General features: G+C 42.4%; 1 pseudogene; it reads left to right on the forward strand.

Annotated features, from left to right (window-relative positions):
• The first annotated feature begins 71,138 nt into the window (after positions 1–71,138).
• LOC132397649 (eukaryotic translation initiation factor 4E transporter-like) lies at positions 71,139–120,528 on the forward strand (annotated as a pseudogene).
• The last annotated feature ends 1,368 nt before the right edge of the window (positions 120,529–121,896 follow it).

The following is a 121,896-nucleotide window of genomic DNA, read 5'->3' on the forward strand; positions in this document are numbered from 1 at the left end:
AGCATTTCATCACTGGCCATGTGAGTGCTACTGGGTGATAGTCATTAAGGCAGCTCACATTATTCTTCTTAGGCATTGGTATAATTGTTGCCTTTTTGAAGCAAGTGAGAACTTCTGCCCATAGCAGTGAGATGTTGAAAATGTCCTTGAATACTCCCGCTGGTTGGTTGACACAGGTTGTCAGAGTCTTACCAGGTATTCCGTCGGAACCTTCTGCCTTGCGAGGGTTTATCCTCTTTAAAAGACAGCCTAATATTGGCCTCTGAGACAGAAAACACAAGGTTATCAGGTGCAGCAGGGATCCTCACAGCTGTAGCTGTATTCTCCCTTTCAAAGCAGGCATAGAAGGCATTGAGTTCATCTGGTAATGAAGCATCAATGCCATTCATGCTTTTGGGTTTTGCTTTGTAGGAAGTTATGTCTTGCAAGCCCTGCCAGAGTTGTCATGCATCCAATGTCACCTCCAGCCTTGTTCATAATTGTCTCTTCAGCCTTGAACTAGCCCTCTGCAAATCATGCCTGGTTTTCTGGTACAGGCCTGGGTCACCAGACTTGAATGCCACAGATCCAGCCTTCAGCAGGTGACGTACCTCCTGGTTCCTGCGCAGCTTTTGGTTTGGGAATGTGCAGTAAGTCTTTGTAGGCACAAACCAATCCAAACAGTTTATAATGAAGATGATAACAACTGCAGCATAGTCATCTACGTTCGAAGATGAATCCTTGAATACAGTCCAGTCCACCGATTCAAAGCAGTTCTGTAGGCGCTCCTGTGCTTCCCTTGTCCATACACTCTTGGTCCTCTTTACTGGTGATGCAGTTTTCAGTCTCTGACCATACTCAGAAAGTAGAAGTACAGCTCAGTGATCAGATTTCCTGAAGTGAGGGTGTGGAATAGCACGGTAGATATTCTTGATGGTGATGTAGCAATGGTCCAGTGTGTTGTATCCTCTGGTATTGCAAGTAATCTGTTGATGGTAGTTGTTTAGTTATTTTTGCACAGCCTGGTTAAAATTCCCCAAAACAATGGTGAAGGTGTTAGGGTGCATTGTTTCGTGCATGTTGATCCCATTACTCGGATAATCTAAAGCCTGATTGACATTGGCCTGAGGTGGAATGTATACTGCTACCAAAATGACCCTGGAGAACTCCTGCGGTAGATAAAATGGATGGCACTTAACTGCTAGATATTCCAGGTCTGGTGAGCAGACGTGGAACAGTACTGATATACTTGTGCACCAAGAAGAATTGATTATGAGGCCCCCACCTCTGCTTTTGACAGAGTCTGTAGATCTATCTTGACGGTGTATAGTAAACCCATCGATTTGGATCACTGCATAAAGTACAGAAGGGGTTAACCAGGATTCTGTGAAACAAAGGACACATACGGTCCTAATGCCCCTCTGATTCAGCACCCTCGCTCTGAGATCATTTACTTTATTCACCAGATGCCGTACATTTGCCAGCAAATTTAGAGTCCTGGCGATCCATTGACAATGACACCACTGCCAGACACATCGTACCTGAGGAGGCTGTGGCAATGAGAGGCATCATCTTTGAGACACTGCTTGCAGAGAATATCAAGACTGGAAAGCTTTACAACCCACAAAGATATCATTTGGCCCAGCAGCCTGTATCATTCTTTGAAAATGATATGAAATGAGACCAAGATAGATAGTGTTTCCTTATGCCTCTGCAAATATTTTTGACATACAGGCCATCTCTCAGAATCAACCATATTCCATTTTCATTCAATTCCCTAAGCATAAATTCAAAAATACATTGAACTCACTCCACAGTACTGGCTTCAAAAAACACATAAAACTGGAAGGGAAGCACAATTGTTGCAAGTGAAGAGGGAAAGGAACTACTTCAGGAAGAACCTGGTCAGAATCCGTTTGAGCCCATGTAAATCAGCTGCACAGGTCGCTCTGCGACAGAGGTCCTGGTGTCAGAGTTGAGGTTTTTGCTATTACTGTGTGGGGGCAGGTCATCTGTGGGCTGAGTGTCGGAAGCTGGAGCCATCACTGCTAAGAACATCCAGTGTCAGGAGACCTCTACTCCCAACCCTACAGACTCTGGTGTCACGCTGAAGGTAGCAATCTCCTAGTGTAAGAGCCAATGAGAGGTAAATGTCTTAGAAACATAGAAACATAGAAAATAGGTGCAGGAGTGGGCCATTCGGCCCTTCGAGACTGCACCGCCATTCAGTATGATCATGGCTGATCATCCAACTCAGAACCCTGTACCTGCTTTCTCTCCATACCCCCTGATCCCTTTAGCCACATGGACCATATCTAACTTCCTCTTAAATATAGCCAATGAATCGGCCTCAACTGTTTCCTGTGGCAGAGAATTCCACAGATTCACCATTCTCTGTGTGAAGTAGTTTTTCCTCATCTTGGTCCTAAAAGGGTTCCCCTTTATCCTTAAACTGTGACCCCTCGTTCTGGACTTCCCCAACATCGGAAACAATCTTCCTGCATCTAGCCTGTCCAATCCCTTTAGAATGTTATACGTTTCAATAAGATCCCCCCTCAGTCTTCTAAATTCCAGTGAGTATAAGCCTAGTCGATCCAGTCTTTCTTCATATGAAAGTCCTGTCATCCCAGAAATCAATCTAATGAACCTTCTCTGTACTCCCTCTATGGCAAGAACGTCTTTCCTCAGATTAGGGGACCAAAACTGCACACAATACTCTAGGTGCGGTCTCACCAAGGCCTTGTACAACTGCAGTAAAACCTCCCTGCTCCTGTACTCAAATCCTTTTGCTATGAATGCCAACATACCATTTGCCTTTTTCACCGCCTGCTGTACCTGCATGCCCACCTTCAATGACTGGTGTACAATGACACCCAGGTCTCGTTGCACCTCCCCTTTTTCTAATCAGCCACCATTCAGATAATAATCTGGTTTCCTGTTCTTGCAACCAAAGTGGATAACCTCACATTTATCCACATTAAATTGCATCTGCCATGAATTTGCCCACTCACCTAACCTATCCTAGTCACCCTGCATCCTCTTAGCATCTTCCTCACAGCTAACACCGCCGCCCAGCTTTGTGTCATTTGCAAACTTGGAGATGCTGCATTTAATTCCCTCGTCTAAATTATTAATACATATTGTAAACAACTGGGGTCCCAGCACTGAGCCTTGCGGTACCCCACTAGTCACTGCCTGCCATTCTGAAAAGGACCCATTTACTCCCACTCTTTGCTTCCTATCTACCAACCAATTCTCTATCCACATCAATAACATACCCCCAATACCATGTGCTTTAAGTTTGCACACTAATCTCCTGTGTGGGACCTTGTGAAAAGCCTTTTGAAAATCTAAATATACCACATCCACTGGGTCTCCCATATCCACTCTACTAGTTACGTCTTCAAAAAATTCTATAAGATTCGTCAGACATGATTTTCCTTTCACAAATCCATGCTGACTTTGTCTGATGATTTCACCTCTTTCCAAGTGTGCTGTTATCACATCTTTGATAACCGAAGCTAGAATTTTCCCCACCACCGATGTCAGACCAACCGGTCTATTACTCCACGGTTTTTCTCTCCCTCCTTTTTTAAAAAGTGGGGTTACATTAGCCACCCTCCAATCCTCAGGAACTAATCCAGAGTCTAAGGAATTTTGAAAAATTATCACTAATGTATCCACTATTTCTTGGGCTACTTCCTTAAGCACTCTGGGATGCAGACCATCTGGCTCTGGGGATTTATCTGCCTTTAATCCCTTCAATTTACCTAACACCACTTCCCTACTAACATGTATTTCCCTCAGTTCCTCTAGCTCACTAGACCCTTGGTCCTCTACTATTTCCAGAAGATTATTTATGTCCTCCTTCGTGAAGACAGAACCAAAGTAGTTATTCAATTGGTCTGCCATGTCCTTGTTCCCTATGATCAATTCACCTGTTTCTGACTGTAAGGGACCTACATTTGGCTTGACCAATCTTTTTCTTTTCACATATCTATAAAAGCTTTTAGAGTCAGTTTTTATGTTCCCTGCCAGCTTTCTCTCATAATCTTTTTTCCCTTTCCTAATTAAGCCCTTTGTCCTCCTCTGCTGGACTCTGAATTTCTCTCAGTCCTCAGGTGTGCCGCTTTTTCTGGCTAATTTGTATGTTTCTTCTTTGGACTTGATACTATCCCTAATTTCCCTTGTCAGTCACGGGTGCACTACCTTCCCTGGTTTATTCTTTTGCCACTCTGGGATGAACAATTGTTGAAGTTCATCCATGCAATCTTTAAATGCTTGCCATTGCATATCCACTGTCAACCCTTTAAGTATCATTTGCCGGTCTATCTTAGCTAATTCACATCTCATACCTTCAAAGTTACCCTTCTTTAAGTTCAGAACCTTTGTTTCTGAATTAACTATGTCACTCTCCATCTTAATGAAGAATTCCACCATATTATGGTCACTCTTACCCAAGGGGCCTCGCACAACAAGATTGCTAACTAACCCTTCCTCATTGCTCAATACCCAATCTAGAATGGCCTGCTCTCATTGGTTCCTCGACATGTTGGTTCAGAAAACCATCCTGCATACATTCCAAGAAATCCTCTTCCTCAGCACCCTTACCAGTTTGGTTCACCCAATCTATATGTAGATTGAAGTCACTCATTATAACTACTGTTCCTTTATTGCACACATTTCTAATTTCCTGTTTAATGCCAGCCCCAACCTGACTACTATTGTTAGGTGGCCTGTACACACCTCCCAACAGCATGTTCTGCCCCTTAGTGTTATACAGCTCTACCCATATCAATTCCACATCCTCCAGGCTAATGTCCTTTCTATTGCATTAATCTCCTCTCTAACCAGCAATGCTACCCCACCTCCTTTTATTTCCTGTCTATCCCTCCTGAATATTGAATATCCCTGGATGTTGAGCTCCCATCCTTGGTCACCCTGGAGCCATGTCTCTGTGATCCCAACTATATCATATTCATTAATAACTATCTGCACATTCAATTCATCCACCTTGTTACGAATGCTCCTCGCATTGACGCACAAAGTCTTCAGGTTTGTTTTTACAACACTCTTAGCCCTTATACAATTATGTTGAAAAGTGGCCCTTTTTGCTTTTTGCCCTGGATTTGCCTGCCTGTCACTTTTACTTTTCACCTTACTACTTTTTGCTTCTACCCTCATTTTACACCCTCTGTCTCTCTACACTTGTTCCCATCCCCCTGCTACATTAGCTTAAATCCTCCTGAACAGCAGTAGCAAACGCTCCCCCTAGGACAGGGGTCGGCAACCCGCGGCTCTTTCATCACTGTGCTGTGGCTCCCCGTGGTTTGTTAGTTTTTGAAATGTAATTCGAAATTTGAAGATTATGGTGATCTTGTACAATCTAAAAACGTTGTGGAAATCCCATTTCCTGGCACATCCGAACCAGCTCACAATTAGCCACCGTTCTGGCTAAGGGAGATAGCCCACGGGGGTTTGTGAGTACGTGTCTTTTGGAGCATCCGCGCCCACGGGGACGGGTTGAGGGAGGCTTTAAAGCAAGGCTGTTTAGTTCAAATAAAGTTACCTTTGACTGCAGTGTCTTTATTTTAGCGCTGCGTGTAGCACACCACTACAACGTGTTTTTTATCACTATTAATATACTTCACCACTGCCAATGCATGACACCCGCCAGTGCGCGCTTTCTTTTAATTTTTCGATCCAAGGTCGGCTAACTATGGAGTAACCTTCAACCCAACGTCTTTTTTTCGGAGTTCAAAATGTTTTTGTTGCATGCAGAAATGTAACTTCGTTTTCTCTGCAGGAATTCATCAATTTCATAAAATGCAACACATTATAGTTTGTTTATACATAGCATAAAGGCAAAAAAAACCATTGTATGCAGTGTTATTTCATTTTAAATGTCAAACAGGTTTTGTGGCTCCCAGTGTTTTCTTTTCTGTGGGAAATGGGTCCATATTGGCTCTTTCAGTGGTAAACGTTGCCGACCCCTGCCCTAGGACATTGGTTCCAGTCCAGCCCAGGTGCAGACCGTCCTGTTTATACCGGTCCCACCTCCTCCAGAACTGGTTCCAATGCCTCCAAAATTTGAATCCCTCCCTCTTGCACCATTTTTCAAGCCACGTATTCATCTGAAATATCCTCCTATTTCTACTCTGACTAGCATGTGGCACTGGTAGTAATCCAGAGATTATTACCTTTGTGGTCCTACTTTTTAATTTATCTCCCATCTCACTAAATTCACCTTGTAGGACCTCATCCTGTTTTTTACCTATATCGTTGGTACCTATGTTCACCCTCCCACTCCAGAATGTTCTGCAGCCGCTCAGAGACATCCTTGACCTTTGCACCAGGGAGGCAACGTACCATCCTGGAGTCTCGTTTGCGGCTGCAGAAACGCCTATCTATTCCCCTTACAATCGAATCCCCTATCACTATAGCTCTCCCACGCCTTTTACTTCCCTCCTGTGATGCAGAACCACCCATGGTGTTATGAACTTGGCTGCTGCTGCCTTCCTCTGCTGAGACATCTCCCCCAACAGTATCCAAAACAGTATATCTGCCTTAGTGGAATCTGGGACAGCTGGTAATTTCCTGGACTTAGGAATTGCCAGTTGGCTCAACATGCCTGCAGGAGTTGAGCCAGCCCATGCCCACAACAGCTCTAGACAGTTGTCCTCTTGCTTCTAGACAAATCTTGCAGCAGGCATCGATTTTGTGGATGAGGATAGAAAATCATGTGGAAGACATTTGTTTCTATATCATCGATTCTCCTCAGGTACCCTAGACTATCCCAGCATAACCCATCCGTGAACTGGAAGGAAGGAAGGATCATTGCATGGTCCAGTCATTGCAAGAGAGTATGTTTTCAGCTTGGTGTTCTGACCGTCAGAGGTCAGTGGCAGAAGAAGAGGCTAATGGCTGAGGGTAAGAATTATCTCGTATAGTGCAGTTGTCTTAGTCTTTTACTAAAAGTGCTCCTCCGATCAGCCAAGTTGGCATGCAGAAGGCGAGAATCCAGAATTGCCAGGATTTTCTGTAGGGTCTTTTGTTTTACCTCCAGTGTGTCCAGCCTTACTAATCAGCTTATTGAGCCTGTCAGCATCACCCATGGTGATGCCATTGTCCCAGCACACCACCACATAGAAGATTGTACTGGTGACAACAGCCTGGTAGAACATGTGAAGGAGAGTGAGTAACAACCTGGAGCTGAGCAAAGGAACACTGAAATAAAAGGAATGGGAATTCAAAGGAAACTCCAAAAGACCTCAGTCTCCTCAAGAACTCGAGGTGACTCTGGCCTTTCTTGTACGCGGCCTCTGTGTTGGTGTTACACTGAGGTCTGCTGCAGGTACACTCCCAGGTATTTGAAGGTCCTCACCACATTCACATCCTCAACATCAGTAGTAACAGGGAGCATAGAAACATAGAAAACCTACAGCACAATACAGGCCCTTCCGCCCACAAAGCTATGCTGAACATGTCCCTACCTTAGAAATTACTAGGCTTACCTATAGCCCTCTATTTCACTAAGCTCCACGTATCTATCTGAAAGCCTCTTAAAAGACCCTATCATATCCACGTCCACCACCATTGCCGGTAGCTCATTCCATGCACTCACCACTCTCTGAGTAAAAAACTTACCCCTGATATCTCTTCTGTACCTACTCCCAAGCACCTTAAACCTGTGTCCTCTTGTAGCAACCATTTCAGCCTTGGGAAAAAGACTCTGACTATCCACATGATCAATGCCTCTCATCATCTTGTACACCTCTATCAGATCACCTCTCCTCCTCCTTTGCTCCAAGGAGGAAAGGCTGAGTTCACTCAACCTATTCTCATAAGGCATGCTCCCCAATCCAGGTAACATCCTTGTAAATCTCCTCTGCACCCTTTCTATGGCTGTCGCATCTTTCCTCTAGTGAGGCGACCAGAACTGAGCACAGTACTCCAAGTGGGGTCTGACCAGGGTCCTATATAGCTGCAACATTACCTCTAGGCTCCTAAATTCAATTCCATGATTGATGAAGGCCAAAACACCATACTCCTTCTTAACCACAGAGTCAACCTGCGCATCTGCTTTGAGTTTCCTATGGACTCAGACCCCAAGATCCCTCTGATCCTCCAGACTACCAAGAGTCTTACCATTAATACTATATTCTGCCATCATATTTGACCTACCAAAATGAGCCACTTCACACTTATCTGGGTTGAACTCTATCTGCCTCTTCTCAGCCCAGTTTTGCATCCTATCAATGTCCCGCTGTAATCTCTGACAGCCCTTCACACTATCCACAACACCTCCAACCTTTGTGTCACCAGCAAACTTATTAACCCATCCCTCCACTTGCTTATCCAGGTCATTTATAAAAATCACGAAGAGTAAGGGTCCCAGAACAGATCCCTGAGGCACACCACTGGTGACCAACCTCCATGCAGAATATGATCCATCTACAACCACTCTTTGCCTTCTGTGGGCAAGCCAGTTCTGGATCCACAAAGCAATGTTCCTTTGGATCCCTTGCCTTCTTACTTTCTCAATAAGCCCTGCATGGGGTACCTTGCTGAAATCCATATACACTACATCTACTGCTCTTCCTTCATCAATCTGTTTAGTTACATCCTCAAGAAATTCATCAGGCCTGTAAAGCATGACCTGCTCTTTACAAAGCTATGCTGACTACTCCTAATCATGCTATACCTCTCTAAATGTTCATAAATCCTGCCTCTCAGGATCTTCTCCATCAACTTACCAACCACTAAGGTAAGTCTCACTGGTCTATAATTTCCTGGGCTATCTCTACTCACTTTCTTGAATAAAGGAACAACATCCACAACCCTCTAATCCTCGGGAACCTCCCCTGTTCCCATTGATGATGCAAAGATCATCGCTAGAGGCTCAACCATCTCCTCTGTCACCTCCCACAGTAGCCTGTGGTACATTTTGTCCAGTCCGGTGACTTATCCAACTTGATGCTTTCCTAAAGCTCCAACACTTTTGCTTTCTTTTTGGAACAGTGCAGACTTAGTCTTCTTAAAGTCCAGCACCATTTCCTTTGTCTTACTGATGTTGAACTGCAGATGGTTCAGCTTGCACAATTTGTTATAGTCCTCCACCAGGGCCCTGTATTCATTCTCCTCTCCACCGTGTTATATCTGGTCTGCGGTATACAGGGTAAACAGGAAAGGAGCCAATACTGTCCCTGTGGGGCTCCTGTGCTGCTTACAGCTCTGAAGTCGCACAATCTTCAGACTGCCAGTCAGGTGGTCCATTATCCAGGATACAATGAAAGTGCCATCCTGCATTGAATGGAGTTTTCCCCCAGGAATGAGGGCAGTACAGTATTGAAGGTGCGGAAATCAAAAAATATGATCCTCACAGTGCTTCCTTGCTTATCCAAGTGGGAGTAGGGTCTGTTTAGCAGGTAGACAACTCCAGTGTTCTCCTGCTAGGCAAACTGAAAAGGACTGAGGGCTGATCTGACCAGGGGTCAGAGGAGAGCCAGGACCAGCCTCTCTAGGGTTTTCATGATGTGTGAAGCCAGGGCCACTGGATGGTAGTCATTCAAGACTTCCAGTTGGCCCTTCTTGGGTACTGTGACCACACATGATGTTTTCCACACAGTCGGGACCCTTTCCAGGCTAAGACTCAAATTGAAAATGTGCTGGAGAACTGCACATAGCTGCTCAGCACACACCCTCAGCTCATTGGTGTGTTCACATCATCCGGTCCCAGTGCTTTGCCATGTCTGAGTTTCCCCAAAGCCCTTCTCAGCTGCTTAGTGGTGAAGTGGAATGTGGGGGCTGGAGGGGGTGGTGAATATCAGAACGATAGCATTTGGTATGTGGAGGTGTTGATGGTAGGTGCAGTGCAAGGAGGGGATCTAGTCAGTGGAAGCCTGTGTTTGGCTCCTTCTGCACATTGGTTATTTGTCTCTTTGTTTATGTGTTTTATTTTCATTGATTCTATTGTACTTCTTTGTTCTACTGAGAATACCTGTAAGAAAATATATATTTGTAAGTATTTAGAGATACAGTGTGGAACAGACCCCTCCAGCCCAAAGGCACACTTATTGAACCCCAGCCTAATCACAGGCCGTTGTCTCTCACAGCTCACTCCTTCCCATTGATCTGGTCTTAGTAAGCCGTTGTCTCTCACAGCTCACTCCTTCCCATTGATCTGGTCTTGGTTAGCCATCGTCTCTCACAGCTCACTCCTTCCCATTGATCTGGTCTTAGTAAGCCATTGTCTATCATAGCTCACTCCTTCTCCATTGCAACTTGCTTTTCATTTTGTTTTCCTGAGTAAAGCTGACCACTTTATTGCCCTGATTTTTGTTAATGATGCTCTCCAGATGAAAGACAATTCTCTTCAAATTTCAAAAAGAAGGTAACGAGGGTTGAAAATAGAATTGAGTTTATTGAACAAAGAACATAGAACAGTATAGCCCTTCGACCTGTGATGTTGTGCCAACCTGCTCTGAAATCAACTCAGTCCCTCCCCGCACATCACCCCCTGTTTTCTATCAATCATATGCCAATCTAAAAGTCTCTTAAATGTCCCTACTCCCGCCCAGCAGTGTTTTCTATGCAGTTACTAATGTCAGATTTACTGATATAAAAAGCACACCTTTGGCACCCCCATGTACTCTCCCCTCAACTGTTCAGACATTGTACTAGACATTTCCTCTTACTACCATGTACACCTCTATCTCACCTTCCTTCGCTCCAAAGAGAAAAGCCCTAGCTCACTCAACTTTTCCTCATAAGACATATTCTCTAATTCTGGCAGCATCCTTGTAAATTTCTGCGCCGAATCAATGATTACGCTCTACCTTTGCAATGAACTTTGGTAATGCCAGTTTTTTTTCCCACTTTAATGATGAATTAGAGATATTGTGAAGACTCATGAGCCATTTATTCTAATCTTCAATATAATTACAACCTCTCTCTGGTAGTTATTCATTGTTGACGTATGTGTATCTATATTGGAATATCTTCCTTTGACTCTTCACACATCTAGATGTTCCTCTTCTCATTTCTATTTCAGTTCTGGGATGCATGGGTGCACAGAATAAGCAACAATATTATTCTCACAGCTTTATTTATAGCCAATAAAGATAGAAAAGTTTATGAAATATTTCCCTCTTGAGATCACCCCCACTGGTTTGCAGCATTTAAGAAAAGTTCTAAAACTTTAAACTATTTTTGCACTCAGACAGCATTTTTATCTTTTGACCTGGAGTTTTGCCAGTAACAATACCAAGGCAATTACCAAGATTTACAAACTCCAAGCTAGTATACATATAGAAAAACACATTTTTGTAGATAACTGGAAAAATACATCAGATTGCAAATGTTCCAGTTTCATCACGGATTATGACCCTGAGGATACTTCTTAAAATCCCATTGGAAGATGTAAAATTGGGAGAGGCACTAAGAACCCTGTTTTTGGAAGAACATAGTCTTTTATTGCACAGGTGAGGCACCTCTGCCCATTAGAGTGATTTGCAAAAAAATCTATAAAGTCCAATAACAATGTAGCAGGGCTGTAAGAAACTTCATCAGCTCAGATCCTGAAGGCAGCTCCACACTCATTGCCAGGAAATTATTCAGATTTCAAAGAACAGGACTGAAAGCAGAAAAGAGGGATAACATGAAGACTGGGGAAAATGGGGTTGTAGGAAAGGTGAAAGTGTGATCACTGTACAGTTGGGCATTCTCCACACAATAGCTCAACAGACCTCTGTGCTCCCACTGACAGTAGCATCTTGCATTGCATGGCATACAGTCTAGATAATATCATTTCAGTTAGCATTGCTGTGGATGGAAATGGAGGGCAGAAAAATTAGTCCAGCAGAGCTACAGGGTAAAATTATTTGATGAGAATATTCTAATTTGCATTTCTTGGTGAACATGTGGCAGGGTTTGCTCCTTGCTTGGCTGTAAGAAACATAGATCAGAGGTCACACCATTAACAACAAACTTTTGTCTGCTATGATTTGCTCACAGAAACGGGCACAACACACAGGATGACATCATTAAATAAGTATCCAAACTGACCAAATGGTGGATAAGTTTAGGTGAATCACTCATGGCCATTCACCAACCCTGGTCACTGCAGTAATTTGACTTCAGGAAAATCGGATTTATGCCATTGGCTACTTCTTGCAATGTCTAGGTGCAGTAAAACTGGGGTAATTGTAACTCAATTGTTGAGAAAACCAGTAGTGTCAGAATCTTATTCCCCTTTCCCTACTCCATTTTAAATCATTGGGACCTTGTTCCTATGCTTCTCATAAAACAATTGAGGTCCTTTGCTTAAAAACTCACAAGTACCCCAAATTCTATACTCCTTCTAAGTTCACTGGGACCTATACCCCACTTTTTATAAACTGATAAGGGATGGGTTTCCCCAATCTTTATGAACTGACATGGGAGCAGTTCCCACAGTCTCAGTAAAATGACATGGAAACATAGAAAATAGAAAGTTGTGCAGAACATGTCCCTACCTCAGAAATTACTAGGCTCATCTATAGCCCTCTATTTTTCTAAGCTCCATGTACCTGTCTAAAAGCCTCTTAGAAGAACCTGTTACGTATCCCGTAACTGGATAACTTACCAGCAAAGATAGAGAGGTCCATTGAAGTCTGATGTCCACTATTTTCAAACGTTTTTATTTATAAAGGGACACAAAAGTAAGGTTAATACAAACATTCAGATAATGCACGTCGTCAATACTCAATCTAAAGCGTGGGTATAGTAATAATCATCATTAAGAAATGAGCTCTACTGTTGTCTAGGGGTTAATAGATTGTCTGTTGGAAATATAAAAGTCCTTCAGAAGTCTGCAGGCCTCAGCCTTTTCAGAATCGCTGGGTTTCACGTGGGGCGACCGAGAGAGAGAGAGATTGGGGGAGAAGAGGAAAAACTTGCCGGGTCTTGATGAAGCTTCCGTGAAATCGGGGGAGCATTGGTTCCCTCTCCCCGATGTTAGTTAAAAGCGGTTTTTCTGTGATTCCAGCCACAAATTCCAATCCCGGAATCTAATGCACGTGGCTTCCTTCAGAATGGCTTCCCGCTGCTGCGGGATCACTCTCTCGTGTCTTCTTGGTGCATCTGAAGGGGCTGTCCCCCTGAGACTCTCCTTTATACTTCCTCACGGGGTCGCAGGTGTCAATCAGGTTGGGATGATGCAATCTCTCTCTCAACCAGCCCACCTTGCCCGAGGGCTTTTCACGTGGTCTCCATGAGACAATAGTCACTGTCGTCTTATTCTGCATCCCGGGTGGAACGTGCAATTCGGCACATTTCTCTCTCTCTCTCTCTTCCTGGGTCTACTGACACCCCCCCCCCCTGACGGGTGCTCTTGCAATTCTCACAAAGGATGGGGCTGGGATCATAACACCTCTCCTCTTAAAACGTTTTTATCAGCAGTTAAAACGGAGTGGTACACAGTCTTACAGGAGTTTTGAATCTAACACAATACACAAGTTTTTCTTTTCACAGAGTACTACCTTTATACATTCAAGTCAGTATCTAAATAGTTAACGATTACAGTGTCCCCTTCTTCAATATCTTAACATTGCGAACTGTACTAAGGTCTTGTAGCATCAGACTTCAATTCAATAACCATCTATTTATTTTTTTCCTTAAGCAACAAAACTAAGGAGGTGTGACCTTAGCTTAGGTGCATTTACAAAAGTTTATGCGAATACTAATCATTTCAGTCGTTTAACTTAACCAGCAGGTCTCCAAAGGGGCTGTCTTTATTATTCACAGGCTTTGGCGCAAACCCGTTCAACCTGCTTGGCTGTCTAACAATGACATCCCCATTAACTGTCGCCTCTTTTTGGCGAGCCCCCCCCGTGGGGAACTTGAGTAGTTTTGCGTGGTGAACTCCCGCCACGTTCATCGGGGTTATTTTAGCAACACCATGCCCCAAACTTAGACCATTTCCACCCAATTCTTTGATTTGACCCAGGTGGCTGGCCCTTTTATCAGTAGCCTTCAGGCTATTGGTGTTTGATTCGAACTGTCTGCTCAAGTAGCATTTCGAAGGCGGCCTCTTCACCCCCCATCCTGGCATAACAATAGAGTGGGGGGCCCTGCTATTCCCCGGCTCACTCTGTGAGCGATCTGCCAGGTTTAAGATTTCTTCCTTCGATTTGGAAACTACAGACTTTCCGTTTCCTTCAATAACAATCCTCATCCCCCCATTCTTAAATTCGGCATTAACTTTGAACCCACCTTTGAGTACAAACACCGGGGAACTCACACTTCCCCCGGTTACTAAGGTTAACACTTTTCCCACTGAACCAAGTCTATCTGACCCACAAGGACGGCCGCCCCGTTCCACTGAATCAGATAACTCAGACTTCTTCTGAGCTCAGTTACCAGGTTCAACACCACGTGCATCCCCATCTCGGACACACTCAAAAGGGACATTGGCCTCTTCCAGGCTTTCAACACCCGTACCTTTTTCAAATTCTAACTTCCCCCGATCCTCCCAGTTACTCTCTGGGCAGCTCCCACCCGGGGAAGGCGCAACCCTACGAGCTGAAACAACCTCCTCGGCCTTTTCAGCAGACTCCTTCGAGGCAAGGGTACCCTTTCCATCTAGGATTGCCCTCACCTCATTACAGGGAACACCTTTAGAACTCTCAAGTTCTTCAAACAATTCTGCCAAACCAGACAGATCATCCATGTCCAACTCTGGACCTTCCAACAGCTTTATCTGTTTCTCATCTTTATTTCCTACCTTTAGGACCTTTCTCTTCGCTAAGGGCAGATCTATCTCCTCTCCCTTACCCCCTTTCACTTTACTACTCTTCGTCTTACCACCCTCTAAACCCTCATGGCTCAGGGTCAGCAAAGACGTCTCGGCCAAATCAAAACTGGCCAGATTTAAACTGCTCTCGTTCTCAGCTGCCTCTCTCGACATGCTGCGAGTGACCGCGCCGGCGAGATGGTCCTTGGGTGCTAGGGACGGGGCCACCACACTCGCCGGTTGGTAGGTCGGCAGCATTCCTGACCAAACCTTACCCCCTGCTAAGTCGTTTCCCAGCAGGATGTCCACGTCAGCTCTCGGGAATTCTGATGGCACCCCTATTTCAACTGATCCATACACCAGCTCACAATCCAGAATGACTTTATGTAAGGACACCATTTCTATCCTTTTATTTATTCCTTCTACCTTTACCATGCCTGTTTTCCGACCAAATTCTAGTACCTTACAGCTAATCAGAGTCAGTTCAGCTCCCGTGTCTCTCCAGATTCGTATGGGGACTGGTGTGTCTCCCTCCGTCACAGACATGGTTCCGTGTGACAGACAACTCTCAGAGCCTTCTTGTACTCTGTCTACCCTCGGCTCTCTGGTCGATTTACTGATTACCAGGGCATACCCGATAGGGACTGCGGCTTTCCCTTTTCCTTTCTCTTTTCTCGGAGCAAAGCATCAAGATGCAATATGCCCCTCCTTTCCACAATTAAAACAGGTCAAACCCGGAAACCTCTGGCCGTCTTTCCTTTCCCCCTCAACCTTACCGCTAGCTCCCGGTGGGACCTCTGCCTCACTCGTCAGACTTTCTCGATCGTTCCCACGGTCTCTCTGGGGACCTTTATTCGAGGAAGTCCTTGTCTTGTGGATTAGGACATATTCGTCCGCAAACCTAGCAAATTCTGAAATGGACTTATCTGGCTTCTCATTCAAATACATCCGGATCTCCTCCGGAACACAACTTTTAAATTCCTCAATCAAAAGTAACTCCCTGAGACACCCATAATCCTTGTCCACCCTTTCTGCGGTGCACCAACGGTCCAAGAGCACCCCCTTCTCATGGGCTAGCTCGGTATACGTTTGATTCCACCCTTTACTTAAATTTCTAAACTTTTGTCTATAGGCCTCAGGGACCAATTCGTAAGTCCGGAGAATGGCCTCCTTTACCTCATCATAATTCTCCGCTTCTTCCTCCTCCAGAGACAACGCCGCATATGCTTGTTGGGCCTTCCCCTTTAACACACTTTGTAACAACGCCACCCACTGCTCCTTTGGCCACTTCTGATTTACTACCACCTTTTCAAAAAGAAAGAAATAACTATCGACATCTGTCTCCTCGAACAGGGGCACCAATCTCAACTCTCTACTAACATTAAACCACCCCGCTTGGTCTAACCCTTGATCCCTTCACTCGTTCCTCATCTTCTCAATTTCCCGGTCATGTTGCCTCTGTTTCTCTTTCTCAGCCCATTCCTTCTCTTTCTCGGCTGCTTCTAGCTCCTTTAGGTGAATTTCATGCTGTCTTTGCCTCTCCCTTTCTCTCTCTCTCTCAACCCTTTCTTTCTCTCTCTCAGCCGCTTCCAGCTCTTTTAACTTAATTTCACGGTCCAGCCTTAATTTCTCCACCTCTAACTGAACCGTCCCACTTGATGGTACCTTTTCAGGGATATCTTCCAATAGCTCATCTTCAAACACATTCTTCCTAATGTAATACTGAGTTATGGCCCTTCGCACCTCCTGCTTTTTCATGGACGACCTCACTTCTGCGAGGTTCAACCCCTTCGCTAAATTTAACAAGTCTGATTTGCTGGCCGCCTCTAGCAGTCGGGTTTTTCATAAATTCACACACGTCCATCTTTGCTGGTTTCCTGTCTGGCTACCTGCATAACCAGATTCAAGTTTTGAACTTACTGGCCTCCCAATTTGGTGTCAAATCCCGAGACGCGAATCCCAAGTTGTTACGTATCCCGTAACTGGATAACTTACCAGCAAAGATAGAGAGGTCCATTGAAGTCTGATGTCACTATTTTCAAATGTTTTTATTTATAAAGGGGCACAAAAGTAAGGTTAATACAAACATTAAGATAATGCACGTCGTCAATACTCAATCTAAAGCGTGGGTATAGTAATAATCATCATTAAGAAATGAGCTCTACTGTTGTCTAGGGGTTAATAGATTGTCCGTTGGAAATATAAAAGTCACTCAGAAGTCTGCAGGCCTCAACCTTTTCAGAATTGCTGGGTTTCACGTGGGGCGACCGAGAGAGAGAGATTGGGGGAGAAGAGGAAAAACTTGCCGGGTCTTGATGAAGCTTCCGTGAAATCGGGGGAGCATTGGTTCCCTCTCCCTGATGTTAGTTAAAAGCGGTTTTTCTGTGATTCCAGCCACAAATTCCAATCCCGGAATCTAACGCATGTGGCTTCCTTCAGAATGGCTTCCCGCTGCTGCGGGATCACTCTCTCATGTCTTCTTGGTGCGTCTGAAGGGGCTGTCCCCCTGAGACTCTCCTCACGGGGTCGCAGGTGTCAATCAGGTTGGGATGATGCAATCTTTCTCTCAACCAGCCTACCTTGCCCGAGGGCTTTTCACGTGGTCTCCATGAGACAATAGTCACTGTCGTCTTATTCTGCATCCCGGGTGGAACGTGCAATTTCTCTCTCTCTCTCTCTCTCTCTTCCTGGGTCTACTGACACCCCCCCCCCCCACCCCCCCGACGGGTGCTCTTGTGATTCTCACAAAGGAGGGGGCTGGGATCATAACAACCCTATCGATTCCGCCTCCACCATTGTTGCTGGCAGCCCATTCCACACACTCATCACTCTCTGAGTAAAAAACTTGCCTCTGACATCTTCTCTGTACCTACTTCCAAGCACCTTAATCCTGTGTCCTCTTGTGGCAACCATTTCAGCCCTGGGAAAAAGCCTCTGACTATCCATATGATCAATGCCTCTCATCACCTTGTACACCTCTATCAGGTCAACTCTCATCCTCCTTCACTCCAAGGAGAAAAGGCCGAGTTCACTCAACCTATTCTAATAAGTCATGCTCCCCAATCCAGTTAACATCCTTGTAAATTTCCTCTGCACCCTTTCTATGGCTGCCACATCCTTCCTGTAGTGAGGTGACCAGAACTCAGCACAATACTCCAAATGGGGCCTGACCAGGGTCCTATATAGCTGCAACATGACCTCTCTGCTCCTAAATTCAATTCCACGATTGATGAACGCCGGTACACCATACGCCTTCTTAACCACAGGATCAACCTGTGCAGCAGCTTTGAGCATCCTATGGACTCGGACCCCAAGATCCCTCTGATCTTCCACACTACCAAGAGTCTTAACATTAATACTATATTCTGCCACCATATTTGACCTACCAAAATGAGCCACTTCACACTTATCTGCGTTGAACTCCATCTGCCACTTTTCAGCCCAGTTTTGTATCAATGTCCATATTTTGTACCATATATCAATGTCCCGCTGTAATATCTGACAGCCCTCTACACAATCCACAATACCTCCAACCTTTGTGTCATCAGCAAGCTTACTAACTTATCCCTCCACTTGCTCATCCAGTTCATTTATAAAAATCATGAAGAATAAGGGTCCTAGAACAGATTCCTGAGGCACTCCACTGGTGACCGACCTCCATGAAGAATATGACCCGACTACAACCACACCTTGCCTTCTGTGGGCAAGTCAGTTCTGGATCCACAAAGCAATGTCCCCTTGGATCCCATGCCTCCTTGCTTTCTCAATAAGCCTTGCATGGGGTACCTTATCAAATGCCTTGCTGAATTCCATATACACTACATCTACTACTTTTCCTTCATCAATGTGTTTAGTCACATCCTCAAAAAATTCGATCAGGTTCATAAGGCATGACCTGCCCTTGACAAAGCCATGCTGACTACTCCTAATCATATTATATCTCTCCAAATGTTCATAAATCCTGCCTCTCAGGGTCTTCTCCATCAACTTACCAACCACTGAGTTAAGACTCACTGGTCTATAATTTCCTGGGCTATCTCTACTCCCTTTCTAGAATAAAGGAACAACTTGCAATCCTTAGGAACCTCTCCTGTTCCCATTGATGATGCAAAGATCATATTCAGATCCTCAGCAATCTCCTCCCTCGCCTCCCACGGTAGCCTGGGGTAAATTTTGTCTGGACCTGGCGACTTATCCAACTTGATGCTTTCCAAAAGCTCCAGCACATCCTCTTTCCTAATATCTGCATGATCAAGCTTTTCAGTCTGCTGCAAGTCATCACTACAATCACAATGTCCTTTTCCATCGTGAATACTGAAGTAAGGTATTCATTAAGTGCCTCTGCTATTTCCTCCGGTTCCATACATGCTTTCCGACTGTCACACTTGATAGGACCTATTCTTTCATGTCTTATCCTCTTGCTCTTCACATATTTGTAGAATGCCTTGGGGTTTTCCTTAATTCTGCCCACCAAGGCCTTCTCATGGCCCCTTCTGGCTCTCCTAATTTCCTTCTTAAGCTCCTTCCTGTTAGCCTTATAATCTTCTAGATCTCTAACATTACCTAGCTCTCTGAACCTTTTGTAAGATTTTCTTTTCTTCGTGACTCAATTTATTACAGCCTTTGTACTCCACAGTTCTTGTACCATACCATAACTTCCCTGTCTCATTAGAATGTACCTGTACAGAACTCTATACAAATATCCCCTGAACATTTGCCACATTTCTTCTGTACTTTTCCCTGAGAACATCTGTTTCCAATTTAAGCTTCCAATTTCCTGCCTGATAGCCTCATAATTCCCCTTACTCCAATTAAATGCTTTTCTAACGTCTGTTCCTGTCTCTCTCCAATGCTATTGTAAAGGAGATAGAATTAGGATCACTATCTCCAAAATGCTCTCCCACTGAGAGATCTGACACATGACCAAGTTTATATCCCAATACCAAATCACGTACAGCCTCTCCTCTTGTAGGCTTATCTACATACTGTGTAAAGAAACCTTCCTAAACACACCTAACTAACTCCACCCCATCTAGACCCATTGCTCTAGGGAGATGCCAATCGATATTTGAGAAATTAAAATCTCTCATCACAATAACTCTGTTATTATTACATCTTTCCAGGATCTGTTTCACTATCTGGTCCTCTATATCCCTTTTACTATTGGGCAGCCTATAAAAAACTCACAGTAAAGTTATTGACCACTTCCTGTTCCTAACTTCCACCCACAGAGACTCCGTAGACAATCCCTCCAATGGCGTCCAACTTTTCTGCAGCTGTTACACTATCTCTGATCAGCAGTGCCATGCCTCCACCTCTTTTGCCTCCCTCTCTGTCCTTTCTGAAACATCTAAAACCTGGCACTTGAAGTAACCATTCCTGTCCCTGAGCCATCCAAGTCTCCGTAATAGCCACCACATCATATCTGCAAGTACTGATCCACACTCTAAGCTCAATCACTTTGTTCATAACTCTCCTTGCATTAAAATAAACACATCTCAAGCCTTCAGTCTGAGCGCGGCCATTTGCTATCACTTGCCTATCCCCCCTCTCGCACTGTCTCCAAGCTTTCTCTATTTGTGAGCTAACCTCTTCTTTCCCAGTCTCTTCATTGGTACCAATATGTACCATGACCTCTGGCTGTTCTCCCTGTCACTGCACCTTATCTGAAACATCCCAGACCCTGGCACCTGGGAGGCAAACTGCCAGCTGAGTTTCTTTGCTGAGTCCGCAGAACCACCTATTTGACCCCCTAACTATAGAGTCCCCTATCACTCCTGCCTTCTTCTTCACTTCCCTACCCTTCTGAGCCACAGAGCCAGACTCTGTGCAGAGGTGTTTCCCCCAGGTAGGCTGTCCCCACCAACAGTACTCAAACAGAAGGACTATTGTCAAGGGGTACAACCACAGGGGTACTCTCTAGTACCTGACTCTTACCCTTTCCTGTGACCCACTTGTCTGTCTCCTGTGGCCCTGGTGTGACTACCTGCTTATAACTCCTCTCTATCACCTCCTCGCTCTCCCTGACTAGGCGAAGGTCATCGAGCTGCATCTCCAGCTCCCTAACTCCCTCAGGTGCTGCAGCTCGACACACCTGGTGCAGATACGGCCGTCCGGGAGGATAGGAGACTCCAGGAGCCCCCATATCTGACACTGAGCACAGAAAACCGGCTCTCACACTCGTACTTCCTACCTCACCTTGTCCTGTTACCGCCAAAGCCCATTGAGCCAAAGCTCTATCACTCTGCTACCTCTCACTGCACTGCCCACTGTGATGCTGTCCGCTGGATATGGCGGTCTTTTTTTTAAACCTTTCTCGCTCTACTGGCTGACTTCACGTACCTGCGCAGTCTCGTACCTCTTTAACTGGAGTAGTAAAAAACTGACATGGGACCTGTTTACCCACTCTTTATAGCCATATAACCATATAACAATTACAGCACAGAAATAGGCCATTTCGGCCCTTCTAGTCTGTACCAAACGCTTACTCTCACCTAATCCCACTGACTCGCACTCAGCCCATAACCCTCCATTCCTTTCCTGTCCATATACTTATTCAATTTTGCTTTAAATGACAATATCGAACCTGCCTCTACCACTTCTACTGGAAGCTCATTCCACACAGCTACCACTCTCCAAGTAAAGAAATTCAATCTTGTGTTACCCTTAAACTTTTGCCCCCAAGTCTCAACTCATGTCCTCTTGTTTGAATCTCCCCTATTCTCAATGGAAAAAGCCTATCCACGTCAATTCTATCTATCCCCCTCATAATTTTAAATACCTCTATCAAGTCCCCCCTCAACCTTCTACGCTCCGAAGAATAAAGACCTAACTTGGTCAATCTTTCCCTGTAACTTAGGTGCTGAAACCCAGGTAGCATTCTAGTAAATCTTCTCTGTACTCTCTCTATTTTGTTGACATCTTTCCTATAATTCGGTGACCTAAACTGTACACAATACTCCAAATTTGGCCTTACCAACTCACCTGGGACCCATTTCTCCACTCTTTATAAGCTGATGTGGGAGTTGTTCCCTCACTCTTTAGAGTTTCCACACTCTTTAGAAAGTGACGTTGGACCCGTTTACCCACTCTTTATAAACAGAAGTGGGATCCACTTCCACAGTCTTTATAAACTGATGTCGGACCCACTTTCACGCCCTTGATAAACTGACCTTAGAGCAGTGTCCCCACTCTTTATAAACTGACGTGGGACCTGTTTCCACACTTTTTAGAAATTGACATGGGAACCATTCACCGCTCTCTATAAACTGACATGGGATTTGTTTCCACACTCTTTCTACACTCTTTAGAAACTGATGTGGGACCTGTTTACCCCCTCTTTATGAACTAACATGGGACCTATTTATCCACTATTTATAAACTGATGTGGGACCTGTTTCCCCGCTCTGTATAAACAGACATGGGACCCATTTCCACCCTCTTTATAAACTAAAGTTGTACCTATTTCCAGGCTCTTTATAAACTGACATGGGAACCTTTCCCCCATTTCCACATCCTTTATAATCTGATGTGGGACCCATTTCCTCACTCTTCATAAACTGACATGGGACCGGTTTCCCCACTCTTTAAAAAGTGACATGGGACACATTTCCACACTCCTTATAAAGTAATATGGGAACCTTTCCCCACTATTTACAAAATGATGTGGGACCCATTTCCCCACCCTTTATAAAGTGACGTGGGACCTGTTTCCACACTCTTTAGAAACAGACATGGGACTCGTTTCCCCACTTTTTATAAAGTGATGTGGGGCCCGTTTCCATGCACTTTATAAATTGACATGGGAAACACTCACCACACTTTATAAACTGATGTGGTACCCATTTCCCCACTCTTTACAAACTGATGTGGGACCCATTTCCCCACTCTTTACAAACTGATGTGGGACCCATTTTCAGGTACTTCATAAACTGATCTAGGACCAGTTTCCACACTCTTTATAAACTGACATGGGAACCTTTCCCCACTCCTTGTAAACTGATGTGGGATCCGTTTTCTCACTCCTTATAAACAGAAGTGCAACCCATTTCCACAGTCTTTATAAACTAGCGTTGGACCTGTATCCACGCCCTTTATAAAGTGATATGGGAACCTTTCCCCACTATTTATAAACTGATGTGGGACTGTTTCCCCACTCTTAATGAACTAACATGGGACCTATTTACCCACTATTTATTAACTGATGTGGGAACCATTCCCCACTCTTTAGAAAGTGATGTGGGACTTGTTTCCACACTCTTTAGAAACTGATGTGGGATCCGTTTACCCCCTCTTTATGAACTAACGTGGGACCTATTTACCCACTATTTATAAACTGACCTGGGACCTGTTTCCCCACTCTTTACAGATGTGGGACCTGTTTCCACACACATTATAAACTGACATGGGACCTGTTTCCACCCTTTTTATAAACTAAAGTCCTACCCGTTTCCAGGCTCCTTATAAACTGACTTGGGAACCTTACCTGACATTTTATAAACTGACATGAGACATGTTACCTCACTCTTTATAAACTGACATGGGACCCATTTCCCCACTCTTTAAAAAGTGTCGTGAGACCCGTTTCCATGCACTTTATAAACTGACATGGGATCCTTTCCCCACTCCTTATAAAGTGTCATGGGACCTGTTTCCACACTCTTCATAAACTGACGTGGGACCCGTTTCCACACTCATTATAAACTGATGTGGGATCCGTTTCCACATTCTGTATAAACTGACATGGGACACATTTCTCTCCTTCTTATAAAGTAACGTGGGACCCGTTTCCACACTCTTTATAAACTGATATCGGTCCCGTTTCCTCGCTCTTTATAAAAAGACATGGGACCTGTTTCCTCACTCAATAAACAACATCGGACCTGCTTCCACACTCTTTAGAAAGAAGCAGGGGACCCATTTCCCCAATCTTTATAAACAATGTGGGACCTGTTCCCCACTGTTTATAAACTGACGGAGGACCCATTTCCATGCTCTTTGGAAACAAGCATGGGACTCGTTTCCAGACTCGTGAACGGACACAGGACCTGTTTCTACACTATAAACCAACATGGGAATCTTTCCCCACTCATTATAAACTGATATGGGACCCATTTCCAGACTCTTTATAAACTGACGTGGGACCCGTTTCTGCACACTTTATTGATACGGATTCAGCAACAATAAATGTATGAGTGAGGCAGGGGTTTTTATAACAAATAAAACATGTATTAAACACTGAAAAACAAACCCCCAAAAGTAAACAAACCACTCACATAACCGGAAGTCAGCTGCTGTGCGGCAGCTTAAACAGTTCTTAAAGCAATGAAGCTTAAACAGTTCTTAAAGCCATGTTGCAAAAACAGTTCTTCAAAGTAGTATTGCAGAAGTTCAAAATGCTTACAGTCCATTTAAGGGAGAGTCTTTTTAAGACAATTTAAATTCTCTTTCACGTCGTCTTGCTGCGATTCCCAGTCTAACTACTTTTCCCACGAAGAATTTACGAAGATGAGAAATGAAACGGCTTAAAGGCACTGACCTTTCCTGCACAACACTGTTCCCAATCCTTTCTGCTATTCACAGGGATTAACACAGGGACAGTCAACGAATTCCTTCTGAATGAGAATCAAACACGGTCGAACCTGTTTCACCGTCGAAATAGACTTTCCTCGATCTTTTAACTCCCGAACTCCGATCTTCACTCTCCACTGATTCTCAACTGGCAGTATTATAAAGAAACTGCTGGCAATGACCTTTTTAAACTTTAGGCATTAAATAAAACTCCATCTTTCAACTAAACTGTGTCATAACATTAAATCACGCAGTGGTATGAAGTCAACATGGCAAACGAGCTGCCCCTCCTCACAGGGAGGGGTCCTACTTTTATACCCTGTAAAAAAAACTGTCACATGACCTCTACTGATGGGAAAATGACGTCACTCCACCATCACAAAACCATTACCTCAAGTCCAGTACAGCTTCAACACCTGTCACATGACAAGTACACCACTGTCATGTGTCACGGGTACGTAACATTATAAACTGACTTGGGACCCATTTCCATGCTCTTCATAACTTGATGTGGGACCCTTTTCCACACCTTATAAACTGATGTGGGATCCGTTTCCACATTCTTTATAGACTGACATGGGACACATTTCTCTACTCCTTATAAAGTAACGTGGGACCCGTTTCCCCATGCTATAAACTGACGTTGGTCCCGTTTCCTCGCTCTTTATAAAAAGGCATGGGACCTGTTTCCTCACTCAATAAACAACATCGGACCTGTTCCCCACTCTTTATAAACAACATGGGACCTGTTTCCACGCTCTTTAGAAATAAGCATGGGACCCATTTCCCCACTCTTTATAAACAATGTGGGACCTGTTTCCACGCTCTTTAGAAATAAGCATGGGACCCATTTTCCCACTCTTTATAAACAATGTGGGACTTGTTTCCACGCTCTTTAGAAATAAGCATGGGACCCATTTTCCCACTCTTTATAAACAATGTGGGACCTGTTTCCACGCTCTTTAGAAATAAGCATGGGACTCATTTTCCCACTCTTTATAAACAATGTGGGACTTGTTTCCACGCTCTTTAGAAATAAGCATGGGACCCATTTTCCCACTCTTTATAAACTGATGTGGGACCCATTTCCACGCTCTTTAGAAACAAGCATGGGTGTTCCGGTGATGTCATCGTCAAGAATGGCAGTTTAAGTCACTAGCTCCTCTGGAAAAATGCATATTAAGCCCCGTTATCCCATCAAATATAATATTTTTCAAAAAATATTTGAATGGAAAAGAGGGGGAAGAATGGGGAAAGGAAATGGAAATTAAAAAAGTGACACTGTGGAGCCTGCGTCCGAGAGGAGCGTAGTGAGCGGCTCTCCGACCCGACCGCGTGCTAGCGAGGTGGCTGCTGGGCCTCGTTCAAGCGAAGCACCGAATACCTTCAAAATCCTGAAAGAAATAATGGAGGTCCAGAAAGAAATAAAGCAGCAGCTCTGTGATATTAAGTCAGAGCTCACCAGCGTTAATCAAAAAATAGAGGTGGCAGAGACTCGAATTGAGAATGTGGAAGATCGCGTTCAAAACGTGGAACGGATACTGAGCAAGACAATAAAAATAATACATCACCAAGAAGGTAAACTGCTTGACTTGGAGGGAAGATCACGGCGGAAAAATATCAGAATCTACAACGTTCCTGAAGGAGCAGAGGGCTCATCTATGATGGAGTTTGTCGGAAATTACTGCGGGACGCGTTGGATCTTCCCCCAGCTATGAAGCTGGAAGTCAAAACGCTCATCCCAAAACCTACTCAGGATAGAAAGCCATGCTCAATAATAAAATTCCTTTGGTACAGCACCAAGGCGGATATTATACAAAGGGCCTGGTTAAGAAGAGAGTGTTTTTCTTCGATAAATTAATATATTTCAACCACGATTAACCCCCCCCCACCCCGTGGTCCTGCAGAAATGCAAAGAATACTCTGAAGTAAAGCGAGTACTAAAGCAAAAAAAGATTAAATTTCAAACTCTGTACCCTGCTAAACTTCAAGTGTTTTATGACAACGGGACGCGGTTGTACCAGACAGTGGAAGAGGCGACTACAGACATGAAGGCCAGAGGGTTGCCCGTGAGCATGACCAAAACGAAGGAAAGCCTGACTGAGGAATTATCCCGCTCTGCTTGGGAAATAGTGCAAGAATCGAGAAGGCAGGAGATGGGAGGAGGCTGAGAGAAATGTATCAGGAAGAGACCGGGAGTTTCCTAAAGACAGTCCTCACCCCCTTCAGAAGAGCCATAAGGTTTGGCTAAATTTAAAAATGTTGAGAAGCTAAACGGAAGCAAAAGTACACAATGATATACCTATCTCAAGAAATACTTATTATAATGTGGATTTTATATTACTTAGTTGTTATTCTTTATTCACTCACTTACTCCTTTTTCCCCACCAAATGAGAATATATATACATATATATATATATATATGTGTGTGTGTGTGTGTGCGTGTGCGTGTGCGTGTGCATGTGCGTGTGTGTGTGTGTGCGTGTGTGTGTGTGTAATGTATGTGTGTGTGTGCATATATATATATGTATATATAGGAGTAGTACACAGGGAAATCTTTTCTGTGTAATGGATTTGTTCACTGACTTTTATGAATACTGCAATGGGGGCCCTCAACTTACAAGTGGGAGGGGTTATCCCCCACAGCTAGACATTTCCTCTAGCTCAATGCAGGGTCATCTACTAGAGACCTCAGCCTTGGAATCACACGTTCGTTGCCATTTTTGTTATTATTTATGTTTCTTGGTTCTTATTTGTTTAGGGAGTAGATCGATTAAGTTTTATTCTAATTTCAATGATACATTGACAGATAAATACCGATGGCTAAGGACAAGGTAAAATTCATTTCTTTTAATGTCAATGGGCTATTAAATCCAATCAAACATAAGAGAATTTTATCCAATTTGGAACAATTTGATTCATACTGGGAAAAATGGTTTAACTACATAATGCCTCATAGGCCTGATTTTATTCTCACAAATCAATGAATCTGTTGTAAAAATAATCACTCCCTACTTGTAGATAATTCTTTCCTTTGGCTTGTTTTTTCTTTCTACTCGTTTCTATAAGTGTGTACCTCAGATAAATATTTTGTGGAGATTTGTGATATATATGATTATATGATGTATATGTATATGTATAATATCTGAAATACATCTTATGGAAATGTTTGTTTAATGATGAACTTCAATAAAAAAAATTACAAAAGAAAAGAAACAAGCATGGGACTCGTTTCCACACTCATGAATGGACACGGGACCTGTTTCTACACTCTTTATAAACGGACATGGGAAACTTTCCCCAATCTTCATAAACTGACATGGGACCCATTTCCAAATCTTTATAAACTGATGTGGGACCCGTTTCCACGCTCTTCATAAACTGACATGGGACCCGTTTACAGATCTTTATAAACCAACGTTGGTCCTGTTTCCTTGCTCTTTATAAAAAGATGTGGGGCCTGTTTCTTCACTCTATTAACAACTTCGGACCTGTTTCCCCACTCTTTATAAACAACGTGGGACCTGCTTCCATGCTGTTTAGAAAGAAGCAGGGGACCCACTTCACCACTCTTTATAAACTGACGTGGGTCCCGTTTCCACGCTCTTTAGAAACAAGCATGGGACTCATTTCCACACTCATGAATGGACATGGGTCCTGTTTCTACACTCTTTATTAACCTACATGGGAACCTTTCCTCACTCATTATAAACTGATATGGGACCCATTTCCAGACTTTTTATAAACTAACGTGGGACCAACCTGATTGACTCCTCTAACTTCCGTTAATTCCCCTCCTCCCCTTCTTATCCCATCCCTGACATATTTAGCTGTTTGCCTGTTCTTCATCTCCCTCTGGTGCTTCCCCCCCCCTCCCCCCTTCCTCCCATTCCATGATCCTTTCCCTTCGCCAGCTCTGTATCACTTTCGCCAATCACCTTTCCAGCTCTTAGCTTCATCTCACCCCCTCCGGTCTTCTCCTATCATTTTGCATGTCCCCCTCCCCCCACTACTTTCAAATCGCTTACTATCTTTCCTTTTAGTTAGTACTGACAAAGGGTCTCGGCCCAAAATGTCGACAGTGCTCTTTGTTAACTTACGTGGGACCCTTTTACACAATTTTTACAAATGGACATGGGACCTGTTACCCCATTCTTTATAAACTGATGTGGGAGCCAACTTCTCACTCTTTATTAATTGACATTTTCCCGTTTTGACACTCTCTCTCAGCTGACTTGCGCCCTATTTCTCCACTTTTTCAAAACTGATTGGGACCTGTTTTCTCGCATTTTATGAACTCACATGGGGGACTTTTCCCCACTTTTTATAAAATGATGTGGGACCCGTTTCCCCACTCTTTATAAACTGACATGGTAACCTTTCTCCACTCATTATAAACTGACTTGAGACCCATTTCCAAACTTTTATAAACTAACGTGGGACCCTTTTCCAAGCTCTTTAGAAACTGACATGGGACACTTTTTTCCTACTGTTTATAAGATGACATGGGACCCGTTTCCATGCTCTTTAGAAAGTGATACTACAGGACCTGTTTCCCCATCTTTATAAACTGACATGGGACCCGTTCGCACACTCTTTACAAACAGACGTGCTACCTGTTTTCCAACATTTTATATACTGATGTATACCCACTTTCTCACTCTTTATGAACTGTAGTGTGATCCGTTTCCTCACTCCTTATAAACAGATAAGGGACCCGTTTCCACACGCCTTTTAAACTGATGTGGTATCCTTTCTTTCCCACTCTTTATAAACTGACGTGGGACCTATTTCCATGCTCTTTATACTGATGTGGAACCTGTTCCCACGCTCATTATATCTAACATGGGATGCGTTTCCCCACTCTTCATAAACTGACGTGAGTCCCAATTTCACACTCTGTATAAACTGACATGGGACCCGTTTACCCACTCTTTATAAAGTGATGTGGGTCCCATTTCCACACCGTTTACTATCTGATGTGGGACCCATTTCCACGCTCTTTAAAAAGAGACATGTGACCAGCTTCCCACTCAATAGAAACTGACATGGGACCCATTTCTCCACTCTTTATAAACTGACATGGGACTCATTTCCCCGCTCTATAAACTGACATGGGACCCTTTTCCACACTATTTATAAACTGACATAGGCTCCATTTTCCCACTCTTTAGAAACTGACATGGGACCCATTTACACACTCATTATTAACTGATGTGGGACACATTTTCCCACTCTTTATAAACTGACGTAGGAGCTATTTCCTCACTCTTTATAAACTTATGTGGGACCTGCTTACACACTCTTTACAAACAGACGTGGGACCTGTTTTCCCGTTCTTTATAAACTGATGTGGGAGTCAATTTCTCACTCTTTATAAACTGATGCGGGACCCATTTTATGAATTGACATGGGAACCTTTCCCCACTCATGGGCCCTTTCCCTACTCTTTATAAACTGACAGGGACCAGTTTCCACATGCATTGTAAACTGACGTGAGACCCGTTTCCCCACACTTTATTAACTTATGTGGGACTCGCTTGCACACACTTTGCAAACAGACGAGGGACCTGTTTCCCTGTTCTTTATAAACTGATGTGGGAGCCCGTTTCTCACTCTTTATAAACTAACGTGGGACCCATTTCGACGCTCCTTATAAACTGTCATGGTAATCTTACCCCACTCCTTATAAACTGACGTGGGACCCATGTCCACACTCTTCATTAAGTGACGTGAGACCCATTTCCACGTTCCTTATAAACTGACGTGGGACCCGTTTCCCCACTCTTTATAAACTGACGTGGGATCCATGTTCCTCTCTTTATTAACCTACATGGAACCCGTTTCTACGCTTTTTATAAACTGACATGTGACCCGTTTCCCCACTCTTTATAAACTGACATGGGAACCATTCCTCACTCATTATAAACTGACATGGGACCCATTTCCAGACTCTTTATAAACTGATGTGTGAACTACTTCCCCACTCTTCATGAACTGATGTGGGACCCATTGTTGATCTTGGGTAAACCCGCTAATAAGGGGGACGCTGTTGTAGTCTGGCGTACTGACCTCTACCTGGCCGAGACACAGCGACAGCTCGCTGATACAATAGACAATAGACAATTGACAGTAGGTGCAGGAGTAGGCCATTTGACCCTCCTAGCCAGCACCGCCATTCACTGTGATCATGCCTGATCATACACAATCAGTACCCCGTTCCTGCCCTCTCCCCATGTCCCTTGACCCCGCTATCTATAAGAGCTCTATCTAACTCTCTCTTGAATGCATCCAGAGATTTGGCCTCCACTGCCTGCTGGGGCAGAGCATTCCACATATGCACCACTCTCTGGGTGAAAAAGTTTTTCCGCATCTCTGTTCTAAATGGCCTACCCCTTATTCTTAAACTGTGGCCTCTAGTTCTGGACTCACCCATCAGCGGGAACATGCTTCCTGCCTCCAGTGTGTCCAATCCCTTAATATTCTTATATGTTTCAATCAGATCCCTTCTCATCCTTCTAAATTCTAGTGTATACAAGCCCAGTCGCTCCAATCTTTCAACATATGACAGTCCCGCCATTCCGGGAATTAACCTTGTGAACCTACCTGCACTCCCTCAATAGCAAGAATGTCCTTCCTCAAATTTGGAGACCAAAACTGCACATAATACTCCAGGTGGGGTCTTACCAGGGCCCTATACAGCTGCAGCAGGACGTCTTTACTCCTATACTCAATTCCTCTTGTTATAAAAGCCAGCATGCCATTAGCTTTCTTCACTGCCTGCTGTACCTGCATGCTTGCTTTCATTGACTGATGTACAAGAGCACCTAGATCTCGTTGTACTTCCCCTTTTCCTAACTTGACTCCATTTAGATAGTAATCTGCCTTCCTGTTCTTGCCACCAAAGTGGATAACCTCACATTTATCCACATTAAACTGCATCTGCCATACATTTGCCCATTTACCCAACCTGTCCAAATCACCCTGCATTCTCATAACATCCTTCTAACATTTCACACTGCCACCCAGCTTTGTGTCATCAGCAAATTTGCTAATGTTACTTTTAATCCCTTCATCTAAATCATTAATGTATATCGTAAACAGCTGTGGTCCCAGCACCAAACCTTGCAGTACCCCACTGGTCACAGCCTGCCATTCTGAAAGGGACCTGTTAATCACTACTCTTTGTTTCCTGTCAGCCAGCCAATTTTCAATCCATGTCAGTACTTTGCCCCCAATACCAGGTGCCCTAATCTTCTATGTGGGACTTCATCAAAAGCTTTCTGGAAGTCCAGGTATACTACATCCACTGTCCCGCCCTTGTCCATTTTCATAGTTACATCCTCAAAAAACTCTAGAAGATTAGTCAAGCATGATTTTCCCTTCATAAATCCATGCTGACTCAGACTGATCCTTCTACTGCTATCCAAATGTGTCGTAATTTCCTCTTTTATAATTGACTCCAGTATCTTTCCCACCACGGACGTCAGGCTAACTGGTCTCTCTCCCTCCTTTCTTGAAAAGTGGGACAACATTAGCCACTCTCCAATTCAGGAACTGTTCCTGAATCTATAGAACATTGGAAAATGATTACCAATGTGTCCACAATTTCTAGAGCCACCTCTTTAAGTACCCTGGGATGCAGACCATCAGGTCCCAGGGACTTATCAGCCTTCAGACTCAATAGTCTATCCAACACCATTTCTTGCCTAATATAAATTTCCTTCAGTTCATCCTTTACCCTAGTTCCTTTGGCCACTATTACATCTGGGAGATTGTTTGTGTCTTCCCTAGTGAAGACAGATCCAAAGTATCTGTTCAACTCATCTGTCATTTCCTTGTTCCCCATAATAAATTCACCCATTTCTGTCTTCAATGGCCCAATTTTGGTCTTAACTATTTTTTTGCTATTCACATACCTAAAGAAGCTTTTATTATCTTCCTTTATATTCTTGGCTAGTTTACCTTCGTACCTCATTTTTTCTTGGTGTACTGCCTTTTTTGTTATCTTCTGTTGCTCTTTAAAAGCTTCCCAGTCTTCTGGTTTCCCGCTCATCTTTGCTATGTTATACTTCTTCTCTTTTATTTTTACACTGCCCTTTACTTCCTTCATCAGCCACGGCTGCCCCTTACTCCCCTTAGGATCTTTCTTCCTCTTTGGAATGAACTGATCCTGCACCTTCTGCATTATTCCCAGAAGTACCTGCCATTGTTGTTCCACTGTCTTCCCTGCTAGGGTATTGTTCCATTGAACTTTGGCCAGCTCCTGCCTCATAGCTTCATAGTTCCCTTTGCTCAACTATAATACCGACACATCTGATTTTCCCTTCTCCTTCTCAAATTGTAGGTTAAAACATATCATATTATGGTCACTACCTCCTAATGGTTCCTTTACTTTGAGGTCCCTGATCAAATCCGGTTCATTGCACAACACTAAATCTAGAATTGCCTTCTCCCTGGTAGGCTCCAGTACAAGCTGTACCTCTTCTTATTTACCCCTCAATCATAACCCTACTAAGGAGTACCAGGCCATTGTCTCCCTCACCATCACTAACCTTATCAGATCTGGGGATCTCCCATCCACTACCACCAACCTCATAGTTACCACACCCTGCACTTCTACCTCCTACCCAAGATCCACAAACCTGCCTGTCCAGGCAGACCCATTGCCTCAGCTTGCTCCTGCCCCACCAAACACATTTCTGCATACCTCGACACTGTTTTATCCCCCCCTTGTTCAATCTTCTCCCACCCATGTTCGTGACACTTCTCATGCTTTGAATTTTTTAAATGATTTTAAGTACCCTGGCCCCACACTGCCTTACTTTCACCATGGATGTCCAGTCCTTATATACCTGCATCCCCCACCAGAAAGGTCTCAAAGCTCTCCGATTCTTTTTGGATTCCAGACCTAACCAGTTCCTCTCTACCACCACTCTCCTCTGTCTAGCGGAATTAGTCCTTACCCTCAATAATTTCTCCTTTGGCTCCTCCCACTTCCTCCAAACCAAAGGTGTAGCTATGGGCACCCGTATGGGTCCCAGCTATGCCTGCTTTTTTGTTGACTTTGTGGAGCCTATACAGGCATCTGTCCCCCACTTTCCCTTCACTACATCGATGACTGCATTGGCGCTGCCTCCTGCACGCATGCTGAGCTCGTTGACTTCATTAACTTTGCCTCCAACTTTCACCTTGCCCTCAAATTTATCTGGTCCATTTCCAACACCTCCCTCCCCTTTCTTGATCTTTCTGTCTCTGTCTCTGGAGATGGCTTACTACTGATATTTACTATAAACCTACAGACTGTCACAGCTATCGGGACTATTCCTCTTCCCATCCTGACTCTTGCAAAAATGCCATCCACTTCTCACAATTCCTCCGTCTCCACCGCATCTGCTCTCAGGATGAGGCTTTTCATTCCGGGATGAAGGAGATGCCTTCCCTTTTTAAAGAAAATTTCCTCCATCATCAACTCTGCTCTCAAACGCATCTCTCTCATTTCACACACATCTGCTCTCACCCCAACCTCCTGTCACCCCACTAGGGATAGGGTTCCTCACCTACTACCCCACCAGCCTCTGGGTCCAACATATAATTCTCTGTAACTTCTGCCACCTCCAACGGGATCCCACCACCAAGCACATCTTTCCCTCCCCCCTCTTTCTGTTTTCTACAGCAATCATTCCCTACGTGACTCTCTTGACCATTTGTCCTCCCCATTCCTTCCCATCGAACTCCCTCCTGGCACTTATCCTTGTAAGTGGAACTGCCCTTACACCTCCTCCCTCACCACCATTCAGGGCCCCAGACAGTCCTTCCAGGTGAGGCGACACTTCACCTGTGAGTCGGCTGGTGTGGTATACTGCGTCTGGTGCACCCAGTGTGGCCTTTTATGTATTGGTGAGACCCAACGCAGACTGGGAGACCATTTCACTGAACACCTATGCTCTGTCTGCCAGAGAAAGCAGGATCTCCCAGTGGCCACGTTTTAATTCCATGTCCCATTCCCATTCTGATATGTCAATCCATGGATTCCTCTACTGTCAAGATGAAGCCACACTCAGGTTGGAAGAGCAAACCATTATTTTCCATCTGGGTAGCCTCCAACCTGATGGCATGAACATTGATTTCTCTAAGTTCCGTTAATGCCCCCCCCCTCCCCTTCTTATCCCATTATTTATTTATTTGTTTGTTTGTTTGTTTCTTCATCTATCTATCTATCTATCTATCTATCTATCTATCTATCTATCTATCTATCTATCTATCTATCTATCTATCTATCTATCTATCTATCCATCCATTTATTTATTTATCTATCTATCTATCTATCTATCTATTTATCTATCTATCTATCTATCTATCTATCTATCTATCTATCTATCTATCTATCTATTTATTTATTTATTTATTTATACCCCCCCCCTTTTTTTTCTTTTATCTCTCTCTTTTCTGTCTCTGTCCCTCTCACAATCACTCCTTGCCTGCTCTCCATCTCCCTCTGCTGCTCCCCCTTTCTTTCTCCTTAGGCCTCCCATCCTAAGATCCTCTCCCTTCTCCAGCTATGTATCCCTTTTATAGAACATAGAACATAGAACAATACAGCACATTACAGGCCCTTCTGTCCATAATGTTGTGCCAACCCTCAAACCCTGCCTCCCATATAATCCCCCACCTTATATTCCTCCATATACCTGTCTAGTAGTCTCTTAAACTTCACTACTGTATCTGCCTCCACCACTGACTCAGGCAGTGCATTCCACATACCAACCACTCTTTGAGTGAAAAACCTTCCTCTAATATCCCCCTTGAACTTCCCTCCCCTTACCTTAAAGTCATGTCTTCTTGTACTGAGCAGCTAATCAACTTTCGAGCTCTTAGCTTCATCCCTCCCCATCCTGTCTTCTCCTATCATTTCCGATCCGCCTTCCCCCTCCCGCTTTTAAATCTCTTACTATCTTTTCTTTCAGTTAGTCCTGACGAAGGGTCTTGGCCTGAAATGTCGATTGTATTTCTTCCTATAGATGCAGTACAATACAGGCCCTTCAGGCCACAAAGCTGTGCTGAACATGTCCCTACCTTAGAACTACCTAGGCTTTACCCATAGCCCTCTATTTTTCTAAGCTCCATGTAGCCATCCAAAAGTCTCTTAAAAGACCCTATCGTTTCCGCCTCCACCATCACCGCCGACAGCCCATTCCATACACTCACCACTTTCTGCATATAAAACTTACCCCTGATATCTCCTCTGTACCTACTTCCAAGCACCTTAAAACTATACCCTATCATGCTAGCCATTTCAGCCCTGGTGAAAAGTCTCTGACTATCCACACGATCAATGCCTCTTCTCTTGTATACCTCTAGCAAGTCACCTCTCATCCTCTGTCGCTCCAAGGATAAAAGGCTGCGTTCACTCAACCTATTCTCATAAAGTATTCTCCCCAATTCAGGCAACATCCTTGTAAATCTCTTCTGCACGGTTTCTATGGTTTCCACATCCTTCCTATTGTGAGGTGACCAGAAGTGAGCACAGTACTCCAAGTGGGGTCTGACCAGGTTCCTATATAGCCGCAACATTACCTCTCGGCTTTTAAACTCAATCCCACGATTGATGAAGGCCAATCCACTGTACGCCTTTTTAACCACAGAGTCAACATGCAGAGTAGCTTTGAGTGTCCTGTGGACTTGGACCCCAAGATCCCTCTGATCCTCCACACTGGCAAGAGTCTTACCATTAATACTACATTCTGACATCAAATAGAATTACACTCTGGCTTCCAGAAGATTTAAAACTTTGATTTGCACTTTAATTTTGGGAGAAAATGGGCACAGCTCATGAAAGAGTTATTCCCCAGGCATAATTTGATTGGTACAATTACAACGAGTTCCTTTACATCTGGACATTTGCAAGATTCACTAATCTACAATTATCTATGTTATTATTGAAAAACTGAACCAAATAGTATTGGCTTTGAGTCTGGTACACACACTCTTAGCAAGTTACATTGACAGTTAAATTTGTGCTAAATGACGTGTCATTCATCCTGATTCAACAAAGGTTCAGTAAATGTATGAAGACAGAAATCACCTATATGGCACTTACAGAGTAATTGAATGATGACAGAAGCAACTTATATAACACTCACAGAGTAAATGTATGGTGACAGAAGTAACTTATATAACACTCACAGAAGGGTGAAAGTTGGACATCACTGTAATATACATCAGCATAAGACAAATACAAATAGGGTTGGACATTCAGCAATTTTCAGTGGCCCAAGAATGCCTGAGAAACTTGGTTAGGTCATCTTTCAGACAACTAAAATAGAGGTTAGTCCCCTTGCATATGCTAGTGAAAGACGAAATTCCTGATTCAGAACTTTTCTGAAAACATGACTGCTCTAGAATGGAAGTACTTAACAAAAAAGGCGAGTTGAATTATTGCTACCAGCCTTCTTTCTCCCCCAAAACAATTCTAACATATTTTCTTTCCTGAGTGTCATTCTTTAATCCAGGTGCAATTACCCTAGATCTTTACCGGACTCTCACCAATTCCATTGTATCCTTCCTAAAATATGACCGTAAAATTTGATGACAATATGACCATATTTCATACTTCATTTCTTTTCTGTCTTTATTTTGAGGCTTTATAAGGCATTGGTTGGACCACAGTTGGAGTATTGTGAGTAGTTCTGGGCACCTCATTGAAGAAAAGATGTGCTGGCTTTGAAGAGGGTCCAAAGGAGGTTTACAAGAACGATTTCAGGAATGAAAGGGTTAATGTATGAGGAACCTTTGACGACTCTGGACTCCTGGAGTTTAGAAGAATGACAGGCATTTCGCTAAAAGCTATCGAATATTGAAAGGCCAAGGTGGAGAGAATGTTTTCTAAAGTGAGTGATTTAGGACCAGAGGGCACAGCCCCAGAATAGAAGCACATCCCTTTCAAACCTAGATGAGGAGGAATTTCTTCAGCCAGAGGGTGATGGATCTGTGGAATTTTTTGCCACAGATGGCAGTAGAGGCCAGGTCATTGGGTGCATTCAAAGTGGGGGGGTTGATGGATTCTTGTTTACGCAGAGTTACAGGGAGAGGGCATAAGAAAGGGTTTGAGAGGAAAAATAAATCAACCACAATCAAATGGTGGTCCAGACTTGATGGGCTGAGTGGCCTAATTCTGCTCCTATTTCTGACTATTAACTCCCAACATGGTAAATGAATGCTAACTACTGTCGTAATCTGTCCTGCCACTTGTAATAATTTGTATATCCATACCTACATCCCATGCCCATCTCACTGTTCCTACAAACCTTTTCCAGCAGCATCCCCTATTCTTTATTGCCTCTGCACATCCTTCCTACAAAAATGCATCTCCTCACATTTCTCCAGATTAGACTTCAATAGCGGCGTGTCTGCAAGTTACAACAGTCCGTTAATCTGAAATCCTTTCACTGTCCACTAGTCTTCCAATTTGTGTGTTACCTGCAAATTTGCAGGTTGTGTCTTACTCTCCCAAATCAACATTAACCCACAGTCCACCTTCCTCCACTATGAGAAACAATATCTAACCCGATCTCTGCTATCCCCTTTTCCTATCAGTGTTCCATTGTATATGTTGCAACTTTGTCTATAAATCTGTCATGTAGCATCTTATTAAAACCTTCTGAAAATCCAAATACATCACATTTGTATATCTGTGCACTTGCAATGCTATTGTGACACTCTAATTTCCTTTGGGATCAATAAAGTATCTGTCTATCTATCAACAGTGTTACACTAATCAACTCAACAAAAATTCAAATACACCACACACATGGATACAACACTGTTGTGATCAGTCTACACTGACATGACACTGTCGTGATCAGTCTCATGGATACAACACCATTGTGATCAGTCTACACGGACACAACACTGTTGTGATCATTCTACACTGATACAACACGGCCGCGATCAGTGTGCATGGATACAGCACTGTTGTGATCAGTGTGCATGGATACAACACTATTGTGATTAATGTATATAGATAGAGCATGGTTGTGATCAGTGTACATGGCTAAAACACTTGTTGTTATGAGTGTTAATGGCTACAATGTTGTAATCAGTGCACTTCGATACAGCACTGTTGTGACCTGTGTGCATGGATGCAATTTGGTCATAATGAGCATGCATTGCTACAACACTATAGGATTATTATTGTGTTTTTTTGTATTTGCACAATTTGTTGTCTTTTGCACAGGAAAATGATAAATTTTAACTCTGAAAGAGTTGCTTCTCAAGACCAGTTGGTAGTGACGTTCTTACACTTTGAGTTAGAATAAAAGATATCAAACCAAATCTTTTATAATTGTTTCTTCATTAAATCAGTTCTCAGGGTTGTATATGATAATATATATGTATTTTGATAATAAATTTACTTTGAACTTCAAATTTTGTTGTACTAATATTAATTCCATGCATTATTACATGAAACTATCCAACATTCAGAGCTGTTTTCTGTGAATTAGTGTGTTGTAAGTAAATTTCAAAGTTCAAAGTAAATTTATTACCAAAGTATGTATACAAACCTGAGATTCATTTTCTTGAAGGCATTTACAGTAGGACACAGAAACACAATGAAATCAATGAAAGAATGCACACAAACATGGATGAACAAACAATCCATGCAGAAGAGACAACAAATAGTGCAAATACAAAAAACACAACAATAATCCTACGTAAATAACTGAAATAAAATATTGAAACTGGAATAATCATATTTGGAATGAAAATGTCACAGATGGTTTTCATTATGGATTTTTTAGAGTGTCCTGGAAAAATGAAAAAATGACATCACCCAGTTTGGAGCAACGTGTAAGTTAATGTTCTTACTGAATTACATTCCTTCCAAGGAATTTACCAAACATTCATTGGGCGACTGTTCTAAACATATTTCTGATCCAATTGCCAGTTATGGAAATTTCCACTCAACTGGACGTAACTGGATCCTGCATTGTTCCCTCAGCTTCCTGAGTTCTTAGAAGGAGTGGTTATTTTTAATCAGTGGCATCATTCACAAGCTGCATTTGGTCAGATTCCAACTTTAAAATTTATTTCTGAAAGGACTTTGTGTTACCTATATAATTCACAAGGACAGTTTATAAGATTATTAATTTACACATTGATGTAATACTATACAAGATGCTCAGAATTTTGTGCTGTACTTTTTAAAACAATTACAAAAGGAAACATAAGTCAATAGCTTTTGGCACTGGTGTATCTGATACTGAAAATATTGCCTCTCTCTAACATTATCTTCTCAAACACAGAGCTAATAAAAAGGTTAAAATTAATTCAATGAATCTGCTGCATTCATTCAATATCCCCTTTTGAACCAGATTCACCAGGAAATGTGGTGAGGAACTTTAGAGAGCTATGTTTTCCCAAGACTTGGAGCAGCTAAAACTTATTTTCCTCTTATTAATTATTGTTACATTTGTTTAAATTTATTTTTACACATTATGAAGTATAATTCACAGTGCAATCTCTGAATGTGTTCTACAGTTCCATGTTTTGTCTGTACAACTACATATCAATTAAAATAAAAGAATGCATGTGGGAAATGAGGTTAACAGGTATATTCCAAGTGCAGTGAGAGAGAGTGAGAGAGAGAGAGAGAGAGAGAGAGAGAGAGAGAAATGAAATGTGCAGGTTATGCACGTGGATAAGTTATCAGTCCATATGTAGTACCGAGGGGAGTCATTGCTCCAAAAGAAGTAAATCCATACATTACACTTCTTCCTTTAGATTAATGTAACGTAAAACTGTATAGGTAACAAAACATTCAACTTCCCTTTAAAAACCATATTCAAATAAACGTGCTTTCACAACAGTCCATAACTAACTTCACTGTTCTAAAGATTTGGGTGGCACTCTTTTTTTTTAGGATTGCACCTTTGGGCCTAAGGAGTAGCATTAGGTTTGGCCAGTGTTTTGTCAAAGACAACTTTCTCTGTTGCTGGCATCATGTTGCTTTTAGTGACATGATCATCACTGAGAAGTAATGCTGGTGGCTGTAATATGTCCATCTTGTGCGTTCTTTGGCTGAGCATCCGGTGCCTGGTCCACAAGATGTCTCCATGCCTGATCTCCAACATTCACTGTGTATATCAGTGGTCCAGTTCTTGGAGCTATCCACTTATTTTCTTGGTAATCACATGCCAGGACTTCCTGTCTAACCTCTTGTCTGTTTATTTTGCACTTCCCTTTGTAGATCTGGTTTCAGGAAGTCCATGCGAGATCTCGGATTCCTGCTCATGGACAATATTGCAGGTGTTGGATTTGTTGTCGCATGAACAGACTTCTGATACGCAAAAAGGAAGTTGTCCACCTTGTGCTGCAGAGAAATGTCCTCATAGTCCATAGCTTCTTGAAGGATAGGACAAACATTTCAGCTGTGTGGTGAAGAACTGACTTGAAATGTTTGATGCCAGTTATTTTCATGAATAGTCTGAACTCTTCTGATGGGTATTGTGGTCTATTGTCACTCATAGTTTGTTCAGGTAAGCCATTTCTGGAGAAGATGGTCCTCAGAGTGAAAGCAGTCTTTTCTGATGTGGTTGACTTCATTGGTATAATCCCCAGCCATTTCGAATGAGCATCCACAGCAATCAGAGACATAGGATCCATGAATGGTCCAGCCAAGTCAATATGCACTCTTTGTGATGGTGAAGTCAGCCACTTCCATGGGTGTAACAGTGCCTATCGGGGTTCATTTTGAACTTTTTAGCATCCCAAGCAGCTTTTGGTCAAGTCTTCAATTTGTCTATTCCTGGCCACCACCTGTAGCTCTGGGCTTCATCTTGACTGTGTACCCAGACGTCCTTTATACAGATTCTCTAACACATTGGTGCGCAATTTAGAGGGAACCACAACATAAGATTCATATATCTTTGACATATCAACAGTTGGTCTTGTCTCACTGAGGACTCTGGAAACATAGGATTACCCTGAAATGGCCATCCTTGCATGGTGATGTGATAGACTTTTGACAATGTTGGGTCATTTCTCGTTTCTCTTTGTATTTCAGAATTTATACCATCAACTTGTCACAGAATGCTGGGTTACAGAATGATGACCTTTCTTCTTCAGTTGCCAGCAGTGGAAGATGTGACAAGCAGTCAGCGTTGCTGTGTTGTTTGGTAGCCTTAAACTCTATATCATAAGAGTGGGCTCCTAGGAAAAGTGCCTATCCTTGCAACCGGGTAATAGTCATTACTGGGATTCCCTTCCTGGTATTGAAACTGGTCACAAGGGGCTGGTGATCTGTCACTAGTATAAACGTTTGTCCGTAGAGGTGACGGTGGAACTTCTTTATTCCTCATACTTGACTGAAGTCCTCCCATTTGATCTGTGCATAGTTGTGTTTTGCACTTGTCAGTGATCTCGAAGAAAATGCAACTAGATGTTCAGATCCATCTTTCATAATGTGTGACAAAACAGCTCCAATGCCACAAGGGGGTGCATCACACGCCAGTCTGATGGGCAGGGATGGGTCATAACGGGTGAGCAGTTCATCGGATGTTATTAGTCTCTGTTTCCTTGAATGCTCTTTCACATCTCTCTGACTATTTGCACTTTGCTCCTGTCTGCAACAGGGCATTCAATGGGTACAGCACTGTAGCAATGTTTGAGAGAAACTAATGGTAATAGTTCACCTGGCCCAAGTATAGCCTGAGTTGTGACACATTTTCCAGTTTGAGTGCCTGCATCACTGCTTCAATCTTCTGCTTGTCAATGATATCTCCATAATATGAGATTTCATTATTGAAAATCCACATTTTTCTCTCTTTGCATGCAGACCATATTCACTAAGGCTGGTTCTGGATATGCTGTTCATCATTTTTGCCAGTCATGATGATATCATCAAGGTAACATTGTGTTCCAGGGATATCTTGGAGCTCTTGGTCCATTGCTCTTTGCCAAAATGCTGGAACTGATGTGACGCCAAAGACGAGACGATTATACTGGAACAGTCCCTTGTGAGCATGGATTGCGAGGACCCTCCTGCTTGACTCCTCAATTTCCATTTGCAGATAGGCTTGTGACAAGTCAATCTTCAAAAATATCTCCCCAGCTGCCAAAGATGCAAAAATGTATTGTATTCATGGCATGGGATACTGCACAGTACACAGCACAGGGTTGATGCTCACTTTGGAGTCCCACACATGCAAACAGCTCCGGCCTTCCCTTTCTTAATCATTGGGACAATGGGTCCAGGTTACTCCACTCAACCTTGGAGAGAATGGCAGATGCCTCCAAGCTCTATGGTTCAGCATCCACTTTAGGATGGAATGTGTAAGGCACTGGATGTGCTTTATGGAATCTTGGTGTTGCTGCTTCATTCATTTCACCTTCTCATTAGCAGTAAGCAGCTGTGACAATCTCTGGTTAGTGCTACCATTTGGAGCAGCAGTTGCCTGTTGATGGCTCATTGAGAGCTTTGATTATGTGCCAGTCTAGTTGGAATTTTCTCAACCATTCACATCCTAAAAGTGCTGGCCCACCACTTTTCAACACATAAAGCTCTATTTGCTGTGTTTGGCCTCCAAATGTCACATTCAGTTTTAGTTTGCCTTTGGGGGACACTTTTTCACCTGTGCTGGTCTTTAGCATCACCGAGGTCTTTTCTAATGGCAGCTTAGAAAACAGTCTGTTGTATTCAGCCTCTGAAATTGTAGATAAAGCTGGTCCTGTCTCCAGCTCCATTTTCAGTTTTACACCAGATACATCTGTTGTGATCCATACAATTTTCTGATCTGCTTTAGTTCTAGTCATGACAGCTCACTTTTTTCAAATTCTCGGATTCTGTTTCGCATTTGGTAATTTTGTAAATTTATTTCATTTTATTTTTGAAACTTTTCGTTCTGTGTTGCTTTTCTCTTTGGTTGCACTTCTTATCTGACTTGCACACTCTATCTATGTGACCTTGTCTGTGACATTCCCTGCAAACTTTTTCTTTGCACCAACAGTGATTTGCAACATGGGAGGATTTGCCACATAGATAATATTTTTGTCTTTTTGCACCATTCAGGGATATTTCATGCATTTCACATTCTAAATTTTTTTCTGTAGCTCTCTATAGCTGCATCCCTTGCAGCAGTCTCTAACGATATTGCAACAGTCAATGTCTGTTCTAATAGTCTTTTTTGAGTGCTTTGACTATGTATACCACATACAAGTCTGTTCATTAATCCATCTGAAAGTCCATCTCTAAAGTCACAGTATTGGGAAAGTTTGTATTCAGAAATGATTTCATTGTCTGACAGATTCCTTTTGTAAAATCTAAATCTCTTAGATATTAGCAGTGGTTTAGGGCTCAAGTGATTTTGTAAAATTGTAATAATTTCATCGAACATGTTGCTTGCTGGCTTTTCAGGAGTCATTAGGTTACATAAAGTCCTGTATATTTTAGCACCTATCAAACTAAGAAGCATAGATGCATTTTTTTCCTCATCCACGTCATTTGCATACAGTTTGATCCTCTAAATATACGATTCCCAGTCATCATCAGCACTATTAAATCCTTCATCTTTCCCGACTAAGGTCATCATGATGCACCATCAATAACTCTTGGAGATGTGAGGCAAGAGATAGGCTTTTATTAGCTGGAAGAGAGCACTATCAGCAGCAAGAGACTATCACACAACATCCTGGAGACTGAGGGAAGAGCAGTGCCTCCAATCGCCTTTATAAAGGTGTCTGTGGGAGGAGCCACAGGAGCAGTCAGCGGGGGGGGGGGCGTGTCCAGACAGGAATATGTAGTTCACCACATTCACCCCCCCCCCTTTGTTTTAAAAGACACTCCCCATGGGGTGAAGTTTCTTACAAGTATATTTAGTATATTTACAGGCTAAGTCTATCAGGTGGTCGAATTTGTCGCTGGGATCTACATAGCACCGGCGGTGATTGCACTGGAGATGGTGGTTGCGCTGGTTCCGGCCTGACTTGAGGTGTCAGCCCATTAGGCATCAGTGATCCCTCATGCATGTGCAAGGCGCCCAGTATGGGAGTGTTGTGAGGAGTCTGTGTAGGGCTTGGTGTGCGCGGTGTCAGGTGGGTATACACCTCGGTGGGTACAGGGTTCATAGTTACCGTGGAGTGTTCGGGGTAGTGGTCTGCTGCTCCTGCGGGTGCCAGGTTGCGGACGGAGACCATGTCCTCCCGCCTGTCAGGTAAGACCACGTAGGCATACTGGGTGTTCGCATGTAGTAGATGAACCCTCTCGACCCGTGGGGAGTATTATTGCTCCTCGCATGTTTCCGGAGCAGCACTGGCCCTGGGGACATCAGCCAAGCCAGTAGGGTAGTCCCAGTGGCAGACTTCTTGGGAAAAGAAAAGAGGCGCTCATGAGGGGTGGCATTAGTGGACGTACATAACAGGGAGCGGATGGAGTGGAGTGCCTCGGGGAGGACCTCTTGCCAGCGAGAGACCAGCAACCCCTTTGACTGAAGGGCTAAGAGTGTGGCCTTCCACACGGTGGCATTCTCACTCTCCACCTGTCCATTTCCCCGGGGATTATAACTCGTGGTCCTACTAGTAGCAATGCCCCTAGCCAGCAGGTACTGGCGCAGCTCGTCACTCATAAAGGAGGACCCACTATCACTGTCGATATAGCAGGGATACCCGAACAGAGTGAAGAGCTGGGGCAAGGCTTTTATGACGAAGATGTTGCAGTGGTACCGGGGCAGGGAATGGCAAAGGGGAACAGTGAGTACTTGTCGATTATGTTGAGAAAGTAGACATTGTGGTCGGTGGAGGGAAGAGGGCCCTTAAAGTCAACACTCAGTCACTCAAATGGGCGTGTGGCCTTGATAAGTTGCGCCTTTTCAGAACGGTAGAAGTGCGGTTTGCACTCAGCTCAGACTTGGCAGTCCCTGGTCATCGTCCTGATGTCCTCAAAGGAGTAAGGCAGGTTCTGGGCTTTCACGAAATGGTAAAATCAGGTGACCCCCGGGTGGCAAAAATGTGCATGGAGGGCGTATAGCTGGTCGAGCTGTGCGCTGGCACACACTCCCCAGGATAGGGCATCAGGGGGCTCATTGAGTCTGCCAGGCCGGTACAGGATATCATAGGTGTAGGTGGAGAGTTCTATTCTCCACCGCAAAATTTTATCATTTTTGATTTTGCCCCGCTGTTGGTTGCTAAACATGAACACAACTAAGCGCTGGTCGGTCAGCAAGGTGAACCTTTTGTTGGCGAGATAGTGCCTCTAGTGCCTAATAGCTTCCACTATGGCCTGGGCTTCTTTCTCCACCGCGGAGTGCCGAATTTCAGAGCCTTGGAGGGTGCGAGAAAAGAATGCTACCGGTCTTCCTGCCTGATAGAGGGTAACAGCCAGTGCAAAGTTGGAGGCGTCACTCTCTACTTGGAAGGGAGTGGTCTCGTCCACCGCATGCATCGTTGCTTTGGCAATGTCCCCTTTAATGTGACTGAAGTCCACGCAGGCCTCGGCTGAGAGGGGAAATGTGGTGGACTTGACCGGGGCAGGCCTTGTCTGCGTAATGAGGGACCCATTGGGCGTAATAGGAAAAGAAGCCCAGGCACCGTCTGAGGGCTCTGAGGGCAGTGGGAAGAGGGAGTTCTAACAGGGGGCAGATACGGTTGGGATCAGGGCCAATGACCCCGTTCTCCACGACATACCCAAGGATAGTGAGTCCGGTGGTTCTGAACACACACTTGTCCCTGTTATAGGTAAGGTTCAGAGCTTTGGCCACTTGGAAAAATCATTAGAGGTTGGTGTTGTGATCCTGCCAGTCGTGACCACAGATGGCGATGTTATCCAGATATGGAAATGTGGCCTTCAGTTGGCACTGGTCCACCATCCGGTCCATTTCCCTCTGGAAGACAGAGACACCATTCGTGACACTGAAGGGGACGCGCAGGAAGTGATAGAGCCTGCTGCCCACCTCGAAGGGGGTGTAGGGGCGGTCCTCCGGGCGGATGGGGAGCTGGTGGTAAGCGGATTTCAGATCTATTATCGAGTACACCTTGTACTGAGCTATCTGCTTGACCTTATTTGCGATGCGGGGTAGGGGGTACGCGTCAAGCTGCGTGAACCTATTGATGGTTTGACTATAGTCCACGACCATCCTATTTTTCTGCCCGGTCTGAACAACAACCACCTGGGCCCTCCAAGGACTTGTGCTTGGCTCAATTATCCCCTCCCTGAGCAGCCGCTGCACCTCCGACTGAATGAAGGCCCTGTCCCCCGTGCTGTACCTCCTGCTTTTAGTTGCCACAGGTTTACAGTCGGGGGTCAGGTTGCCGAACAGTGGTGGGGGAGGGATCTTGAGGGTGGAAAGGCTGCAAGTGGTGTCAGTAGAGCAGCTGTCGGCATGGTGCTGGGTGGGATGTGCGGGTCGGTGTGTGTGTGTGTGTGTGTGTGTGTGTGTGTGTGTGTGTGTGTGTGTGTGTGTGTGTGTGTGTGTGTGTGTGTGTGTGTGTGTGTGTGTGTGTGTGTGTGTGTGTGTGTGGTCAGTAGCGGGGTATATGACAAAGTCCCACAAAACTGAGGATTCCTGACAGTGAGTGGTGGGAGGGGCCCGTCATACTCCATAGTCACACTTTTTAGGTGGCTCTGGAAGTCGAGCTTCAATAGCACAGGTGCACACAGTTGAGGCATGACCAAATGCGCAGTCTCAATATTCTGTGCCCTCCACCACCAATGTCGCTACACAACCCACCCGGATGTCTGTGGAATACGACCCAGAAGCCATGGTGACCCTCTGGCTTACCGGCTGTGTCATGAGTCCACAGCGTTGCACTGTGTCCGGGTCAATAAAACTCTCAGTGCTGCCCGTGTCAAACAGGCAGCTAGTCCTGTGCCCCTCCACCAGGATGTCCATCATTGACCTTGCAAGCTGGTGTGGGGCGCTTTGGTCGAGGGTTACGGAGGCCAGAGTGGAATTGGTGTCTTGGTGCCCGGTAAACACTCGTGGGTTGGAGGCGGGGCAAGGTGGCGCCGACAAAGATGGCCGCCCCCAAGCCTCACACACGGCGCTGCTCAACCCTGCTCGTGGTTTAGACTTACAGGCCTTGGCGAAATGGCCCTTCTTTCTGCAGCTGGAGCAGGTAGCTTCTTGGGCTGGGCAGCGTTTTCGGGGGTGCTTTTTGAGTCTGCAGAAGTAACACTGCGCGGACTTGTGACTGGAAGCAGCTATAGTCGATTCGCCGGGTGGCGGGGTCTGCGGCGTCCACGTGGCCGGTGGGAGATCGCGCAGCTGGACAGCGTCAGCATTGTGCAGAGCAGCCTCCAGCATGTTGGTCAGCTTGATCGCCGAGCATAAGATAAGATCGACGTTTTCCAGCAGCCGCTGGCGCAAGAACACTGACCTGATCCCCGTAACGAAGGTGTTTCCTACCAGGAGTTCCGCATGCTGTTCTGCCATCAGTCCCCTGCAGTTGCAGGCCCGCACAAGTGTCTGTAGGGCTTGGACAAACTCAACGCTCGACTCTCCAGCCCGCTGCTGCCATGTCGCTAAGCGATGTCTTGCGTAAACGGTGTTCACCGGCCGCAGGTACTGTCTTTTGAGGGTGTTGAGTGCCCCTTGGTAAGTCGGCAGGTCTCTGATGAGGGAGTATACCCTCGGACTGACCTTGGAGAGGAGGATTTTGTGCATGATAGCAGGCTCAGTCACGGGAATCTCTTCCAGGTATGATTGGAAGCATGTAAGCCAGAGTTCAAAGGCAATAGCTGCTTCTGGAGCTTGAGGATCAATGTCCAATTTTTCCGGACATAAAATACTCTCCATGTTTTAAAATCCCATCTAATAAAATTGATGCACCATCAATAACTCTTGGAGATGTGAGGCGAGAGATAGGCTTTTATTTGCTGGAAGAGAGCACCACCTGCAGCAAGAGCCCACCACACAACATCCTGGAGACTGAGGGAGGAGCAGTGCATCCAATTGCCTTTATACAGGGGTCTGTGGGAGGAGCCACAGGAGCAGTCAGCAGGGGGGGACGTGTCCAGACAGGTATATGTAGTTCACCACACATCGTCACATTATTTTCACTTTAACTTTGCTAGTTGTGCAAATTTCACTGTGTACCATGCACTCTTACGCATCCCTTTCTTCACGTCCATGACTCTATGACTGTCTTCTCCATACTGATTAACTCTTCCCTCTCTCTGTCTCTCTCTCTTCCTCCAAAGTCTGTCATCCCATAACTATCAATGCAGTTGGTGAGATTCACTAACATTTAGGCTTGTACTAGTCGCCAATTTGTTGTGTCTGTTCAATTAAAATAAAACATATCAAATAAAATAACAGCATGCAGTTGGGAGATGAAGTTAACTGGTATATTCAGACTGTGGTCAGAGAGAGCAATGTGCATGTGTAGACAATAGATCAATGTGTGTTAAAGTTATCAGTCCATACATAGTGCTAAAAAGAGTCATTGCCCTAAAAGAAATAACTACATACATTATACATGTAAAAATTGTTTCATGGAATTAATATTAGTGCAACAAAAAGAAGAAAAAATGTATAAAAGGGAAGTTTCAGATTAACAATTTATCTCAAGGCTGGGAGGAGGGGGATCTGAGAGAGCTTTATAACACTATGAGGGACATAGATAGAGAGAAAGACGGTATCTTTCTCCCAGGGTTAAAATGTCTAATAACAGAGGGTATGCATTTAAAATACGAGCAGGCAATTTCAAAGGAGAAATGAAGGGCAAGGTTTTTACAAAGAGAGCGGTGGGTGCCTGGAATTTGCTGTGTGGAGTGATGGTGAATGCAGACACATCAGGGACTTTTAAGAGATGGGTATAGACAATGTGTAGGCTGAAGGGATTTGTTTAGATTAATTTAATTGGTTCAGCACAAAAGACCAGCAGACCATAAGACATAAGAGCAGAATTAGACTATTGGATCACCGAGTCCACTCCACCATTCAATCATGGCTGTTCCATGATTGAATCCCTCCTTCACCCCATTCCTCGGCCTTCTCCTCATAACTTTTGATGTTGTGTCCAATCAAGAACCTATCAATCTCTGCCTTAAGTGCACCCAATGACTTGGCTTCCACTGCAGGCTGTGGTAATAAATTCCACAAATTCACCATCCTCTGGTTAAAGAATTTTCTTTGCATCTCTGTTTTGAATGGATGCCCCTCAATCCTGAGGCTGTGACCTCTTGTCATGGACTCCCCCACCAAGAAAAAACATCCTTTTCACATCTACTCTGTCCAGGCCTTTCAACATTTGAAAGGTTTCAATGATCCACCCTGCCCCATCCTGCTAACTTCCAGTGAATACAGATCCAGAGCCATCCTAAATTCCTCGTATAATAACCCTTTAATTCTCAGAATCATGCTTGTGAACCTCTTCTGAACACTCTCCAATGCCAGCACATCTCTTCTTAGATGAGGAGCACAAAACTGTTCACAATACTCAAGGTGAGGCCTCACCAGTGTCTTATAAAGCCTCAGCATCACATCCTTGCTCTTGTACTCTAGACCTCTTGAAATGAATGCTAAGATGGCATTAACCTTTAACCTTTAGGTTGTTCTTCACAGGGACTCCCAAGTGCCTTTGCATCTCAGATCTCAGATCTTTGTATTTTCTCCCTGTTTAGAAAACAGTTTGCACATTTATTTCTACTACCAAATTGCATGACCATGCATTTTCTAACATTGTATTTTATTTGTTACTTCCTTGGCCATCTGCATCCTACCTGTTTCCTCAACATTACCTTCCCCTCCACCAATCTTCATATCATCTGCAAACTTGGCAACAAAGCCATCATTTACATTCCATCATGTAAATCACTTATATACAGCATACCACCTCTGGATCCTCTCGAAAGTTAGCTAGTGAGTAGTGATGTTCTGAAGCGGTTGGTGTTGGGACCACTTCTTTTTATGCTGTATATAAATGATTTAGATGGAATAAATGGTTTTGTTGTCAAGTTTGCATATGATACGAAGATTGGTGGAGAGGCAGGTAGTGTTGAGGAAACAGGTAGGATGTGGAAGGACTTAAACAGATTAGGAGAATGGGCAAGAGAGTGGCAAAGGAAATACAATGTTGGAAAATCCATGGCCATGTACTTTGGTAGAAGAAATAAATGTGCAGACTATTTTCTAAATGGGGATAAAATCCAAAAATCTGAAATGTAAAGTGACTTGGATATCCTTGTGATTAACTTGTAGGTTGAGTTGGTGGTGAGGAAGGCAAATTCAATGTTAGCATTAATTTCAAGAAGTCTAGAAAATAAGAGCAAGGATGTAATGCTGAGACTTTATAAGACTGTTGAGGCCTCACCTTGAGTATTGTGAACAGTTTTGGGCTCCTCATCTAAGAAAAGATGTGTTGGCATTGGAGACGGTTCAGAGGAGGTTCACGGGGATGATTCCGGGAATGAAAGGGAATGTAATGTACGAGGAATATTTATGGGCCTGTATTTGCTGGAAGTTAGAAGGATGAGGGGAGATCTCATTGAAACCTTTAGTATGTTGAAAGGCAAAACAGAGTAGATGTGGAAAGGATGTTTCCCATGGTGGGGTGCGGGTGGGTCTAGGACAAGAGGGCACAGCCTCAGGATAGTCCATTTAAAACAGAGATGTGGAGAAATTTCTTTCTCCAGAGGGTGGTGAACTTGCAAAATTTATTACCACAGGCAGCTGTGGAGGCTAGGTTATTGGGTGCATTTAAGGCAGAGCTTGATAAGTCCTTGATTAGATATATCATCAAAGGATACGTCGAGAAGGCCAGGGAGTGGTGCTGAAGAGAGTGAAAAAAAATGATCAACCATGATTGAATGGTGGAGCAGACATGATGGGCCAAATGACCTAATTCTGATCCTATGTCTAATGGTCTGCTGGTATTATAGTCACATCCTCCAGCTGCACATATGAGTATCCATGGCCTGCTCCCATGTCTTTGCATGTTCCTGATCAGAGATGCTGGCTGAGCAGGTGCTACACCTTGTCCAAAGTTGACTTGCAGGCTAGCAGAGGGAAGGAGCAGCATACACCTCCTTTGGTAGTGATGCATTTCCACCCTGCCATGCAGTATTTGTACCAGTGATGTAAGCCATTGATTTAAAACCATTGATGGGCTACAATAAAGAGTTCAGATTTTAGGCAATCATAATTTTTATGTTGCATATTTATAAAGAGACCTTTTGACATGGAAAAAATGTGTGAAACTGATGATAATGCTTGAAGGATTGGTCTTGGTATTGGAATTAGTTTATCATTGTTACATGTACCAAGGTAGAGAGATAATCGTCTTGCATAGTATTCATACAGATCAATTCATTGCTTCACAAGGTCAAACAATAACATGTCAGAATGAAGTGTAACAGCTACAGAGAAAGTAAAGAAAATATGGTGCAAAGTCACAATGAGGTTGATTTTGAGTTTGAGAGTCCACCTTCTCATAATAGGAACCATTCAGAGTCTGATTATGACAGTGTGTAAACTGTCCTTCAGTCTGGTGGTAATACTTTCAGGCTTTTGTATCTTCTGTCCAAAGCAAGGGAGGAGAAGAGAGAATGTCTGGGGGCGGGGGTGAGGTCTTTGATTATGCTGACTGCTTTACTGAGGAAGTATTGACAGAGTCTATGGAGAGGAGACTGGTTCTGTGAGATGCTGAGCTGAGTCCACAACTCTCTGCAGTTTCTTGTGGTCACTTGCAAGCAGATGTCATACCAAACCATATGCATCCAGCTAGGATACTTTCTATGGTGCATTGATAAAAATTATTCAATGCAGATTTATGAGGCAAGTTTTTATATGGAGTTTTACACTGAAAATGCTGAAGGAACTCAGAAAGTCAACATTATGACTGGACAAAATATTGACTGTTATTCTCTCTATAGATGCTGCCTGACTTGCTGAGTTTCTCCAGAATTTTGTGTGTGTTACTCAAGAATTCCAGCATCTGCAGAATCTCCTGTGTTTGCAGGGCGTATGGCAGGTGCCAAGGGAAGTAGTGGAAAGAGGTACAATAACTACATTTTGACAGATACAAAGAATGGAGGACTATGGACTGTATGCAAACAAATGAGATTAGTTTAGGCATTGTGGACTGTGGGGTCTGATGACACACACTCAGCTTTTTAGGATGTTTTAATGCTTTTGTCTTAAGACCCACACTGATCTTTTTAGGAACAAGGAGAACATAAATACCAGGGGATAATGTTGAAGCTTTTTAAGACATGTCAGGCAGCACTTGGAGTATTGTCAATAGTTTTGAGTCCTTATCTCAGAAAAGATGTGACTCCAGAGGAGGTTCACAAGGATGATTCCTGGATTGAAGGGGTTAACATATAAGGAGAGTTTGGCAGCTTTGGGCTTGCACACCGGAATTTAGAACAATATGTGGGGATCTCATTGAAACCTCTAGTTGAAAGGACTAGAAAAGGTGGATGTGGCGAGGGTTCCTCTGGTGAGGGTATCCAGAACTAGAGGGCAAAGCCTGAAAATTGAAGGGTGGCCTTTTGGAACAGAGGAAAGGAGGACTTTTTTAGTCAATGAGTAGAGAATCTGTGGAATGCTCTGCCACAGACAGTGGTGGAGGCCAAGTCTGTGGGTCTATTTAAAGCAGAAGTTTATAGATTTCTGATTGGTCAGGGTGTCAAAGGATATGGTGAGAGGGCAGGTGTATGGGGTTAAATGGGATCAGGGATCAGCCATGATGGAATGACAGAGTGGGCTCAATGGGCTGAATGACCTAATTCTCCTCCTATGTCTTATGGTCTTATGGAACAGCTTCTTCCCCTCTGCCATCAGACAGTGAAGCAACTCATGAACATTGCCTCAGTATTTTAGTTCTCTTTTTGCACTACTTATTTATTTTAACTTATATACAATATTTCTTATTGTAATTTATAGTACTTTTTAATGTATTGCACTATACTGCTGCTGTAAAACAATACATTTCGTGTCATACTGTGTGTCATGATGTTAGAGTAGATTCTGACTCTGTTCTGGTGCTATATGGTTCCACGTTCCTATACTGTTCCAATTCCTAGTCCAGCCATTCACCCAGCCCGCATTATGGACCCCTGAGTTCCCTATCCTGACCTTGTGCAAAAGTATTCAGAAATAGGCAATAAATGCAGGCTTACTGGCAACACCCAAGAGGGGAAAGAAAAATTCAAGCTTGACTTTACTCTCCTGCGCATGTTCAAAGTTCGTAAGGGCTACACTCTGCACTCATGGTGTTCCTGACCCAACTCTGGTGCCAGTCTCACTCACCACTGGCCTGAACAAGGTATTAAATTCAAATCACCTCCTGACAAAGAGGATTGACTGGGCACCAGAGGAAAGGATGCTGTGGAACATGTGGTGTTTAGCAAGACTTCCAGTAATACAGAGCTAAATTTGAGATTACATGGACCTGCAGACAGTAAACAACAAAATATCATGAGGACTTAATGTACCAATACTTTTGATTGGTTCAATAGAAGATAAAAGGCCTATAAAATGTTCTTGTTTTCTTTCATTTTTCTTAAGGAATAGAAGGATATTTCACAGATATCCCCCATCCTCCACTAATTTTTCTGTGACCCTACTCTCCTAGTATTTTGTTGGCCAGAAAGAACTACATTCTACAAATCAGTGAACAGGCAATGGTGGTGCAAACAGACAAAACAGAACTCTTTATTCTTGCAGCTGCCATTTTGTGAACTGTTTGGTGAATTGGTTCTTACTCAGAGATAACAATCACAGCAAGTGAACATGGACACAATGAGATTCTGTTGATGATCTGATATACTTGACACTACTTTAAGGTGAGAACCTCTTTATTATGCAAAATGCAGCCTGTGATCTAGTGTCTGGGCACAGTGTTTGGTTGACCTGGTTGAACTAGTTTTAAAAAGTCTGAAATGGAAAGAAAAAAGGAATTACCTGGTGCACAAGTCTGGGGGAGTGAACCATAAAGCAATACTGCTTGTAGCCTTGAGCCACATTCAATGAGAAACTGCCTCTGTTCAGTCCAATAACCTTGAGATACGAAATTGAATCAGCATAGATTGATCTGAATAGGAAAAGAATAAGGATGGATGTCTTTGGGAGCACAGGCACTGAAAACTCTGTGGAGACTAACAATTGCAAAATAGTCGACCCATGTCTGGAATGTGGAAACTACATTGGAATCATGAAGTATGTCCAGCCAACATGGACTCCGTTTTCCGGCCATTATCTTTTCTCTTCTTTGATTGGTCAAAGAAGGTCAGGAAAAACTGGTGGCTGTGCACACAAATATTTTGACTGGAAATTCAGGTGTTTGTTAATGGAACCAGTAAAGGTATTTATCAGTAAATATAGATTCTCTCTGTGCCTGAATGATCATTATGATCGAGGGTTAAAACTTGTAAAAATTACCATCAGCTCCTTCTTCCCCACAGATTTCACCATTCACCTACCTACTGACAGCAGTTGACAGCAGGCAATGAATTTATCCACTTCACTGTGAGTTTGCTACTATCCATGTAATTGACTTCGGTTCTGTAACTGAAATTCCTGTATTCTTCTGACAATTAGCACAAAGCTAATTCCTTATCCCACCCCAGAGAAATGTGTAACCAGTTACCAGCTGACTCGACTAAACTCACTGCTTAGCACGTAGACAGAGAGATTTGCTTTTCTAAATTAGATAAGATACTTCAAGTGCTGATGAATCAGAATCAGGTTTGATATCTTTGGCAAATGTCATGAAATTTGTTGTTTTATGGCAACAGTACAATGTAATACATAATAATAGAGAGAAATAAACAAAGTTACAATAAGTATAAGGATCTTAGTGATTGTAGGGATTGAGTGGACTGAAAATCTTGAGCATGTAGATATTAAGGAACAGGATGTGCCAGAGCATTTGGAAAGCATCAAGTTGAATAAGTCACCGGGACTGGATGAGATCTTTACATCATCAATGGGGATGGCTTTGTGAAAGGCATGTCATGCCTTATGAGCCTGACAGAATTTTTTGAGGATGTGACTAAACACGTTGATGAATACAGAGCAGTGTAGTGTACCGTAAATTCCGGACTATAAGCCGCTACTTTTTTCCCACGCTTTGAACACTGCGGCAACACTGCGGCCTATACTACGGTGCGGCTAATGCATGTTTTTTTATCATGCCGCCAAAAACATTTTGCCTCGTAACAGTAGACCAATAAAATTGATGAGTAATTCACAGAGGTCCAATGAAATTGTACGATAAATCAAGCACACTTTCACAATTAAGTTATTGTAAATCAGTCATTTGCACTCACCCTCATCAACATGGAAAACACTTGAAGAAAAGCATATGATGCAGCTTTTAAGTAAAAGGCGATCAATCTGGCGGTTGAAGAAGGAAATCGAGCTGCTGCACATAATCTTGGCATAAATGAATCGATGGTGAGACAGTGGAGATGCCAGTGTGAAGAACTGAGTCAATGCAAAAAGATGACAAAATTTCAGAGGTAATCATAGCAGATGGCCCGAACTTGAAAACCTTCTTGAAGACTGGGTTAACACATAGAGAGCAGGCGGCCGCGGTGTTTCCACCGTGCAGATCAGACTGAAGGCTAAAGCAATCGCCACCAAAATGAAAATCGAAGATTTTAGAGGTGGGCCATCGTGGTGTTTTAGATTTATGAGACGAAAAGGCCTGTCTGTCAGGGTATGCACGACTCTGTGTCAGCAGCTCCCTCCCGACCACGAGGAAAAACTTGCTAACTTCCGCACATTCACTCAAACAAAGATAGCGGAGAATTCCATCGGGCCAGATGATATCATAAATATGGATGAAGTACCTTTGACGTTTGACCTGCCTCTCACTCGGACTGTTAATAAAAAAGGTGACTCGTCCATCACACTGAAAACAAGTGGCCATGAGAGAACGCATTTTACTTGTGTTCTGAGCTGCACAGCATCCGGACTAAAGCTTCCACCGATGGTGATTTTTAAGTGGCTGACAATGCCAAAGGAAAAATTCCCAAAACAAATCATGGTGAAAGTCAATAAGAAAGGTTGGATGATGGAGAGTCTAATGAAGGATTGGCTGAGAGAGTGCTACGCCAAGTGACCAGGGGGATTTTTTCACAGAAAAAAACGGCGCTGCGCATTGAGTGGGAGGCTTGGATGACGAGCGGCGAGAAATCCTTTACCAAAACAGGACGCATGCGAAGAGCATCTTTAACTCAAGTCTGCCAGTGGATCCTAAATGCTTGGAGCCGTGTCACAACATCCACCATCACCAACGGGTTTCGAAAGGCTGGACTGCTGCGTGATGAAGAGGACCCCGTGCGCTCAAGAGAGAGCGACAACGAAGAGACTGAAGTGAGTGACGAGATCCTGAGGTTGTTCAATTCGGACACTGAAGAAGAGGACTTTGATGGTTTTAGTGCGCAGGAGGAAGATGAAGAAGGCGATCAATAACTTTTCCTGGTAGGCTGCAGTATATATATTTTTTTTACCCGTCGTTAGGAGATATTGGAATGTTGTTCGTGCACTGTTCAGTAAAAAAGTATACGCAACGTAATTTGTGTGTTACCGATATGTATGTATATTTAAAAGTAGCTGTGTTACAGGCACTGTTCGATAAAAAGCATTTGCAATATGTATTTGTTTATGTTACCATACGGATTTAATTAAAAGTTAAAAAATCCTCACGTGTAATATCTTTCTGTGTAAATATCTCATATTACAATGTGGGACACCTGCGGCTTAAAATCCAGTGCGGCCTGTACAAGTACAAAATTGATTTTCTTTCTAAAATTAGAGCGTGCGGCTTTTAATCAGGTGCGCTCTGTAGTCTGGAATCTACGGTATATGGATTTCAGCAAGGCATTTGACAAGGTATCCCATTGTTGGGATTGTTGTGGATAGTGTGGAGGACTGTCAGATGTTACAGCAGGACTTTGATAGGATGCAAAGCTGGGCTAACAAGTGGCAGATGGAGTTCAACCCAGATGATTGTGAAGTGGTACATTTTGGTAGGTCAAATATGATGGCAGAATGGTATTAATGGTAAGACTCTTGGCAGCGTGGAAGATCAGAGGGATCTTGGGGTCCAAGTCCATAGGTTGCAGCTATATAGGACCCTGGTCAGATCCCACGGAGTACTGTGCTCAGTTCTGGTTGCCTCACTACAGGAAGGATGTGGAAACCACAGAAACGGTGCAGAGGTGATTTATAAGGATATTGCTTGGATTGGGGAACATGCTTTATGAGAATAAGTTGAGTGAACTTGGCCTTTTTTCCTTGGGGTGAAGGAGGATGAGCAATGACCTGATAGAGGTGTATAAGATGATGAGAGGCATTGATCATGTGGATAGTCAGAGGCTTTTTCCCATGGCTGAAATGGCTATCACAAGAAGTTTAAAGGTGCTGGGAAGTAGGTACAGAGGAGATGTCAGGGGTAAGTTTTTTACGGAGAGAGTGGTGAGTGCATGGAATGGACTACCGTTGACGGTGGTGTAGGCTATTACAATAGGGACTTTTAAGAGATTCCTCGATAGGTATAACCATATATAACCATATAACAATTACAGCAGAGAAACAGGCCATCTCGGCCTTTCTAGTCCATGCCGAATACTTACTCTCACCTAGTCCCACCTACCTGCACTCAGCCCATAACCCTCCATTCCTTTCCTGTCCATATACCTATACAATTTTTTTTTAAATGACAAAATTGAACCTGCCTCTACCACTTCTACTGGAAGTTTGTTCCACACAGCTATCACTCTCTGAGTAAAGAAATTCCCGATTATGTTACCCCTAAACTATTGCCCCTTAACTCTCAACTCATGTCCTCTTGTTTGAATCTCCCCTACTCTCAATGGAAAATGCCTATTCTTGTCAACTCTATCTATCCCCCTCACAATTTTAAATACCTCTATCAAGTCCCCCCCTCAACCTTCTACACTCCAAAGAATGAAGACCTAACTTGTTCAACCTTTCTCTGTAGCTTAGGTGCTGAAACCCAGGTAACATTCTAGTAAATCTCCTCTACACTTTCTCTACTTTGTTGACATCTTTCCTATAATTCAGTGACCAGAACTGTACACAATAATCCAAATTTGGCCTCACCAATGCCTTGTACAATTTTAACATTACATCCCAACTCCTATACTCAATGCTCTGATTTATAAAGGCCAGCATACCAAAAGCTTTCTTCACCACTCTATCCACATGAGATTCCACCTTCAGGGAACCATGCACCATTATACCTAGATCACTCTGTTCTACTGCATTCCTCAATGCCCTACCATTTACCATGTATGTCCTTTTTTGATTAGTCCTGCCAAAATGTAGCACCTCACACTTATCAGCATTGAACTCCATCTACCATGGACCTCAGAAAAATAGAGGGCTATGGGTAACCCTAGGTAATTACTAAGGTAAGGATTTGATCAGCTCAGCTTTGTGGGCCGAAGGGCCTGTATTCTGCTGTAGGCTTTCTATGTTTCTAGGTATATAAATATTAAATAGTTAAATTAATTAAGTAGTGAGGTAGTGTTCATGGGTTCAATGGGCATTCAGAAATCTGATGGTGGAGGGGAAGAAGCTGATCCTGAATTGATGAGCGTGTACCTTCAGAGTCCTCTATCTGCTCCCTGATGGTGCTTGGAGTTGGAGCTGTGCTGGTTGGAGTAAATGATTTGGAGAGGAGGAGATGGGTCAGAGAAGGTATGATGCCCATCCAGCTGGCTCAGGTGTGAGGGAGCATTGTCTTAAGCGTCGAGCCGATTTGGAGAGGTCAAGAACAGCTTCTTTGTCATTGAAATCTAGGACCAAAGCCAATCACTGGTCAGCTCATACTAGGTCTAGGGTGATTCGCTGAGGTGAGGCCCAGGTCCTAATGTGAGGTGCAATACCTAGCTCAGACAGTCTAAATGTCAGCCCAGACAGACTGGAAGACAGGGTGTCAGTTGAAGCTGGATTTCTCTGGGTGCCAAGCTGATCTGGAAAGGTTGTGAATGGCTTCTGTGGCAGAGAATTCTAGGCCCAGAGTGATTTGCTGTGGTAGGGTTGGCTCCTAGTGTGAGGTCTGGACAACTTAAATGCCAGCCTTGATAGTCTGGGGGCTCCTGTCTCCACGATGTTAAGTCTGTGAGACTAACCGTGGATCCTTTGCTTCATACCTGTGAATTTTGTGCTAATATAATGAACTGAATACCAAGGCCTTGGACCTACTCTGGGCTGCTCTGGGGATTTGGATCTAAGGACTCAATTTGGTTCAGAATGCTGTTGTTGTGGCTCACTTCCAGAGTTTATATTATTTGTTTTGTGTGTTTTTTTCTCTTTCTTTGTGGGCACTGGGGGTTAGTCTTATTTTTTTAATTGGGTTATTTCAGGTTCCTTGCTTTGTGACTGCCTGTAAGCAAACAAATCTCATGCTTATATAACTTTTACATTCTTTGATAATGAATGCAGTCTGAATCTTTGATTCTTTGAATTTGTTTTTGTTTGGACAGAGAAATGGCAGATGGAGTTTAACCCAGTTAAATGTGGGTTGTTTCACCTTGGTAGGGCAAATGCAAGGAGAAGGTACATCGTTACAGGCAAGATCCTTAACAGTGCTGTTGAACAGAGGGATCTTGGTATCTAAGTCCATAGTTCCATGAAAGTGGCTACGCAGGTTGATAAGGTGGTTATGTAGGATTATGGAATGCTTGCTTTTATTAGTCGAGTCATTGAATTCAAACATCAAGAGGTTATGTTGCAACTTTATAAAACTCTGAAGTATTACATACAGTTGTGGTTGCCCCACTATAGGAAGGACATTGAGGCTTTGGAGGAGGTGCAGAAGAGATTTACCTTGATGCTGCCTGGTTTAGAGGGCATGTGCATTCTGGGCAAGGGCTTGAGAATCTAGATAAACTTGGAATGCTGGAGGCTGACGGGAGATCTGATAAAGGTTTATAAGATTATGAGAGGCATAGACATAGTGGAAAGAGATTATCTGTTTCCCAGGGTTGAAATGGCTAATACCAGAGAGCATGCCTTGAAGATGTGAGGGATTAGGTTCAAAGGGGATGTGAGGGTTAAGTTTTTGGAGTCATGGATACTTGGAATGTGCTGCCTGGTATGGTGGAAGAGGTAAATACATTGGATGCTTTTAAGAGATGTTTTGATAGACACATGTTTGAAAGGAAGATGGATGGATGTGGACATGGTGTAGGTAGGAGGGATTAGTGGTTAGGTGATTTTGATTTTCTTTTTTAGCTGGTTTGTCAAACATTATGGGCCAAATGGTCTGTTCCTATGTTGTACTGTTCTATGTTCTATGATCCAATTTTGGTAATGCTCAATTTCATTCCAGTCTGTAACTCAATTGTGTTTCTGTCTATAGTTTCCATTGAAACAGTACTCTTTTAAATTGAAGTTGTGCTGCAGTTAGGAGCCATTTTTGACTGTATTCTTGCAAGGTTCCACAACGTAAGCAATCTCTTAGTGTATGTTGAAACTTATTACTGAACTGACAATCTCTTCAATTCATCCACGTACACTAAAATGGACTCTACTTCTGTTTAATTTTGTTTATGAAACCAGACAATAATATCTTTGGTTCTAAATGGCCATGCATCATGTTTACAATAACAGCAGAGCTATTTTCTGATGGTTTGGTTAGAGCAAACAAATGGTTTGCCATTAAATGCAATGCACTTAGCATAATTGGCACTCGGTTCTCATTGGCTATTTCATTTGCTTCTAAATAATGTTCCAACAGTTCAGTACACATGAGCCAGTTACCCATTGTGAAATCAAACTCATCAATCTTTCTGATACAGCCAGCCATTTCTGATTTTATTTATGTTTTTTATGACTTGGTACACAGTCTTTATGAACCCTGAATTTTTTTGTTTACAGACTTTTTTTTCAACTGGACAGTCTACACATGCTGGGTTGTTTCCTCACAGTATTATTTTTTAGCTCAAATGTCTTGCTCCATTTTAATAGGTCGGTAGCCTTCTTGGGTTTGTTTTAAAAACACCTTATCACCAATGTTATGTTTTGTAACTTTAAAATATTAAACCAATTCAAAGGAAGACAGAGAAGACCAGGGATATCAGTCTAACTTCGCCTTTCACTTTAAACAAGTACCGCATGTGTCATGTGGTAGCGTGATGAAGCTTGCAATGAATGTATTTCTATATATAACACATAATTAGTTATTCAAATAAACAAGAAAGCTTTATCTAACTATATAAATATAAGATCATTCAAATATAACTAAAATATTAAATACAGCACATGGGGATCCTTAATAATGGATGTCACCTTTTTGAGGCATCGCTTCATGAAGATGTCCTGCATACTACAGAAGCTAGTGCTCATGATGGTTTTGACAATATTTACAACTCTCTGTAGCTTATTTCGATCCTGTGCAGTAGCTTCCACACCCCCCCCCCACCCCCATACCAGACAGTGATGCAGCCAGTTAGAGTGGTCTCTCTGGTACACCTGTAGAAAGTTGCGAATTTCATTGATGACATACAAAATCTCCACAAACCCTTAATGAAATATAGTCACTCTTGTGCTTTCTTTGTAGCTGCATTGATCTGTTGGGCATAGGATAAATCTTCAGAGATGTTAACACCCAGTAACTTGAAATTGCTCACTCTTTCTTCTTCTGATCCCTCTATGAGGACTGGTCTTCATCTTACCTTTTCTGAGGTGCGCAATCAGTTCATGGGTCTTACTGATGTTGAGTGCAAAGTTGCTGCTGCGACTAGTTGGCATATCTCACTCCTGTACACCCTCTCATCACAATCTGAGATTCTGCCAACAATAGTTGTACCATCAGTAAATTTATAGATGGAATTTGAGCTGAGCCTAGTCACACAGTCATGGGTGTAGAGAGAGTAGAGCAGTGGGCTAAGCACATGCCCCTGATGTGGAGATATTATTTCTGATCCTCACAGATTATAGTCTTTTGGTTAGGAAGTCTATGACCCATTTGCAGAGGAAGGTACTGAGGCCCAGGTTTTGGAGCATTTCAATCAGAACTGTAGGAATGATTGTGTTAAATACTGAGCTGTAAGCAGTAAACAGCATCCTGACATAGGTAACTAAGTGACTTTGACTGTGGAATGACTGTTAGTGTCAGATGTGGTGGCTTGAGTAGGTCAGAAACTGCTGAACTGCTGAGATTTTCATGCACAACAGTCTCCAGAGTTTACAGAGAATGGTGCAAAAAATGAAAAAAAATTCTAGTTCTAGCAGTTCTGTGGGTGAAAGCTCCTTGTTAATGAGAGAGATCAGAGGAGAATGGTCACACTGGTACAAGTTGACAGGAAGGAGACAGTAACACAAATCATCACACATTATCCTTGGGATCAGACAGCATTCTAATTCCAAACACTAGAATTTATCAATATCTTTGGGACAAGACAACATCCCAATTCTCCTCCAAATATCTTCCTGTGGTGGTTCAGTCCAAAGTCCGAGGTCCGATCTGCAGACTCTGGACTCCAGGTTTTCCGGCAATCCCTTACTGTGATTGGACTTAACCAGAAACACCTGAAGCTCATATTGGAACTGGGAATATAAGTGGCCCTGGTATTGAGTGTGGTTGTCAAAATGCTCATGGCATAGATGGCTGGTGGTGGGCTAGAATGGACTCTTGCCATCCTTGGAGCTGTGTTGGAGAACCATGGCTTCTGGGAGCCTTGCTGGTAGTAGTTGGAGTGGTCATTGTGGTATGGGTTCAGCTGTTTCCCGGGCCAGCTGGGTGTCTGTCAGCCACTCTGAGCTAGGTAGGGATCCGGTTGCTTCTGTAGCCAGCCAAGGCTGCCGGCCGTAACGGCTACTCGGAACTACCCCAATGCAGAGGTGGAACTGTCTGTCATTCCTTGGTGTTTGTCTCTTCCTGTCCTTGCCCCTGTGGGATAAGCCTGGCAGTTGCCCTGCGGGGGATCTGTCTTGCCTTGTCCTCGCCTCTGTGGGGTAAGTCAGGCTGTTCTGCTATTGTCCTGCGGGGGCATCTGTCTTGCCTTGTCCTCTCCTCCATGGGGTAAGTCAGGCTGTTCTGCCGTTGCCCTGTGGGGGGAATCTGTCTTGTCTTTGCCTCTGCCGGGTAGGTCAGGCTGTTCTGCTGTTACCTGATGGATAGTCCTGCCCCACCTTGGTGTGGAGTTATAGATGAGTTCCGGCTTGTCGGCGGATAAGTCCCGGCTCCATGTTGATGTACAGTTCTTAGTCTGCCCCTAGCTCCGGCCTCCGAGTTCCCCAAGCTCCAAGCCTGCAGCCTCGAGCCTCAATCCAAGCCTGCAGCCTCCTGCCTCGACCCAAGCCTCAAGACCCCAAGTCCCTAGCCAAGCCTTGTCACATCCTTGCCTGGGTTTGGGGGTCCGAGCTCGAGGCAAGACCTAGGTTCCTGGTCCTCGTCCAGTCTCGGGCTTGGAGTCCACCCCAGGCTCCTTGTTCCCAATCCCTCGTCCTGGTCCTGCTTTCCCTGCCTAGATTGCATCCCGTCCAGTCCTCGGGTTCCATCTTGTCCTGTTTCTGGGACTCCAGTGTCTGTGTCCTGCAGTTGGGTCCTGGTTCAACACCTGTTTTGTGACACTTCCATTCAAATGTCCTTATAATTACTTTAATTACACTTGTAACAAAGCATTCAGGGAATATTAAAGTTGACATGCAAGTACACATTCTTGTTGTTCCATGGTGAAAAGTAAAACAAATTTTGGATGGAACTGTAGCAAAGTGTTTAGTGTAATGCTATTACAGTGCCAGCAACCCGGGCTCAATTCCACCACACTCTGTAAGGTGCTTGTATGTTCTCCCTGTAGCTGTGTGGCTTTCCTCCATGTTCTCTAGTTTCTTCTGACCTTCCAAAGATGCACAGTTTAGTAGGTTAATTGGTCACACTGTGGACAGTGTGAGCCTACTGCACCGTGTCATATCAACATATACTATACAAATGCCTTGAAATCATTCTAAGACTGAAGCTTAATCAAATAATTACTGTGACAACATTAATCCACAGTAATTCCAAGTGCCACACCTTAGAAGTTGTGTCCATCTTGTTATGAATGTTATTATTACTAGAAAAGACCATACTTCCTGTTACGTACAATCATTTAATTAAAGGCTTCTTTTATTTTGAGGAACAAACTTTATTTAAAGAAATTGAGAGCTCCACACAAATATGACTTACATCGAATTTTAGAAGTTACTTTCATTGATAACTACAGTGGTGTCATAGAAATGTACAGCGGAGAAAAAGGCCCTTTGGCCCATCTAGTCTGTGCCAAACTATTTAAAATACCTACACCCATCGACCAGCACTGGGACCATAGCCCTCCATACCAGTCCCATCCCTATACCTATCCAAACTTATCTTAAATGATGAAATAAAACTCACACTTGCATTTGCAGCTGATTCCACGCTCTCTTGACGCTCTAAATGAAGAAGTTTCCCCTCATGCTCCCCTTAAACTTTTCACCTTTCATCCTTAACCCATGACTCCCCCCGGAAAAGCTCCGCCTGGCGAAGGAGGAGTTCAAGAGGATGGTGGAATTGGGGATCGTACGGAGGTCTGACAGCCCATGGGATTCCCCCCTGCACATGGTGCCCAAAGCAGCTGGGGGTTGGAGACCATGCGGCGACTACCACAGACTGAACGAGGCTACCACTCCAGACCGCTACCCCGTGCTGCACATACAGGACTTTGCAGCAAACCTGCATGGGGTAAGAATCTTTACCAAAGTAGACCTCGTCCGGGGATACCATCGAATCTCGGTGCACCCTGAAGACATCCCCAAAACAGCACTCATCACCCCGTTTGGCCTGTTCGAGTTCCTCCGAATGCCGTTCGGCCTGAAGAATGCCGCACAGACGTTCCAGCGGCTAATGGATGTGGTGGGACGCGACCTGGACTTTGCGTTCATCTATTTGGACGACATCCTTATAGCCAGCAGTTGTCGTCAGGAGCATCTGTCCCACCTCTGCCAGCTCTACTCCTGCCTGAGTGATTTCGGCCTCACAATCAACCCGGCCAAATACCAGTTCGGTCTCGATACCATCGACTTCCTGGGCTACAGGATTACCAAAGATTGAGCAACACCTCTGCCCGCCAAGGTAGATGCGATACGCCACTTTGCCCGGCCCAACACGGTCAAAAGCCTGCAGGAGTTCGTTTGTATGGTGAACTTCTACCACCGTTTCCTCCCCTCAGCAGCCCGTATCATGCACCCTTTGTACACCCTGATGTCGGTAAAGGCAAGGACATTACTTGGGATGAGGAGGCTGCGGCTGCTTTCGTTAAAGCCAAGGAAGCCTTGGCAGTTGCCGCGATACTGGTACACCCCAGAACGGATGTTCTGACCGCCCTCACGGTGGACGCATCCGACGCAGCAGTCGGTGGGGTGCTGGAGCAGCTCATTAAGGGGCGCTGGCAACCCCTGGCATTCTTCAGCAAGCACCTACAACCACCTGAACTCAAGTACAGTGCTTTCGACCAGGGAGCTGTTGGCACTGTATCTGGCAATCCGGCATTTCAGGCACTTCTTGGAAGGCGCGTTCACCACGTTCACAGACCACAAACTGTTGACCTTTGCGTTCACAAAGGTGTCCGATCCCTGTTCGGCTCGCCAGCAGCAACATTTGTCCTACATCTCCGAGTACACGACGGACATCCAGCATGTCTCGAGGAAGGACAATGTCGTGGCGGACGCACCCTCCAGACCAGCTGTCCAGGCCCTGTCCCTGGGGGTGGACTATGCAGCACTGGCGGAGACACAGCAGGCAGATGACGAGATGCCCAGCTTCAGAACCGCAGTCTCGGGTTTGCAGCTGCAGGACTTTCTCATAGGCCCAGGTGATAGGCCCCTCCTGTGCAACTTGTCTATCGACCAACCTTGCCCCATCGTCCCGGCAGCCTGGAGGTGGCGGGTTTTTGACTCCATACACGGTTTGGCACACCCATCTATCAGGACAACCGTCCGGCTGGTCTCCAGCAAGTTCGCATGGCACGGACTTCGCAAGCAGGTCAGTGAATGGGCCAGAATGTGCGCGCAGTGCCAAACAGCCAAGGTGCAGCGGCACACTAAAACCCCGCCGCAGCAGTTCAAACCCACCACCGGAGGTTCGACCACATTCATGTGGATATTGTGGGTACCAGTGTCCCGAGGAGCGTGGTACCTCCTAAGTATGGTAGACCGGTTCACGAGGTGGCCAGAGGCGGTCCCACCCACCGACACATCTGCCGATTCCTGCGCCCAAGCACTGATCGCAACCTGGGTAGCACGCTTCGGGGTACCGGCCCACATTACCTCCGACAGAGGCGCCCAGTTAACCTCCAGCCTGTGGTCAGCTATGGCCTGCCTTTTGGGAACGCAGCTGCACCACACGACTGCCTACCACCCACAGTCGAATGGACTGGTGGAACGCTTCCACCGTCACTTGAAGTCGGCCTGACAGGACCTAACTGGGTGGACGAGCTTCCCTGGGTCCTGCTTGGAATTCGTACAGCGCCCAAAGAGGATCTGCATGCCTCGTCGGCCGAGTTGGTGTACGGCACACCCTTGGCCGTCCCGGGAGAGTTCATACCAGCTCCAAGGGGAAAAGAGGAAGAACCCGCAGCAGTCCTGGACAGGCTACGCGAAAGGCTCGGCAACCTGACCGCCGTACCAACTTCACAGCATGGACTGACTCCGACCCATGTATCCAAAGAACTGCAAAACTGTAAGTTTGTGTTTGTATGAAGGGGCGGACACCGGGTGCCGCTACAGCGGCCTACGAGGGGCCATTCAGGGTGATCAACAACACCGGGTCCACGTACGTTCTGGACTTTGGGGGGAAAGAGGAGGTTTTCACGGTGGACCGACTCAAACCAGCCCATGTTTGAGTTGGCGCAGCTGGTCGAGGTTCAGGCGCCGTGGTGCAGAGGCAGACCTCCCAAACAGAGGCTGATCCAGACTGTGGACATTGGGGGGTGTATCGCTGGTTCTGGGGTGGGGGGGGGGGGGGTTATGTGGCGACCCACTTTCTGTGCAGGCGAACCGGCTCACAAATAGCCAGCGCGCAGGGAGAGACTTTGGTAATGCACCTTTGACATCATTTCCGCCCGGAGAGGGCGGGCGCTAGGGATTTAAATAACAGCACCGCGAAGTTTGAATAAACTAGTCTCAAAATGACAGCGTGTCGTTGTTTCAGCACTGTGTGTAGCTACAATGCTACAACCTCATTTTGAATGCTGAGCAACTGAACTTTCTTGATCAACCTTCTATGTGGTACCTTTTCAAATGCCTTACTAAAGTCCATGTAGACAGCATCCACTACCTTGCCTTCATCGACTTCCTGGTAACTTCCTTGAAAAACTCTATAAGGTTGGTCAGACATAACCTACCAAGCACGAAGCCATGCTGACTATCCCAAATCATTCCATGTCTTTCCAAATATAACTTTTTTATTACTGATGTCAGGGTCACTGGCCTATAATTTCCTGGTCTATTTTTAGAGCTTTCCTTAAACAGCAGAACAATATTAGCTATCCTCCAGTGCTCTAGTACCTCAAATGTCACGAAGGACGATTTAAGTATCTCTGCTGGGGACCCTGCAATTTCTGCAATTGCCTCCCACAGGGTCCAAAGGAACACCTTGTCAGACCCAGAGAATTTATTCACCTTAATTTGCCTCAACAGCAAACACCTCCTTCTCTGTAATCTGTATAAGGTCCATGAAGTTGATGCTGCTTTGCCTTGTTTCTATTGACTCTGTGTCCATCTCCTGAGTAAATACAAATGCAAAAATTTCATTTAAAACCTCCCCCACCTCTCTTGGCTCCACTGATGGATTACCATTCTGGTCTTCCAAAGAACCAATATTTGCCATTACAATCCTTTTGCTCTTAACATATCTGTAGAATCCCTTAGGATTCTCCTTCACCTTGTCTGCTAGGGCAACCTCATGCCTTCTTTTAGCCCTGCTGATTTCTTTCATAAGTGTTCTTTTGTATTTTTTATATCCCTTAAATTTGTTCTTACCTGCCCACACCTGCTATGTACCTCCTTTTTATCTTAACTGGGGCCTCAATATCTCTTGAAAATCAAGGTTCCCTAAGCCTGTAATCTTTACCTTTTATTCTGACAAGCACATATAAGCTTCGTACTCTCAAATTTCACTAAGTACACATTTACCTCGAAACAGCCTGACCCATCCACACTTGCCAGAACCTTTTAATATCATCAAAATTGTCCTTTCTCTAATTTAGTAGCTCAAACTGTGGAGTAGACCTATCCTTTTTCAAAATCAGAATCAAGCTTAATATCATCGGAATATGTTGTGAAATCTGTTAACTTTGCAGCAGCAGTAAAATACATGATAAATACAGAGAAAAAACTGAATTGCTGTAAGAATGTATATCTATACTGAATAGTTAAGTAAGTATTGCTAAAGCAGAAATTAAAAAAACATTGAGGTAGTGTTCATTGGTTCAATGTCCACTTGGAAATCAGACAATCGATGGGAAGAAGCTGTTCCTGAATCGCCTTCAGACTTCTGTACCTCCTTCCTGACTCAGAGTGCGTGCGTGAGTGCATGGAATGGGATGCCAGCAACAGTGGTGGAGGCAGATACGATAGGGTCTTTTAAGAGACTTTTGGATAGATACATGGAGCTTAAAAAAATAGAGAGCTATAGGTAAGCCTAGTAATTTCTAAGGTAGGGTCATGTTTGGTACAACTTTGTGGGCCGAAGGGCCTGTGTTGTGCTGTAGGTTTTCTATGTTTCTACATCCTGAAATGCTTTTTCTTTGCAACCATCCATGAAAACAGAGAAGTGCCTCAAAGAATGATCAACAGTTAAATGTTAGAACCCCAAAATCCCCCCAGTTCCCCTCCCTCTCGCTCGTAAGTGGCAGAAAGCAACAATACCCTCTCCCCCCACTGGCAAAAAAAGCATTGGTACCTGCTACTGAGCACTCAAGCGTGGGCAAAGCAATAGAAAAGACAAAGACTGCAGCTACCCCAAAGACTTCACATTTCACCTGGTATACAACATACCACAGGCTCTCTCTCTCTCCCTAATAAGGGAGAAGGAGGTGTCTCCATTTTCCCAGCAAACTGGGAGACATTGATGGGAATTTTGGGAGAATAAACTGAGAGAAGTGCTTGAAGTTAGGAGTGGGCTCAATAAGCCAAAAAGCCTGACTCCATGACTTAACAGTACTTGTCAGCATACGACCAGTTTGTGATACAGAAGAAAGGATGTAGAGAGACTTAAGAAGCATTGGAGGCTTTAGTAATAACAGATGGAACCAAAATTATTTCCTTCAGAATTGAGGAGGCTGGGAAGAAATTTCATTCAAATCTATGAAGTTATAAGTTCAAGGTCAGATAAATTGGGATGACTTACTCCTCTTCGCCCAGAGTCAATACTACGGGACATAGATAAAAGCAAGTGCAAAGAAAGATCAGAGCAAAATTCTCTTCTTCACCCAAGGAGTAACAAAACTCAAGAATTCACTACCTGAAAAGATTGTGGAAGCAGAGATGAAGTCAAAAGAAAACATGGATCCTGGAATGTCACACCATATTAATTATATTAGTTCTGATTTTGAGTCTGGAACAAAAGCAGTATGCTAGTAGAACTGATTAGGCCAATCTTGATGTCAAGTCTTGACATGAGCTTTTTGCTTCACAAATGCTACTAAGTTCTTCCAGTGTTCTATTTCTTTTATTGAAGGGGAGGGCAATTTTAATTATCAGTCAGTCATGCATGAATACCCATGAATACAGTGTTCCTCTGGGGCCAAGGTGCAAAACACAGTACTAACAGTCATACACAGCACAAGGCACAACTAAGATAGCTCCCTGCTCAACACTATTCCCCTCCCCCACACACTCAGAATATTTTTATCATCTGCAAACTTGGCCAGCATTTAATATGAAAAGAAGTGACACAACACTATCCCCTGCAAAACACCACCAGTCACCAGCAGCCATCCAGAAATGGTCCCATTTATTCTCACTCTTTGCCACCCGATAGTCAGCTACTCTTCTATCGATCTTTCCTGTAATACCACGTGCTCTTATCTTGTTGAGCAGCCTCATGTGTAGCACCTTCTCAAAGGCCTTCTGAAAATCTAAAACCCAACATCCGCTGCTTCTCCTTTGTCAGTCTTGCCTGTTATTTCTTCAAAGAATTCCAAAAGATTTTGTCAGGCAAGGTTTCACCTTAGGGTAACCTTTTTGGCTTTGACTTATTTTATCATGTGCCTCAAAGTAGCCCAAAACCTCATCCTTAATAATGTACTCCAATATTTTCCCAGCCACTGAAGTTGGGCAAAATATTAGATTTTGAAAGTAGGATAGGTTTCATGGAAGAATTTCATAATTTTTCCCCTTTGCAGCTGAAGAGATGGGCAGTAAGGACTAAACGGTGGATTAGAATTAGTCCTGGGCAAGATGTAAAGCTGCATCCTGGCGCAGGGGTCCGCAAGGGCTATGAGGATAATGGAGTGCCTCTTAACTGTCGCTGGTATCCCCAGGTGTCCCTTGGGCAAGGACTAGCACCTGTCAGCCTCCCTTACCAGGGTTATGGTGAAGACACTGGCAGCAGGGTGTTGGAAGACAGCACTAACAGAGGAACTCAGCAGGTCAACAGCAATAATGTCAACTGTGCAGGTGGAAGAATGACATAATGGCATCAATGGCTGGCATTTTGGTCAGTGAGCGACCACTGAGCTGTGAGAAGGATGTGGGGGACCACTCACAGAATCCTCTTTCCTCCAACACAACCACTTTCACTCTGTAACAGGACTAATGAATGACAAAAACCTTTCCATGGGCCGTGGGACCCGCAGGCTGTATTATGGTAACGATGCTACTGGCTACTGGGGAAGAGGCTGACAACACTTCAAGTACCTCTGGTCGTAATGACGACACTGGGGGAAATCCTCTTCCAGGAACCCCAGAATCTGACACAACTGATGCTGGAATGAAGGCTCTCAGACTTAACAAACTTTATATCAATATTTGCACTTGGAATGTTCACACCCTAAGAAGCACAGGGAAACCACCTTCTCATCGATGAAATCGGCAGAATCAGCTGCGATATCATTGGAACAACAGAGATCAGATGGTCTGACAGAGGTAATTTTACAACAAAGAACAGCTATACAACGTACTACTCCAGATCTGTGAAAGGAGGAAGTACAGGTGTTGCGCTCATCTTGAAGCAAGAAATAGCCAAAGCAGTACTAGGCTACAACCCATTGAATGAATGACTAATGTCCATCTGCATACAATGCAAGACTTTCCTAATCACACTCATTGTCAACTACTCACCAACTAGTGATGCAGATGAGGAGAGCTTGAGGGACATTACAACAACCTGCAAGGCCCCATTGATGATACTCTGAAAACTGATGTTATGCTCATTCTAGGTGATTTCAATGCAAAAGTAGGTCAAACATCTCTGAATAAGGAAGTCATGGGAAGCAACAGGTTAGAAACACCAAATGAACAGGGGACATGGCTAGTTGAGTTCTGTCAAGAAAACCACCTCTGTATAACGAACACAATGTTTGATTAACACCCTTGGTGATAGCTCCTGATGGTAAAACCAAGGACCAGGTTGATTAAATCCTCACCAACAAAAGATGGAAATGAAATATTCTGAAATGCAGGGCATATCCGGGAGCTGATTGTGATACTGATCATCAACTGTTGTTGGACAAGATGAAGCTCGGGGTTAAGAACATAAAACAAGCAAAACCACCAGCCAGATATGATCTCTCAGATATACCAAACTCTTTTAGCATAGAGGTTTGCAACAGTTTTGAAGCCCTGCTGAACTTACAAGAAGAGGTTGAACCAGAAGAACTTTGGAACGCAACAAGAGATGCATTAACAACAGCAGCAGAGAAACACGTTCCAAAGCAACGTAAGCACAAAGGCACAGAATAGATCTCAAATGAAACGCTGTATGCAGTAGAAATGAAGAGATTGGTGAAAGGTTAGAAAGGAACAACAGGTAAGGAATACAAGGAGCTGAAGTGTAAAGTACAACAAAACTGCAGACTTGACAAAGAGGCATACCTACAATGTATCTGTTCCAACATGGAAAATGAGGCCAACAAAGACAACAGCAAGATAATTTATGCTGCAGTAAAAGAACTTATTGGCAGCTTCACACCAAGAATTGGTGCAATCAATAAATGATGAAGGAAAAATTCTGACAGAAGATGCAGATGTGAGGGAAAGGTGGCTCCAGTACACTAAGAAACTCTATGAAAATCACGAGAATGAAAACCGTGACAAAGCAATTGACAGCACTAGAACATGAACCAGAGCCACTCCTGTCAGAAGTAGAAAGAACAACCAAGAAGATTAAAAAGTATAAAGCACCTGGTCCAGACACATATCAGCAGAACTACTGAAAGCAACAGGCACCTCAGTGGCCTGCATCTTGCACTGCATTGTCTGTGCCATCTGGAAGACTGGCAAATGGTCAACAGACTAGTGCAAATCTGTCTACATTCCAATTCCCAAGAAAGGGAATTAGTGCAGTAATTGCAGAACAATTGCATTGATATCACACACCAGCAAGGTTCTACTCATATTCATCTCTGAGAGACCAAAGAACTACGTAGATAGAGAAATTGCAGTCTAACAGGCTGGCTTCAGGAGTGGCCAAGGTACCAGGAACCAGCTCTTCAACATGTGCCTAATAATGGAGAAAATGAGAGAGGTCAATACCCCCTGTACATCTGCTTCATAGACTATTCAAAGGCATTTGACTGTGTTCAATACACCAAACTGTAGACAACAATAATTCAACTGGGTGTGGCACCACACCTAGTGGCTCTTCTAGAAACACTGTATGCTATGCAATCCTCCAGCTTTCAGACCACATCTGGCGAGACTGAATAATTCTGCAATGGGAAAGGAGTCCACCAAGGCTGCATCCTTTCTCCACACCTTTCTGACATCTACACTGAGATGATCATGAGACTGGCAATTCCAGACAACACTGGCATTAAAATAGGAGGAAGAACTATCAGTAACTTGAGATATGCAGATGACACAGCCCTGTTAGCCACAACAGAAGACCTGCAAGCTCTACTCAATAATGTTGCAAAGGCCTCTGCTGAATTTGGATTGCTGATAAATGGCAAAAAGACCAAAGTTCTGGTGGTAAGCAAAACTGCAATTCAAACTGACACCTACATCAGAAACAACAAGATCGAACAAGTGCCCTCCTTTATATACCTTGGTGCAGAACTAAATGACACAAATGAATGCAGCAAGGAAATAGCAATGGCATGCACAAGCACTACCAAACTCTAGAACATCTGGAAAGATAGATCTGTGAGCACTGACACAGTTACATAGATCTGTGAGCACTGATACGCCTCCTCAAGAGTCTCGTCTGGCCAGTGACTCTATATGGCTGTGCAACATGGACCCTAAAAGCAGCTGATGACAAGAAGTTGACAGCTTTTGAGATGTAGACATACAGATGGATCCTCAGGGTATTGTACATTGAAAGATCTAACAATTTCATCCTAGAATAGATTGGCACAAAACCAATATTTCTGGAAACCATTAACCAAAGGAAATTTCATTATTCTGAAAACATCTCATGAACTGATGACACACTGGAATACACTGTGCTTGAAGGTAAAGTAGAAGGAAGCCGCTCCCGAGGCAGACAGAGGACAACCTGGATCGACAACATCAAGAAGTGGACCACCCTCACTGCCAGAGATGCAAGAGGTTTGACTGCCAACAGATCGCAGTGGAAGAAAGCGGTCACCAAGGCTCTGGCAGAGTATGTCACATAATGATGATGATGATGATGATGAATAAGAATAGATTAGAACAGGAAGTACACTGATGAATCAGAGATTTACAAGAAATGAAATGATTATGAAATAGGGAGGGATAGCATTACAGAGAATTTGGAAACAGCCATGAGAATTCAAAATTTAAGACATTGCTTAATGAGGGAGTTATCATAGTGCATTGATGCTAAATGGAGCATCAAGAAAAGATTACCTCATTGAGAGAGAAGGAGTGTCCCAAAGAATGAACAACAGTTAAATGTTAGAACCCCAAGGTACCCCTCCCCCTGGCCACCTCCCTCCCACACATAAGCAGAGTGCAGAAGGAATGTCAAAGGCTAGGAGAGCATTGGAGATCTGAAGATAGCCAAGTCAAAGATATAGCGAGAAGTGATCCGGAGGTAACTAAGTCATAGATTTAGCAAGAAATGAACTGAGGCCAAGATATATTTGGGGACCTAAATTTAAATCCAGTGATTTGAACCTCATTATGGGGCCGTGTGTCCCTGATGTGTAGTTATCAGGTTCTTAACCCAATTTGAAAAACCCTAATGCTACATCAGAAGATTTTTTTTTCTCACTCAGCTTGCACTAGTATCATTATGTTTAACTTGTTTGTGTAATACTGCTGCAAAAAAGATATTTTTCATGGCATTATACCCCTTGTATGTATGCTGGCAACAATAAAGTTGGACTGCCTTTGGATTGTTACAATATTAATCCTCAACAATAGTGATCAGTTAGGCCTAGAAAGAATTTGTATTTATTGAGAAGTACCTTGTTGGTTCAGTTAACAAACACATGATTTACACAACAATGTACCTGTATGCACATTCATTAGGTTTCTCTGACCTTCCATGAACAGTCAAAGAAGAGAAAAGATATTACCCAGGAAAAGGAGTCCAGGCATTCCTCTTATCCCAGTGTAGTCTCCACAGTTTTGACGTAAGGTCATCCCTTCTGTGATGGTTGTGGCTGCCTGTGCTCCCAAATCCTCCGTTCTTATTCTTTTCCTTATCAGAACAATCTATAATATTCCAGCTTCATTCATTCTTTTGAACCTAGCGTAGTTCAAACCAGTTCAACCAGATCAGCCAAATGCTGGGCCCAGACAACACAATCACAGGCTGTTCCTTCTACAATTCTGCAGTTTTACATAATAAAAAAGCTTCTCATCTGAAAATAGTCTCAGGTTATCTGTAGAAAAATCACAGTGTCCGTGTTCAGTTGTTGTGTTATTCCTGAAAAAGAACCAGTTCATTCAACAGTTCACTAAATGGAGGCTGCAAGACTAGTCTCACAAAATGATCACCACCATTCCTGTGACCACGTGGCAAGAAAAAACAGTTTTGGTTTGTCTATTTTTACTTGCCTCATTCCTATTTTTGATTTGTAGATTTTTGTTCTCTCTGGCCAACAATATTGTGTCCACATTCAATTCTGTGGAGCTTGACTTTTTATTCTGGTCAAATAATTTAGAAAATATTAATAGAAACCAAGAAACCTCAGAAAGTACAGAACAACATATCCAGTGAAACAACTTAGTTTGATTTGATTCTCATTCTGATCACTATTACTGAGGGTTAATATTTGTAACAATCCAAAGGAAGTTGAAATTTATTGTTACCGGCCTATGTACAGAGGGTATAAATGCAATGACAATTATCCTTCTGCAGCACCTTTATGCACATAAATTAACATAAATTATGTGAGAAAATAATCACAATGACATTAGTGCAAGCTGAGAGGGAACATCTGAGAAAAGCATAGTCACATATCCAGTGGAGCAACTTGGTTTGGTGATTCATGCTAACTTCCTGGAAAGAATGATTCATCTATTTGAAATAACCAGTCACTCAGGAAGAGAGAAGATATTTTATGACAATGGCCTTTTTCTCTTGTTACTTAAATAAGTAGTTTTAATCTTGATCTCTCTAGTAAGACTTTTAAGATGGCTGCACACAGAGCTGCAGCAGCTTCTCCAGCCCTCAATAATGAAACTAGTTTTAAATTCTTAGTGTTTCAAAGTTTCCATTCAAGGGTTTCTGTCAACCATAGTTTTGAAAATATGGTGCTGCTGAACTCTCAATCATTTCTTCTCCTTTATGCTCATGTACCAAAGAATGACAATACACCATCTTGAATCTTTAAACACAAGAATAATCTCTGTACTTCTACCAGTAGAAGGCGTACAGCTTTGTAGAGTCATAACAGAGAATCTTAGTGCTGTATGGAGAAACCAGCCTTCAACTGTAAGTAAAGTTGTATCTACAGAGGTAGATACTTCCATTAAAAGGGATGAAGCGAGTGTGTTTAAGAATTTGGCAGCACAGTTTTACTGTACTGTATTTCTCTGCTCTACTGTGAATGCCTGCAAGAAAATGAATCTGAAAGTAGTGTATGGTGATGATAATAATTTTACTTTGAACGTTTAATTGGTTCTGTCCTTGACACTTTGTCTGAATGACAACTGAACCCCTTGAGAATGTCTATATGCTTTTATGCATTGAATTGCTGCCATATGATAGGCTGTTAAAATATTTGCATTAATGAACGGGTGTATAGGTGTACCTAATAAAGTGTCCACTGAGTGTAAATGGCATCCCAGCTTTAGACCTCTAATCTATGTACTCTGCCTATGTTGACCACTATACCTAAGTCTTTGTATATTGGTCTCCTATCTTAATTATAGCAGCATAGATATTTTTCTCTTGGAAGGAGGGCACTCAGCTTATTGTGTCCATGTTCATCACATGTGGAATTTAGGTGACCACTGATAACCCACCCCGGGGAGTGGTGAAGGAGCTTGTGGCAGAATTTAGGACTGAGATGTCCTGGTTGTTATCAGCGGCTGTGCCCCCCCCCCACCCCGGTACGATTGAGCTGATAAGGAGGTGGACCCCCTGAGGACTATGTAGAGGGCTGCTAATGGCCAGGGTCCCATGAGGAGGGGAGCAGCCGGTACTGTCTGTTATAACTATGGTGAAGAGGAACACCAGACGGGAATGTGATCGATGGGAAACCCTTCAGAGAGTAAGTCCCTAAGTACCTAAGCGGAGAGACCCAGTCAGGGAATGGCCTGGTGTCTCGGGGAGAACACATTCCCAGCAACATATCAACCAAAACACCCTATTCCTGAAGGCTTAGTGGGGCCAAGTTCCAGTGTATTTCTACAGATTGAGGGTATTTACGCTGGAGCCATACTTGACACTGGTTCTCAGGTTACTCTGCTGTACCATTTGTTTTACAACCAGTATTTGACGCATTTACGATCGACACCACTCAGTGCACTAGAGGTCTGGAGTCTTATGTTACAAACCCTGTAACTGGGTATCTTACCAGCAAAGATAGGAGTATCCGTTGAAGTCTGATGATACTATTTTTAACAGTATTTATTAGTAAAAGTACACAAAAATAATATCAATGCAAATATACAGATAATATACAACATCAATACTAAACCTAAAAGTGCAGGTATAATAATAATCAATAAGAAATAAGTTCTATCGTTGTCTAGGGGATAATGAATTGTCCGATGGAAATATAAAGTTCAGTCCAGTTCATGCAGGCTGCGGTAGTTGCTGATCACTGTGTTGCAATTGTTGGAGAGAGAGAGAGTAACAGCTATTGACTTGCCGACTTTCCTTTTACGATCTTGATCCATTGATGCATTGTTGTTGTGGCCATTCACGTATGACCCCTCCGTCCTTTAGCTGGACCGTTCCGTGGAGGACTCGTCACCAGGCAAGGGTGGACACACACACCGGTCTTGTAGCGTCTCTCCTGGTGCGTCTGAGGGGTGTTTCCCCAGACCCCACTCACGAGGTCTCAGGTGTCAATCAGGTTGGGATGATGCAATCCCTCAACCAGACTATGCTGGTTGCCCCCTGAGGGGTTTCAATGAATAGAACAGTATTCAATACACAATTCCTTCTTCAAGAGACAATAGCAGTAATCTCTCTTTTTGTCAATAGGAGACATTCCAACCTGTGGCTTCTCTCTCATCAATTTTTCATGAGCGTTGTCAATAACAACTGCCCTTGCTGTTATCTCTTTCATTTCCTTGGTATCAGACCCGAAATAATAGCGATTTTGCGATTCTCAAAAAGGGGGGGGGGGGGGGCGACTGTGTACCCGTTTGCCCATCAGAGTTGCTCCTCATTCGTAACACTAAGTACAGATGATTATCCGGATAATGGTTACTTGTCACTGAAGCTGGAGTTTTTGGAGGCAGATGTGGGAGTAGCTGAGTTCCTTGATACATTAGTGCTGGTTTGTCTGGACCTGGTCAAGAGGCATGAAGCTTCAATTCTTGCGGGAACAAATACTCCTATTGTGAGGAGGCTGGTGGAGGCCTGCAAGGAGAAAGTTTGAGAGAGCTTTCTGAAAACATTGTCCATTCGCCCTTTGTTCCAAGCTGTTTTTGAGGAAGTGCATGGCTGCACTGGACTGGCTGATGAGAATAAACGACAGAAAATGTTGAAGCTGGAAGATGTCTTTGCTACTGCCGAGTTTGGTGTGAGCTGTTCCAAGAGCACTTGCCACATCATCCTGGTGACAGAGGACACCCTGCTCAGAGAAAGGTCACGGCAACTGGCGCCTGCAGAGATGGAAGTCAGTTGGTAGCATCTGAGGAAGCTGAAGGAAACTGGGATCATCACTGAGTCTAGAAGCCCTTAAAGATCTCCGATAGTGGTGGCCAGGAAGAAGAATAGGAAGATACGGGTGTGTGTGTGGACTATCGGACTCTGAACAGGCATACAGTCCCCGACCAGTATACAGTCCGGAGAATTGAGGATGCGCTGGCATGCCTGAATAGTGCAATGTAGTTCAGTGTACTGGACTTGAGGAGTGATATTACCAGATACCCATGAGTGAGGCTGTTAAAAGAGAATACGTCTGAAGTATGTGTCTGATATGAGAAGGGAGCTGAAAAAGGTTTATGAATTAGCTGAGGTCTTGGCTACCAAGCAGAATCAAGGAAATAAGAGGAGGTATAATCACAAGGTTCGGTTCTCCCAACTCATGCCTGGAGACAGAGTCCTCATAAAGAATTTTGAGCTACCTGGGAAGCATAAGTTAGCTGTCCACTGGGCAGTTATGCCCTATGTAGTGGAAAGTCAGATGCCAAACATACCAGTTTTCTGAGTGAAACCCGAGGATAGGAATGGGCCTGTCAATATTCTCCATCGGAACCACCTTCTACATCTGGGACAAGAGGTGTGTGTTGACCTAGAGCCAGACTTGGACCCCACACCTCATAAGAGGACTCTGCAGTGACGTGGAGAGACTGAAGGACCAGCAGCAGGAGAAATTAGACCAGCCTGCGCCTCTGTATAGGATACAGACTCGAAGGAAGAGGAAATGGGGTTATGGTATATGCTGCCTTTTCTTAAATCCCCACTGTCTGAGGAAGAGATTCCCAACAGTTCTCACGCTGAGGCAGGTGAAATGGGGAGGATTAGCAGTGGAATGGCAGGCTTGCAGCCGGTCCCTGAAGTGCAGATGGGCTCTAAAGTAACTGGGAATGAAGCTGAGCACAGCCAAGTGGCAGAGGGATCCAAGTTGCAGAAGGGCATGAGTGATAGATCAGGGGATGCCTCGCCATATAGACCAGAAGTATCTCAAGGAGTGTCTGAAAATGAAGATGTAGATGACGGGATAAGGAGGTCTCAAAGAGTCAAGAGACCCCCAGAGAGGCTGGACTATGTAGTATCGGGGTAACAGAGTGTTGCAACTATCCTCCAGTGAGATATGTCACTACCATTTACAAATGGATTAGAGGTTCTGACATCACAAAATTCATTTGAGAATCTTGTTATTAATGACGGGATGACAAAATCATTTTCAAAGTCATCAGGACATATCTATTTGTGGTGGGTGAAGAGTATAATCCCTGGTCAACATGTTTACTGTTATACTGCAGGTATTTCATTTAGCAGCTCTGTAAGAGCTGTTTGTTCTGCTTTCAGCCTATTTAGGTTACAATTGAAGGTAAGGGATTATGTGGAATGTGTGCCATCCAATTAGCGGGAGATTTTCTTGGTGAGGGACAATAAGGTTGGCCTTGAGGGTCATTTGTTCAAGAGGAGATGAAGAGAGAAGCTGCTGGGGAGAACCGGTCATAGCAAATGATCAGTGGAAGACCTGTTTGTTCGAGATGGATTAGAAACATAGAAAACCTTTAGCACAATACAGGCCATTCGGCCCACAAAGCTGTGTCGAGCATGTCCTTACCTTAGAAATTACCTAGGGTGACCCATAGCTCTCTATTTTTCTGAGCTCCATATACCTGTCCGGGAGTCTCTTAAAAGACTCTATCATATCTGCTTCCACCACAGTCACCAGCAGCCCAATCCATGCACTCATCACTCTCTGCGTAAAAAAACTTACCCCTGACATCTCCTCTGTACCGACTTCCAAGTACCTTAAAACTGTGCCCTCTTGTGCTAGTCATTTCAGCTTTTTGCCTCTGACTATCCACACAATCAATACCTCTCAACATCTTATGCACCTCTATCAGGTCACTTCTCATCCTCCATCGCTCAAAAGGAAAATAGGCCGAGTTACTAGACCTATTCTCATAAGGCGTGCTCCCCAATCCAGGTAACAATCTTGTAAATCACCTCTGTATCCTTTCTTTGGTTTCCACATCCTTTCTATAGTGAGGCGACCAGAACTGAGCACAGTACTTCAAGTGGGGTCTGACCAGGGTCCTACATAGCTGCAACATTACCTCTCAGCGCTTAAACTCAATGCCATGATTGATGAAGGCCTTCTTAATTACAGAGTTAACCTACGCAGCAGCTTTGAGGGCCCTATGGACTCGAACCCCAAGATCCTTCTGGTCCTCCACACTGCCAAAAGTCTTATAATATATTCTGCCATCATATTTGACCTACCAAAATGAACCACTTCACACTTATCTGGGTTGAACTCCATCTGCCACTTCTCAGCACAGTTTTGCATCCTATCAATATCCCACTGTAACCTCTGACAGCCCTCCATACTATCCACAACACCTCCAACCTTTGTGTCATTTGCAAATTTACTAACCTATCCCTCCACTTCCTTATCCAGGTCATTAATAAAAATCACTAAGAGTAGGGGTCCCAGAACAGATCTCTGAGGCACACCACTGGTCACAGACCTCCATGCAGAATATGACCCATCTGCAACCACTGTGGACAAGCCAGTTCTGGATCCACAAAGCAATGTCCCCTTGCTCCCAAGCCTCCTTACTTTCTCAATAAGCCTTGCATGGGATAATTTGACAAATGCCTTGCTGAAATCCATATACACTACATCTACTGGTCTACCTTCGTCAATATGCTCAGTCACATCCTCAAAAAATTCAATCAGGCTTGTAAGGTACAACCTGCCTTTGACAATGCCATGCAGACATTCCTAATTATATTATGCCTCTCCAAATGTTCATAAATCCTGCCTCTCAGGATCTTCTCCATCTACTTACTGAAGTAATTTCAGTAAAACCCACTGGTCTATAATTTCCTGCGCTATCTCTACTCCCTTTCTTTTTTTTAAACTTTTATTTATTTATTAAAATTTTAAGAGAATTACATAAAATGAATAGAATATTAGAATAGTGAAAAATTAATATTGGCCCTCCCTCCTCACCTTAACCCTCCCCACCCCTTAGATCCCTATCTGAAAAAAAAGAAAAGAAAAAAGAAAGAAAGATAAAGGAAAGAAAGATTGCCTGTATATCGAAGGATCCCCACATGCTCCATGGAGTTCAAAATAACTTTAGTTTTTATTTTCCCCAAATAACTTATAATTTTATCTTCAAAGGACCTATATATTTAATCCTAACTTTTGTAGATAGGGGTGCCAAATTTTCAAAAATATATCATATTCATTTCTTAAATTATAAGTAATTTTTTCAAGTGGAATGCAGCTATATATTTCATTATTCCAACGATCCATAGTTAAGTATGAATCTGATTTCCAAGTAACTGCAATAGCTTTTTTGTCTACTGCCAATGTAATTTTTATAAATTTTTTCTGATATTTATTCAGTTAAGGTTTTGGTATTATCCCTTCAATATCACCTAATAAAAATAATATTCAGCTATGTGGGAGTTGTATTCCAATAACTTGTTCCAGTAAATTTATCCAAAAAGGTTGAATTTTAGAACAAGTCCAAGTAGAATGTAAAAAGGTACCAATTTCTTGATTACATCGAAAACATTGGTCAGATAAATTTGAATTTAATCTATTTATTTTCTGTGGTGTTATATATAATTGATGTAAAAATTATATTGCACTAATCTAAGTTGGACATTTATTGTACTTATCATACTATCAAGACATAGTCTTGACCAATTTTTTTCATCAATTTTAATATTCAAATCAGTTTCCCATTTTTGTCTTGATTTATGAATTCCTGGTTTAATTGTCTGTTTTTGAATCAAATTATACATACAAGATGTAAATTTTTTAATTTTTCCTTTTTGAATTAAGATTTCTATTTCATTAGGTTTTGGCATTAACATTGTTTGACCCAGTTTATCTCGTAAATAGGTCTTTAATTGAAAATAACAGAAAATAGCATTATTTGATATTTTATATTTATTTTTTAATTGATCAAACGACATCAATATACCTCCTTCAAAACAGTCACCTATATATCTGATCCCTTTTTGAAACCAGTTATGTAAAAGTTGATTATCCATTGTGAAAGGAATAAGCCTATTTTGAATTAAGGTTCTTTTTGCTAATAAGGATTTCTTTATTTCATCATCCATATTTACCTTATTCCATAAATCAATCAAATGTCTTAATATAAGAGATTCTTTCTTTTCCCATATCCATTTGGATTCCCATTTATATATAAAATCTTCTGGTATATTTTCTCCTATCTTATCTAGTTCTATTCTAATCCATGCCAGTATTTCTTCATCAAAAAAAGATGCAATAAATCTAAGTTGATTTGCTTTGTAATAATTCTTAAAATTTGGAAGTTGTAACCCTCCTAAATCAAATTTACATGTCAATTTTTCCAACAATTTTCTTGACATCTTTCCTTTCCAAAGAAACTTCCTCACACATTTATTCAATTCTTGAAAAAACTTCTGAGGCAGTTGTATTGGTAATGTTTGGAATAAATATTGTAATCTAGGAAATACATTCATTTTTACAGCATTACCTATTAATGTTATTGGTAACATCATCCACTTATCAAGATCTTCTTTTATTTTTTTCAATAATGGCAAATAATTTAGTTGATATAAATTATTTATATCATTATCGACTCTTATACCTAAATATTTTATACCATTTGTTGGCCATCTAAATTGAATTACTAGTCGACATTGACTATTATCTCCTTTGGTAAGGGGTAAAATTTCACTTTTATCCCAGTTTACTTTATACCCTGATACTTTCCCATATTCTTCCAATCTAAAAGATAATTTTTGCAACGATTGCAATGGGTTTGTTAAATAAATCAGAACATCATCAGCAAATAAATTAACCTTATATTCGTCTTGGTTAACTCTGAATCCCACAATATCTGAGTCCGTTCTAATTATTTCAGCTAATGATTCTATCACCAATACAAACAGGGCAGGTGATAATGGGCAGGCTTTTTTATTTGATCTTGTTAAGTGGAATGATGTTGAAATTTGACCATTTGACTTTAACTTGAGGACTAATATTTAAGGTTTTAATCCATTTTATAAAAGATTTTCCTAACTCATATTTTTCCAATACCTTAAATAAAAAATCCCATTCCAATCTATCAAATGCTTTTTCCGCATCCAAAGCAACTGCCACACTGATTTCCTCTCTTTTTTGTGCCAGATGAATTATGTTAAGCAACTGAGTTACATTATCCGTCGATTGTCTATTTTTAATAAAGCCTGTTTGATCCATATGTATTAATTTTGGTAAATATTTAGATATTCTATTAGATAAAATTTTTGCTATTATTTTATAATCTGTATTCAACAAAGATGAATTATATGATGTTGGTTTTAAAGGATCTCTATCTTTTTTTGGCCATACTATTATGATCGCTGCCGAAAAAGATTGTGGGAGTTTATGTGTTCTTTCCACTTGATATATTAACTCCATAAAAGGAAGGATTAATAAATCTTTAAATTTTTTATAAAATTCAGGTGGAAAACTGTCTTCTCCTGGGGGTTTATTACTCTGAAGTGATCCTAAAGCTTCTTCAACCTCTTTTAATGTAAATGGCATATCTAGTCCTTTCTGTTCTTCTAAATTTAATTTTGGAAGAGTTACTTGTGATAAAAATTTGTCTATCTCAGCAATCTCATTTTGTGATTCTGATTGATATAATTTGGAGTAAAAATTTTAAAAAGTTTCATTAATCTTATTTGCACTTGTTCTAATTGCATTTATTGTTTTGGAAGCCTGTTCTGTTTTCAACTGCCAAGCAAGAATCTTGTGTGATCTTTCACCTAATTCTAAACTCTGTTTAGTTCTCATAATTACTTTTTCTGTTCGATACGTCTGGAGTGTATTATATTGTAATTTTTTATTGACAAGTTGTTTTTGTTTTTCTGCTGTCATATATCTTTGGGATTCTTTTTCTAATTTTGTAATCTCTTTTCTAATTGATCTATTTCTACCATATATTCCTTCTTAATTTTAGAAGTATAACTTATTATCTGACCCCTCAAACATGCTTTCATCACTTCCCATAATACAAAATTGTCCTCAACTGAATGTGAATTTGTATCCAAAAAAAATTGGATCTGTTTTTTCATAAAATCTTAAAACTCTTGATGTTTTAATAAAATTGAATTAAATCTCCATCTATAAATCAATTCCTCCTTATTCATCATTATCATTGTCATTATCAAGGGGCAATGATCTGACAGTATTCTTGCTTGATATTCCACACTTTTCACTCTATCCTGAATATTCCTTGATAATAGGAAAATATCAATCCTTGAATAAGTTCTATGTCTATTTAAATAGAATGAATAATTTATTTCTCTTGGATTAATTTTTCTCCATATATCAATCAGATTTAAGTCTTTCATTAATGATAAAATTAACTTTATTCCCTTTGATTTTGTAACAGCTTTAGTTGACCTATCTAGAACTGGGTCTAAACAAAAGTTAAAATCTCCACCTATTAATATTTTATCACATGCGTCGGCCAAATTCAAAAAAACTTATTGTATGAATTTTGCATCATTTTCATTTGGTGCATAAATGTTCATAAGAGTCTATAATTCCGAAAAGATTTGACAATGTATAATCACATGTCTCCCCACAGAATCAATTAATATATTTTGTATTTTAATTGGTAAGTTTTTATTAACCAAAATTGCAACTCCCCTCGATTTTGAATTAAATGAAGCTGCAATAACATTTCCAACCCAATCTCTCTTTAATTTCTGATGTTCTGTCTCTGTTAAATGTGTTTCCTGCAAAAAAGCTATATCTCCTTTCATTTTCTTAATATATGTTAAAACTCTTTTTCTTTTCACAGCTCCATTAAGCCCATTAACATTAAAACTTAAAAAAATAAGTAAATTAATCATTCATACTACCTTTAAAATTCTTCATGTTGCTATGTGTCTCTCCTCAATCATCCAGGCAAAAAAAAAGAAAAATAGAAAAAAGATAATTGAAATAGAGGGAAAAAACAAAGTACCCTCCCAACTAATGTTGTGAATAAAAAGGAACACAACATTACCCCCATCCATTTTACCGGTCATGGCAATTGCCATGATTGCGCCCGTGAATCCTGCAGCCATTATCAGAAGCTCTTCCAGCTTCCCCGCAAAAACAAAAGAGAAAAAAAAATATATATAAGTGAAGAAGAGAAAAAAAAGTTAATGTCAATTATTTTCTTTTTTCTTGTTCCCCTTCTATCATATAGTTAAAGTATATTTGTGTTCTTCTACTCATAAATGTCCATCAAATCCAATCCCAATCTCAACCTTCATCTTTAATCCATTACATTTCTATAATTCTTTACTGTTTCTCGCAAATATTAGGGAGTTCTTGTACGAATTTCTCCGCTTTCTGATGATCAGTAAAAAATCTTCTTTCTTCATCATCCAGAAAAATGATCAATGTTGCTGGGTAACTCAATATAAATTTATAACCCTTTTCCCATAAGGATTTTTTCACTGAATTAAATTCCTTCTGCCTCTTCAAAAGGTCGTAACTTATGTCAGGATAAAAAAGAACTCTTTTCCCTTCTATCATCAATGGCCCATTTCTCTTTCTGGCACCTTGAGCAGCTGCCTTCAAGATCTTTTCTTTATCTTGATATCTTAAGCATTTTATCAAGATTGATTGTAGGTTTTGACCTTGTTGAGGTTTTGGTCTTAAAACTCTGTGAGCCCTTTCAATTTCAATTAGCTGACTTCCATCTTCCATTTCCAGAGTTTCTGGAATCCATTTTTGAAAGAATTTTATTGAATCTTCTCCCTCCATACCTTCTTTAAGACCAACAATTTTAATGTTGTTTCGTCTGCTAAAATCTTCAAGCACATCTACTTTTTCCATCAACCGTTTTCTTTCTGATGTCCAGGCAAGAATATTATCTTCCATCTTATCCATTCTTTCAGTGTTGTCTCCCATTTTTTCTTCCAACTTTTTAACTTTCTTGTTCATCTTCTTTTGTTTTTCCACCACTTTATCAAGCATAATCTTCACATTTCTAATATCTGTTTTTATTACTTTTAATTCATGCATTATTTGTATCAGGACTTCTCTTATGTCTCCAGAAAATTTTCCACCTTTGATTTCCTCCTGTTCTTCTTCTTCTTCGTCTGTTTCTTCATCTGTGTTTTCCAGAGAATCTGATTCTACTTCCGATTCACTTTCATTTCCACTTCCAGTTGCAGTTGGAACTTGTAGTTCTGTTTGCACCTGTTTGTGCATACTCATTTCTTCATGCATGCGCTGTTCTTGCTGTTTCTTCTTAGAGACCATCGATATTGCCACAGCTTCCTGCCCTGCACCATCGGAGGGGGCATGTACGTCGCTGGGAGGAGATCTAACTTGAGTACAAGGCTCCGCCAAGACGGCCGGGCCTTCTTCCCCGCTGACTTGCACTGTCTTCAAAGTAGTAGTTCTCTTCTGTTTCTGTTTAGGAGACATATCGAAAGATAATCCTGAGTTGTTTATAAGTAGTTTCTAGAAGGTATTAATTAACTCTTCTTCACTTAAACTTTGTTTTATTACTTTTTACGGGAGAGCTGGAATCCCACGTCTCGATCTTACGTCATCACATGACGTCCTCCCCTCTGCTTCCTTTCTTGAATTATAAAACAACATCCGCAACCTTCCAATCCTCCAGAACCTCTCCCATCCCCATTGATGATGCAAAGTTCATCACCAGATGCTCAGCAATCTCCTGCATCGCCTCCCACAGTAACCAGGGGTATATCTCATCCAATCCCGGTGACTTATCCAACTTGATGCTTTCCAAAAGCTCCAGCACATCCTCTTCCTTAATATCTACATGCTCAAGCTTTTCAATCCGCTGGAAGTCATCCCTACAATCGTCAAGATCCTTTTCCATAGTGAATACTGAAACAAAGTACTCATTCAGTACTTCTGCTATCAATTCTGGTTCCATTCACACTTTTCTGCTGTTACACTTGATTTGTCCTATTCTCTCACATCTTATCCCCTTGCTCTTCACATACTTGTAGAATGCCATGGGGTTTTACTTAATCCTGCTCACCAAGGCCTTCTCATGGTCCCTTCTGGCTCTCCTAATTTCATTCTTAAAATTCTTTCTGCTAGCCTTATACTCTTCTAGATCATTACCTAATTTTCTGAACCTTCCGTAAGATCTTCTTTTCTTCTTGACTAGATTTACAACAGCCTTCGTACACCATAGATCTTGTACCCTACTGTCCTTTCCATGTCTCATTGGAATGTATCTACTCAGAAAACCATGCAAATATCCCCTGAACATTTGCCACATTTCTTCTGTACGTTTCCCTGAGAACATCTCTTCCCAGTTTATGCTTCCAAGTTCCTGCCTGATATCCTCATAATTCCCCTTACTCCAATTAAATGCTTTCCTAACTTGTCTGTTCCTATCCCTCTCCAATGCTATGGTAAAGGAGATGGAATTGTGATCACTATCTCCAAATGCTCTCCCACTGAGAGATCTGACGCCTGACCAGGTTCTTTTCCCAATACCAGATCAAGTACAGCCCCTCCTCTTGTCGGCTTATCTACATATTGTATCAAGAAACCTTCATGAACACACCTAACAAACTCCACCCCATTTAAACCCCTTGCTCTAGGGACATGTCAATTGATATTTCAGAAATTACAATCTCCCACCGTGACAACCCTGTTATTATTACACCTTTCCAGAATCTGTCTCCCTATCTGCTCCTCAATGTACCTGTTATTACTGGGTGGTCTATAAAAACCATCCAGTGGAGTTGCTGATCCTTTCATGTTCCTAATCTCCACCAACAGAGACTCTGTAGACAATCCCTCTATGTTTTCCTCCCTTTCTACAGGCATGACCCTATCTCTGATCAACTGTGCCACACCCACCCACTTTTGCCTCCCTCCCTGTCCTTTCTGAAACAAATAAAGCCTGCACTCGAAGTAACCATTCCTGCCCCTGAGCCATCCAAGTCTCTGTAATGGCCACCACATCATAGCTCCAAGTACTGATCCACGCTCTAAGCTCTAAGCTGATCTGCTTTGTTCATAATACTCCTTGCATTAAAATAAACACATCTCAAACCATCAGTCTGAGCATGTCCCTTCTCTATCACCTACCTATCCTCCCTCACAACTATCACAATCACAACTATTTGCTGAATAACAGGCACTGACTTGGTAAATGACCTTAACTTTATACATTTGCAACTGTAAAATAACCCAGAGCATTTACACCAAAATCAACTCTTCTGAAGTGACTCACTTATATATGAGAAATACACCCTGCAAGATCCCATGTTAGTGACTGGACAACCTGTTTAAGTCATCTTGGCTGTGATTGGCCAGGTTACCAGGAAGACTTCTTGTATTTTTCCTTGCAATAATCCCATTGATGCTTTTTCCAATCACCAAGTGAAGACTTGTTTTAATAACTCATCTTAAAACAAATAGTACAACACTCTTTCAGTTCTGTTCAGTCATGATTTTGGATGAGGGACTTGACACAGAAACAGGAATGCTACCTTGCATGAAAGGCTGATATAAATGTGTTTCTGTGCTTACATGAGCACATTGGTTAATGACTCATTATCACCAGGAAATTGTCACATCCCAGAATGTTGTTAGCAGCAAATCTTTCAGGTCTTACAGCCCTGCCTGCCCCTCATTCATTGCAATTTGCCTTTCAGCAGCAAAAACCCCAGGAAGCATCATCAGTGCAATATAGACTAAGATTTGACACTGAATCATGTAAGGAGAGTTGACAGACAGCACAGAGGTGAGTCCCAAAAAGAATCTGATTAAATGCAACTGTTCTGCAAGCATCTGCAGCATTTTCAGGGTCATATCATCAATTTATAGCCTTGCTTGGGAGAACAATTGGCCTAATTCACTTTTGCAGGAGTTAGAAAGAACCTCTTTCTGCTAACTTACAGACAGGACTGATTAACTGTACTTAAGAGAAATATTCCTCTAAGTCAGGGGTTCTCAAACATTTTTATGCTATGGGCCCCTGCTGAGTGATTGCTCGGCCCATGTGAAATCATTTAGAATAATTGGGAACTTTACTGTGAGTAATAAAATTTAAAGCACAACTGCAAGGAATCTGTGGAAAGGGGTGAAACTCTGCTGTCTCCTTTGTTGCAAGATTTAGCTTTGTAGGAAGTTATAGCATTCAAACCCTGCCACAGCTGTCGAGCTTCCCACATTGATTCCAGAACAGAATTTCCACTTTGTCCAAGAGATGGCTTTCTGGAGATCATACCTGCACTGCTTGTAGCATTCTTGATCTCCAGACTTGAATGCCTCTGATCTGGCTCTCAGCAGGTTCCAGATTTCATTGTTCATACAGGGCTTCTGATCGGGGAAAACCCTGAGTAATTTTGTGTGGACACACTCATCGACAGCTGTTTTAATGAAGTCTGTAACCACCCTAATGTAGTCATTCAGGTCCTCAGATGAGTTCATGAACACAGCTCAGTCTACTGACTCAAGGCAATCTTGTAACCATTCCTCAGCCTCTTGCAACCATCTCTTGATCTCTGGAGCCCGGCTCTTTACACTCTGTCTGTATTCAAGTAGCAGGGGATTCAATTTACCAAAATGCAGTCTTGGGAAGGGATGATTGGCATTCCTTATCGGAATGTAGCAGTGGTCCAGTGAGTTGGGGCCTCTGGTGCAACAGATGATGTGCTGGTGATAACTGGGCAGGTTTTCTTCAAAAAGGCCTAGTTAAAGTCACTGACTCTAACTCGAAATGAGTTTCTTGTTTACAGACAATGTTGTGCAGTTTTGCAAATGCTTGATTATAATCGGCTGTTGGCGGTATGTAAACTGTGGTCAGGATCATGGAGGAGACAGTTAAATATAGACCATTCTCCTGAGGCAAATAGAATGGTCTACATTTAATTGTTGTTCTAATTCAGGTGAACAAGAAATCAACATAACCCCACCCTCCGTGCACCAACGAGAATTGACTAAAAAGCATATGCCACCGCCTCTTTTCTTACCAGAATTCAAGAGTCAATCCGTTCTGAAAATCATAAAACCTTCTGGTTGGATAGCTTCATCTGAAGTATTCACCATTAACCAAGTCTCATTGTAACAAGCAAGTGAGATCTGCCCCATCTGCTTCTGATAGAGTGGCCTTGCCCTGAGATTGTCAAACTTATTTTCCTGTGACTAATAAGATGGTAGGCAGAGGAGGCCTCAACCCTCTGCTCTTGAGCCTGGTTTGGATCCTGGCTCTCCTGCTGCGGTTTTGGCTTTTGCCTTGGTGTTGACCCTTAAAAATGGCATTATTTAAGGGTTCACATTTAACTACTCTGCACTTAACCTTCAAACGTGAGATCTGAAGATCATTGATGTAATTTCATAGTCTAGTGTAAGAGGAAATTTACATGCTGCATATTGCAACAAGAATAATTCTAATCTTAAAATGTGTCCTCTCTGAATTAAGTAATCACTTCCCATGGGAGGAATTAGTTCTAGTTTATCTTCTTTTAACATTCTAAACGTAGATCATTTCTCCAAACACAACATAAAGCACAAAAAGTGTTTCAGTGTCCCTTTGGGCACATCTACCTATTCAGGGTGTTTTCCCTTTCAAAAATGTTTCACATGATTTATTTTTTACTGAAGGTTTACAATCACTAACAATAGGAAGGATCAAAGCAAGTTAAAAACACCTGTCAGAACATATTCAGTAAAGCCATAAGAAATACCAACAAGAATAGGCCATTAATCTGCTTGGTCAATCAATAATATCAATCCTGCTCATTCAGCACAACCCCAGACATTTTTTTGATAACAAATATGTGTATTTTAGTTTTTAATATTGTCAGGGATTTGGACACCACTTCAGGAAATATAAGAGAAGAAATTCATCATCTCAATCTTGGGTGTAGTTCTCCCCTAGCTGCATGAGTTTCAAATAAGAAGGGAGTAGAGGAGCAGAGAGCACAGACTCAGAATAGAAGGACATCTCTTAAGGATAGAGTTAATGAGGAATTTCTTTAGCCATGATATCTGTGGAGGCCAAGTCACATGATGTATTTAAAGTGGAGGTAACAGGTCCTTAATTAGTAAGGGTGTCAAAGGTTATGGGGAGAAGGCATGAGAATGGGGTAGAGAGGAATAATAAATCAGCATGATAGAATAGTGGCTAGACTTGATGGGCCAAATGTCCTAATTCTAATCTTATGTCAAACGGTCTTACAGTTTTATACAATGGCCCGTAGTCCCAAACTTTTCCATGAGGGAAACATGCTCCCACAGTTACCATGTAAGACCTTAAAGAATACATGCAGTTATATAACAATGGGTGCAGTATACAGAATAAGGTAAATGAACTTGTAGCACAGTAACAGATTGGCGTGTTTATTGTTGTGGGCATCATGGTTGAAAGAAGATTATAGCTGGGACTTTAACATCCAAGGATACACATTGTGACAAAAGGGCAAGCAGGTAGGCAGAGGGAATGGTGTGGCTCTGATAGTAAAATTTCAAATTAAATCGTTAGGAAGCTGACATAGGATTGGAAGGTGTAGAACTGTTGTTGGTAGAGCAGAGAGAGGGTAAAAAGGGTAAAAAGACTCTGAAGGGAGTTATAGCCAGACCTCCAAACAGAAGCAAAGATGCATTCTACAAATTACGGGAGATAGAAAATGCATAGTCACGATTGAGAAAATCAGGTTGGTGAAGGATCCCAAGAGGGGGAATTTGTAGATTGCCTGCTAGATGGCTTTTTAAAGCAGCTTGTGGTTGAGCACACTAGGGGATCAGTTATTCTGGACTGAATGCTGTGCAATGAATCAGAATTGATTTAAGAACTAAAGGTCAAGGAACCCTTGGAGCCAGTGATCATAATATGATAAAATTCACCCAGCAGTTTGAGAAGGAGAAGCTAAAGGGAGGTGTATCAGTATTACAGCAGGAAATTACAGAGGCATGAAAGAGGATCCAGGCAAAATTGACTGAAAGAAAACACCAGTGGGGATGATGCAGAGCAGCAATGGCTGGAGTTTCTGGGAGCATTTCGGAAGGCAAAGGATAGATACATCCCAAAGAAGAAGTATTCTACTGGCAGGATGAATAATCAATGGCTGAGAAGAGAAGTCAAAGTCAACATAAAAGCCAGAAGAGAGAGCAAGAGAGGGTGTATCTGTGGAATTCATTGCTACAGGTGGCCATGGAAGCCAAGGTTTTGGGCATAGTTAAGGCAAAGATTGATAGATTCTTGATTAGTCTAGGCATGAATGGATAAGGGAGAATTCAGGAGATCGGGGCTCAGAGGGAAATGGATCATCCATGGGAAATGGTGGAAGAGACTCAATTGGCCAAATGGCTTTATTTTGCCCCTATATCTTATGCTGTTATGGTCTAATACCATCTTCAGAACAAGAATCTGATACTGTGATGATAACTAGACTCATAAGTTTCCAGTGAAAAACTATAGCTGTGATTCATGTTTGCATCAGGCAGTCTGTCATGTACACTGCAACTGTTGTGACCTGTGGACAACTAAGTGTCAGGAAGTCATATAATCAACATTACAATTTAATGTTGCTTCTGTTATTCATTTGGAGGAATTGCTGTGTTTGAACAATGTATCAAGAGTTGCAGTCCTCTGTCAAATGTCGGTTTACTTCTCTGCCTTGAGTTTTAGTCCTGCATTTCACAGAGATTTCTCTCTGTGAAAATGGTAATAGAGTACAGTACAGCACAGCACAGCACATGCCCTTTGAGTCACGAGAAAGTCGCAAACTTTTTACCTCCTTTAAAATCCTCCAACTCTTCCCTCCTACATAGCTCTCCATATCTTTCAACCATGTGCCATACTCATCTGCTGTATGACAATATTATTGCAATACTATTTCCATTTAGAGTGGTGTAACATACGGCCTAATTCTGCTCCTATGTCTAATGGTCTTACGGTTTTATACTATGGCCCGTAGTCCCAAACTTTTCCATGAGGGATACATGCTCCCATAGCTACCATGTAAGACCTTAAAGAATACATGCAGTTATATATGAATGTGCGCAGTATACAGAATAAGGTAAATGAACTTGTAGCACAGTACAGATTGGCGTGTTTATTGTTGTGGACATCATGGTTGAAAGATTATAGCTGGGACTTTAGCATCCAAGGATACACATTGTGACAAAAGGGCAAGCAGGTAGGCAGAGGGAATGGTGTGGCTCTGTTGGTAAAATTTCAAATTAAATCGTTAGGAAGCTGACATAGGATTGGAAGGTGTAGAACTGTTGTTGGTAGAGCAGAGGGTAAAAAGGGTAAAAAGACTCTGAAGGGAGTTATAGCCAGACCTCCAAACAGAAGCAAAGATGCATTCTACAAATTACAGGAGATAGAAAATGCATAGTCACGATTGAGAAAACCAGGTTGGTGATGGATCCCAAGAGGGGGAATTTGTAGATTGCCTGCTAGATGGCTTTTTAAAGCAGCTTGTGGTTGAGCACACTAGGGGATCAGTTATTCTGGAATGAATGCTGTGCAATGAACCAGAATTGATTTAAGAACTAAAGGTCAAGGAACCCTTGGAGCCAGTGATCATAATATGATAAAATTCACCCAGCAGTTTGAGAAGGAGAAGCTAAAGGGAGGTGTATCAGTATTACAGCAGGAAATTACAGAGGCATGAGAGAGGATCCAGGCAAAATTGACTGAAAGAAAACACCAGTGGGGATGATGCAGAGCAGCAATGGCTGGAGTTTCTGGGAGCATTTCGGAAGGCAAAGGATAGATACATCCCAAAGAAGAAGTATTCTACTGGCAGGACGAATAATCAATGGCTGAGAAGAGAAGTCAAAGTCAACATAAAAGCCAGAAGAGAGGGCATATTATAGATCAAAACCTAGTAGGAAGTTATAGGATTGAGAAGTACTTAAAAAAACCAACAGAAAGCAACTAAAAAAGTCATAAAGAAGGAAAAGACAGAATACGAAGGCAAGCCAGCCAATAATGTTAAAGGGGATAGCAAAAATTTCTTCAGATGTGTAAAATAGAAAAGAGACACAAGAGTAGATATAAGACCACTGGAAAATGATGCTGGAAAGGTGGTAATAGGGAAGAATGAAATGGTAGATGAACTGAATAAGTATTTTGCATCGGTCTTCACTGTGAAAGATACTTGCAGTATGTGAGAGTGTCAGTTCGAGAGTGTCAGTGGGCAGAAGCGAGTGAAGTTGTCATTTCAAGAAGAAGGTGCTTGGTAAAGGTCTGAAGATAGATAAGACACATGGACCAGATGATCTACACCCCTGGGTTCCGAAAGAGATCGCTGAAGAGATTGTGGAGGCATAGTCATGATCCTTCAAGAGTCAATGGATTCTCAGATTCAGATTATAGAAGACTGGAAAATTGCAAATGTCACTCCACTTCAAGAAGGGAGTGAGAGAGAAGAAAGGAAATTATAGGTTATTTAGTTTGACCTCAGTTGTTGGGAAGATGTTAGAGTCAACTGTTAGGATGTGGTTTCAGGGTACTTGCAGGCACATGAGACAACAGGCCAAAGTCAGCATTGTTTCCTGAAGTGAAATTTTTGCCTGACGAATCTGTTGGAATCTTAGCAAGCAGGATAGACAAAGGAGAATCAGTGGATGTTCTTTACTTGGATTTTCGGAAGGTTTTTGGACAAGGCGTTCCGCATAAGGCTGCTTAACAATTTAAAGGCCCATGGTATTACAGGAGCAATACTAGCAATGGATCAAGCATTGACTGATTGGCAGGAGGCAAGAGTGGGAATAAAGGGAGTCTTTTCTGGTTGGCTGCCGGTGACTAGTGGTTGTTCCACAGGGATCTGTGTTGGGACCACTTATTTTTACCTTATTTATCAATGATTTGGACAAATTTGTGGAGAATATGAAGATAGGTGGATGGGCAGGTAGTGTTCAGGAACAGGCAAAATGACTTAGACAGATTAGGAGAATGGGAAGGAAGTTGCACGTGGAATATGGCATCAGGAAGTGTATAGTCCTGCACTTTGCTAAAAATGAAATAAAAGGGTAGGTATTTTATAAATGGAGAGAAGAAAAGTTAAAAAATCTGAGGGAGAAAGGTATTTGGAGTACTCGTGTAGGATTACTTAAAGGCTAAGTTGCAGATTGAGTTGGTGGAGAGGAAGGCAAATGTAACGTTTGCATTCATTTCCAGAGGACTAGAATACACAGTATACATGCAGTGTCGCAGCATTATTAAACACTAGTGAGGCCTCACTTGGAGTATTGTGAGCCCTTTATCTTAGAAAGCATGAGCTGACATTCGAGAGGTTTCAAAGGAGGTTCTCAGAACAGATTCCGGGATTGAAAGGCCGGGATTCCGGGATATGAGGAGCATTTGCTGGTTCTGGCCTGTACTCACTGGAATTCAGAAGAATGAGGGAGGAATCTCATTGAAACCTATTAGATATTGAAGGGCCTCAATAAAGTGGATGTGGAGAGGATGCTTCCTTTGGTGGGGTAGCCTAAGATCAGGGGACACAACCTCAGAATATCATGTCCATTTAGAATGGACATGAGGAAGAATTTCTTTAGCCAGAATATGGTGAATCTGTGGAATTCATTGCGACAGGTGGCCATGGAAGCCAAGGTTTTGGGCATAGTTAAGGCAAAGATTGATAGATTCTTGATTAGTCTAGGCATGAATGGATAAGGGAGAATTCAGGAGATCGGGGCTTAGAGGGAAATGGATCATCCATGGGAAATGGTGGAAGAGACTCAATTGGCCAAATGGCTTTATTTTGCCCCTATATCTTATGCTGTTATGGTCTAATACCATCTTCAGAACAAGAATCTGATACTGTGATGATAACTAGACTCATAAGTTTCCAGTGAAAAACTATAGCTGTGATTCATGTTTGCATCAGGCAGTCTGTCATGTACACTGCAACTGTTGTGACCTGTGGACAACTAAGTGTCAGGAAGTCATATAATCAACATTACAATTTAATGTTGCTTCTGTTATTCATTTGGAGGAATTGCTGTGTTTGAACAATGTATCAAGAGTTGCAGTCCTCTGTCAAATGTCGGTTTACTTCTCTGCCTTGAGTTTTAGTCCTGCATTTCACAGAGATTTCTCTCTGTGAAAATGGTAATAGAGTACAGTACAGCACAGCACAGCACATGCCCTTTGAGTCACGAGAAAGTCGCAAACTTTTTACCTCCTTTAAAATCCTCCAACTCTTCCCTCCTACATAGCTCTCCATATCTTTCAACCATGTGCCATACTCATCTGCTGTATGACAATATTATTGCAATACTATTTCCATTTAGAGTGGTGTAACATACGGCCTAATTCTGCTCCTATGTCTAATGGTCTTACGGTTTTATACTATGGCCCGTAGTCCCAAACTTTTCCATGAGGGATACATGCTCCCATAGCTACCATGTAAGACCTTAAATAATACATGCAGTTATATATGAATGTGCGCAGTATACAGAATAAGGTAAATGAACTTGTAGCACAGTACAGATTGGCGTGTTTATTGTTGTGGACATCATGGTTGAAAGATTATAGCTGGGACTTTAGCATCCAAGGATACACATTGTGACAAAAGGGCAAGCAGGTAGGCAGAGGGAATGGTGTGGCTCTGTTGGTAAAATTTCAAATTAAATCGTTAGGAAGCTGACATAGGATTGGAAGGTGTAGAACTGTTGTTGGTAGAGCAGAGGGTAAAAAGGGTAAAAAGACTCTGAAGGGAGTTATAGCCAGACCTCCAAACAGAAGCAAAGATGCATTCTACAAATTACGGGAGATAGAAAATGCATAGTCACGATTGAGAAAACCAGGTTGGTGATGGATCCCAAGAGGGGGAATTTGTAGATTGCCTGCTAGATGGCTTTTTAAAGCAGCTTGTGGTTGAGCACACTAGGGGATCAGTTATTCTGGATCGAATGCTGTGCAATGAACCAGAATTGATTTAAGAACTAAAGGTCAAGGAACCCTTGGAGGTTATGATCCCTTGGAATCATATGATCATAATTCACCCAGCAGTTTGAGAAGGAGAAGCTAAAGGGAGGTGTATCAGTATTACAGCAGGAAATTACAGAGGCATGAGAGAGGATCCAGGCAAAATTGACTGAAAGAAAACACCAGTGGGGATGATGCAGAGCAGCAATGGCTGGAGTTTCTGGGAGCATTTCGGAAGGCAAAGGATAGATACATCCCAAAGAAGAAGTATTCTACTGGCAGGACGAATAATCAATGGCTGAGAAGAGAAGTCAAAGTCAACATAAAAGCCAGAAGAGAGGGCATATTATAGATCAAAACCTAGTAGGAAGTTATAGGATTGAGAAATATTTAAAAAAACCAACAGAAAGCAACTAAAAAAGTCATAAAGAAGGAAAAGACTGAATACGAAGGCAAGCCAGCCAATAATGTTAAAGGGGATAGCAAAAATTTCTTCAGATGTGTAAAATAGAAAAGAGACACAAGAGTAGATATAAGACCACTGGAAAATGATGCTGGAGAGGTGGTAATAGGGAAGAATGAAATGGTAGATGAACTGAGTAAGTATTTTGCATCGGTCTTCACTGTGAAAGATACTTGCAGTATGTGAGAGTGTCAGTTCGCGAGTGTCAGTGGGCAGAAGTGAGTGAAGTTGTCATTTCTAGAAGAAGGTGCTTGGTAAAGGTCTGAAGATAGATAAGACACATGGACCAGATGATCTACACCCCTGGTATCCGAAAGAGATCGCTGAAGAGATTGTGGAGGCATAGTCATGATCCTTCAAGAGTCAATGGATTCTCAGATTCAGATTATAAAAGACTGGAAAATTGCAAATGTCACTCCACTTCAAGAAGGGAGTGAGAGAGAAGAAAGGAAATTATAGGTTATTTAGTTTGACCTCAGTTGTTGGGAAGATGTTAGAGTCAATTGTTAGGATGTGGTTTCAGGGTACTTGCAGGCACATGAGACAACAGGCCAAAGTCAGCATTGTTTCCTGAAGTGAAATTTTTGCCTGACGAATCTGTTGGAATCTTAGCAAGCAGGATAGACAAAGGAGAATCAGTGGATGTTCTTTACTTGGATTTTCGGAAGGTTTTTGGACAAGGCGCTCCGCATAAGGCTGCTTAACAATTTAAAGGCCCATGGTATTACAGGAGCAATACTAGCAATGACTGATTGGCAGGAGGCAAGAGTGGGAGTAAAGGGAGTCTTTTCTGGTTGGCTGCCGGTGACTAGTGGTTGTTCCACAGGGGTCTGTGTTGGGACCACTTATTTTTACCTTATTTATCAATGATTTGGACAAATTTGTGGAGAATATGAAGATAGGTGGATGGGCAGATAGTGTTCAGGAACAGGCAAAATGACTTAGACAGATTAGGAGAATGGGAAGGAAGTTGCACGTGGAATATGGCATCAGGAAGTGTATAGTCCTGCACTTTGCTAAAAATGAAATAAAAGGATAGGTATTTTATAAATGGAGAGAAGAAAAGTTAAAAAATCTGAGGGAGAAAGGTATTTGGAGTACTCGTGTAGGATTACTTAAAGGCTAAGTTGCAGGTTGAGTTGGTGGAGAGGAAGGCAAATGTAACATTTGCATTCATTTCCAGAGGACTAGAATACACAGTATACATGCAGTGTCGCAGCATTATTAAACACTAGTGAGGCCTCACTTGGAGTATTGTGAGCCCTTTATCTTAGAAAGCATGAGCTGACATTCGAGAGGTTTCAAAGGAGGTTCTCAGAACAGATTCCGGGATTGAAAGGCCGGGATTCCGGGATATGAGGAGCATTTGCTGGTTCTGGCCTGTACTCACTAGAATTCAGAAGAATGAGGGAGGAATCTCATTGAAACCTATTAGATATTGAAGGGCCTCAATAAAGTGGATGTGGAGAGGATGCTTCCTATGGTGGGGTAGCCTAAGATCAGGGGACACGACCTCAGAATATCATGTCCATTTAGAATGGGCATGAGGAAGAATTTCTTTAGCCAGAATATGGTGAATCTGTGGAATTCATTGCGACAGGTGGCCATGGAAGCCAAGGTTTTGGGCATAGTTAAGGCAAAGATTGATAGATTCTTGATTAGTCTAGGCATGAATGGATAAGGGAGAATTCAGGAGATCGGGGCTTAGAGGGAAATGGATCATCCATGGGAAATGGTGGAAGAGACTCAATTGGCCAAATGGCTTTATTTTGCCCCTATATCTTATGCTGTTATGGTCTAATACCATCTTCAGAACAAGAATCTGATACTGTGATGATAACTAGCCTCATAAGTTTCCAGTGAAAATCTATAGCTGTGATTCATGTTTGCATCAGGCAGTCTGTCATGTACACTGCAACTGTTGTGACCTGTGGACAACTAAGTGTCAGGAAGTCATATAATCAACATTACAATTTAATGTTGCTTCTGTTATTCATTTGGAGGAGTTGCTGTGTTTGAACAATGTATCAAGAGTTGCAGTCCTCTGTCAAATGTCGGTTTACTTCTCTGCCTTGAGTTTTAGTCCTGCATTTCACAGAGATTTCTCTCTGTGAAAATGGTAATACAGTACAGCACAGCACAGCACATGCCCTTTGAGTCACGAGAAAGTCGTAAACATTTTACCTCCTTTAAAATCCTCCAACTCTTCCCTCCTACATAGCTCTCCATATCTTTCAACCATGTGCCATACTCATCTGCTGTATGACAATATTATTGCAATACTATTTCCATTTAGAGTGGTGTAACATACGGCCTAATTCTGCTCCTATGTCTAATGGTCTTACGGTTTTATACTATGGCCCGTAGTCCCAAACTTTTCCATGAGGGATACATGCTCCCATAGCTACCATGTAAGACCTTAAATAATACATGCAGTTATATATGAATGTGCGCAGTATACAGAATAAGGTAAATGAACTTGTAGCACAGTACAGATTGGCGTGTTTATTGTTGTGGACATCATGGTTGAAAGATTATAGCTGGGACTTTAGCATCCAAGGATACACATTGTGACAAAAGGGCAAGCAGGTAGGCAGAGGGAATGGTGTGGCTCTGTTGGTAAAATTTCAAATTAAATCGTTAGGAAGCTGACATAGGATTGGAAGGTGTAGAACTGTTGTTGGTAGAGCAGAGGGTAAAAAGGGTAAAAAGACTCTGAAGGGAGTTATAGCCAGACCTCCAAACAGAAGCAAAGATGCATTCTACAAATTACGGGAGATAGAAAATGCATAGTCACGATTGAGAAAACCAGGTTGGTGATGGATCCCAAGAGGGGGAATTTGTAGATTGCCTGCTAGATGGCTTTTTAAAGCAGCTTGTGGTTGAGCACACTAGGGGATCAGTTATTCTGGATCGAATGCTGTGCAATGAACCAGAATTGATTTAAGAACTAAAGGTCAAGGAACCCTTGGAGGTTATGATCCCTTGGAATCATATGATCATAATTCACCCAGCAGTTTGAGAAGGAGAAGCTAAAGGGAGGTGTATCAGTATTACAGCAGGAAATTACAGAGGCATGAGAGAGGATCCAGGCAAAATTGACTGAAAGAAAACACCAGTGGGGATGATGCAGAGCAGCAATGGCTGGAGTTTCTGGGAGCATTTCGGAAGGCAAAGGATAGATACATCCCAAAGAAGAAGTATTCTACTGGCAGGACGAATAATCAATGGCTGAGAAGAGAAGTCAAAGTCAACATAAAAGCCAGAAGAGAGGGCATATTATAGATCAAAACCTAGTAGGAAGTTATAGGATTGAGAAATATTTAAAAAAACCAACAGAAAGCAACTAAAAAAGTCATAAAGAAGGAAAAGACTGAATACGAAGGCAAGCCAGCCAATAATGTTAAAGGGGATAGCAAAAATTTCTTCAGATGTGTAAAATAGAAAAGAGACACAAGAGTAGATATAAGACCACTGGAAAATGATGCTGGAGAGGTGGTAATAGGGAAGAATGAAATGGTAGATGAACTGAGTAAGTATTTTGCATCGGTCTTCACTGTGAAAGATACTTGCAGTATGTGAGAGTGTCAGTTCGCGAGTGTCAGTGGGCAGAAGTGAGTGAAGTTGTCATTTCTAGAAGAAGGTGCTTGGTAAAGGTCTGAAGATAGATAAGACACATGGACCAGATGATCTACACCCCTGGTATCCGAAAGAGATCGCTGAAGAGATTGTGGAGGCATAGTCATGATCCTTCAAGAGTCAATGGATTCTCAGATTCAGATTATAAAAGACTGGAAAATTGCAAATGTCACTCCACTTCAAGAAGGGAGTGAGAGAGAAGAAAGGAAATTATAGGTTATTTAGTTTGACCTCAGTTGTTGGGAAGATGTTAGAGTCAATTGTTAGGATGTGGTTTCAGGGTACTTGCAGGCACATGAGACAACAGGCCAAAGTCAGCATTGTTTCCTGAAGTGAAATTTTTGCCTGACGAATCTGTTGGAATCTTAGCAAGCAGGATAGACAAAGGAGAATCAGTGGATGTTCTTTACTTGGATTTTCGGAAGGTTTTTGGACAAGGCGCTCCGCATAAGGCTGCTTAACAATTTAAAGGCCCATGGTATTACAGGAGCAATACTAGCAATGACTGATTGGCAGGAGGCAAGAGTGGGAGTAAAGGGAGTCTTTTCTGGTTGGCTGCCGGTGACTAGTGGTTGTTCCACAGGGGTCTGTGTTGGGACCACTTATTTTTACCTTATTTATCAATGATTTGGACAAATTTGTGGAGAATATGAAGATAGGTGGATGGGCAGATAGTGTTCAGGAACAGGCAAAATGACTTAGACAGATTAGGAGAATGGGAAGGAAGTTGCACGTGGAATATGGCATCAGGAAGTGTATAGTCCTGCACTTTGCTAAAAATGAAATAAAAGGATAGGTATTTTATAAATGGAGAGAAGAAAAGTTAAAAAATCTGAGGGAGAAAGGTATTTGGAGTACTCGTGTAGGATTACTTAAAGGCTAAGTTGCAGGTTGAGTTGGTGGAGAGGAAGGCAAATGTAACATTTGCATTCATTTCCAGAGGACTAGAATACACAGTATACATGCAGTGTCGCAGCATTATTAAACACTAGTGAGGCCTCACTTGGAGTATTGTGAGCCCTTTATCTTAGAAAGCATGAGCTGACATTCGAGAGGTTTCAAAGGAGGTTCTCAGAACAGATTCCGGGATTGAAAGGCCGGGATTCCGGGATATGAGGAGCATTTGCTGGTTCTGGCCTGTACTCACTAGAATTCAGAAGAATGAGGGAGGAATCTCATTGAAACCTATTAGATATTGAAGGGCCTCAATAAAGTGGATGTGGAGAGGATGCTTCCTATGGTGGGGTAGCCTAAGATCAGGGGACACGACCTCAGAATATCATGTCCATTTAGAATGGGCATGAGGAAGAATTTCTTTAGCCAGAATATGGTGAATCTGTGGAATTCATTGCGACAGGTGGCCATGGAAGCCAAGGTTTTGGGCATAGTTAAGGCAAAGATTGATAGATTCTTGATTAGTCTAGGCATGAATGGATAAGGGAGAATTCAGGAGATCGGGGCTTAGAGGGAAATGGATCATCCATGGGAAATGGTGGAAGAGACTCAATTGGCCAAATGGCTTTATTTTGCCCCTATATCTTATGCTGTTATGGTCTAATACCATCTTCAGAACAAGAATCTGATACTGTGATGATAACTAGCCTCATAAGTTTCCAGTGAAAATCTATAGCTGTGATTCATGTTTGCATCAGGCAGTCTGTCATGTACACTGCAACTGTTGTGACCTGTGGACAACTAAGTGTCAGGAAGTCATATAATCAACATTACAATTTAATGTTGCTTCTGTTATTCATTTGGAGGAGTTGCTGTGTTTGAACAATGTATCAAGAGTTGCAGTCCTCTGTCAAATGTCGGTTTACTTCTCTGCCTTGAGTTTTAGTCCTGCATTTCACAGAGATTTCTCTCTGTGAAAATGGTAATACAGTACAGCACAGCACAGCACATGCCCTTTGAGTCACGAGAAAGTCGTAAACATTTTACCTCCTTTAAAATCCTCCAACTCTTCCCTCCTACATAGCTCTCCATATCTTTCAACCATGTGCCATACTCATCTGCTGTATGACAATATTATTGCAATACTATTTCCATTTAGAGTGGTGTAACATACGGCCTAATTTTGCTCCTATGTTTAATGGTCTTACGGTTTTATACTATGGCCCGTAGTCCCAAACTTTTCCATGAGGGATACATGCTCCCATAGCTACCATGTAAGACCTTAAAGAATACATGCAGTTATATATGAATGTGTGCAGTATACAGAATAAGGTAAATGAACTTGTATTACAGTAACAGATTGGCGTGTTTATTGTTGTGGACATCATGGTTGAAAGAAGATTATAGCTGGGACTTTAGCATCCAAGGATACACATTGTGACAAAAGGGCAAGCAGGTAGGCAGAGGGAATGGTGTGGCTCTGTTGGTAAAATTTCAAATTAAATCGTTAGGAAGCTGACATAGGATTGGAAGGTGTAGAACTGTTGTTGGTAGAGCAGAGGGTAAAAAGGGTAACAAGACTCTGAAGGGAGTTATAGCCAGACCTCCAAACAGAAGCAAAGGTGCATTCTACAAATTACGGGAGATAGAAAATGCATAGTCACGATTGAGAAAACCAGGTTGGTGATGGATCCCAAGAGGGGGAATTTGTAGATTGCCTGCTAGATGGCTTTTTAAAGCAGCTTGTGGTTGAGCACACTAGGGCATCAGTTATTCTGGAATGAATGCTGTGCAATGAACCAGAATTGATTTAAGAACTAAAGGTCAAGGAACCCTTGGAGGTTATGATCCCTTGGAATCATATGATCATAATTCACCCAGCAGTTTGAGAAGGAGAAGCTAAAGGGAGGTGTATCAGTATTACAGCAGGAAATTACAGAGGCATGAGAGAGGATCCAGGCAAAATTGAATGAAAGAAAACACCAGTGGGGATGATGCAGAGCAGCAATGGCTGGAGTTTCTGGGAGCATTTCGGAAGGCAAAGGATAGATACATCCCAAAGAAGAGTATTCTACTGGCAGGACGAATAATCAATGGCTGAGAAGAGAAGTCAAAGTCAACATAAGAGCCAGAAGAGAGTGCATATTATAGATCAAAACCTAGTAGGAAGTTATAGGATTGAGATATATTTAAAAAAAACCAACAGAAAGCAACTAAAAAAGTCATAAAGAAGGAAAAGACAGAATACGAAGGCAAGCCAGCCAATAATGTTAAAGGGGATAGCAAAAATTTCTTCAGATGTGTAAAATAGAAAAGAGACACAAGAGTAGATATAAGACCACTGGAAAATGATGCTGGAGAGGTGGTAATAGGGAAGAATGAAATGGTAGATGAACTGAATAAGTATTTTGCATCGGTCTTCACTGTGAAAGATACTTGCAGTATGTGAGAGTGTCAGTTCGCGAGTGTCAGTGGGCAGAAGCGAGTGAAGTTGTCATTTCTAGAAGAAGGTGCTTGGTAAAGGCCTGAAGATAGATAAGACACATGGACCAGATGATCTACACCCCCGGGTTCCGAAAGAGATCGATGAAGAGAATGTGGAGGCATAGTCATGATCCTTCAAGGGTCAATGGATTCTCAGATTCAGATTATAGAAGACTGGAAAATTGCAAATGTCACTCCACTTCTTGAAGGGAGTGAGAGAGAAGAAAGGAAATTATAGGTTATTTAGTTTGACCTCAGTTGTTGGGAAGATGTTAGAGTCAATTGTTGGGATGTGGTTTCAGGGTACTTGCAGGCACATGAGACAACAGGCCAAAGTCAGCATTGTTTCCTGAAGTGAAATTTTTGCCTGACGAATCTGTTGGAATCTTAGCAAGCAGGATAGACAAAGGAGAATCAGTGGATGTTCTTTACTTGGATTTTCGGAAGGTTTTTGGACAAGGCGCTCCGCATAAGGCTGCTTAACAATTTAAAGGCCCATGGTATTACAGGAGCAATACTAGCAATGACTGATTGGCAGGAGGCAAGAGTGGGAGTAAAGGGAGTCTTTTCTGGTTGGCTGCCGGTGACTAGTGGTTGTTCCACAGGGGTCTGTGTTGGGACCACTTATTTTTACCTTATTTATCAATGATTTGGACAAATTTGTGGAGAATATGAAGATAGGTGGATGGGCAGATAGTGTTCAGGAACAGGCAAAATGACTTAGACAGATTAGGAGAATGGGAAGGAAGTTGCACGTGGAATATGGCATCAGGAAGTGTATAGTCCTGCACTTTGCTAAAAATGAAATAAAAGGATAGGTATTTTATAAATGGAGAGAAGAAAAGTTAAAAAATCTGAGGGAGAAAGGTATTTGGAGTACTCGTGTAGGATTACTTAAAGGCTAAGTTGCAGGTTGAGTTGGTGGAGAGGAAGGCAAATGTAACATTTGCATTCATTTCCAGAGGACTAGAATACACAGTATACATGCAGTGTCGCAGCATTATTAAACACTAGTGAGGCCTCACTTGGAGTATTGTGAGTCCTTTATCTTAGAAAGCATGAGCTGACATTCGAGAGGTTTCAAAGGAGGTTCTCAGAACAGATTCCGGGATTGAAAGGCCGGGATTCCAGGATATGAGGAGCATTTGCTGGTTCTGGCCTGTACTCACTAGAATTCAGAAGAATGAGGGAGGAATCTCATTGAAACCTATTAGATATTGAAGGGCCTCAATAAAGTGGATGTGGAGAGGATGCTTCCTATGGTGGGGTAGCCTAAGATCAGGGGACACAACTTCAGAATAGCATGTCCATGTAGAATGGGCATGAGGAAGAATTTCTTTAGCCAGAATATGGTGAATATGTGGAATTCATTGCTACAGGTGGCCATGGAAGCCAAGGTTTTGGGCATAGTTAAGGCAACGATTGATAGATTCTTGATTAGTCTAGGCATGAATGGATAAGGGTGAATTCAGGAGATCGGGGCTCAGAGGGAAATGGACCATCCATGGGAAATGGTGGAAGAGACTCAATTGGCCAAATGGCTTTATTTTGCCCCTATATCTTATGCTGTTATGGTATAATACCATCTTCAGAAAAAGAATCTGATACCGTGATGATAACTAGACTCATAAGTTTCCAGTGAAAATCTATAGCTGTGATTCATGTTTGCATCAGGCAGTCTGTCATGTACACTGCAACTGTTGTGACCTGTGGACAACTAAGTGTCAGGAAGTCATATAATCAACATTGCAATTTAATGTTGCTTCTGTTATTCATTTGGAGGAATTGCTGTGTTTGAACAATGTATCAAGAGTTGCAGTCCTCTGTCAAATGTCGGTTTACTTCTCTGCCTTGAGTTTTAGTCCTGCATTTCACAGAGATTGTAATAGAGTACAGTACAGCACATGCCCTTTGAGTCACGAGAAAGTCACAAACTTTTTACCTCCTTTAAAATCCTCCTACTCTTCCCTCCTACATAGCTCTCCATATCTTTCAACCATGTGCCATACTCATCTGCTGTATGACAATATTATTGCAATACTATTTCCATTTAGAGTGGTGTAACATACGGCCTAATTCTGCTCCTATGTCTAATGGTCTTACGGTTTTATACTATGGCCCGTAGTCCCAAACTTTTCCATGAGGGATACATGCTCCCATAGCTACCATGTAAGACCTTAAAGAATACATGCAGTTATATATGAATGTGCGCAGTATACAGAATAAGGTAAATGAACTTGTAGCACTTGTAGAACTTGTGGCGTGTTTATTGTTGTGGACATCATGGTTGAAAGAAGATTATAGCTGGGACTTTAGCATCCAAGGATACACATTGTGACAAAAGGGCAAGCAGGTAGGCAGAGGGAATGGTGTGGCTCTGTTGGTAAAATTTCAAATTAAATCGTTAGGAAGCTGACATAGGATTGGAAGGTGTAGAACTGTTGTTGGTAGAGCAGAGGGTAAAAAGGGTAAAAAGACTCTGAAGGGAGTTATAGCCAGACCTCCAAACAGAAGCAAAGATGCATTCTACAAATTACAGGAGATAGAAAATGCATAGTCACGATTGAGAAAACCAGGTTGGTGATGGATCCCAAGAGGGGGAATTTGTAGATTGCCTGCTAGATGGCTTTTTAAGCAGCTTGTGGTTGAGCACACTAGGGGATCAGTTATTCTGGATCGAATGCTGTGCAATGAACCAGAATTGATTTAAGAACTAAAGGTCAAGGAACCTTTGGAGCCAGTGATCAAAATATGATAAAATTCACCCAGCAGTTTGAGAATGAGAAGCTAAAGGGAGCTGTATCAGTATTACAGCAGGAAATTACAGAGGCATGAGAGAGGATCCAGGCAAAATTGACTGAAAGAAAACACCAGAGGGGATGATGCAGAGCAGCAATGGCTGGAGTTTCTGGGAGCATTTCGGAAGGCAAAGGATAGATACATCCCAAAGAAGAAGTATTCTACTGGCAGGACGAATAATCAACGGCTGAGAAGAGAAGTCAAAGTCAACATAAAAGCCAGAAGAGAGGGCATATTATAGATCAAAACCTAGTAGGAAGTTATAGGATTGAGAAGTATTTAAAAAAACCAACAGAAAGCAACTAAAAAAGTCAGAAAGAAGGAAAAGACTGAATACGAAGGCAAGCCAGCCAATAATGTTAAAGGGGATAGCAAAAATTTCTTCAGATGTGTAAAATAGAAAAGAGACACAAGAGTAGATATAAGACCACTGGAAAATGATGCTGGAGAGGTGATAATAGGGAAGAATGAAATGGTAGATGAACTGAATAAGTATTTTGCATCGGTCTTCACTGTGAAAGATACTTGCAGTATATGAGAGTGTCAGTTCGAGTGTGTCAGTGGGCAGAAGTGAGTGAAGTTGTCATTTCTAGAAGAAGGTGCTTGGTAAAGGTCTGAAGATAGATAAGACACATGGACCAGATGATCTACACCCCTGGTATCCGAAAGAGATCGCTGAAGAGATTGTGGAGGCATAGTCATGATCCTTCAAGAGTCAATGGATTCTCAGATTCAGATTATAGAAGACTGGAAAATTGCAAATGTCACTCCACTTCTTGAAGGGAGTGAGAGAGAAGAAAGGAAATTATAGGTTATTTAGTTTGACCTCAGTTGTTGGGAAGATGTTAGAGTCAATTGTTAGGATGTGGTTTCAGGGTACTTGCAGGCACATGAGACAACAGGCCAAAGTCAGCATTGTTTCCTGAAGCGAAATTTTTGCCTGACGAATCTGTTGGAATCTTAGCAAGCAGGATAGACAAAGGAGAATCAGTGGATGTTCTTTACTTGCATTTTCGGAAGGTTTTTGGACAAAGCGCTCTGCATAAGGCTGCTTAACAATTTAAAGGCCCATGGTATTACAGGAGCAATACTAGCAATGGATCGAGCATTGACTGATTGGCAGGAGGCAAGAGTGGGAATAAAGGGAGTCTTTTCTGGTTGGCTGCCGGTGACGTGGTTGTTCCACAGGGGTCTGTGTTGGGACCACTTATTTTTACCTTATTTATCAATGATTTGGACAAATTTGTGGAGAATATGAAGATAGGTGGATGGGCAGGTAGTGTTCAGGAACAGGCAAAATGACTTAGACAGATTGGGAGAATGGGAAGGAAGTTGCACGTGGAATATGGCATCAGGAAGTGTATAGTCCTGCACTTTGCTAAAAATGAAATAAAAGGGTAGACTATTTTATAAATGAAGAGAAGAAACGTTAAAAAATCTGAGGGAGAAAGGTATTTGGAGTACTCGTGTAGGATTACTTAAAGGCTAAGTTGCAGGTTGAGTTGGTGGAGAGGAAGGCAAATGCAACGTTTGCATTCATTTCCAGAGGACTAGAATACACAGTATACATGTAGTGTCGCAGCATTATAAAACACTGGTGAGGCCTCACTTGGAGTATTGTGAGCCGTTTATCTTAGAAAGCATGAGCTGACATTCGAGAGGTTTCAAAGGAGGTTCTCAGAACGGATTCCGTGATTGAAAGGCTTATCATATGAGAAGCATTTGCTGGTTCTGGCCTGTACTCACTGGAATTCAGAAGAATGAGGGCGGAATCTCATTGAAACCTATTAGATATTGAAGGGCCTCAATAAAGTGGATGTGGAGAGGATGCTTCCTATGGTGGGGCAGCCTAAGATCAGGGGACACAACCTCAGAATAGCATGTCCATTTAGAATGGGCATGAGGAAGAATTTCTTTAGCCAGAATATGGTGAATCTGTGGAATTCATTGCTACAGGTGGCCATGGAAGCCAAGGTTTTGGGTATAGTTAAGGCAACGATTGATAGATTCTTGATTAGTCTAGGCATGAATGGATAAAGGAGAATTCAGGAGATCGGGGCTCAGAGGAAATGGATCATCCATGCTAAATGGTGGAAGAGACTCAATTGGCCAAATGCTTCTATTATTCATTTGGAGAAATTGCTATGTTTGAACAATGTATCAAGAGTTGCAGTCCTCTGTCAAATGTTGTGATACGAATGAGATTCAAAACTATAGTCAGGTTATCATTCATGGCCTAATAAATAGACAGTGAAAGTGTGGATTCTCTGTATAACAAGAAATTGCTCTTTAGGGTAAATTTTTTTATTATAGATTACCCAAGTATTTAAAGCTAATAAAGCTAATCTCTCCTTTGTTGCCATTTTTCCCACTTAGTTAAACTTGGAAGATTATAATTTGCCTTCATTATGGAGTATAAAAGGAGAGAAGCTTTGTTGCAATATTTCTTGCTTCTGATTAGGCAATCCCTCAGGCTTGAGGAGTATTTTTTCCACTCTAAATTTGTGGATCCTGAGTTGACTAACCAGCCAATCTGGGAACTGCTGACTCTTCCTATAGGTGAGCCTTTGGAGGTGACAATGGATGTGGTTGATGGTGCATGTGGCTGGGTATAGTTCTTTCCATCACACAGAATGCTTCTATGTGTCGACAATGCCTTGCCTTGTGGTTCTCTACACTATTCCCATTTTTCTTTTTCTGCGAAAATACAGGATAAAGTTTCAAATGGATTTATCATGTGTACATCAAAACATACAGTGAAATTGATCATTTGTGTTAACTGTGCAAATACACTTGCCTATGTGCTGGACTGTGGGGGTGCCCCACATCTTATTTGGGAGAACAAATCGCAACTCTATAAAACAACACACAAAACAACAACATCAGAACAAGAGCTGTCCCTCCCTCCCTCCCATCCATCCATCCATACACATACACAATCCTCTAACCCAAGGACAGACCCTCTTTGGCCTCCGCTTGAGACCCAAACTTGTTTAGCCATCTTACTTGTCTAGGAGAAACTATGGCAAAGGTTGTCTTGATTGATTCTGGATGTGAAGGAGTTATCTTATATGAGAAGATTAAGTGGATTTGTCTTAGACTCACAGGATTTTAGAAAGATCTTTTTGAAGCATGTATATTCTGGAGGGGTTTGGCAGCGTGGATAGTGAGAGGATTCCTAGTCTGGTAATTTGCACCAATGTTCTCTGTCTTGAATTCCCCTGTATGTGAATCTAGAACCAAAGAGCTTTGACATAAATCAGGGTGATTCATTTAAAATTTAGATGTGGCACAATTTAATCTCTAAAAGTATTGTGTATCTTCTGAATTCTATACCTAGGGAACTCTCAATGCTGAATTGTTCAGTTCTTTTATGGATGAGACAGTAGTTTGTACATTAAGAGAATCAACAGTGCTGAGTATTGGGCAGGAAATTGAAATTGGGATCATATCAGATCTACTTTCATGTTGCAACATGCTCAACAGGTTGTTTGGCCAAATCCTGCTCAACGCATCCTTCAGGTCTTAGTGTTCTGGACTCAAAAGTTATTCAACTCTTTTTGAGAGTTGAAATCAATTAAATACACACTAAATAGATCTCACAGAAAATAATGATTTTTGGATAAACTATAATCAATTTAATTCATGAGATGTGCAAAGTGTAGCATGTCAGGAAGAAAGAGATCTTGATATAATTGTTTCCTGAACTCTGTCACTCATGAGTAAGAACAGTCTAGATTAATAAATCACAATCTTTGTCATTATTTGCCTGGTCTTAGCTCAGCTAGGTCAAGGTGACTAATGGTTGGCCAGTTGGTCCATCAACTAAGCTTCAATCCTGATCTCTGTCCCAGGATACTGACGGATTTTTACCGCTGTACCATTGAGAACATACTCACCACTGCATCTCAGTGTGGTATGGCAATTGTCCTGAATCAGACCGCAAAGCACTCCAGTGTATGGTGAAAACTGCCCAGTGGATTATTGGTACCCAATTGCCTCCCATTGAGAACATCTACCATAAACGCTGCCTGGGAAAAGCGAAAAGCATTATCAAGGATGCATCTCACCCTAACCATGGACTTTTTACTCTCCTCCCATCCAGTAGACACTACAGGAGCCTCCGCTCCCACACCAGCAGGCACAGGAAGAGCTTATTCCCTGAGGCTATGACCCTGCTGAACCTCACATCACAGCGCTAAGCAGTATTATGCCCATATTGTACTGTCTCAGTATTTTTATATTTGTGTGCTGTAGCACACTTTTTATTCATGGTTATTTTGTAAATAACACTATTTTTTGCATTTCTGGATAGATGCTAACTGCATTTCATTGACTTTGTATCTGTACTCGGCACAACAACAATAAAGTTGAATCTAATCTAATCTCTGGTGCTATTTATGGGGAGTTTCCCTGTTCTCCCTGTGATCACGTGAATTTCCCCCAGGCCTTTTGATAGGTTAATTGATAATTGTTAATTTGATAGGTATATTACCATGGTGGTTGACAGGAGGAACAAAGGAGAATTGATTGGCATTTGGAACAGAAATTTACAGGGGAATAACTGAATGAATGGATTGATGGAGATATTCCTTGAACTAGCATAGCCAATAGGCTGAATAGCCTTATTCTATGTATTAGGGATTCATGAGGAAAGATATACGAGAGGGATGGATCTATTTGGCTACTCCAGTTCTCTTCATTAAATTAATGGTGACAGATCAATATCAGCAGAGTAGTATTTTTTAATGATGGTTTATAATTAGATGGCTAGCACTCCATACATTACTCAGGGTCTAAACAACTAAAAGCAACAAATTATGCAAATACAAAAACAATAACAACAATAATAAATAAGTAATGGATATCAGGAACAAGGTAGTTAATCCATGTTGTAGTGAGTGGAATTGTCCAACCCAGGTTTGAATTTAACATTTGGCCATTTATCCTTTTAAATGTGTGATTAGCAAAAGGCAAATAGACAAAAAAGATTAACAAGAGCTGCTTTGACAGAACTGAAGAGTCAGTCCCTGAAGGAAAGATTATTTAAAGGGTTTGTACGGTATATTTACAGATGGCTAATTACACATTGAATCAGCTACACAACTTTAGTCTTCAAATGTTTGTGGTTAATATTTCACTGATCTGCTTCACAGAATGTGTAAATGGTCCTTGGTAATATCTAAAGAACTTTAAGCTAATTTATTCCTTAACGCACAAAAAGAATCTAGTTCAGAGTAGTTTCTTCGCAACAGCCTTCCCTCTCTTCCACTCATCTATTTCTGCAAATATCCCTATAGTCATACAGTTGCAGCATTTAAAAGCAAAATACTGGAAAATGGAAAAACTGGAAATATACAGCAGGTGTAGCAGTATTTATGGAGGGATGAATAAAGTTAACACTTCAGCATTTAAAATTCTTGTCTAAACTTCTGAATTGTTGAATTTCTATTTTTCCAATTGATCCTGCCAACTGTTCTGTGTTCATGTTGCTGCCAAGCTTCCCTGTGTGATACACACTGAATGTAATGTGAGAAGGCATTTTGGGTCATTGACTTACAAGCAAAACAAACAGCTACACTTTTGTTCCTGTGTGTTATTCAGGGCCACCCAGCTTCCCAGTACCACAAACATAGCTGGTGACGAGGTGACAAATTCTCCTGTGATATTTATTGTTTTGTTTCCATCATTAAGAAAAGTCCAAGTGAAAGAAAAGTGGGTGAGTGAAAAGAAGATACTGCATGCCATGAGAAGTGTGGTGAGTGAAAAATCTGAGGGGAGCGAATGAGAACAGGATGGTAAAATAAAACAAGTAAGAGAGGGAAAGAGAGACTGATAAGGTTAGTTAACTTTCTGGAGCATAATTGTGTCTGAAAATGGTGACAATATGTGGAAGTAAGGAATCATATGACCAAATGACAGAGCAATGGAGTTCATATACTGAAAGATTTAAATATTTTGTATAGTTAAATCAAATTTCAGATGATATTTTGACTGTAATGGGTGCAAAGTTTTTTAATTTGTTACGCAGTTCAGCATAACCTGCTAAGCCTGGTGATAAGCCTTATGAGGACATAGTTAAAGTCTTCAAGAAATACAATGCATATGAACCTTTGATCATTGCTGACAGGTTTGGATTTCATTAAAGGAATCAAGAGGAAGGTGAGTCTATTTCACAATTTGTGACGATGCTGATAGTGAATTTGGGGAATCACTGTATGACATGTTACACAATAGACTCGTATGTGGTCTGCATAGTGAAGCAATTCAGAAGCATTTGCCTACAGAACACAGAATAATATTACAGAAGGTAATTGAGATTAGTACATGTATGGAGATGGCAGCTAAAGAAACACAGCTATTAAGCATATCTTCCCAAGTTCATAAAGTTTCTACTGATTTTAACAATTTGACGCATACAGGCAATTAATGTTACCATTGCGGTAAAACTGGTCTTTCAGCAAAAGAGCGTCTGTATAAGGATTTAGACTGCCAAAGCTGTAGCAAAAAGGGACACACTGAACACGCCTGGAAAAATAAAAAAAGACTCTGCCAACCAAAAACAAAAAGAAACATATAAACAAGATGGTGCATGCTGAGGATGGACTGGGTGACTGTCACTCTGGATGAAGAAGCTTTGCATGTTTATCTGCTTCAGGACACAAAGACAACTATTGGATTACCCAGTGGACAGATGGGGCCACAGTGAAACCAACATTGGTGATACCAGTGCTCTAAGTTGATTCCAGAGTTATCGAACATGTTGGTCTATGCAGTCACTGTGAAACTGCCGGAGTTTTAGGAGAAAAATGCCATTGCTTGGTTTGTACAACCTGAGGCCCAATTCACGCTATGAGAAATCACTGTCAACAACACCTAATTCTATTGTGTGGAAGCATCACTTGGAAACTCCATGGCTGCAAGAGTGGTCAGTCTACTAGAACACCTGCCTGAGCACGATAAATACTGATTACTGAAAACTCACTTTTTATAAACTTTTGGACGATTGGAGTCTGAGCGCACCAAACAGTTGCTCTCCTTACTTGGCCTCAGCAATGCTTAGCTGTCGGAGCTAATGGACCACATGATGTCTCTCCTGGGAAATCATCAACCTTGTTTTAGTTTTAAAGAGCTCTACGTGCAGAAAATACCTGATCAAGTTCACTTAGCCCTCACTAATGCACCCGTGAAGGACTATAGGGAACAGCCTAGGATGCTTGACAGTCTACACTCAGCCAGGCAGCGGAGCATCATTCCTCCACCTTTCTCTACCAAAATAAGCCCTCAACAATAAGGAAGTCTGCGGCTGTCAAACAGATGATGTCAGGCCTGTGCTTTTGCCACGTTCATTTGAGTAGGAATGCTAGGATGTGCCAACTGCCTTGCAGCTTTGACAGCGTCAGCGCATTTAGACATCAGAGGTCTGTGAGCTCTTTTGGTTCCAGCTGCCAAGGACATCTTCTGTTCATTATGGACACCTTTCAGGGAGATGCTTCTTATGCAATGTGAGTGCTCAAGTGAGGGTGCTGCTGGCATCACCTACTGATGAGAAGGCAAACAGCAATGAAACCTTGCTGGAGGCCTTGATGGCAGCAAAATCAAGACTTATGGGACATGACTGGTGACGCTCTGCTTCAGTGGGCGATGATACACATGGGACTTGGTGTATCCTGGCTGAAGTGGCTAGACTTCTGTTCTGTGTAGATTCACTTGTGCCCAAGGACTATTAGTCAATCTTAAAAACTGTTGACTTGTGGATGTCAAGGACTTTGGGTTGTTACCCTGCTCCACCAGTAAGTTGCCCACAACAACTCTGTCAAGTGCAAGCACCACTGCATGTGAGTTTGCTCGACTGCTGGGTGAATTCCCAGACCTCACTGAGCCCACATTCTCCACTACAGTCACAAAACATGGAGTCAAACACCACATTCCCAAAGCTGGCCTGCCAGTCCATGCCCATGAGCATAGGCTAGACCCAGAAAACTGGCAACAATGAAGGCTGAGTTTGAGAATATGGAAAGGCTTGTCATTGTACACAGGTTGAATAGCCCAGGACTTTGACTCTCCACATGGTCCCTAAGTCTGATGGAGGTTGCCGCCCATGTGGCAATTACCAATCACTTAATGAGGCCACCATTATCCAGTCCCATACATCCTAGACTTTTTGGCATGTTTAGCCAGAAAGTTATTTTGTTCCAAAAGTCAATCTGCGTCAAAAATGCCACACGTGAAGCTGCTAAACAAGATAAGAGCCCATGGAATTATGGGAAAGTTACATACGTGGATAGAGCGTTGGTTGATTGGCAGGAAACAAAGAGTGGGAATAAAGGGATCCCATTCTGGTTGACTGCCAGTTTCCAGTGGTGTTCCACAGGGGTCTGTGTTGGGGCCGCTTCTTTTTACGTTGTATAGCAATGACTTGGATTACGGAATAGATGGCTTTGTGGCTAAGTTTCCTGATGATACAAAAATAGGTGGAGGGGCTAGTAGTGCTGAGGAAACAGAGAGTCTGCAGAGAGACTTAGATAGATTGGGGGAATGGGCAAAGAAGTGGCAAATGAATTACAATATTGGGAAGTTTACAGTCATGCACTTTGGTAGAAATAAACGGGCAGACTATTATATAAGTGGGGAGAGAATTCAAAGTTCTGAGATGCAACGGGACTTGGGAGGCCTCATGCAGGATACCCATAAGGTTAACCTCCAGGTTGAGTAGGTGGCATTGATAGGTATCTGAGTAGTCAGGGCATCAAAGATTATTTTGAGAAGGCGGGGGAATGGGACTAAAGGGGAGATTGGATCAGCTCATGATGAAATGGTGGAGCAGAATCGATGGGCCGAATAGCTGACTTCTGCTCCCTTGTCTTATGGTCTTATGATCTAGTCAGGGGCCTGTGTGCTTGGAAGACACTTCCAAAATGGCTGGCCTCTGAATTTCTGCACATGCCATTTGGGCTGAAAAATCCAATGGCTGATGGACTCGTAAAAGACTTAGATTTTCTTTTTGTTCACCTGGATGACACACTTGTCGCCAGTGCATCCAAACCTGAACACATACCTCATCTCCACACAGCTTTCGAGTGCTTAAGCTAACATGGATTGATTATTAACCCTGTTAAATGTCAGCTTGGATTGTCAACTATCTCCGCCATTGCATCTCTGCAGAGGTGTGAAACCCTTCCCATCAAAAGTAGCTGCTATTATAGATTCTCACTGCCCTGCACTGCTAAAAAACTACAGGAGTTTTTAGGCATGGTGGATTTCTATCACTACTTCATTCCACTTAAAGGCAATATCCCTAACCAAGTGTTTGACTGGTCAGCAGACTTGACCAGGACATTTGTTGATACCAAATGAGCTCTTTCTATCCAACCCTACTGACACATTCCCTCCCCAACACACCCATAGCCATTACTACTGACACTTCAGACCATGCTGTGGGTGCTGTGCATGAACAGTTGGTTGGAGGAGTGTGGCAGCCACTCGCCTTCTTCATCCAGCAGCTCCACCTCCCCCCCCGAAAGGAAGTACAGCATTTTGACTGTCAGCTTTTTGGTCTCTATCTGGCTGTCTGTCAATTTTGTTTTTTTCTAGTGGGTCACCATTTACAGCGTTTATTGATCATAAGCACCTTGTGCATTTGATTGCCAAAAAAAAACCTCAGACCCTTGGTCTGCTTGGCAGCAATGCTAACTAGTCTACCTACCAGAGCTGACAACTGATATCAAGGGGAGAAATAATGCCATGGCTGACCACCTCTCATGGCTGATTAACTCTCATGGCTAGTTGTTAATGCATAGGGGTTGACTATGCCAGCATGGCATCGAGGTCCAGGCTTAATGAACAGCAGTCAAGAGTCTGTGATTGGCTGACATTAGGTTCAGTGAAGCTGGGGTTACTCTCCTGTATGAAGTCTCAACCAGTCGACCTTGCTCCATAGTGCACGTAAACTGGAGGTGGACTGTTTCTAACTTCATACACGGCCTCCCTCATTCAGCTCGAAGCTGTCATAGAAACTGGTTGCACTAAAGTATGTGTGTCACAGCATTAGGAAGGATGTGCATGTAGACTGTAGCCTGTGTGGAGTGTCAGGGTGCAAAAATTAACTGTCATGTTCAGGTGCCATTGGTGCCTTTTGAGGTCCCCAAGCGAAAGTTTGACCATGTCAATGTGAACTTTGTTGGTTCTCTTCCCCCTCCTGTGGTTTCATGTACTTCCTTACCATGGCAGACCATGTCACCAGGTGGCCAGAAGTCATCCCTCTACCATTGTCAACGGCTGCAGACATGGCTCGGGCATTCATCAGCACCTGGGTTGCTCAGTTTAGCACCCCATCTGATATTTCCTCTGACCGCAGTCACCAGTTCATATCAGATCTCTGGACTGGTGAGTGTGGGTATGATCGTCTCATATGGATTTTGCTGGGACTTAGAACTGCTCCAAAAGAGGATCTGCAGTTGTCTGTGGCAGAGTTAGTATTCGGGCAGCTGTTACAAGTGCTAGGTGATTGTATTCCTGACCCCACGACTGACTGTTCGGCCTCTCAGTAGCGTTCCACCCTCCTCAGTAAATTCAATTTCTTTTCGCCTTCCAACATGGTGTACAGCACACTTGGGTTCCTGTTTGCCTACATTCCACATTGTTTTTGTCCACCATGATGCACACCAACATCCCCTTAGGCACCCTTATGATGGTCTGTTCTGCATTTTGGAATGGCGAGAAAAGACTTTTATCATAAATAAGAATGACGTTTCAGGCTGAAACCCTTCATCAGCCCAAAACGTTGTTTTTATTTATTTCCAGCATCTTCAGATTCACTCGTGTTATCATAAATAAGAGGTGTTTTGGTAGATTGCTTTAAATGAATCCACCAAAATTTGGAGGATTCTGCTACCATGTCCCTGCTGTCACGACATGACTATGAGTGTGTCAGCACTGAGCCAGAGGCCTCTGCTGCTTCTCCACCCATGGAACATAAGAACCAAGCTGGGCAGTTAGTCTGAGCTCTGGACAGGCTTACAATGCTGGTTTTAGTGAATTCTAGTGGGGCCTATGTAGTGTAATTTAATTGGTGGAAACGTACAGAATTCACAACCACTGACATTGGGTTGGGGTTCACCTTAAGCAGCTGGTCTGACATGATGAGCTAATTACATAAAGGGCATTTACCACTCTTTGTGCTCATTGCTTTAGAGTTCAATAAATGAATTGTACATTTTTTTTTTTGTCAGCCTCATGGTTTATTTGTGAGAACCTACAGTAAGAACGAAGAAGGACTATGCTTCAGATTTGAAGAGAGTAGATCTCAAGCAAAGAATTGCAGATCCATGAAAGAGAATAAAGGATATCTTGATGTTGTACTCAGTCCTCTGTGCCGAAGCTTCAGAGGTGGCTACATGTGACCAATTACTCCGATAGTCGATGACCTGGAAGCCCGTTGAAAAGTAGAGATTGAAAATATTCATCAGTTGGGTTTCCAGCACAGAATTAAAAATGGACACATTTTAACATCAAGAACCTTTGATCAGGATAGCAGAGACAAAGTCTTGCATGACAGAGATGTTAGAGAAGGAAGGGAACAACACTACAAGGAAAAGCACTTTAGGAGAGAGTTTGGTGATGACAAATGTGTTTTGGAGAGTGGATGCAAATGTGATTTCTCTACGGAAGAACCATAATAGTTTTCTGCTGGACTCACTGGTCAGTCAGAAACAGTAGAGCTGATGGGCTTTGTTGATAAAGTGCTACTGAAGGATTCAAGATGGGCAAAGAGGTGGAGGATTTGATCAGAAACCCCTAAAAAAGGTAGAGAATGGAATGCAATGGTGCTGCCCAATTAGAGATTGCTACTGATTTTGCATCAGAAGTTGACCAAGAAGTTCCACAGGAAGCAGTCCTGCCTGAACACTCACTGGGGGATGCTGACTTCAATGGGTTCTTCAACATGGAGAAAACTGTATCTGCACTAGCATCGATGATTGAAGAGGTTCTCGGTGAAGGATCAGTGGCATCCAAAGGGTTCAGTCAATCGTTTTCAAGTAACTTAAGTAGATCAGGCATGAGATAACTTCCAGTAGCCCACCTGAAGAACTTGAGAGACTTGCTGGTCTGGTGCAGAGAATCCCAACTCGTATTTTATAGCGTGCAAAATACTTTGGTCTCTTCCACGTGAGGAGATAATAAAGAGGTAATAAAAAGAATGAAAGATCTAATCCTAACCCCAAAAAAATAAAACTGGTGTGAAAAGCAAATGTGGATGTCAACCATTGTTGGTCAGTCTCACAGTCAACAAGGAGAAATGAAAAGAGAATTCACAGACTGGAGTGGTTTTGTCCATGGAAGAGGCAGAAGCTGAACTGTAAGGTTTCAAAATGGAATATGAGTGGAATATTTCTACACCAGTCATGGCAGGAAATCAGGAACAGACTAACTGCCTTATCTGGTCCTAAACAAATAAAAAAAAGATGCCGATATGACTGTTTACAAGAAGCTAGTTAACAGTATGAAGGCAAGGGGAACCTTGCCTTTGCAATCAAAAGCCCCTGAAATTCTACTGTCTCCATAATGCGACATCCATCCCCAGATATTCTAGGTGACTTGCTTGACACCCAGAATCATTTCATGCCAGTGTTTAATCAACAAGAACACTTGACCCCATTACCTGCATTTTCTGAGGTGCCCCTGTGTGTATTTAATACTTGAGTAATATTGTAAATGTGTTTGGCTAAGCATTCTTCGTTGTTTACATAATTCAATACAGGTTATATGTAAAAGTATGTGAATTGCACACCACATCATAACTGCACACCTCGCTAAAGCAAATACAATACTAAGACATATCTCCCAGCTCTATGTCTTTACATTCAATTAGTTACATTAGAGAACAAAACCATGGTAATAAGGAAGTTTCAAACAAACCTGAGATGGCTGTTGAAATGCAGTGAGATGATTGAGTTAAAAATAAAGTGCGGTGAGACTCTCAAGTTAGAAGTAAGTGTACTGAGACACTTGTGTTAAAAAAAAATCACAGTATATTTTATTTCTCTACTTTTTTCTCTTCATTTGAGATGTTCAAGTTAAAAAAGGCAGAAAATGGACGTACACAGGTTCAGAAACAGTGATTGCCTGGTGATAATAATCATAAATTAAAAAATGCAGAAATGACTGGCTACATTGGAAGAGAGATGTATTCAATTTTACAAAAGATAACTGGCTGATGTATACAAAACATATTGACTGCTTGACTGCTCCAACCATCAGAACTGAAACCTGCAAATATCTTTTCTCTAGTTGGATAACTCCTGTGGGAATGACATTTGTAACAATGAAATATAACAACCAACAAGTCACAGTGGGCTTGTATGTGGTAAAAACAGGAGGGACGTCCTTGTGAAGTCGTGAGTGACTGTGACAACTACAACTTGATTAGAGATCCATCCAATATTTGCATGCCACATCCCATGCAATAGAATCAACTGAAAGTGAATTAACAAAAGTACTGAATGAAAAGCTTCAGGGTTCATCCTCCCAGCAGCAGAGTTCTCCCTTTTATTTTATGGATCCATTGTACTTGCATTCCATGGGGGAGCATCCCAGCCTAATGGCTGACAACACTGTGGGAAGTCCCATCACCATATCAAATTTGATGAGAAATTGAGCAGCCTAATGTCAGTGTCTTAGGGCATTGGGCAGTGACCATGCAGCAACCTCTGCTTAATATCTTGTCAAATGATTCAATTTAATACAGTATACAACCTAAAATTCTAACTCTTCACAGATATCACATAATCTCAAAACCCCCCGTACCCCTCCCATGCACAAGCATTGACCTTCCCCCTCCACTACCTTGCACCAGCATAAGTACAGCATCCCCCCCCCCCACCACCATGGAAGCAATAACAGAGACCTTGATCTAGAGTCCATCAAAAACTGC

Source organism: Hypanus sabinus, chromosome 8 (assembly GCF_030144855.1).
Source record: "Hypanus sabinus isolate sHypSab1 chromosome 8, sHypSab1.hap1, whole genome shotgun sequence".
In the NCBI taxonomy this organism is placed as follows: domain Eukaryota; kingdom Metazoa; phylum Chordata; class Chondrichthyes; order Myliobatiformes; family Dasyatidae; genus Hypanus; species Hypanus sabinus.